Source organism: Xenopus laevis, chromosome 1S (assembly GCF_017654675.1).
Source record: "Xenopus laevis strain J_2021 chromosome 1S, Xenopus_laevis_v10.1, whole genome shotgun sequence".
Lineage (NCBI taxonomy): Eukaryota > Metazoa > Chordata > Amphibia > Anura > Pipidae > Xenopus > Xenopus laevis.
This window is the reverse complement of record NC_054372.1, coordinates 97,522,990-97,648,243: the sequence shown is the minus strand read 5'-3', so window position 1 is coordinate 97,648,243 and position 125,254 is coordinate 97,522,990. Positions and strand designations below refer to the sequence as shown.

General features: G+C 39.8%; 4 protein-coding genes and 1 long non-coding RNA gene across 12 annotated transcripts in view; 3 read left to right on the top strand and 2 right to left on the bottom strand.

Annotated features, from left to right (window-relative positions):
- Positions 1–5,133: 5,133 nt before the first annotated feature.
- On the top strand, positions 5,134–8,724 carry LOC121398882 (cyclin-O protein B-like). Its single transcript, XM_041578437.1, has 2 exons — positions 5,134–7,443; positions 8,685–8,724. The coding sequence occupies exons 1-2, from the start codon at positions 6,221–6,223 to the stop codon at positions 8,722–8,724; spliced, it is 1,263 nt and encodes a 420-aa protein (XP_041434371.1). The 5' UTR covers positions 5,134–6,220.
- A 12,177-nt stretch (positions 8,725–20,901) lies between these two features.
- Positions 20,902–32,046, bottom strand: LOC121399380. Its single transcript, XR_005964987.1, has 3 exons — positions 31,624–32,046; positions 29,516–29,622; positions 20,902–20,967 (listed from the first exon to the last, which is right to left on the bottom strand). It is a non-coding gene; the product is annotated as an uncharacterized LOC121399380 (long non-coding RNA).
- Positions 25,178–28,276, top strand: LOC121399379 (cyclin-O protein B-like). The gene has a single exon (XM_041579960.1). It carries the CDS (start codon positions 26,532–26,534, stop codon positions 27,987–27,989), a length of 1,458 nt encoding a protein of 485 aa, XP_041435894.1. The 5' UTR covers positions 25,178–26,531; the 3' UTR covers positions 27,990–28,276.
- stra6l.1.S (stra6-like, gene 1 S homeolog) lies at positions 31,293–98,300 on the top strand. 8 transcript variants are annotated; one of them, XM_041579956.1, is made up of 23 exons: positions 31,293–31,653; positions 38,745–38,911; positions 48,631–48,722; positions 50,617–50,762; positions 53,896–54,166; positions 59,273–59,341; positions 67,064–67,139; positions 69,028–69,128; positions 76,519–76,649; positions 77,722–77,842; positions 78,236–78,281; positions 80,083–80,214; positions 80,430–80,497; positions 81,160–81,268; positions 81,723–81,843; positions 82,160–82,235; positions 89,126–89,207; positions 92,613–92,661; positions 93,853–93,970; positions 95,208–95,327; positions 96,013–96,176; positions 96,445–96,591; positions 97,922–98,300. In XM_041579956.1, the coding sequence occupies exons 6-23, from the start codon at positions 59,328–59,330 to the stop codon at positions 98,104–98,106; spliced, it is 1,860 nt and encodes a 619-aa protein (XP_041435890.1). In that variant the 5' UTR covers positions 31,293–31,653; positions 38,745–38,911; positions 48,631–48,722; positions 50,617–50,762; positions 53,896–54,166; positions 59,273–59,327; the 3' UTR covers positions 98,107–98,300. The 8 variants fall into 8 exon arrangements, with proteins under 8 accessions (XP_041435890.1, XP_041435886.1, XP_041435888.1 ...); XM_041579952.1 differs by lacking the exon at positions 53,896–54,166; XM_041579954.1 differs by lacking the exons at positions 38,745–38,911; positions 53,896–54,166.
- Positions 98,301–109,203: 10,903 nt separating this feature from the next.
- LOC108706912 (alcohol dehydrogenase 1) overlaps positions 109,204–125,254 on the bottom strand; it is an 18,418-nt gene continuing 2,367 nt past the window's right edge. The window contains exons 2-9 of the mRNA XM_041579951.1: positions 121,941–122,042; positions 120,591–120,732; positions 119,671–119,758; positions 117,978–118,197; positions 115,597–115,857; positions 115,160–115,295; positions 109,877–110,015; positions 109,204–109,395 (exon numbers count right to left, since the gene is read on the bottom strand). Coding sequence (XP_041435885.1) covers positions 109,368–109,395; positions 109,877–110,015; positions 115,160–115,295; positions 115,597–115,857; positions 117,978–118,197; positions 119,671–119,758; positions 120,591–120,732; positions 121,941–122,042 — 1,116 coding nt within the window. The 3' untranslated portion in view covers positions 109,204–109,367. The remainder of the gene's footprint in view (positions 109,396–109,876; positions 110,016–115,159; positions 115,296–115,596; positions 115,858–117,977; positions 118,198–119,670; positions 119,759–120,590; positions 120,733–121,940; positions 122,043–125,254) is intronic.

Here is a 125,254-nt window from a genome sequence, read left to right as displayed (position 1 = left end):
GCCCCTAACTTTTTACTTACCCCTCGGTGCAGATTATGTCCCCCTTAGTTCACGGCAGCCATCTTCTTTTCTTCGTTAAGCAGACCTTCGTTTATGGCGCATGCGCAGTAATTTTCTGTATTGATCTTAGTCCCCCAACAGCTCAGTGCTACCATACTGGTGCTCTCACTACCCAGACTATTGAGTATTTTCTTGTTCTGACAAATTTGCTTTGTAGACTGACCATGTTGGAAAGTTTTATTTTAAAGGAGAACTAAACCCTAAAAATGAAAATAGCTAAAATACCATATTTTATATACTGAACTTATTGCAAACTTGTCCCTGGGGGTCACCATCTTGGAAAGTGTCTACGACACTCACATGCTCAGTGGGCTCTGAGCAGCTGTTGAGAAGCTAAGCTAAGGGGTCATCGCAAATTATCAAGCAGAAAATGAGGCTGGTCTGTAATATAATTTGATGTTGCAGGGCTGATTATTAAATTCTGCACGGGTTTCTGTGCTGCCATGTAGTAATTATCTGTATTAATTACTAATCAGCTTTATATTGTGACATTTATATTCTATGTGTACTGTATATTGTGAGTGGGTCTCTGAGCTCAGTAAGTGACAGCAGCACAGAGCATGTGCAGTGAATCAGCGGAAAAGAAGATGGGGGGGCTACTGGGATATTTTTAGAGACACAGATCTTTACTGCTAAAGGGCTGTGGTTGCCTTGGGCTGGTACAGAAGCTCAAAACATAATGTACAACATGTCTAGCTACTTCTTTAGTTAAGCTTTAGTTCTCTCTAGTTTGCTCTACCTAGACCACTTATAATAGCCTATGATTATACCTGAGCATTTCAATTAGGAGTGTACACTCAGTGGTGTAACTACCAGGGGGTGCGAGGGGATAGGCAGATCCCCCCCCGGCAGATCATGCCCAGCTATATCCAGCTGCAGCCGCGAAGAAAGTCGGCATGTAGGGGGGTGGGCCCGAGGGGGTGGGCCCAGCTGCACATGGGTCCGCCCCCATCTAGTTAGGTTACTGTGTACACTTATGTTTAACTCCGGGCCAGATTTGTGGTGAGGACACAGAGGCCAGGGCCTAGGATGGGAAAGTTCTAGGGGTGGCATGCTGCCCACTTGCCACATTGATCAGAAGCTGCACTGGGGAGTGCACAAATTTTGAATTCCAAGTTCTCAATACAACTCCTGTTCATTTAGTTAGAGGCATTGCATGCAAGGGTTGAGGGCATACCTTCCATATAAAAAATGTAAAGAGGGAGAAAAGGATCTGCCATGTCCATTTTTGGCCACCCCCCTAAATACCATGTTCAGTTTACAAATCTGACAGTTTATGGAACGTTTGAACACATTTCTGGGGATTTTAGGTACATGTTTTATTAAAGTTTTGCTAATGAAGGTGAAATTGCCCTTTTTGCTGCGAGTCTCAGTTCTCCCAAGATACCTGCTTATCTTATTAGTTATAATTGCATCAAAGTGCAGGTGCTGAGTATTCTGTGCTCTCTGACAAAAGCCTCTTATTTAATTTAGTATCAGAATCTTTTTTTGGCATCAGTTCAGGAGATCAAAGAGAAACACGGCACATTTTCATAAAAATCCAGGACTGCTGGCTGAGCTGTCAAAATTAGGACTGCCCCATAAGAAAACAGGACAGTTGGGTGGTAAGTTTAAGGGGAGTAAGAGATGGTCACATGTCACAAGCAGTTCCTGTGCATGCAAGCAGGGGCGAGGAGGGAATCAATTCGAATTTGACTGGCCATGGGGTGCTTCAATTTTCAATCTGGCGCTGCCTACAATCCAAAATAAATACAGGCTGGTGTGAAATACAATGGCATGGATATTCCACAGATATCTTTATGTGACACAAGCATGGCAGGAGACTTGATTCAACAAAGAGAAGAATACAATATGGCAGGCCCGGACTGGCAATACCTGGGGTCGGGCAAATGCCCGAGGGGCCGCTTCATACTCCGTTCAAGTGGGCCACTCGCTCCTGATTCGAATTAGAAACTGTGCCACAGACTAAAGTTTTTGGGGGTTTTTTTTTTTAAAGGTACCTGGCGCTCATCGGAAAGTGATCCGATCCACGCTTGCACGCTCGCCCCCCGCATGTACGCGTGCCTGCGCGCCTGCGCATGCGTAGTAAAAGCCAGGGCAGGAAAGCTGGTGCTCAAAGGCAGGAAGCACCACGGCGCAGAATGCCGCTGCGATGCACGCTATACCTGGCTGTCAGTGGGGCAGCACATTCTTAGGAAAAAGGTTCATTTGCCTAAGTCTAGCAGATGAACTGGGGATGACACCTGTTAGTTTTTCATACATTCCATGGCCCATATTCCTGCTTGCCTACCATCTATCTTCTGCCTTTAGGTAAGATTCAACTTCTGGGAGAATCGATTGTAAATGGGTTGTTATCTAGCATTATGTCCCTTTTTAATTATGAAAAAACGATTTGATTTCTATGGATTATTTTTATTGATAAAGAAATATTCCAATTAAAAAGACTGCAAGCATCTGGCTAGCCTGTTGAAAATCCTTTGCCCTTTTGAAAAATGAGTAAATAGCAACTGATTAACTGATACCCCTTTATTCCAGCCACACCCATAAATGGATAATTCTATACCACAGGAGATTTTCTCAGTTACTGGGAGGTTAGTCATGCTTGTAAGGAAGAGCACCAAGGGCACCCATTTTTTACTACAATATAACCCTGATTAGATAGTTGCTGGGTAAATGATAAGGATATTAGAAGTCACTGAGGGGTTGTTCTGTTACCATATAAAGGCACAAGGCTGCAGGCTGAGTTATACAGGGAACTCTGAAAATCACTCATGTATTATAAGGGATAATGTACCCCCTACTGTAAATGATAAGGATATTAGAAGTCACTGGGGGGTTCTTTTACCATATAAAGACACAAGGCTTCGACTGAGTTATACAGGGAACTCTGAGTATCACTCATGTATTATTAGGGATAATGTACCCCCTACTGTAAATGATAAGGATATTAGAAGTCACTGAGGGGTTCTGTGACCATATAAAGGCACAAGGCTGCAGAATCTTTAACATATTTTACATTAATTACACTTAAGTGGGAAATGCAGCTCTTATGCACATAATTGTTTGCAGTTTTACCCCAATATATGAGGGGCGAGTACAAGACCATTGCATGTTTACATGTGGGCTGCTTTGATTTTTTTTCCCGGGCTGCTTTTTACTCCCAGTCCGGCCCTGTTTGTGTTAAAGAGGAGGCACAGGGGTCTACAAAGGCTATAGTTCCCTAAGGAACAGGGCTGGTTACTCATAGGTCAGATGTGGTCACCAAACAGATTGCATTTCCTTATTAGCTAATTTAATGTTGCCTCCATCAACGAGGAAGAGGTAATGATCCTATGGAGCATTAGTAATAACACTCTATATGCACTCACCTCCACTCTATACACAAGTCTAATGCCTACACGCTCCTACCTCATTAGCTGACTAGCTGCATTGCATGACATTAACTTAAAGGAGAATTCAACCGTTTAAAAAAAAAACCCCTACCCCACGTAGAACCCCCTCCCTCCCCAGCATAGCTGCCCCCGGGGGAAATGCCCCTAACTTTCTACTTACCCCTCGGTGCAGATTCAAGCAGCACTATTGCACTCACTGCACCAGCAGACCCAAATTTCCATTTTAAAAAAAGTGGAAATTTGGCTCTTAAAGTTACCAGAGGCGGCTTTTTGACGCCCCTGGTAACTGGTCACTCCGTGCCGCCTGAGGCAAGTTTCTTACCTTGGCTTATGGCAAGAGCGGCCCTGGCTGTAGGCCACAACAAGGCTCTGTCCCTCCCCTATAGCAGATAGTAATGACAGGACTGACTTGCACCCCCTGGTCTGCACCTCACACCAGATTGTTTCAGGGCAGACCTCAGGAAGATTGAGGGAAGAAGTGCTGAATGAGCATTAAAGGGGATGTACCTGATGCAGCAAACCACAGATCAAAGCAAGAGACACAGCAGGGCCCATCCTGGAATCAGTTCGCTCACTAGTTAATAGATGGGGTTGGCTAGATCACAAAATAAATAAAAGTGTCAGAAAAAAGCAAATTGTCAGCAAAACACAGGCATCTACATTTGGTGTTATACTGGGTCCTATTAATTCCAGATCATTCTGCATTTTCAAGCTGTACTACCAAATGGTATAAACAGAAGTAGGGGGCTCTATTTGGAAGCTCTTACATCACCAAAACCTTGGGGTGGAAGAGGATTTTAGATCTATATCTAAAAATATAAAAACATGAACTCTCATTGGTTTTCTTATACTCTGTGCCCCCTGCAGCCACTGGGTCTGCTTTGTTATACGAATAATGCAAGAAAGCAATTAGGGGTTGTAAGTGAGGGATAGTGTGTATAGTAACCCAAAATGGTGTCACAAGAATGGGGCTGGAACTGTCAGATAGTTTGGCTGGTGAGACAAAGTAACACTTCTCAATCAAAGTTGTATCCCACATAGTGTTTCTGTTATACAAACCAATTTCTGCTTAAAGGAGTTGTTTGAGATAACTTTTAATATGATGTAGTCTGAGACAATTTGCAATTGGTTTTAATTTTTTATTATTTGTGGTTTTTGAGTTATTTAGTTTTTTTTTTCAGCAGCTCTCTAGTTTGCAATTGCAGCAATCTGGTTGCTATGGTCCAAATTACCCTAGCAACCAAGCATTGATTTAAATAAGAGACTGCAATATGAATAGGATAGGATCTGAAATGTAATACATTTGTAGCTTTACTGAACATTTGATTTTGGATGGGATCGGCGACCCTTATTTGAATGCTGGAAAAAGTCAGAAGAAAAAGGCAAACAACTAAAATGCTATAAATAATAAAGATCAAGAATAGGCCATTATATAACCTACTAAAAGTTAACTTAAAGGTGAACCAAAACTTTAAAGCATGCTCTCCTTGCTTAGAAAAAACCCCTAGTATCCCTGTGTTTCAGAGATTCCTTGATCACATCTTTCCAATTCATTTAGCCAAGATGGCACTATTTTCAACTGCCCACTAGATGCCAGTTCCATCAAGTCTGTGGGAAACATTTTACACATAGAGATATCACAGCAACCAATGTGGCAGCTTCCAAAAAGGCACATTCAGGAATAAATAAAATGCACCCTACAAAGTTGAATTGTTTGCCATGAGTTATTGCGGTTTTGCCCACTGTTAATAAATGAGCCTCACTGACATGTTCTGTGACCATGTAAAGGCAAAAGGCTGCAGGCCGACTCATACAGGTCAGGGAACAATGAGCAACTCAAATGTTTTATAATATTAAAGAAATCCCCTGTACTGCAAATGATAAAGATACTATAAGTCTGGGAGTTCTGGGCTTTGCTTTTGGAGAAGGCAATCATGTTCTATGCACAGAGGTCTTCCTGTGTAAAATGACAAGTACAAGAGAAGCCACTCCATCTCTTACATGACACTTATACTGGAGCTCCCCATAGTGACAGGCACCTCGTACCAGTCTCAGCCCAGAAACACAGTAGGAATCAGGGGTAGCCAACCAAAGCTTCTGTTGTGTGTGGGTAGCCAATCACAGCTCCCCTGCCTTCACACAGGGAAAGATATGCTGCAGTCAACTGACAGGTCAACCTAACTGCTGTTTGCTGTGCAATGTGCTGGCAGCCTTGGATTCCCCTATTCAGCCATGGAAAGCAGCCAGCAGAAGGTACAGATGTTGGTTGGCTGGCTCAAGTTAGATTTGGGGGAATTATTTATGAAAGCAGTAAGAAATGCACATTTTTAAAGCACATTCCTTTAGAGGTGTATATGTAATGGCATGTTGGTGTACTTGACACTACAGTTCCCCTTTAAAACCAATAGTTTGCACTCAGCTACATGGCAAATACCTACATAATGAGAGCTATCATGTCAAGTTAAGGGAACTTTAGGCAGTTAGTTAGTCATACCATTTTCTGTATCTCACAAAACACTTTAATAAAAGAAATAGTGGATAATGACAAACACAAGCTATGGGTTTGCACTGGACATAGGCACCTAACGGTTTTCGCCGGCCCAACCAATCAGAGTGCGTGCTGGCCCAGCCAATCAAAGTGCAGCAGAGGTGACTTAGGAGTAACAGACGCTTAGTACCAACAGTCTTATGAGACAGTTGGAGAGAGAGAGAGAGAGAGAGAGAGGGAGAGAGAGAGAGAGATAGCGAAAAAGAGAGAGATTGTGAGCATGGAGATTTCAAAAGCGAGGAAGCGAAGACGACAGATAGACGAAGAAGAACAACTTCTTTCCCCTGGGTGCTGCCATGATCCCAAAAGGGTGAGGCACCAGGGTGATCAACGTGGGACATGCCACCCTTCAGCTGGGGACCCAGCACTTCAAAATGAGCCTTGGAACACCTTAGCTCACATAGGCATTGGCCTAGAGACCTTCAAGGAGTATGGGGAAGACGCCTACATGTACAACAAGAGCCTTGAAGAGAGATTTATGGCTTTGAACTTTCTACAAAGTCAGCCAGAAATCACATTGGTGTCATGGTATGAGTTTACCAGCCTGCTTGTCTTCATACACAGACGTCTGAAGTTGGACTTTAGGTCTCTGTGCTTGACTGTCAACCTTCTGGAGCGGTTTCTTGCCCGCACTGCTCCCATCAAGACCACCGACCTGAACAGAGTAGGAGCCACTTGCTTCAATATAGCCTACAAGTTAGTGGACAAACGGCAATTCAGCCTATGGAATTGCCTAAAACTCTTTGATGCCACCATTACAAAGAAGGAAATGAACCAACTGGAGCGAGTCATCATTTGCAGATTGTTTTTTGAACTGTCGGCACCGACCATCGATGACTTCTTGGAGTATTTCACCCTCAGGAGAGTAGCCAGCCAGAAGAAGCCTGTAGCTGCCCAGCAGACAAAAGAAGCCATTGTCCTGATGGCTGCTAGAGGCATCGCCGCACTGAGCCTGACCCACCATCATGAGTTTTATACTTATGCACCCTCCATGATGGCTCTGTGCTGCCTGAAAGTAGCCATAAAATTCTACCCTTCAGGCAAACCCATCAACGTGGATCCCGCTGAATACCCAGATCACGTAATGGAAGAGTGTGTCGGGAAGATCATCGCTCTGGTATCATCCAGGCAGAGCTTTTTACACATGCTGCTTCCAGCAGTGTTTCCAAGAAGAACAGCAGAGGAGACAGAGACAAGCGCCTCCCAGAAAGAACCCGAAGGTGGTGAGGCAGAAACATCCAGGCAGGAACAGGGTTCTGACCCCTTGGAAATGGCCCAGGGATCTGGCCTTTCCATCTATCATCAAGGGGTAGGTTTGCAATACAGGCACCCATACAGTCCCACATATCCATACTACCACCCTCACATGCACCCATACATTCCTACATATCCATACAACCACCCTTACAGGCACCCATACATTCCTACATATCCAGACAACCACCCTTACAGGCACCCATACATTCCTACATATCCATACAACCACCCTTACAGGCACCCAAACATTCCTACATATCCATACAACCACCCTTACAGGAACCCATACATTCCTACATATCCATACAACCACCCTCACAGGCACCCATACATTCCTACATATCCATACAACCACCCTTACAGGCACCAATACATTCCTACGTTTCCAAACAGGTAGCCATACATTCACCACACAGACACACATCCCCTTACTGACACCCACCCTTACTGACATACAGTCATACATGTATTTTGGTAAAGCTGAATAGGGCATATTGATCCTGGGAGTAATTCCGATTGCCGTTAAGGAGTCAGGAAGGAATTTTTTCCTCTAGTGAGGTTTTTTGCCTTCCTTTGGATCAAACAGCCCTTTGTGGGTTCTGTTGGGACACTTATTACTGAAATACAATAAAGCTGTGACCATCACAGATTCACCTCAGAACAGTTGTCCGTGTCTTTATTTAAGGATTGGGTACTCGGTAAAGCTTTTTCCCTGTGTTAAGACAGAGCTGTGACTGGTGCTTATATCCTACTGTGTTGATTAATAAAAGAAAATAAAAAGGTCAGGACAGGCAATTGCTCAGAGGTCCCAAACAAAGGAACTCAAGGAAACGAGGGCCACCATTTAATTGCATTTATTGCACCGAACAATAACATGCTGCTGATCAGCAGTCTATCGCTGGAAAACCTGTACAGGTATGGGACCTGTTATCCAGAATCCGGATAAGAGATCTTTCCATAATAAGTCTACTAGAAAATCATGTAAACAGTAAATAAACCCAATAGGCTGGTTTTGCTTCCAATAAGGATTAATTATATCTTAGTTTGGATCAAGTACAAGGTACTGTTTTATTATTGCAGAGAAAAAGGAAATTGTTTTTAAAAATTAGAATTATTTGATTAAAATGGTAGTCTATGTATATCCTGTAATTCGGAGCTTTCTGGATGATGGGTTTCCAGACAACGGATCCTTTACCTGTATTCTTATTTGCTGTACCACATCCAACTCTCTTAGCTGATAGATACTCCCCTGCCGTACCCTTAGGTTGTAGCACAGCACCCAGCAAGGATATATGTGTTTTAAATAAAACCCTGCAAGCTGGAAACCTGAAAGCTAAATCCCCACTGGGCATGGCCTGTAATTTTTTTATCATTCTAAATTTGGAAAAATGCCACACAATCCTTTCCTGTGAAGTCCTTTCATACAGATGTTACAGAGTAAAACAGGAACCGGGTGAAGATGTGTAAGTGTGTGCTTTAACAAGGCAGCACAGACACCTAATAACAACCAACTGATCCCATCTAAAAACAAATGCTCTTTAAAGCTACAATTGCATTGTTATGGCTACTTTTTATTACTCATCATTTATATTCAGGCCTCTCCTATTCATATTCCAGTCTCATCCATAATGCATGGTTGCTAGGGTAATTTGGACCCTAGCAACCAGATTGCTGAATTTGCACACTCTAAAGCTGCTAAATAACAAAAACCCATAAAAAATTAAAACCAATTACAAATTGTTTCAGAATATTACCCTCTACATCACAAAAACTTACCTTAGAGGTGAACAACCCCTATAATGATCTATTGTAAGCAACTTTTCAATTGGTCTTAATTTTTCACTGGTTTTTGAATTATTAGCCATCTTATTCTGCTTCTTTCAAGCCTGCAACTAAAATACTACCTGATTGCCAGGGGTCACTAACTGCAGCAGCCCAAAAACAATCTGTGGTCGTCATTATTAGTACTTGTTATTGCTTATATTACTATTCAGTCCCTGGCCCTGAATGGGGAGTGTACACACAAATGTTGGTAAGAAACCCCAGCACCCCAATAATAACTAAGTAGATAGCACAATAAAGCATAGAACTATAGCAGGAACATCACCAGGCTCACCTTGTCGGGTCGAGTATTCTCTGCAAGAACCGGCTTCCCCAGTTTTGGGAGTTTGGAAGCCACTGGCCGAGATGGGTGAAGGGACGGCATCATGGTGAAGGATACGGCTGGAACAAGCAATGACATTATGGAAATAAATTAAAATTACAATAGTAATGGTAAAGCATTCTGCAGATTAAATATAGTGTTATAGCTTGCACTAGTGTGACTAATATATTGGCAATAAACTGCTTTGGTAGCTTTCCTTCTCCTTTAAGGCTTTGATGTACCATGTGGGATAAGCATTAATGATGCTTTGCATTGTATACTGTTCGATTAAACATTTGATAATTAGATCACCCCTTGAAAGTAAATGTTCAGGGCACATCACTAAGCTTAATTGGAGTCACTAGATTAGCTAGACAGGTAAAAATAATTATATGGAGTCACTATCACTAATCTGACCTACTGGTGGACTAGCTGCATGCTCCAACTTTGTTCCAATTAAAGTGGCAGATGGCCACGTTTACCTTAATGCCATGGGACTACAACAGAAATGCAAAGTACATCCGGTTTCCCATGAGGACAAACGATACCCATGGATAATGCAAATTACCACAAACTTTTTTTTACAATGACAGATGTTTGCCAATATCTCAGATATGATAATGGGACAAATACAAACGCATTAGTATATATGGGGCCTTATATGTCACCATAACTGGAGATTAATTAGAATCTATGCAAGTGTTCTCTTTTAAGACAGGCAGCAATATGGAACAGATACTGAAATATATATATATCCTGTCACCCATTTATTATATAAGAGGAAATCAGCAGGTCTATATACATATATCTGCATAGGACTATGACGTTTCCTAACACAAACATGACACACTAAGATGCCATTCGGGTTCGATGTGAGAGAACACCTGCGCTGTGCCCAGTTAGCATCCGCAGACCTTTCTGGCAGGAATGCAACTGGTTTTATCGCTCAGTTTCGATTCTTCGTTTGCCCAATCACTGCTGCGTCACTTTCTTCTTCCTGGTCTTGATACCGATACTACTTCATATCACCCTCCCCTCCTCTATCTGTCTGTGGCTGCAGCAGCTCCAGTCCCCAACCCCAACAACAAATACACATGTGTGGAGAGCCGGGCATCCTGCGTGGAGACTGTCGTTATCCATTGGCTGGGCTGTGCGCGCACACGCGGGGCTACACTCGCTTTATGCTATCAATATGCAGAGACCCACATGTTGTGTACAGCACACTTCTGCCAATAATTCTGTCATCTACCTCACCATTATGCCGCCTAGCGGTCTTAGATTTCCTGTCCAGCTATGATAACTCTACCAGCAGCCACAATGCTACCGACTGGACGTCATAGGGTTTGGGTTTAACTGGTTTAACTTTTGCAAGATTAAAAAAAAAAAATCATTTGGAGACGGTTGACTTCCAAACTAGTAAAGGCATTGGCAAACCCTGAAAACAAACAAAAATCACAGTGTTGACCTGAGTTACCGCTAGCTCTGTGTTAAATACATTTCTTGCACTGGAGGATAAGGAAAATAGTTTGGAATACATTTTCATAATGCAAATACCTTTTCTGTTAACTCTTATCACAACTACCATACAGTGACAGTGTTGTGCTAGAATGAGTTGCCCATTACAGCTTTCAATAGAAAAGCTGGGGGAATAGTAGCAAGCATTACAACTATATAGCACTCTCCAGTCATGTCAATTCACTTGGATTATTTAGGCTCCTCTTTTCCTAGTTTTCCTATTTTGCCCACCTTGACAGCCCAGTCTCCTGCTCCCCATAGTTTGTACTGGTTTGTAATAGTGCATAGCAACAAAAGACAAAAAAGTGTCTGCCAAAGGTTTACACCTATGCCTTATAGTCCAGGGATGTCCAAAGTATTTGCAACAATGGCCAGATTTGGTGAGGTGAAAACATGTGGGGCCGACCATTCAGCTTGACATTAAGCCTGACACCAATATCTGATCAGAGGTAGCTAGCTTGCGATTTAGGCCCTAAATGCGCAATAAAAAATAGCAATAACAATAATTTGTAGCCTTCCAGAACATGTTTTTTTTAGATGAGGTCAGTGATCCCCATTTGAAAGCTGGAAAGAGTCCGAAGAAGGCAAATAACTCAAAAACTACACAAAAGATATAATAAAGGCCAACTGCAAAGTTGCTCAGAATATGCCATTCAATATAATATAATACAACATAATAAAAGTTAACTTGAAAGGTGAGCCATCCCTTTAACTGTTTTGTCCACAGGCTGAAGTAAAACATATGGAATCTATGGCTCCAAACATCTGGTGCATATTTCATTTACCCTTCAAGGAATCACAAACAACATTGGGAGCAACATTTATCTTGACAATCCCCTTGGAGGCTTTATTTATCTCGGCCTTCATTGCAAATTTTCCCAAGACCTCACCAATATAAACATATATAAACATGATGAGAGCGCACTAATTCTAAGCTACAAATATATATCAATAATTTCCACGCCTTCCCATCACCAAATATTTTATTTTTGTCCCGGCCCAAAGGAAAGTCACCTCCTTTAGGCTATAAAACACACTAATAAGGGCAGTACCATAAACTACAGGCACCCTTACCAATCGCAGTGCTACATGACCCCTCTACCAGCAGGTACCTAGCAATCTCTGGCCAATCAGAGCATTATATGGGCGGGACATTGCGCCTCGTGGCTGCTGTCCTGAATGCAAATTTACTTACCGATTACTTTGCATTCTGTCATGAGAATCCAATCCAGCCCCAACAGAAATGACATAAGAACAAGGAACCTACCGCTGCACATCACTACTCAGCTCACTCTGTGCTCTGACAAGCAGGGCAAAGGCAATGGATGCAGCAAGAGCGGCAAATGTACGACCCGAGGATCTCCTGTTGCTGAACTAACCCCCCCCCCATCCTTACGGAGCAGAGTAGGCCTGCCGGTGAATGATGGGAATTGTAGTTCTAAACCACCTATATATATCTAAGAGATCCCCTGGCACACAGGGGCAGAAGAAGATTGAATGCAGAGAGCGATGAGGAAGCTGTACTTGCTGGTGTAATGGCAGCCTGGTCCCTTGTTATACCTCATTGCTTGCTGTTATGTCCCAAGCCCTTATCGTTCCCCGGGTCAGATCGATCATCCACACAGACACCCAGCAGCCCCGCTACAGCATATACACACACATTTCTGAACGTATTGGGAACTGCCCAATCCGTGTAACAATTAGTCTTTTACCATCCAATCAGTTAGAGTCCTAGAATGTCGTTACCATGGTGATGTGTACTTTTTTCCAAAAATTTGAAAAAAAAGTAGGGACGCAGGGGACGTGGCAAAATGTAAAACTGAGGCCTGGTACCGTCATTGGTTGCCGGTTTAAGAAATGGGCGGGGTTAGGGATTAAATACCTAAAATGAAGTAGTAGATTTCCGACTACCTGAGGCAGAAAAGCATGAATTAGGAATGGGACAAGGTCTTCCTGGGGCTGGGGATAGAACAGTAACATCAGCACTGGACAGTAGGGAAAGAGAAGCTGCTTTGGGGAGGAGACTAAGAGAGGGCTGAATAGGAATGGGGTAGTGTGATAGACTGAGGAAAATCTTATCATACTTACCGTGATTTTCTTTTCCTGGACTGTAACATGGCAGCGGGCACTAATGGAAGTCTTGCCCACTGCCATGTGAAGGACCAGGAATTTACACGCAATTGGGGGAGAGGAAGGTATATACATTTGTTTGGGGGGCATGATGTGCAAGTGTAAGACTGGAGCCTTTAAACGTCCAGTAGTATCCTCAATCAAATGTAACAGATTAAGAGAGCCAATTCATTGACACTGTTTTTTCAAAATAATTTGCCCACCGACTGCCAGTCCCTGAAGTCTATTGGGAACATTTAATACTTAGAAATATCACAGCAACCATTGTGGCAGCTTCCAATAAGGCTCATTTAGTTCTCATTATGTGTGGGCAGCTGTGCTCTCCTGAATGATATCCCTGTGCTGTTTGCTGTGCACATTATACTGTTGTTTTGAGGAATGTACTAGAGCTTACTCCTCCCAACTTCAACATAAATATTCATCCTGAGAAACTCCCTGGACCAGCTCTATATAATTAACAGCCATGGATTCTCCTGCTTATCTGCGGTAATGAATTTAGCTTCTGTCCTCACTCCTGACCACATCATAGATTCCTAAACCATAGTTGGCCTTATACTGAGAGAGCTGCTTGTTTTACGAGGTCCCAGAATGAATGGATCTTTCCCTGATATTATGCATTATTGAGGATATTGAGGGAATCAGGGCAAGGACCTCATTACTGAGCAGGTGTACTCCTCACCCAAATGGGACTTTTATACCTGCCTGATCTAGATCTGATTTTGTTGCTAACAGATAGCTGTTGTGTAGGCCCATTTGGAGAGTTCAATACACAAGCAGATAAACTGTGACTAAGTCTATTGGAGCAAATCAACAGATTAAATCTGCCCATGTATGACCACCGTAAACGAGTGGTTCGTCTTTAAGTTATTAGGATGTTATAGAATGGCCAATTCAAAGCAACTTTTCAACTGGTCTTCTTGATTTAATTTGTTTTAGTTTTGAATTATTTACCTTCTTCTACTGACTCTTTCCAGCTTTCAAATGGGGGTCACTGACCCTATCTAAAAAACAAATGCTCTGTAAGGCTACATATTCATTGTTATTGTTACTTTTTATTACTCACATTTATTTTCAGGCCTCTCATATTCCAGTATCTTATTTGAATCAATGCATAGTTACTAGGGAAAGTCGGACATTAGCAACCAGATTGCTGAAATTAAAAATGGAAGAGCTACTGAATAAAAAGCTAAAAAACTCAAAAACCACAAATAATAAAAAATTAAAACCAATTGCAAATTGTCTAATAGTTAATTCAAAGGTGAACAACCACTTTAACGTTTTCCTGTTTCTCACTGCTGGAAATCAAAGTCAAAGCACGCACAGAACCTGAAAAAGTAAGAAAAGAGTTAATGGTCTGTGCTTTAGAAAGGGTAAAGGGCTAATTCAGGTCAGGGCCCACTGGGGAAAATCACATTATTCCTACAGGCCAGTTTAACTCTGTCCAATTTGTTTTCACACCTTATAATGGAACCTCCTTTCTTCTAATACGAATGGTTGCCCTCATGTTTGCTGAAAAGTCAATACCTTGCTGGTCCTTCATGTTGCAGTCATTGCTTGCTACAGTTATTAGCTGCCCGGTCTACCAGCTTGTCCAGATCCCACTGTAAGGATGCCGCATATCGTGGATTGAATTTTTTTGGGGTGCATAATTTTGTGTCATTGGCAAATACAGAAATGTTGCTTACAATGCCCTCCCACAGTGAACAAATTAAATAAAAGTTGGTGCAAAACAAAAGTCTGCCATACCCCACCAATAAGTATTGTACAGGTATGGGACCTGTTATCCAGAATGCTCCAGACCTGGGGTTTTCCTAACAAGGGATCTTTCCGTAATTTGGATCTCTGTACCTTCAGGCTGCTTATTAATAATTTAACTAGAATTATATCTTAGTTGGAATCGGGTACAAGGTACTGTCTTATTACAAAGTCATATATCAAATCAAAAGTCACGTTTTACTTCTGTGGCATATCAGAGACATCTTTAAAGTTTTTAAGCTTCTTGCATCAACTAGAGGACTACAGGTATTGGTTTTGGGTTAAATTGGATGCTTTTCCAATTCCATAGCTACTATGTATTTCACCGTTTAAGTGCATCACTGCATTCCAGATCAAGTTCTCTGGTGTCTTTGGCACCTGGTGGGCAGGTAGTTGTGGTTTGAAAGTGAACATGCAAAAAAAAAAATCCAAGACATGTGTGATGCAGGATTTTGTACTGAAAGTCATTTTATTTTGAACAATGATATGAACAATGATAAATCCACAATTTTTTTCCGACCAGTGTGTGTAATTCATGCATCCTGGGTTCTGGTGTAGATGACAAATCCTAGCCCCTTCTTGCCCCCGGATCAGACACTTCTTTCCTCCTATGCTGCTTCAACCCCATTTCTTTCTCTCAATCTCTCCAATCCATCTCCCTGACTTATCTTCATATCTCTGCTCCACAAACCGTTGTGAACCACAAGCAGGATCGGATCCAACATCCGGGAGGGAGATGTAGGCTGTCCCGTTATACGCACTGAGCAGTTATGTAACCTTAGTGTTGCTGATGCCTTCCAGCTTCTCACAGGGTTAATGGGCTACTACTACCAACCATTGCACTGATTTATCATCAGCTACGGCTGCTGCAGTTATTCATTTCTCTAAAGGCAAAACTGAGAACTTAATATATACAGAGAGCTGAGGGGAAACTAAACAATTTGTGAGAGGAATAAGCTCCGTCCTCAGGTATTCCGCAAGTTCTTAACTTTTACTGAGTTATGTAAAAATGCCAGTAGGGTTTGGGTTGTGCCTTCTTTCTTCTTCTGATGCTACTACTACTTCCAGACAAGAGAAGGACACCCTGCTGGGAAAAGTTAGAGCAGGAAGTCAGGGGTCCCATGAACAATTCCATCCACCATCCTGCCTCAAAACGGCAACTTTAGAATTCTATAACTGAGAAATGGAAAAGTTTAAATGGAGGAGGTTGTGGTTAATATTAAGAAAGGTTTGTGGGTGATTCAAATACATTGCTTCTGGCAGTGGTAATACTTCACCATGTAGATTGTTGAGTTGTAATGCTCCAATGGAACCCTCACTAGTGTACTGTAACATATTGATATGAAGCATATTGTACACAATTCCACAGAGCCTCAACAACTGGAGAAAGTGTCTGTTCATTTGACTCTTTAGTATATCTTTAGTATACAGTCCCCCCAAAATATTGTATCTGCCCTGGAACAAACCTCATACAGAGTGGCCTATTGAGTGGAGCTGAACAGCTGGTTGAAAGTGACATTGAACAACTCTTTTGGCAATTGGGTGTTATGACCTGAGAGGGTTTCCAGACACCTTAATGGAGAATTAAACCCTAAAGTCAAAATGGAGTAGCAATGTCATATTTCATACACTGATCTTACTGCAGCAGTAAGTGTCAATGCCACTGCACATGCTCCGTGTGTTCTGCTTATAAGAACTAACCAAACACAAAGAGTTTGGGCTCTTTTTACCTATATTAAATAATCAATACCAGGGTCTTGGCTGACCATTTGCAGCAACTACAGTGTGTAACATTTGGTGGGTCTGTACTGAAGATCCTGAATTTCTCGTTAGTCCATGTTCACTGATGGTAGGAGGCAACTGGATCCACTTCCTTCCTGTGTGTTTATGGGCTGCTATAGTGGATCAGAACAATTTGGCTATTCACTGTATGTGATCTGAATAAATGAACCCTGATCCATTCTTGGAACAAGCAGTGTCGGACTAGGGGCCCTAGAGCCTCAGGGGCCCCCCACACCATCCCCCGGGTCCCCAGCCACAAACTCCTATATATCGCCTATTGCCGATATAGCCGATTGCTTCCCCCTCTGCGCATATGTCTTCTGGAGGGAGATGAGATAGCGCAGGAGCAGGTCTGGGCCGACCCTGGGTTTAGGTGTCTGAACCAAAAATATGTTTAGGGTCCTGCCTGCTCCTTGCTGTTTGTTTACTCAGGGGAGATGAATACATACTGACAGGTGACGACTAGAAATGCAAATGTGACTTTATATAATACAGGGGAGTGTCTAACATATTGGCGGCCCCCCAGTGATTTAGACTTTCCTTGTGCTTCAACAGGTGGATTTAACTCTTTAAGTGCCAGCAGAATTTCACATTTTGGATACATGGAATGCCAGCCGTTTCTAAAACATTTTGTGCTCTCTCATTTAGGAGCATTTTGTGAGGGGAAAACTATAGTTTACCTAGCAAAATCATACATTTTTTTGGGGAGCACCTGAGCTTTCTAAATCTGCCTGAGTTTTCATGTATTTCCACCACTGCAAAAAGATTTATAGCTCTAAATACCAAAAAAACGGAGAAAATCCTATTTTTCATAGAATATGAATTTATACCAGAAAAAGATTTCATTTTACATATGAAAATCAAACTGATTTGGAAAGCCTAATGGCTCTCGAATGTGCCAATACGAGACATGTATAGTTTTAGGAAGATTTAGGACTTCTGTACAGCAAAAACTCCCTGCGGTATATTACCGACTTTTGAAACCACAAAGGCAGAAAACAGCATACTTTAGATTCCAAGGCCAAAAAATCCTGACAGTAGGCTAACCAGAGAAAACCATATATTTTTGAAAAGTACACATTCTGCTAATTCCAAAATGGGTAGCTATGTCTCTACTCCTAACTACAAAACATCAAACCTTGGCTGAACATCGGGGGTTTTTATAAAAAATGTATCAAAATTCTGAAAAATAACTTCAAAGGTTTTATTTTGCAGCTCCGCATATCCCACACTTGATTAGGTACTAAGAAAAAGCACCCTGAATATGATTGCCAGGGGTCCACTGAACAGTTTGATGCCCATTGTGCATAGGTTTATCAAAGTTTCTGGAATTTAGACATCGGCAGATTTTTTATTAAGGCTTGGGGAGGCTAAGCCTCCCCAAACCTGTTTGCCTAAAATTTTTTTTTAAAAAAACCGTCCAAATAAAATCAAATTGACACAGCGATCAGCTGATCGCCGTGTCATAGCCCTGCCCTCCATGTCACAGTCCCGCCCCCTCCATTTCACGGCCTGCCTGGTCTTCACCGGGCTAAAAGGTGGCAACCCTACTGACCAGTATGCCTGCTTGTGGTTGTTTTGGGAGGGATGGTGACCCCCCACAGAAAACTCCTCAAATCTTTTTACATCTGAATGTTGCTCACAGGTGAAACATTTGGGGACCCCTGATTTAGACTGAGAAAGAACTGCAGAGATCCCCTAAATTATTTTACTGGTGAGCCTCACTCAGAAATATTGGGGAGCCACAAAAAGCAAGAAAAAATTCCTTGGAAATGCCAAGTAAAGGCTGCGATAAGCTTATTAGTGGCCCCGTGTGGACTGCTAGCCTGCAGATGCTCTGTTGGAGTAAGCATGTGTCTTCATGCCTTCAAAACTTAAATTTAAGACAGGAATTTCAAAATGGGCACTTACAATGAGGCCACTGGGAGCAACACTAAATGGGTACTGGGTGCCAAATTATATTGCAAACCTACGGCCAGCAATAGCTTATGACATGCCTCTTCCATGCATCCATGGAGTTGTATTGAGGGTATTCCTAAGGGCCAGTATCTTAGGTTAAGGCATGTATGTTCATCTAATGCTGAATTTGAGATACAGGCATATGATTTGTATAAAATATTTAAAGCTATGGGTTACAAGTCAAGAAATCAGTTGGCATGCTCCAGGACTCGAGACTCTCTTTTATATACTCACAAAAGGGATAATAGGGATATTGTTGAAGGAAAGGGGGACACATGTGAGAATAGCAGATTTGTGCTGACTTTCAGTGCAGATGATAAAAGAGTTCAATCCATTATGAGAAAACATTGGGCTATTTTAACACAGGATCCAATAGTGGGACAACTGGTAAAACCTTACCCCTCATTTAGCTATAGGAGGAATAAGAGTATCTAATGAGTCATTTTAAAGAAAAAATAGTGGAGTCTGTTGTAAAAACCCTGGTACCTTTAAATGTGGTAGATGCAAGCAATGTAGATGGATCCCTCATTAAAGTTTGGTAATGGGATAGTTAATTTTGATCTCCTCACTTATATTAATTGCACTACCTCTTGTGCAAATTATTTATTCACGTTTTTTTTTTTAATTTATAAGTGGGCAACACCAAAAGGTGTTTCAAGAGGAGGATATATGAACACATTTCAGATTTTTACAACATTGTAACCTTACATCCGCTATTGACAGACAGATTTCTCTAACATGATGGGAGTTATCGCAATATAAGAGGAGGCGATTTGGATAAGGAATTGTTACAGCTAGAGACCTCCTGGATATTTAAGTTAAATACATATAAACCTGAATTTCGGCTTAATGGACAATAACACGTTCAACCTTTTTTTCATAAACAATATCTATAGGTCCTTTTGTTTTGGTTGTATACATTTTGTTATTGATTTTTATTATTTTTTGTTTTTGCTCTGTTTTGTTATGATTTTGACGTTTTTTGATTTTGGTAGCTATAGTTTAATTTGCTAATGATGACCAGGTTTATTTGGATTAATCATTTCAATAAATATGCCAGCCAATGATATTTTAAGATTTGTACCTCATACTACTGAAGCTAAGAGACGGTCTGGATCAAGTCTTGAGGGACTCGCAAACATTTATTTGAAAGGCCAATATCTAGTTACAGACATCTTGAATTTATCTAAACAAACTGGGCGCAGCCCTTTTACATTGAATATTATAATACTTTTCAATAAGAAATATTGACCAACTTTGAAAATGACCATGGGATATAAGAAAGAATATCTGCAACCAAATAATGCTTCCAAGTGTTGTTGTACTGTGGAACTGATATACACATGTGTTACCATGGGAACAAGTGTGATATAGGTGGCGAGTCCCTTTAAGACTCCAGGCGCCCTACCTCTTGAGAAGTTTTTGGTGAAACAATCGTTGAGGTGGAGAGTTAAGCTGTTGGCTAGGGGGGCTCCAATACCACCCAGATGCCTATGATTTAATAATCCTGAAAGGGACTGGCCATCCGGTATAAAAAAAAGATGCAAGCCTTTTACAATACCGGAACTTCTGTCTTGATTCATGCAGCAAAGTGTCAGCTGTGATAAGTATCCTGTTGAAATATTGGGTTTATTTAACAACAATATCCCATCGTATATGTTTTAACACTGCCGGCCTTGCTCTGATTTTGGGACACAAACTGATTTTCATATTTAACAGCAGCTTTGTGATGTGCCTGTTCTATGCAGTGCTGGAGTGACCCCTATTGTGAAAATCATATTGGTTCCACTTGGACACTTGATTGATATCACAGATATCACAGAAGCGTTACCATTCAAATACACTGTTTTTTGGGGAAACATACCCAGCTACAGATATTAACTCACAATTGACTGTTAACAAGGCTGTGCCCAGACATAAGACATAATTAATCTACATATGTCACTGGGTGGTTCGGATATAATGATAATGATATAATACTAAAAAATATAAAAAAAAGTTACAAAGGAGTTCCTGCTTTGATTTTCGGGAGGCAATCATTCTCTGTGCACAGGGGACTTCCTGTGTAATATGAAAGCAAGTACATGAGGAGACACTCAAACCCATGGCAGAACTCTCACGTGTAGCTCTTTGTCAACCTCACCGTGTAGGCAATGGTGAATAAGATATGGTGTATGTGTTGAATGTGAGCTATGAAGTACTGTCCACTTTCAAAAAGACATTTTATTGGAGGTCCCCATAGTAACTCTCTGCTTCGTGTCTCTTACAGTTGACTAATGGGCTCCTCCTAACGGTCCAAGCCCAGAGAAACAGTAGGATCTAGGGGTAGCCAATCACAGCTCTGCTATCTTTACAAAGAGAAAGATATACTTCAGTCCCCTGTCAGGTCCACATAACTGTTGATTGCTGTTCAGCCTCTGTCTCACCTATGCAGCCAAGGAAAGCAGCCAGGACAAGGAGATGATTGTTAGCAGGCTCTAGATTGGTGTTGGGGGAAATGATTGGGAAAGCAGTAAAATATCCAGCAGACAACAGGTGGAAAACTTTAAACATGTTATCTTCCCCAAACCGACTGTCACGGTCGGCACCCAACACCAGAACAAACACCAGGCACCCTGGTCTTGGCTCGTGTGTGACCGCCTTTGGGCCTCTGGGGGACCCCTCGGCTTACTTGGATGCCACCTGGACTTAAACGAGAGGTGCAAGATGAGGGTTCTGGATAGGCAGAGGGGCACGACAGTAAAGCAAAGTCTTTGGACAGAAGATCGCAGTACAAGGCGTTTAGGCAAAGGAGTAGTCAGATCAGGCCGGGTCGAGGCAGGCAGAGAATAAACGTTATCAGACAGGCAAGGGTCAAACCAGGGAGTCAATCAGAGGGTTAATCAGAGGCGGTAGTCAGTAATCAGGCAAGGGTCAGAATCCAGAAGTCAGAATAGTCAAATAGCCAGGCAGGGGTCAAAAATAGGAATCAAACAGGTTCAGAATATAGCACAAAGCTCAGAAGCACCAGGAACAAAAATCCTATCACGGGCAATGCATAAAGTAAAACTGTACCTTTAAATAGCATTTGAATTTCGCGCCACCGCGCATAAACCCAGGAAGAGGCGCGTGCGCGCGCCCTAACAGACCTGCGCTACAGTGAACCTGCTCAGTGCGGCGAGCGTCCTCGCCGAGGGGGCGGCAGGCGTCCCTGCCGTCCCCCCACTAGACCACCAGGGTAAGATTTTCTCACACCGACGTTGGGAGCCTAGTTCTAGACCTAAGCACAGCCCTGTATAGGGTTATCACCTCACCCCCTTTAACTCTGAACATATATTCAATTTCAATTATTTAGAAATCCATTAATATAAACACTGCAGACTGCACTGATTTCTGTGTAGCCATGCAGTATTCATCTAAATGTAGGAAAGGGTAAGATGTAAGCCTGCACCAGCATTAGTAAATAAGGACCATTAGAACAGCAAACAGAAAGTATTATTTCTAAAAAGAGAGTCTAAGAGTCTAGAAATGTAGACTCTGTCTCTGGCATTCTGTAACTTCCTTACCAATGATTTAGAATCTAAGATGTTGGCAAGGAAAGGCTTAAACTGAAGCCTGAGAAGTGCCTGAGAAGTACTGTATGTTACTAGTTGTGTGTTGTACAAGCTCCCATGTACATCAGCTTTATAAGAGTAGAGTTTATCAGCCCCAAACCTTCCTCTCACCTTTTGGATGATGTCTCAAGTGGACAGTGCCTTTCATTAAAGGAGAACTAAACCCTAAAAATGAATGTGGCTAAAAATGCCATGTTTTATATACTGAATTTATTGCACCAGCCTAAAGTTTCAACTTCTCAATAGCAGCAATGATCCAGAACTTCAAACTTGTCACAGGGGGTCACCATCTTGGAAAGTGTCTACAACACTCACATGCTCAGTGGGCTCTTAAGAAGCGAAGCTTAGGGGTTGTCGCAAATTTTCAAGTAGAAAATGAGGTTGGCCTGTAATATAAGCTGATGCTACAGGGCTGATTATTATATTCTGATGCTAATTGCACTGGTTTCTGTGCTGCCATGTAGTAATTATCTGTATTCATTACTAATCAGCCTTATATTGTGACATATATATTCTATGTGTACTGTATATTGTGAGTGGGTCCCTAAGCTCAGTAAGTGACAGCAGCACAGAGCATGTGCAGTGAATCGGCAGAAAAGAAGATGGGGACCTACTGGGGCATCTTTGGAGACACAAAAAGATGCAATGAAATGAGAACTCGTAAGGAAATAATATGAAAGAAAAAGGAAAAAGTACGTTAGGTTGTGGCCCTTGGGCTGTGGTTTCTTTATGGCATGATGGGCTCAGTCCAATACAATTTAGAACAAAGCATCATATTCAATGCCTTTTTCTCTACAGAGCATGTTAAATTAGTACTGGTATAGGATCTGTTATCTGGAAACCTCTGAATTATGGTGTTTAAATGATTTTATAGCAGACTTCATGCATGGAAATTCAAATTACAGAAAAAGCAGAAAACCTAAGTCCCGAGCATTCTGGATAACAGGTCCCGTACTTGTATGCTGACTATTGTGCCAATTCCAGGGTATAAATAAGGAGTAGCTTTTAAATAAGACACCCACGCTGTTCAGATGAAAGGCAATGCCAACATAGTACATTCTACATTGATTCTATATCCTTCTAATCCTATAGTCACAGAACAGACTGGCAGGATCAGATGAATAAAACATCACCACAACAGGTTCTGATTATATATTATCATTTCATTGCAAAGGAAAGAAAAACGGGAGGAAAAAAGGGAGGAGACGGCAGGGGAGAAATATTATAGGATATTTTAAAATGGAGAAGGACAGAAACTGTGAGGAGAGAAAGCAAATAAAGAGAATGTAGGCAATGAAAAGAGAACTATTAGGGGCATGAAATACAAAGAACAAAATGGGGGAGCAGATAAAGAAATAATAGGGTCCCATAGTATAAACATGGAGGAGAGAGCAGACACAAGGGCAGGCAGCAGCAGGTGGGAAGTTGATATCAATGGATTCATGTGTGAAACTCCAGTGTCCCTGTTAATGAATTCTCCATTAATAATCTTTATATGCCAATCTAGCAGTGCTATGCTGCCACCCTCTGCCCATCACTGGGTAATGCCATGCTGCAGTGCTGATACCCTTTGGCCGCACACAACACCCTACACTAGGTGCTGTAATGAACTTGAAGCAGCAACAGGGAGATTTCTAGAGAAGGCAGCAATGCAAGATCAGAGCACAGACTCAGTGCTGCCACAGACAATAATCATCTAATTGTCTGATTATAAGGATGCTGGGTGTTGCAATTACACATCCATCCCTTTATTTTACAATAGGGGGTACATTATTCTCTCTATATCCACTAATGTAATTATGTAATAATCAAAAGCAACAAATCAGAAGACATTTTCATCTTTATTTAAAACAAACATCTGATTGGTTGCTTTGGGTTCTGCAGCTGTAATTACACTGCCTAAAATGACGGATCTATTCTGTGCATTTAGATTAGGGATGCACCGAATAAACTATTTGGAATTCGGCAGAATCCCCGAATCCTTGGTGAAAGATTCGGCAGAATACCGAACCGAAACCTAATTTTTATATGCAAATTAGGGTCAGGAAAGGGAAAAAGTTGGAAAAACTCTTGTTTTGTGACGAAAAGTCACGTAATTTCCCTACCCACCCCTAATTTATATATGCAAATTATGAATCAGTTTGGCCAGGCACAAGAATTCGGGCAAATCTGAAACCTGCTGAAAAAGGCTGAATCATGGCCGAATCCAGAACCGAATCCTGGATTTAGTGCATCCCTAATTTAGATGAAAAGCTCTTGTGTGCAGATGCTGTGGCTTCATTTGCTCGCTGAGTGGAGTAAAGTGTTAATCGACCAAAGTCCCAAGTGGCCAGATGTTGCAGTTCCAGGGATTACTGGGGTCAGGGGTACTTTATTGCTGGACTGTGAAGGAGTAACGTGCACACAGCAGTTACTGTACTATATTGCTGGTGTGTCTAAATGTTACACCCACTCAGGTTCCTTCCCAGGCACAGGCCCGGATTTGTGGCAAGGCCACATAGGCCCAGGCCTAGGACGGCACCAGCGTGTGGTAGTGCGGGCGGGTGCTAGGACCGCGCGGAGCGCACAACCTAGGGGTGCCCGCCCAGCTAATCCGGCGCTGCCCAGGCAGCTATCAGTATATTGCCCTACAGCCACTGGGACTGCTGCCTTTTGTTATGTGAATAATGCCAGAAAGCAATTAGGGGTCGTAAGTGAGGGATAGTGTGTATAGTAACCCAAAATGGTGTCGCAAGAATGGGGCGGGAACTGTCAGATAGTTTGGCTGGTGAGACAAAGTAACACTTATTAACAAGGCCATAAAAGTTGTATCCCACACAGTGTTTCTGTTATACAAATCAATTTCTACTTAAAGGAGTTGTTTGAGATAACTGGAATGGACTGGAATTTGAATAGGATAGGGTCTGAATAGAATGCGAGAAATAATAAAAATACATTTGTAGCCTTACTGAGCATTTGATTTTTGGATGGGATCAGTGACCCCTATTTGAATGCTGGAAAAAGTCAGAAGAAAAAGGCAAATAACTAAAATGCTATAAATAATAAATATCAATTGAAACATTGCTTAGAATTGGCCATTATATAACATACTAAAAGTTAACTTAAAGCTAACCCCCCCTTTAAAGCATGCTCTCCTTGTTTAGAAAAAACTCTTGTATCCCCATGTTTCAGAGATTCCTTGATCATATATATCCGAGTCACTAGCCAAGATGGCACTGTTTTCAACTGCCCACTAGATGCCAGTTCCCTCTAGTCTGCGGAAAACATTATAGATATCACAGCAGCCAATGTGGCAGCTTCCAAAAAGGCACATTCAGGAATCAATAAAATGCACCCTACAAAGTTGAATTGTTTGCCATGAGTTATTGCGGTTTTGCCCACTTTTAATAAATGAGCCTCACTGACATGTTCTGTGACCATGTAAAGGCAAAAGGCTGCAGGCCGACTCATACAGGTCAGGGAACAATGAGCAACTCAAATGTTTTATAATATTAAAGAAATCCCCTGTACTGCAAATGATAAAGATACTATAAGTCTGGGAGTTCTGGGCTTTGCTTTTGGAGAAGGCAATCATGTTCTATGCACAGAGGTCTTCCTGTGTAAAATGACAAGTACAAGAGAAGCCACTCCATCTCTTACATGACACTTATACTGGAGCTCCCCATAGTGACGGGCACCTCGTACCAGTCTCATCCCAGAAACACAGTAGGAATCAGGGGTAGCCAACCAAAGCTTCTGTTGTGTGTGGGTAGCCAATCACAGCTCCCCTGCCTTCACACAGGGAAAGATATGCTGCAGTCAACTGACAGGTCAACCTAACTGCTGTTTGCTGTGCAAAGTGCTGGCAGCCTTGGATTCCCCTATTCAGCCATGGAAAGCAGCCAGCAGAAGGTACAGATGTTGGTTGGCTGGCTCAAGTTAGATTTGGGGGAATTATTTATGAAAGCAGTAAGAAATGCACATTTTTAAAGCACATTCCTTTAGAGGTGTATATGTAATGGCATGTTGGTGTACTTGACACTACAGGTCCCCTATAAAACCAATAGTTTGCACTCAGCTACATGGCAAATACCTACGTAATGAGAGCAATCATGTCAAGTTAGGGGAACTTTAGGCAGTTAGTTAGTCGTACCATTTTCTGTATCTCACAAAACACTTTAATAAAAGAAATAGTGGATACTGACAAACACAAGCTATGGGTTTGCACTGGACATAGGCACCTAACGGTTTTCGCCGGCCCAACCAATCAGAGTGTGTGCTGGCCCAGCCAATCAGAGCGCAGCAGAGGTGACTTAGGAGTAACAGACGCTTAGTACCAACAGTCTTAAGAGACAGTTGGAGAGGAGTGAGAGAGAGAGTGAGAGAGAGAGATAGCGAAAAAGAGAGAGATTGTGAGCATGGAGATTTCAAAAGCGAGGAAGCGAAGACGACAGATCAACGAAGAAGAACAACTTTCCCCTGGGTGCTGCCATGATCCCAAAAGGGTGAGGCACCAGGGTGATCAACGAGGGACATGCCACCCTTCAGCTGGGGACCCAGCACTTCAAAATGAGCCTTGGAACACCTTAGCTCACATAGGCATTGGCCTAGAGACCTTCAAGGAGTATGGGGAAGACGCCTACATGTACAACAAAAGCCTTGAAGAGAGATTTATGGCTTTGAACTTTCTACAAAGTCAGCCAGAAATCACTTTGGCGTCATGGTATGAGTTCACCAGCCTGCTTGTCTTCATACACAGACGCCTGAAGTTGGACTTTAGGTCTCTGTGCTTGACTGTCAACCTTCTGGAGCGGTTTCTTGCCCGCACTGCTCCCATCAAGACCACCGACCTGAACAGAGTAGGAGCCACTTGCTTCAATATAGCCTACAAGTTAGTGGACAAACGGCAATTCAGCCTATGGAATTGCCTAAAACTCTTTGATGCCACCATTACAAAGAAGGAAATGAACCAACTGGAGCGAATCATCATTTGCAGATTGCTTTTTGAACTGTTAGCACCGACCATCGATGACTTCTTGGAGCATTTCACCCTCCGGAGAGTAGCCAGCCAGAAGCCTGTAGCTGCCCAGCAGACAAAAGAAGCCATTGCCCTGACTGCTGCTAGAGGCATCGCCGCACTGAGCCTGACCCACCATCATGAGTTTTATACTTATGCACCCTCCATGATGGCTCTGTGCTGCCTGAAAGTAGCCATAAAATTCTACCCTTCAGGCAAACCCATCAACGTGGATCCCGCTGAATACCCAGATCACGTAATGGAAGAGTGTGTCGGGAAGATCATCGCTCTGGTATCATCCAGGCAGAGCTTTTTACACATGCTGCTTCCAGCAGTGTTTCCAAGAAGAACAGCAGAGGAGACAGAGACAAGCGCCTCCCAGAAAGAACCCGAAGGTGGTGAGGCAGAAACATCCAGGCAGGAACAGGGTTCTGACCCCTTGGAAATGGCCCAGGGATCTGGCCTTTCCATCTATCATCAAGGGGTAGGTTTGCAAAACATGCACCCATACAGTCCCACATATCCATACTACCACCCTCACATGCACCCATACATTCCTACATATCCTTACAACCACCCTTACAGGCACCCATACATTCCTACATATCCATACAACCACCCTTACAGGCACCCATACATTCCTACATATCCATACAACCACCCTTACAGGCACCCATACATTCCTACATATCCATACAACCACCCTTACAGGCACCCATACGTTCCTTCATATCCATACAATCACCCTTACAGGCACCCATACATTCTTACATATCCATACAACCACCCTCACAGGCACCCATACATTCCTACATATCCATCCAACCACCCTTACAGGCACCCATACATTCCTACATAATTATACAACCACCCTTACAGTCACCCATACATTCCTACATTTCCAAACTGGTAGCCATACATGCACCACATAGACACACATCCCCTTACTGACATACAGTCATACATGTATTTTGGTAAAGCTGAATAGGGCATTTTGATCCTGGGAGTAATTCCGATTGCCGTTAAGGAGTCAGGAAGGAATTTTTTCCTCTAGTGAGGTTTTTTGCCTTCCTTTGGATCAAACAGCCCTTTGTGGGTTCTGTTGGGACACTTATTACTGAAATACAATAAAGTTGTGACAATCACAGATTCACCTCAGAACAGTTGTCCGTGTCTTTATTTAAGGATTGGGTACTGTTGGATAAAGCTTTTTCCCTGTGTTAAGGCAGAGCTGTGACTGGTGCTTATATCCTACTGTGTTGATTAATAAAAGAAAATAAAAAGGTCAGGACAGGCAGTTGCTCAGAGGTCCCAAACAAAGGAACTCAAGGAAACGAGGGCCACCATTTTATTGCATTTATTGCACCGCACAATAACATGCTGCTGATCAGCAGTCTATTGCTGGAAAACCTGTACAGGTATGGGACCTGTTATCCAGAATGCTCTGGACCTGGGGTTTTCGGGATAAGAGATCTTACCATAATAATTCTACTAGAAAATTGTGTAAACTGTAAATAAAACCAATAGGCTGGTTTTGCTTCCAATAAGGATTAATTATATCTTAGTTTGGATCAACTACAAGGTACTGTTTTATTATTACAGAGAAAAAGGAAATTGTTTTTAATAATTAGAATTATTTGATTTAAATGTTAGTCTATGTGAGATAGACATCCAATAATTCGGAGCTTTCTGCATAATGGGTTTCCAGACAACGGATCCTATACCTGTATTCTTATTTGCTGTACCACATCGAACTCTCTTAGCTGATAGATACTACCCTGCCCATACCCTTAGGTTGTAGCACAACACCCAGCAAGGTTATATGTGTTTTAGGTAAAACCCTGCAAGCTATTCATATTCATATTCCTATTCAGATTCCAGTCTCTTATCCATGCTGCATGGTTGCTAGGGTAATTTGGACCCAAGCAACGAGATTGCTGAAATTGCAGACTGGAGAGCTAAATAACACAAACCTATAAAAAATGAAAACCAATTAAAAAGTTGTTTCGGAATATCACCCTCTACATCACTAAAACTTACTTTAGAGGTGAACAACCCCTATAATGATCTATTGTAAGCAACTTTTCAATTGGTTTTCAATTAATTTTTCACTGGTTTTTGAATCATTAGCCATCTTATTCTGCTTCTTTCAAGCCTGCAACTAAAATACTCCCTGATTGCCAGGGGTCACTGACAGCAGCAGCCAAAAAACAATCTGTGGTTGTCGTTATTGGTACTTTTTATTGCGTATATTACAATTCAGTCCCTGGCCTTGTATGGGGAGTGGACACACAAATGTAAGTAAGAAACCCCAGCACCCCAACAATAACTAAATAGACAGCACAATAAAGCATAGAACTATAGCAGGAACATCACCAGGCTCACCTTGTTGGGTCGATTATTCTCTGCAAGAACCGGCTTCCCCAGTTTTGGGAGTTTGGAAGTCACTGGCCGAGATGGGTGAAGGGACGGCATCATGGTGAAGGATACGGCTGGAACAAGCAATGACATGGAGATGAAATAAAATTACAGTAATGTCAAGGTGGGGGAAGCAATACTGTATAAAGGCAACACTGCGCCAACTGTCACTCTTTAGCTGTTCAAAAAAGGAACTTGAAACATTCGCCCTTCCATATTTATCAATGCTTCTTCAACGATTGCTGAAGGCGGCCAGATGGCCATCACTGATATAATGTTAGGGTTAATGGTACACATTGCATTGGAGAGAACACCAGTCGGTCCTTATAGCCCCATGGCCAGTAGTACTGAGACACAAGTGTGGCTTCTGACACGAAACTGTGCACGATGCAAAAATCTGCACAAAAGCCAGTATTATTTTATATTTTAGCACAAACATTTTAAAAAGACAAAACTTTAATAAATTCAGCTCTTGATAAACCTTGTTTTCTCTCTAGAAAGTTAAGACCTTTAAAGGAGAATTCAGCCCTAAAGTTAAAAAAAGCTACTCTACATAGGCCCCCGCTCCCTCCTCCCCCCAGTGTTACCCAGGGCAAATGGCTCTAACGTTTTCATAACCCCTCGGTGCAGATTCAGGCATCAGAGTTCATGGGCGCCATCTTCAGCCGATTCGGCAATTTTAGAATGAGACCCAGGCAAATGCCCCTAACATTTTACTTAACCCTCTATTTCAGGAAATCGTTTCTTTTTTGGTGCGACAAATCTCCCCGAACTGCCTTCTAGAATCTAAATCGTCGTCAGGATGGCACTCGCACGCTTTGTTTTCAGAAGTCGCCCAAAGTTTGCCTTACGAGGAAACTTCGGAAAGTCAAAGCGATCCAACTGATTTACATTTTAGCTAGTGGGAAGGCAGTTTGGGGAGATTAGTCGCCCGAAGAAGAAGCGATTTGTCGATGGGCGACTAATCTCCTGAAATAGCAGTGTGTGCCCTGGCCCTTAACAGTTAATGCATCGGTGACCCCCCTCACTGAGCTGCTTTAGACGGTGAAAAATGAAACTTTACACTTCAATTTTAGAATAACAGTCACAAATGGAAAATAGAAGGTAATTGGAAAAGGTCTTTATTTTTGGTGAACTATCTGAAACCAACTGAAATGAAAAAAGTGTGAAGGCCACCAACCCCTTTAAATAGAAAACACCTAGCAGTGACATTAGCGGCACTTTCAGATCAAAGATGAGTGCACGTTCTTCCCCAAATATATAAATAACCTTACATGGACTCTCCAACTTCCAAATGCAATTACTGTATTATTTACACACATATAATAAAATGCAGGTAAATAATAGGTAGTTAACAAACAAGTAACTTGCTGCATGACTACAAAAACCTGTAGAATGCAAATATATTTATAGACTATAGGGACAGAATAAAAATGTAATCGCTGGTATTGTACAGCACCATAACCTTTGGTTCAAAAGCTGATACTTTATTGTGATTTCCACTCCCATTATAACATGCTTTGTGGTTAGATTCTACTCCAGACCCTTAGGGCTTTTTGCTTTATATTTTAAACGAGTGAATAAGCTGCTCGGTATGCAGTCTTTCCTCAGCTTTGCTTGATTTTTTTTTTCCTCTGCCTTTTGCTGCGGCATTTGCTGCTTTGAAAGCTGCAGTAATGTCCCGTCGCCTCAAGGGGTAGTGCGCACACGACATGATATTTTTGTCAGTGTTTTTTTCCCCCTCTCCGCCATGTTTGTCCTCCTTGTGAGTAACTTGGCGTTCGCTCTCAGCAGTTTCCACACGTTTCCTATATATGCAGAGAGAGTGTTCAGATTTCTATTAAGGACACCTCTGGCTGCTCTTTTGCAAGCACAGAACTCAAACGCCCTCTCCCTCCCCTCCAAACTTTTTTTTTTATATCATTTTTGAGTTTGATCATCTGAGAAAGAAGAGCAAGTATAACGGAAGAGGAAGGTTGGAAACACACCTAGAAATAGATCGGGTGGGGGGGGGTGGACGGCACGACTAGAACAGAAATAATTCCAGCAAGATGGACATGAAAAAAAGAATTCACCTGGAGCTGAGGAACAGGACGCCCTCTGATGTGAGCTCATCTCTTTCTCATCAACATATTCTTTGCTAATCCTTGTGCTCCACGGAGTCGGTGTCTGTGGGTTGTGCTGGGAGCTAGATGGGGGAGTGGATGAATATGGGCAGCCAGGGTGATATTAGCACATTATTTATGTTCTCTTGTTAGCTATATACTCTGCTTTTAGTTGTGTTCATTGTAACAGACATGTGGGCTGTCAATATTGTGCTTGGGAGACAGATCTCTATTGATAACAATGATATTGCTAGAAAAAAAACCCTGGAGTAAATGTGCTGTTTGTGCTGATGAAGTGTAGGAGGGGATCTGCTGTATTGCATCGGATAGAATGGGGGACTCCTTTCCAAACAAGGACAAATAGAGAAAAAACTTAACATTTTTTATTGGTAGTCTTGTTAGTTTATAGAGTTTCCCCCCCCCACACTGCCGCTGTACACCCTTCCTCTACGCTTGAGTTTTCCCAGCAACCATGTTTTGAATAAAAAAAAAATCACACTTCGTTTTGTATCTTTAAACAGCTACTGAATGAAGGGAGGCTGTGAAAATATGGGGTGCCGTTTGTCCCAAATACATTCTGTATACAAAACTATCCCTAATACACAGAATGAATGTCTCTCATGTTATATAAGTATTTGTGACCATACACAGATAAAAAAATATACAAAAGACTTATTTCTATTAAAGAATGAAAACAAAATCTGGTTAGTGCACAAAAGGATGTCATTATATCACAAACTCCATTCTGTACAGTTTAACAAGCAATCTGTCTCACAAATGTATAACCTCCATGTAACAGACACACTTATGTGCAAAGTTACTTACGGAATGAATTATGTAAAAACAAAGTTGGACATAATATATAATAGTGTAACTAACTAGTGCATGTCAAGCTAGATTTGAATGACAAAATAGATATCTGTGACAGAAAGCAAGATTTTATAGTACAGGATTCATTCTTTCCACAAAATGACAGTTTTGGTTCACAAAACAGATAAAATAACCATTCTGTGAAGCAACACTGTCAGTCACATTCCTGAACCAATAAGAACAAAGCTTATTGCCATATACAAACAAGATGAGAAGTGGCCAGCTCTGCTCCACATGACTAAGGAAAGTATCTGACCTGCTATAGAGGGCGCCCTCTAATGTCTAATAGTAATAAACATGAACAAACCTTTCCTAAAAGAGCTGCTGTTAAACACTACAGGTTCATAAATGGAAGTTTTTACAAATGGCTGAGAAATATAATGCTGCACTTCTAATGATTGTAGAAAAAGAAAAGTATGCAAAACATAAATATGATCATTTTAGGTGATATGGCTAGTCTTATTGTAGTAACCTGCTTGTGTGGCCATTTTGGTTAAGGGCATTCCTGCTGTTTTACCATTATCTTATGACTTACTCCTGTTCCTCTTCCTGTCTAAGCTGAGAGCAATAATGGGACAGGCCACACCCACCTGCCATTAAATGTACCAGAAGTTACTGTGCTTGTCTGGCTGCTTTGCCTGACTCTCAGAGTCAGTTATAAGTTTTGTATATGATAGTTAGACTCCAATGTCTCCTCCTAGCTGTAATCTTGCACCAATTAGCTTGTAGTAGTCTCTTAATAATGTGCTTAGCTGTAGTTCAACTACTACATAATAGATTTAGCCAGAGACTTGGGACTGATCATGTGCACACACATTGTGTATAGTATGATGTGTAGGTTATATGAGCAGCCACTCCTGAGTACTGTGTGTAAACAAAAGGCTTCAGGACTTACTTCACCTCCTTTCGTGAATTCGTGTCTTTTCACCGCTTCAGGACTTCAGCTTCGTCTTTTCGGCCCTTCCGCATTCGGCAATATGTGAAATGGCCGCACGGCTCGGGCGCTCGTAAAGGGGACCCGGCTCTTTGAAAAATGCAGCACTTCTGGGCCCCCCTTCAGGCCCTCGAACACTTGTCCCCCCCGTGCCAGCGGCCCTGGACATGCATGTGACATGGGCGCAGTTGTGCTCTCTGCTCTAGTGTTGTGCCCCCCTCGACCCACTCTGATGTGAAAGGGTTAAGCACTGGGCAGGTAAGGGGACGGCATCATTAGAGTCTTTTGTTATAAATAAATATAAAGCATTGTATAGCTTGTTGCTTCTATATAAATAGATTATGATCCCCTGCCTAAATGACCCCCTTTTGTTTACACACAGTACTCAGGAGTGGCTGCTCATATAACCTACACATCATACTATACAGAATGCGTGACTTTGCACATGATCAGTCCCAAGTCTCTGGCTAAAGCTATTATGTAGTAGTTGAACTATACCTACCATCATTTTGGAAATAAAAAGAGAGACAAAATTTTTTTTGCATGTAGTGCAGCAATTTTTTTTGACCACACCCATTTTGTGGCCGCACCCCCTAATTACCATGTTCATTTTACAAAGTTTGGCAGGTTATAAAAATTTGAAAATATTTCTCCTTATCTAAACTGTTAAAATTACTTATTTTCTTATCTCAAAATTGTTATAAAGCATCTTAGTTGCACCTGTTAGCTGTACTGGCCTCTCTGCCAAAAGCCAATTAAGTTAGAAACTTTGTTTCTTTTTCTGGCTGTTCATTGCAGCGAAAAGAGGGACTTTCCAGTACAAATGAGGGACCTCAAGTTGAGCTGTCAAAAGAGGGACTGTCCCTCTGAAAAAGGGACAGTTGGGAGGTATGTGTGCACATGATCAGTCCCAAGTCTCTGGCTAAAGCTATTATGTAGTAGTTGTACTATAGCTAAGCACATTATTAAGAGACTACTACAAGCTAATTGGTGCAAGATTACAGCTAGGAGGAGACATTGGAGTCTAACTCTCATATACAAAACTTATAACTGACTCTGAGAGTCAGGCAAAGCAGCCAGACAAGCACAGTAACTTCTGGTACATTTAATGGCAGGTGGGTGTGGCCTGTCCCATTATTGCTCTCAGCTTAGACAGGAAGAGGAACAGGAGTAAGTCATAAGATAATGGCAAGACAGCAGGAATGACCTTAACCAAAATGGCCACACAAGCAGATTACTATAATAAGAATAGCCATATCACCTAAAATGATCATATTTATGTTTTGCATACTTTTCTTTTTCTACAATCATTAGAAGTGCAGCATTATATTTCTCAGCCATTTGTAAAAACTTCCATTTATGAACCTGTAGTGTTTAACAGCAGCTCTTTTAGGAAAGGTTTGTTCATGTTTATTACTATTAGACATTAGAGGGCGCCCTCTATAGCAGGTCAGATACTTTCCTTAGTCATGTGGAGCAGAGCTGGCCACTTCTCATCTTGTTTGTATATGGCAATAAGCTTTGTTCTTATTGGTTCAGGAATGTGACTGACAGTGTTGCTTCACAGAATGGTTATTTTATCTGTTTTGTGAAACAAAACTGTTTTTTTGTGGAAAGAATGAATCCTATACTATAAAATCTTGCTTTGTGGCACAGATATCTATTTTGTCAGTCAAATCTAGCTTGACAAGCACTAGTTAGTTACACTATTATATATTATGTCCAACTTTGTTTTTACATAATTCATTCTGTAAGTAACTTTGCACATAAGTGCGTCCGTTTCATGGAGGTTATACATTTGTGAGACAGATTGCTTGTTAAACTGTACAGAATGGAGTTTGTGATATAATGACATCCTTTTGTGCACTAACCAGATTTTGTTTTCATTCTTTAATAGAAATAAGTCTTTTGTATATTTTTTATCTGTGTATGGTCACAAATACTTATATAACATGAGAGACATTCATTCTGTGTATTAGGGATTTTTTTGTATACAGAATGTATTTGGGACAAACGGCACCCCATACCTGCCATCATACAGTGCTTGGAAGTTAGTGAATAAAAAACAATCAATCCTAAATTACATATTTGTATGTGGCAAAAGTAAATTAACTTTTTCATTGAGTAACTGTCGTGCCCCCTTGGGCAGCAATAACTGCAACTAAACATTGCCAGAATCTGTACTTCAGTCCGACAAAATTTAAGCCTGTTACACTTTACAGATGAGGGATGTACAGTAAGTTCCTTGCATTACCGCCCACTTCAGCATCTTCCACAAAATATCTAGAATTACGGTCTGTTCTATTTTGGTCTCATGCATGCATAGAACATACTTTAAAAAGCCTTCTAACTTAGGGGCAAATTCACTAACCTCTGGAAATTCGCCAGTGATGGCTTCGCTCATATCGCCACACTTCGCCAACCGAAAATTCGCCAGGACAACGCTAATTCACTAAAATGCGAAGTTGTGTCCAGGGCGCCGAACAATGGCGAAGTTTCACTAGCGTTAATTCAGCAAGCAAAGCAAAGTTGTGCTAGCGTTGGCTAAATTTCAATGGACGTATATGTTGCAGCAAATACATTACACTACGCAAGCCCAGGGAACCTTAAAGGGATACTGTCATGGGGGAAAAAAAAATTTCAAAGTGAATCAGTTAATAGTGCTGCTCCAGCTGAATTCTGCACTGAAATCCATTTCTCAAAAGAGCGAACTGATTTTTTTTATATTAAATTTTGAAATCTGACATGGGGCTAGACATATTGTCAATTTCCCAGCTGCCCCAAGTCATGTGACTTGTGCTCTGATAAACTTCAATCACTCTTTACTGCTGTACTGCAAGTTGGAGTGATATCACCCCCCTCCCTTTTCCCCCCCAGCAGCCATACAAAAGAACAATGGGAAGGTAACCAGATAACAGCTCCCTAACACAAGATAACAGCTGCCTGGTAGATCTAAGAACAACACTTAGGGCTATTCCACACGGGGAGATAGCCTTGCGTTTGCGGTCGCGGCGACAAAGCGCCGCGCCAGTCGCCGCGACCGGCGCAGGCGACAGTTTTGTATGGGCGCCTATGTAAAAACGCCTGTGCTAACCACACGAGGCGATGCGCTTTTCAACAGTCGCCTGAAAATGCCTCGCCAGGCTTTTTCAGGCGACTGTTGAAAAGCGCATCGCCTCGTGTGGTTAGCACAGGCGTTTTTACATAGGCGCCCATACAAAACTGTCGCCTGCGCCGGTCGCGGCGACTGGCGCGGCGCTTTGTCGCCGCGACCGCAAACGCAGGGCTATCTCCCCGTGTGGACTAGCCCTTAATAGTAAAAACCCATGTCCCACTGAGACACATTCAGTTACATTGAGAAGGAAAAACAGCAGCCTGCCAGAAAGCATTTCTCTCCTAAAGTGCAGGCACAAGTCACATGACCAGGGGCAGCTGGGAAACTGACAAAATGTCAGAAAAAAATTTACAATCTTTTGCAGCCTATCACCCTGAAAAACTGAAAAGTCGCCAGCGTTTTTTGGGACTTAGATTAATTTTTTTTTGAGGAACTTCTTATCTACTCTTTTGTACTTCGCCTGGTCTGAGGGGCAGTTTATATACCCACACGTCTGACCTGGCCTTTCCCCATCGTTGGAAAGGGGGTGAGATAAGTGCAAGTCTGTCAGTAGTAGAGTGGTACAGTGTGGAGGGATCGAGGAACAACCAGGCTAGCAGCAAATAAGGCCTGCCACACACTGAACACACCAGACCTGTGCATCACTTATTTACATATTTTGCCACACACAAATGCCACTTTGGATAAATTCAGCCAACAATTAAATATACTATAATCTTTAACCAATTTGTTTGATTTGCATTTTATGTATTTAAAAAAAAAATGGCTTGAAATTATTATATTTTAGGTCTCATTTAAGCAGAAATATTATATATATGCACTACTGTATACCATTTATATTTTGTAACATATTTGGGTTTAATAGAAGAGGATATACCAGCAAATACTTTTAAACTAAGCAATTCATAATGCTACAAACAGATAGAACTAATGAAAGAGCCACATATTTAAATTTGTTCAATCACACCAATTAAATATTCCACATATTTCAATGTGTTTAAATTACGCTCATTGCATATTAATCAAATATACCACGTTCACCCAAGTTCATTAACATACAATAATAATGCTTGCTCAGGGATGATGTACAACTACTGTTTTAATTATGTTCTTCACATGTATTTCATACATTATGGGCGATAAATACCTGATAAATGGCCTGAAATGGCAACTGCATGAATTTATCAATCAGAGGTTGAACCTTTCGACATGTCTGCCATAATCAAGCTCCTACATAGATACCAGACCATTTGTTAGGATTCCTTTCACCAGAACTCTATACCACCTAAAAAGAAAGTTGGAAAATAGTTACTTTTTACTGCCTAGAAACAAAAATCCCAATAAATCATCCAGTTACCTTCCCATATGTAAATGCAGGTCATCAGAAGAAGTAATCACATGGAAGCACATACATTTGCTGTCTAATGCTCATGGCACCAAGCACTTCAGTTGCAAATTGCCTTAAAATGTTGCTCTGTGTATGGGCTACACACCATTCTTAAGTGTGGGCTACCATACCCAAAAACTTTAAGCTCACCATACATGCCCAGATTTGTCAGGTAGGTTAAAGGAAAAGGAAAGGGTAAAACTATGTAATCACAAAGGCCTAAATAAATACACCAGTAAACAGTAAAGTAATGCTTCTCTGAGTCCATTAGATAATAACAAGGTTACAGAAACATTAAATCATTGCTATGTCACCCATTCAACTTTTGGTACAGTAATATCCAGAATAGCAATACTTTTACACTAGGGGGCAGGTTTGTCAAAGTGTTAAATAAGAGTTCCCTACAGTAAAATTCCACCACTCTCTATTATTTCTTTGGGATTTTAACAGCTGGTTTCATCAATGGACGACAGTTAAGAGCTCCAATGAATCCCATACAAACAAATAGAAAGCTGTGAAATTTTACTGTGGTGATCTATAATTTTGCCCTTTGATAAATCTGCCCTTAGATGTCACCCAGGTTGGACCTCCCCCCCTGCTCTGGGCCCTTTTAAGGGGGTTGTTCCCACAGTTTAGCAAGCATGGCCTTACAGAATCAGTTCATGCCACCTTTACTCTTCTTGATATTGTGATAGTAACAATGTAAATATGACATATTCAAGGAAGGAACAGAATTGCTTTGTTGCACGTCAGGCTTCATTACAACACTTGTATGATCTTTCCAGGGCCCTTATGGAAACAGTTCTGATGCTAGTGAACCTCCTCTACCTTTATCCAAAATGGACACACTCAGGTTGAGAAACACATCTTTTTGGTGTTTCCACAACTCATCATTTGTAATCTCACGGTTAATACTCCTTTCAAGATCCGGAAAGTTATTTGATGTGAAAAGGTAAATGTGCACCATATCCATTGCTTCATCAATTTTTACCACCTGTGCAGAAAAGAAGTACACCCATTCACTTTTCTTATTACTGATGCATGAATATACTTGATTTGTAATTGGAGTATACCCTCCATTTCACCATTAAATGTGCTCCTGCATTTAACAAGTTTCAAAAAAGATACAAAGACATTGATCCCAGAGGGTAACATAAACACATATCCCCCGGTCACATATAAAGAGCAGGGATAATAAAAAAGATTTTGTAGAACATTGACAAATACAAATACAAACTACACATATTTAAATTGATTTTAAAATGCCTTAAAATGTAATGCCCATGTGGCATCATTCAATATTAAGCAACCCTAACTACTTCAACAGGGGAAACAGCATGAAGCAAAAGCATAATTAAGAAAAACAATCTCTACGTTGTATAATAAAAGCTACCACTGCCACCTCCCCTAAACTTTGTAGACTTAACTTGGCCATACAGTGTGTTAGGGCCACTTGTTTGTCCAGATTTCCAAAGGAAGGGATCTTGACCCAATGGGGCCAATCATCTGATTACTGGGGGGCCATGCTGAACAGTACCACTATGGGGTTACTGGCTGGTATGTGTTTCTGTGGACTAATTGTTTCACAAACTTTTTTATGGTCATCTAAACTACCATGCAGCAGCCAATATAATGATGACTTGGCTAAGAGTGTTTAAGTCGGCTAATAAGATCTTTTTATTTATTATCTGTTTTTTTATGCAGCGCTTTTCACATAAAGCGCAAGAATAATTCACATAAAAATCTGTATGTTTATACACACCTTCATAACAAGTCATGCTGCTGGTATTCTTGCAAATGAGGTACTTTTTCTTTTGAATACACAAAGAAAGAAGAGTGAATAGAATACCACTATATTCATGGCATCTTTACAATGTCTGAAAATGCTTGACTTTTACCTTTATACTTGCATTCTGGGCTGTATTTCTGAGCCAAAGAACTGCATCACTTGCCAATATTGAGTGGAAGATAATATATGTCAATGTAAAAAGGCATCTATACATTAAATTCCATTCAAATGTTGTTATTATACCAATGGATTGAAGTAAACTAAATTCCAATAATGAAAACCAACTGACAATCTTAATCTGGCATTTTTTGGTAGGAAAAAAAAAGAGTGAGCAATGTGTTTATCACAGACAGAAAAGTTAAAACATATGTTCTACCTGTAGCATAAAACTAAATAAGACAAAAACATAAGAGAATTATGTGGAACTGAGATTAGATCACAAAGCAGAGGAGGAATTTCTTTCAGTTCAGAAACTTTCACAGAAGTTATTGTTCCAGAATCTAGGAACTAAACATCTAATGCTTGACTACTCTGGACACTTGTTATCTGCATAAAGGAAAGAGACAGCCGTGTTACTGGATCACTATGCAATTTTATCATTGACTAAAATCTGGGTTTAGATGACCAGATTTCGTCAGGCAGCTGATTTTGACCATACTGCTCCAACCATCTGGGAAAGTATTACCAGCAGGATGCATTTTGATCCTGTCAGTTTGAGAATTACTGTATAAGTCCTGACATAAATATGTGTTGGCTGGCCAAAAAGTGCTGCTTTTTTAAACCTCCTGCTGTCAGCCAAAATGAATGGAATAGAACAGAACTTTGGCCATATACATATATTGTCCCATGTATGGTGTCATTTTAGCATGTGAGGCAAATGGACAGATGCTATGCCTGGTTGGCCCATGTATGGTCTCATCTTAAGCTGCCAGTGTTTCAGTCTAGCTGGACATAACCTTGCCCTCCCTCCCCTGCAAGGTCTTGAACTGGCCTGGAAGCAGTGTTTGGCTCTTTTATGATTTTTCTTACCTCCATACAAGCCCATCTTCCTTTGTAGTGATACAAGCAAATTTTTCCACAGGAGGGGGATACATATAAATGTGATGTAACACTGCGGTCGATTGACAATCTTGAAAGGAGTCTTTTGCTCACTGAGCAGGACCTAGCGGGGTCAGATAGTTTGGGGGGAACAGAACAGCAGCAGGATGTTGAGGCAGCTACCTGGGTGACAGTTAGAAAATCTAAGGTGGGCAAAAGGAAAATGGAGACTGATCCGGAGCTTATACATCGCAACAAATTTGCCAGATTGTGTGAAGATGATGGAAGTATGAACTCTGGATTGGAAATTCTAGATGGGGCTGATCTCTCTAACAGTCGGGAGACCAGTTTCTCTAGTAGTGGTGGGGAGGAGAGTAGAGTCAGGCCTAAGCAGATTGTGGTGGTAGGGGACTCAATTATTAGGAAAGTGGATAGGGTAATTTGTTGTCCGGATCGCTACAACTGGACAGTTTGCTGTCTACCTGGTGCCAGGGTTCGGCATGTGGTTGATCGGATAGACAAATTATTGGGTGGGGCTGGGCATGACCCAGCTGTCTTAGTGCATATCGGTACTAATGACAAAATAAATGGTAGATGGAAGAACTTAAAGAGTGATTTCAGGGATCTAGGCACTAAGATCAAGGAAACGTCTTCCAATGTCATCTTTTCTGAAATTTTGCCCGTGCCACGTGCAAGTTTAGGAAAACAGCGGGAGTTTAGGAAGCTAAATGCGTGGCTCAAGTCTTGGTGCAGGAAGGAAGGGTTTGGGTTCCTAGAGCACTGGGCTGGTTTTTCCTTGGGGTACAATATATACAGTCGTGATGGTTTGCACCTCAATAGAAGGGGGTCCACGGTGCTAGGGGAAAGAATGGCTAAGAGGTTGGAGGAGTGTTTAAACTAGGCAAGGGGGGGTGAGATAAAGAATTATTGGGAAGCTAGGGTAGACGGGGCAGTGGGGTTAGTAAGGGGTCATGGGGGAGGAGTGAGGGGGGGTATACAGTTTACCAGCTAAGGAGGCCCCTCTGTTACAAGGAAAACAGAATAATACTAACTTAACATATAATTCTCCACTAAGTGATGCAAATTTCAAAAGTAAAAGTAGTAACCTCCGCTGTATGCTAGCAAATGCACGGAGTTTGTCAGGTAAAATGGGAGACCTAGAATTAATTGCATGCTCTAAAAATTATGATTTATAATTGGTATCACTGAGACCTGGTGGGATGAAATGTGACTGGATTGTGAATTTAAATGGTTACACCCTTTTTAGTAGGGATTAAAAAGGGTGGAGGAGTGTGTTTGTATGCAAGGCCTGAATTAAAGCCATGCAATAAAGAAATAACCATTGCTGGCACCGGTAAAGGTGTGGAATCCCTCTGGGTAGAGATTTTGACTGGGCAAAAGGTTATAAAAAGAATAATCATTGCTGTATGCTATAAACCACCTTGTATAAGTGTCGAGTACGAAGCCCAGCTACTCTTGCAGATACAAGTGGCTTCACAGCTGGGTCAAGTTGTTGCTATGGGTGACTTCAATTATCCAGACATTGACTGGGGTAATGGGGTTGCCAAGATAGAAAAAGCTAGTAGGTTTGTAAATATGATGAATGACAACTTTTTATTCCAGCTCATTCAAGAAACTTTGACAGTATAAGGGCATCTCTGCAACATATCAAGTGGGAAATGCTTTTCACCGGGTTAAACACAGAACAAAAATGGGAAGTCTTTAAAATGCTGCTTAATAAATATACTTGTCAGTATATTCCACTTGTAAGCAAGGAACGACGTTGCAAAGCAAAACCTTTTTGGTTCAATAGAAGCGTTGGTGTTGAGGTGGGTAAGAAAAGACGTGCTTTTAAGGCTTTCAAGTTAGCTGGTACAGCTGAAACATTTATAAGGTACAAGGAGGCCAATAAATCATGCAAAGAAGCTATAAGGCAAGCTAAAATTGATATAGAAAAGGATATTGCAGCAAACAGTAAAAAAATCGAAAATTATTTTTTAAATAAGTAAAAAAAATTAAGCAGGAAGGGGTGGGACCCTTACTATCAAAGGGGGGTCAGCTGGTTGATGAAAACAAAATAAAAGCGCAGATACTGAACTCTATTTTTCATCTGTCTACACAAATGAGGAACCAGTAAGTGAAGGTTTCCTTCTTAATAGTCCCAATTCTAGTAATACAACTAATGATGCATGGTTCACACATGAAGAAATTCAAAACAGACTATAACATGTTAAAATTAACAAAGGTCCGGGCCAGATGGTATTCATCCCAGGGTAATTAGCGAGCTTAGCTCTGTGATTGTCAAACCTCTTTACTTAATTTCTCAGGATTCATTGAGATCTGGAATAGTGCCGAGAGACTGGCGAATTGCTAATGTGGCACGTCTGACGTCAGTGGTCAAAAAGCTTTTCGAAGGGTTAATAAAGGATAAGATACTGGACTTCATAGCAAATCATAATACTATGAGTTTGTGCCAGCATGGTTTTATGCGTAATAGATCTTGCCAGACTAACTTAATTTCTTTTTATGAGAATGTAAGTAGAGACCTCGATTCTGGGATGGCAGTGGATGTGATTTACTTAGACTTTGCTGAAGCATTTGATACAGTGCCACCAGGGCCGCTCCGGCCATGAGGCAAGGTGAGAATCTTGCCTCAGGCGGCACGGAGCGGCCAGTTACCAGGGGCGGCAAAAAGCCGCCTCTGGTAACTTTAAGAGCTGAATTTCCGTTTTTTAAAACGGAAATTCGGCTCTTCTAGCGCAGCGAGCGCAATAGCGCTCACTGCACTAGCGATGCGGCCCCTCCTCCACCCGCTCCGACGCTGGTAGTTAGAAGAGCGGAGCAGGAGGAGGGGCGGCATTGGGGCTGCTGCCTCAGGCGGCAGCAGCCCCTGAAACGTGCCTGAGTGCCACACAAAAGGTTACTGGTTAAATTAAGGAATGTTGGCCTGGAACATAGTATTTGTACCTGGATAGAGAACTGGCTAAAAGAGTGGTGGTAAATGGAACATTTTCTAATGGGACCAGTGTTGATAGTGGAGTACCGCAGGGCTCTGTACTAGGTCCCTTGCTTTTCAACTTGTTTATTAATGACCTGGAGGTGGGCATTGAAAGTTCTGTTTCTATTTATGCAGATGATACCAAATTGTCCAGAACTATAGGTTCCATTCAGGATGTTGCCACTTTGCAAAGTGATTTGTCTAAGTTGGAAAACTGGGCAGCAAACTGTAAAATGAGGTTCAATGTTGATAAATGCAAGGTTATGCACTTTGGCAAAAATAATATAAATATACACTAAATCAGTGGCGTAACTAGACCCCCAAGGGCCCTGGCACCTAAATTTAGAACTGGGCCCCCTACCCCCCCCCCCATGCATTGTGCTGGAACACAGTCTTCCATAGACTCCATTATAATCAAATAATTCAACTTTATTTAAAAAAAAAATAATACAATTCTCTGTAATAATAAAACAGTAACTTGTATTTGATCCTAATACTAAATACTAAAAGTTAACTTAAAGGTGAACCCCCCCCCATTAATGTAACACTATGGGGGGCACGTGCAAGGCCTCTCTGCATGACTAGTTGGAATGAAATATTTACAGAAAGAACCATGCCAAATATCTTAGACCTCGTAACAGCCAACCATTTTTGGAACACCATAACAATAATAATAAATAAATATTGGTGCAAAATGAGGGAAAACAGGATTTAAAATCAAGGAAAAGCAATGCATTTTTTCAAACTGAGGGGGCTGTTCCTGCTGAATTGTGCTTAGTACAGGGGAATACCTATGCTGCTGCCATAGTTTTATGGGATATCTCTGTACAGACTATGAGCAAACTTAGGGGCTGTTCCTGCTGAATTGTGCTTAGTACAGGGAATACCTATGCTGCCATAGTTTTAAGGATCTCTCTGTACAGACTATGAGCAAACTTAGGGGCTGTTCCTGCTGAATCGTGCTTAGTACAGGGGAATACCTATGCTGCCATAGTTTTATGGGATTGCTCTGTACAGCCTATGAGCAAACTTAGGGGACTGTTCCTGCTGAATTGTGCTTAGTACAGGGGAATACCTACGCTGCCATAGTGTTATGGGATCTCTCTGTACAGACTATGAGCAAACTTAGGGACTGTTCCTGCTGAATTGTGCTTAGTACAGGGAATACCTATGCTGCCATAGTTTTAAGGATCTCTCTGTACAGACTATGAGCAAACTAAGGGGCTGTTCCTGCTGAATTGTGCTTAGTTCAGGGGAATACCTATGCTGCCATAGTTTTATGGGATCTCTCTGTACAGACTATGAGCAAACTTAGGGGGCTGTTCTTCTTGTAGGATTTAGACCACTTTGGGAGAACCATTGAATATATACAGTAGATACCTATGAATCTATTTTAGCTCTTCCTAAATTATAAATCTCATAATTCTGAGAAAAAAGCCAATAATGCAATTTTATTTATAATGCCCATAAAGCACCCAGAACTCATAGCAGGATGCCACAGAGTCAATTTGATATACTGTATAAATAGTGGGGTGGCACAGTGGCAAATTCATGTATAAATACCCCAGGACTCATAGCAGATATTTTTGTACAATATGCTCAGCACATATATTAACATTTATAAATATTTTCATGGGTCAAAAAAATCAAAATGCCTAATGTCACTATGGGAAGAACAGGGAAGTGGGAACCATTGTAAATAGGTCAGGTAAAACAAGTCCTTACCAGTATTCTCCCTGCTCTGAGACAGTGTTGGGGGGGAGGATCTGGAAAGTAGCCAGCCACTGAGCCATCAACTTGCCTTGCCTTCAGTTACAACTCTTTCCAGTCCCTCATGAGAAGGAGCTAGAGTGTGGGTGGAACATTCAAAGTAATGCCAGGGCTAACAAGCAGTGCTGCAGAAAATCTCTGTAATTTGATTGCTCGTATATTATATATACTGGGGGCTTTGTATTGCTGTTTATGTCCTTAAAAGGTGTCCCCTTGTAGAATAGTAACTGCTAGACTGGGAAGTAACAACATTCTCTGCCTTGTAACCAGTGTGTAGAAAGGAGTGGGGTAACTACACAAAAATAAATAGTAGGCAACAGGTTGGCAAAACAGGTTGGCAAAAATGGAATGTTTACTGTGCCCTAGCCACTGTTATGTATTAGTATATATGAAAGTATACTTTTGATGTATTATGATCAGGGTTGTTATCTTTTAGTAATGAATGACTATGAAGTATACTTATAAATCTGTGTGGAGTGTTGGTATATTCTAGCAATTTGTTAATTTAATAACTAATCAGAACGTTGTGGGCAGGCTAGGCAGTGCTAATTCAGCAACATGATGTATAGTCATTGTAATGTGAATATATCAAATATTACAATGAATGTTAAAGAAGGTGATATAGCAGGGCTTAAAAGGGCAAAAGGCCCAATAGATAGGTGGCCACCATCTGTACCTCTGTATGTGCAGTACTTCTGCAACAGGACCCCTGATTTCATCAGCTAGGAGAGCTGCCATATGGTTTTTTTGAATACAAAATTATCATTAGAGCAGGTAATAAAGGCGAATGTGTTAAACAGTGCACAAGTACCACGAGGGGGGGCAAACTCACACGCACTAAGCCCGATTTCTCAGAGAAGTGCCCTAATAAGACATGGGTCGTGTAACCCCTGCAGTGCCAAGGTCGGCCATATATATATATATATATATATATATATATATATATATATATATATATATATATATATATATATATATATATATGGTAGAGAGGAAGCTCGAACACGGGGCAATTAAGGGCCCTTTGTACCTCGCTCCCAGGGCTGGTCCTTGCACCTCTTAGGCAATTGTAATCCCCAAATACAACAGTGCGGGACTATAAGCATATTCGTGTGCTGGTACCTGGGCCCGTTGCTGTTAATATGCTATAGAGATCAGACTCCTGGCAGACTTTTCATGATGGTAGGCTAAGGCTGGAGATCAGGGTGTGTGGTCCCCCCTGCTGTTGTTGCTATTCCTGCTCCCTGCTTGCTCTCCCTGACGCAGCCTCCAGACAGGAGATCACAAGCAGGAGTTGAAGATGAAGGGCCCGATTGGACACAGCACGCCACTAGCGACGTCACTTAGCGCACCCTATTAGCTGTTGGGAAGCAGCTGTCAGAGAGGTAAATCCCCTCCTACGGCCCACTTTGCCGTTTAGTGTTAATCTGTGCAGTGCTGTCGGGCTGAGCTGCGGGGAGACCACAAGGACATTGCCCTTTCCCCTCCTTCTAAACGGACTAGGCGGAGGAGCCTCGCACACACACACATGGGGAGGGACAGGGTACGGGAGCTGCCGGGGGCCCTGAGGGGGTGAGGGCCCTGGCCCAATCACACCCCCTGCTCCCCCGGTAGTTCCGCCACTGCACTAAATGGCAGTGTGTTGGGAGTTTCCTTAAAGAAGGATCTAGGGGTCTTTGTAGATAACAAGTTGTCTAATTTTGGGCAGTGTCATTCTGTGGCTACTAAAGCAAATACAGTTCTGTCTTGCATAAAAAAGGGCATTAACTCAAGGGATGAAACATAATTATGCCTCTTTATAGGTCCCTGGTAAGGCCTCATCTGGAGTATGCAGTGCAGTTTTGGACTCCAGTCCTTAAGAGGGATATAAATGAGCTGGAGAGAGTGCAGAGACGTGCAACTAAATTGGTTAGAGGGATGGAAGACTTAAATTATGAGGGTAGACTGTCAAGGTTGGGGTTGTTTTCTCTGGAAAAAAGGCGCTTGCGAGGGGACATGATTACACTTTACAAGTACATTAGAGGACATTATAGACAAATAGCAGGGGACCTTTTTACCCATAAAGTGGATCACCGTACCAGAGGCCACCCCTTTAGACTAGAAGAAAAGAACTTTCATTTGAAGCAACGTAGGGGGTTCTTCACAGTCAGGACAGTGAGGTTGTGGAATGCACTGCCGGGTGATGTTGTGATGGCTGATTCTGTTAATGCCTTTAAGAATGGCTTGGATGATTTTTTGGACAGACATAATATCAAAGGCTATTGTGATACTAAGCTCTATAGTTAGTATATGTATGGGTATAAAGAATTTAATTAAAAGTAGGGAGGGGTGTGTGTATGGATGCTGGGTTTTCATTTGGAGGGGCTGAACTTGATGGACTTTGTCTTTTTTCAACCCAATTTAACTATGTAACTATGTAACTTGCTAAGAAGGAGAAAACAAGTTAAAATTGACTTAAATATACATAAGATACACCTTAGTTGCTTATTAGAAGTGATAACAAAAGTTAAAGCTTGTAAAAATAAAAAAATAAATAAAAAAGAATTTGACGTTCATATTTTCACATCATTTTCCAAGTACTATTGATTCCCACCTTCACAGATAATTATATTTAAGGATTCAAAAATGCCCATATAGAGCACTCTTTAAATTGAAAAAAATTGTTTTTGGGGCATCCAAACTACAGTGGATTGAGCTGCATATAACACCCATAACAAAGAACTGAATTCTTTCCCATAGGCTTTCTAACAAATTTTTGGTCGAAGGAAAATCGTTCGATCGATGGATTAAAATCCTTCGAATCGTTCGATTTGAAGATTTAATCGTTCGATCAAACGAATTGCGGTAAATTCTTCAACTTCGATATTTGTAGTCGAAGGATTTAACTTCGACAGTCGAATATCGAAGGTTAATTAACCCTCGATATTCAACCCTAGGTAAATGTGCCCCTTAGTGTCCCTTTAAAGGAGAATACAAGCATTTATTTCTTAGTTGTCCTGAAGAAGCATCCCTCATGAAAAAAGACTCTCTCTAAAGCCATACCACTACACCTGCCAATTCTGCTCTATTTTTTCAGGTGCCATCTCATACCACCTAACCTCCTCTTCCAAGAGATTGTCAACATGGAGAATCAACACTTAAAACCGATCTGGATATGGCCTTAACTGTGTATGCTATGTGTCAGGGAATATTTGGAAGACTAGATTAAGATGTCGCCCACCAACCTACTATCTTTCACCACAGGAAATATATATTTTTCCTACATTGTCATATTGTAGCAATTTGTTGTGTTTGTTTATACTGAATCATTTAAACTGGGATATTGTTGGTAGTCTTGAGAGTCTATTACTCTACAGGTATGGAATCTGTTATCCAGAATGCTCAGGATCTGAGATTTGTCAGATAAGCGATCTTTCCGTAATTTGGATCACCATACTTTATAGTCTACTAAAAAATCAATTAAACATTAAATAAACCCAACAGGATGGTTTTGTCTCCAATAGAGTATTAATTATATATTAGTTGGGATCAACTACATGGTGCTATTTCATAACGACAGTGAAAAGGGTGATTATTTCATTTATTTGTATAAAATGGGAGTCTATTGGAGATGCTTCCTGTAAATTGGAGCTTTCTGGATAACAGATGCCATACACGTACAGATTAATTTGTTAAAATGCATATTTATTACTAACAGCAGTTTACATTTTTGATGTTCATGGGTTTTCTAAATTTCTAAGCAAATAATAGATGTTATGGAAACATGGAGATAGTAACACATATATTATAATAGTTACCTTTAACTGTAAACTTAATGAACGATCATAAAGTTCATTAATGTTAATGCCATCATCGCTGGAGGTATGATAAAGAACAACCAGAGGCTTTTCCATCCTTTGCAGTATTTCAGCCGCCAGTATCTTTTCACAAGCTTTCCACTCTAAAGCCTTTATGATAACACTGTCATCACAGAAAGCTGCCAAACCTGTGGAAGACATTGAATATGACTTATGAATTCATTTTTAAATGACAAAATGTACTAAAGTCTGAATGACAAAGGAGGGTACCCCCCAAAAAATGTACGATCTTATTCAGCCTATCACCCTTAAAAAAGTTAGAATCCAGTGTTTTTTTGGGACTTAGAAAAAATTTCTTTGAAGCAAGCCCTATCTACTCTATTGCACTTCGCCTGGTGTGAGGTGGCGAAGGCAAGTCTGGCGCAAGAGGTAACGTTCAGTAAAATGCGCAAATTAGTAAATTAGCGTTGTTATGTCCCTTCGCCATAGCGCAACTTCGCCTGATGTAAGGATGTGAAGTAGCGCTAGAGTAGGTCCACTTCGCTAGCCAATTTACGCCAGCACCCTTTAGTAAATCGCCAAAGTCATGAAATTAAGTCACGCTGGCGAATTTGCACTAGCATTAGTCGGTTCACGCTTTAGTGAATTCCCCCCTTGGGAGAAATTTTATAAAATTCGCATAGAGTAAAACTTTGCAAATAAAAATTTGTCGCAATGTAATATTTTTCATTAGGCTTTTATTGCATTGCAAATCTTAATTTTGCATTGTGAACCTTTAATACCCGCCCTGCAGTTTTGTTAAATATTTTGTCGAAAAAAATGGTTTGCGAAATTTAATTACATACAAGGCAAACGTTTACAAATGCAATTTGGTTGCAAACTTTGCAAGAAAGTCGTTGAGACTTTTTATCATTTGAACTTTTGGTGGCTCATTTACAAAGCAAGCGCAAAATGCTAAAATATTTGCAAACAAAATGTGTCCATTTGTGCGCCTTTGCAATTTGTGGTCACTGCCAATCCCTCCTTCCTGTTCTAATGAAGCAAACAAGAGCAGTAATTGTCTTAGTTGGTTACATCAAGAGCTGCATCTGCCAACTGAATTGAAGGTTACTGCTGGTATTGACACATGTAACAGGGCCACTCGTGGCTCTGGGCACCTGTCACTAATGTGTGTCAAATGCTAGGCCTTTGCTGCAAGAAGTAGGCATCTTCACAATAAATGCAATGAACTCAAAACTGTTTTATTGTTGTACAATCTCTTGCAGTGGGACAGCTTACAGTTTAGACCGGGGCTCTGGTTGCCAACAAGGACCTTAATACACAATGCCTGTAACTCTCACATCGGTCTCTCTTTTGAAGCCTCCACGACACTTGAGATTGAGATCTGAGATTGCCTATGACTAAGTGCTAGGTAAGCATGAAACGTGTGTGTATTGTTTGATGTTTTAAAATGATTTAATAAAATTATATTTTTTATCTTAATAGCATGCTTGTGGGGTTTTTTTTTGGACGTAATGAGGCTATACTTCTGTTTGGTCACTAGAGGACCCCAGCATGCAACCAATTGTTTACAAATGTCTATTTCCAAGTAATTTAGTGCTAGAGTAAAAAATCCTCTGCTACCTCTACTCTGCTGTATTTGGAAAGAGCAATTATGTCCCCTTGTAAACTACCCCAACCATGATAGGCTTTCTTGATAAAGTGTTTCCATTGTTCTAATGCCAGTTTAGTTGGACGTCTCTGAACTCTCTCCAATATACAAGTCAATATGCAAACACAGCTTAAAGATCAGTTCATAAATTAGGGGGAAGTAATAAAAGTCATAAAGATAAAAACAGTTTGAACACAAAGAAGAATAAAGATTAACATGTAATACTCTTCCTTAAACTGTTATTGCATTGCAAATTTTAATTGGTCATTGAGAATTTGAATTGTGCTTGTAGGTGTTGTAATCTTTTGGAACAAAAATAACTTTTTCAGTAAGAAGTTTTATTACATTCACTGCTCACTGGTACAAACTATAACATTCGCAAACCTTCTTCCACTGTCAGAATTGGACGTTAAACAGTTTCTGGGATCGCAAAAGCTATATTAAGTTCACGCAAATTAAAATTTGTTCACGCAAAGGCATAACTTTTCGCATTGCGAATATTTTTCCATTTCTGACTTTTATTACATTCCCCAAACATTTGTTTTATAGTACGCCCTTTCAGAACTATACTTTGAGCTTTCTTCCAAGAGGTTACAGACAGAGTAAAGAAATCCATCTAGTTTAATCCTAAATGACATGCGTGTGTACTCTGTGTCTGTTACATATACGTTTACACTTCATCATAAAATTGTCTCAACAAAATCTCAAGCCTAACAGCGAATTCCTGTCATATAATATCTGCCATAGGGAAAGATTTTCAATGTTAAACAGTTAACCTTGACTGCTGCATTCTGACCATAGTCCTTCTACAAAAAAACAAAGCAAAGCAGCTTGTGTTTAATACATAAGGGTTAATGACAAAATTTCTCAAGCGAGGTATAGATACTAATGAACAATAATAATAGTAGTAATGGACTAAATGGGTTGGAGTGTCCACAAACAGACCAATTGAAATTATATATACAAAAAATTGGGACTCGACCCCCAGCCCATAAGCCCAAAATACTGTAGTAATGAAAATAATCGCACAAGGAAAAACAACATAAAAAAAAGGCAATATTTATTCAACACCATGCCATAGCACCCTAATTAAAACAACTTAAAAACAAGCAGCGCTGCATGTCCAAGGAGGGATCCCTCAATTCAAAATACTTAGCCCTATCCACTGATTCCAAGAATCAGATGTGTGGGAATTAGTATATAGACTTAATGGTTCTCTCTGCGTGTGGGCAGAGCAATAGGTAAGCCTGCACAATAATAAAGTATATTCAAGTGCTTAAATAGTGATATAGAGACAGGCAACCTGAGTAAAAATGGTTAAGTCTTTAAAGATCATATGTAAAAAAGAATCCCAGGGTCTGTCATGCACAAAGTCCCACTTTGCATCCATTTACAAAGTGGCTATCCACAGGGTCTTTTTCATATTGCTGGTATCTGCAAAGTCCTCAGCCAAGGTAAAAATGTTAAACTGTTTTTACATTTGATTTTTTTAAAGGCTCAATGTACACAGGGTGATTTTTCAGGCAACTTACTCTCGGGTAATCTAGTTTTTCGCATAGCAAAAATGTATACCTCCGACTCTCCAAACAAACAAATTTGTCACCTGCAGTTAAATGTGCTACTAAGGGTAACAAACAGGGCCGGGCCAAGCTGCCAAGACTCCATAGGCAACCCAGCCGGCCTCCATGCTCCCCCCCCCCCACAGGCCCCAGATGAACCGCAACTTGCACATATGCAGGATGGGGAGAGAGCGGGAAAAGAAGTGAGCGCAACGGAGGGAAGGGGACACAGGGAAGGAGAGCGACGGAGGGGAGGAGAGCAACGTAGGGGAGGGGACGCAGGGAAGGAGAGCGATGAAGGGCAGGGGAAAGGGGCAGAGTGACAGAGGGGAGGGGAAGGGGAGAGAGGGCAGCGGAGGGTGGGAAACCAAAGAGAGCTGTGATAATGGACTAGTGGTAGGCAGAAGACAGTTTAAGAGGTACCTGCCCAGCGCCCCCTCCCTGTTGTTGCGCCCTAGGCCGGTGCCTCTTCTGCCTACCTCTAGTTCTGGCCCTGGTAACAAACCTCCTGAAAATTCCTTCCCACCAGTAATAAAGTAAATCACCAGTAGGAAAACATACGTGGCACATTATTTCCTAATGTTACCTCGTAAGGAAATGTCAGGTGACTTTGGAAAACCAAGATCCCCACATTTTTTCCTTCTGGTGATATACTTTGATGGTGGTGAGAATAGATATTCCCTGCTACCTTAAAATAGTGATGCAGGCCAGGATCGAGCCTGTTTGTATCAGGCACCTCCAAAGATTTTTTTTGGACGGGTCTGCCAATTTCACGGTACACTACTGAGACCACATTTGATTAATGACAGGAAAGGCAACCTGCAACCAGTGCTCCAATTAGAAATGTTGTATTGGTACCCTATCTGTGCTGTATCTGTGGGTACAGATCCCACAATGATTGGAAAAGGGAATGTATTACTATAAATAGGAGACTTCAGGTAATGCCACACAATAAGCTGTTTAAAAATTGGGGGCAGTTTGTATGAAAACAAGGGCAGATGTAGGTTTATATTTTCTCTCATCTTTGTAAAGTAACCATGACAGCTGATTTGTATTAGTACCTCTAGGTGAGGGCTGTACATAACCATAGGAGACATGTCAAAGTATCCTTGTATTTCAGAGTTAGCAGAGACTCCTCAAAAGCAAACATGTAGCTTATGTATATCATCAGTTTACTGTTTATAGCTTTGCTATATAAAAGTCCACCTTAGAGCGGGCTTTGGCTGAAAGGCTGGCTGCAGCGGCCAGGAAAGCCATTTTACATACCTGGTTGTCTCATCTTCCTCCACCAATGTCCTTGGTACTTCAGAAACTGCAATATATATTTCACTTAGATTGGATAGAAACCTTAACGAATACGGAAAGCCATACGGACACATTTTTTGATACCTGGCTGACGCATATCAACACACTCCCACCGCACACTAAACTGCTGACCGTTCAAACTTTTCAATACACTACATGGTATGACAGGGAGCTACTGCTGGGGTCTGATCTTGTCTGTGAGGCGGAACAACAGCTGATGCATAGAGATGATCAACAACAATCAACTTTAATGGGACCCCCCAGGAGCTACTCCCTTAATCGACTACTAACAGGCTCTCTGTGAGTACGAACCTTTTTTTACTTTTCCCTACTGTTGGTAATTAATGATAGGCTGGATCGTTCTTCACCATATATCAATGGCTACATATTTCTCTGGTCCATTCTTTCCTGGTCACTTGACAACGGCAGAGAATGCTAACTATAGCTCTTGCCTTCTACTCCTTTGTTCTACCCTTGACAAATTATTGTTATCTTATTTACCTTTTTTTTTTTTTTTCTTTGGTCATGATTTTGTTTATTTCTTTTATTTGTATTCTGGAAAAACTAATAAAAACATTTGTGAAAAAAAAAAAGTCCACCTTAAGGTATGCAAGACAGCTCGCCAATCGAGCGGATCTCTCTCCGATATGCCCACCTTGAGGTGGGCAATATCAGCTGATCCGATTGTGGGCCCTAGGGCCCAAAGATCGGATCCTAACGAACGGGAACGGGCGGTCGGATCGCGGAAATACATCCAATCGAGATCTGGCCGACTTTCGGCCAGATCTCGATCGGGGAAGCCCGTCAGGGGACCCCATACACAGGCCAATAAACTGCCGACTCGGTCTGTCGGCAACTTTTATCGGCCCGTGTATGGCCACCTTTAGGTGGGACAGTTTTTACTCTCATCACATAAAAAGTCAATTGTGTTTAGCCAGGCTCTGAGATACCACCAGATTTGCTCAAACCTTGTTGACAGAAATAAACATCTGCATTTCTTACGAATACTTTTGTTAATCAGGAATACCATCCTCAGATTAATGATGATAAAATCCACATGCCACAGAGCTAATCTCTTTCTCTTTCTGAATATCATCCTGTCACATCCTAGTGACTATTTTGAGTATCATTTGTGCTTCTCCAAATATTTAATGACTATGAGGTGTGGGGAAGCAGGAAACAGATGCAGAACCCAAACGTCTCCTGTTAAGCAATAGCATTAAAAGGGAAAAGAAATATAGCTATAACATACTAAAAGTTAAATTAAAGGCGAATTACCCTTTAAACTACGTGCATCATATACATTGTATTCCTCCAAAAATAGATTTTTAGTGTGTTAGCAGCCTATTGATCAATATATGGGGCCAAAATAATTGCCTGCTTAAAGGGGACATACTGTATAACATATATTTTCACAATGCAGCAAACCATGTACAATAATGTAAAATAGAAGAAATAGTTTTTATTTAATACTCTTTGTATATAAAATTAGGGATGCACTGAATCCAGGATTCAGCCGAATCCTTCTGCCCCGCCGAACCGAATCCTAATTTGCATATGCAAATTAGGGGCGGGAGGAAAATCATGTGACTTGTGTCACAAAACAAGGAATTAAAAAATGTTTTCCCCTTCCCACCCTTAATTTGCATATGCAAATTTGGATTCGGTCTGGTATTCGGCCAAATTCAGGGGTTCGGCCGAATCCAAAATAGTGGATTTGGTGCATCCCTATAAAAAACATCTGTATAAGCTTGAAAATTGTGCTCTGCCCACTCTCTTTGCAAGCTTCCTGATCAGGAGTTTCCAGTATCAGGCTCTGGAGCCACCAGTACCTTCTGCCTAAGCTACAGAGCAGCAGCCAATGAGGGAGGAGTGGGCATTTTTGTGATGTCACAATCAGTCCTTCCCTGCAGACATGGGATCACCTATACTGCTTGTATCCCCTTCCCTGAACTGCTCCTTTCTGTCCCTCTCTGTCCTGTTCCTTTCCCCCTTCCCTCCCTGCAATGTTAGTTTCTCTCCCTCTCTGTCCTGTTTATATAAAGTGATACTGACACTAAAAAAATACTTTTTAAAATATGAATGCACATTTAAAGTTACCTATAGGTAATGTTGATCGTTTTATGCTGAGAGGTTTGTGTATGTAAGTAATTGTTAGTTGAAGTTCCTAAACCTGACTGTTTTGCCAACCAGACTGTCCAATCTCAGCCTGTCAGTTTCTAATGCTAAAGGACTCTGGCTGCACAAATAAGGCAGCCCCTCATAGAGGAACATGGGGCATCAGACAGGCAATGTAGAAGAATTGTGCAAATACTGTACTTTATGGCAAAGTTATAAGTTGCTTTCAAAGACAATATTATGATAGATGTAAAAAAGAGTTTAATTTCTGGTGTCAGTATCTCTTTAACGCTTCCCTGCAGTGTTTGTTTCTCTCCTTCTCTGCCCTGTTTATTTAACCCCCTCCCTGCAGTGTTAGTTTCTCTCCCTCTCTGCCCTGTTCATTTAACCCCCTCCCCGCAGTGTTCATTTCTCTCCCTCTCTGCCCTGTTCATTTAACCTCCTACCTGCAGTGTTTGTTTCTTTCTATCACTGCCCTGTTTTTTTAACCCTCTCCCTGCAGTGTTAATTTCTCTCCCTCTCTGCCCTGTTCATTCAGCTCCCTCCCTGTAGTGTTTGTTTCTTTCTCTCTTTGCCCTGTTCATTGTCCTTCCTCCTGCTCCTTCCCTGCACTGCTAGAAAAGAAAAGCAAACTGCTGTATAAATAATATAACATAATCTGCTACTAAAAGTATTTAATTCTTTTCTGGGGGCAATGTGTATCAGCAGTTAGTGTAAATACCATAGTCATTTTGTACACAGTATTATGTTTCTATACAATACAATACAAATTATTCCAGAACAACTGCATTTATTCCCTTGCAACTCCCTGCAACTGCATGTAAACTGTTCCACAACAGCTGCATTTTTACCTTGCAACTCCCTGTACTTTATCATAAATTGTTCCAGAACAGCTGCATTTGTTCCCTTGACACTCCCTGTGCCTGACTGTAAACTGTTCTACAACAGCTGCATTTTTACCTTGCAACTCCTTGCACCTGATCATAAATTTTTCCAGAACAGGTGCATTTATTCCATTGTAACTCCCAACACCTGGTCATAAATTGTCCCAGAACAGATGTATTTATTCCCCTGCAACACCCTGCAATTAAACATTAATTGTTCCAGAACTGCTGTTTATACATCTGATTAATAATTAATACAGATAATTACTACATGGCAGCACAGAAACCAGTGCAATTAGCATCAGAATTTAATAATCAGCCTTGTAACATCAGCTTATATTACAGGCCAACCTCATTTTCTGCTCAATAATTTGTGACAACCCTTAAGCTTAGCTTCTCAACAGCTGCTCAGAGCCCACTGAGCATGTGAGTGTCACAGACACTTTCCAAGTGCTATTGAGAAGCTGAAACTTTAGCCTGGTGTAACAAGTTCAGTATATAAACTATGGCATTTTTAACCATATTCATTTTAAGTGTTTAGTTCTCCTTTAAAAGGTTGAACTTGATGGAAGTTATAATCTCTCCGATGCTTTATTTACCAGTAGGTCCTTCCAGCTGACACATAGTTCACCCATTCTGATTAGAAGAAGGGAGGTTACTGCCTGGTAACCAGTCAGTGGACACCAAGTGCTTCTGAGGAAGTTGTGTGAGGCCACAAAACGCGTCGAGCGTGGGGCTAGATACACTGTTGCTGAATATTGTTTTTACGATTTAATTATGAATAAAATTGGATATTTTTTAAAGGACCCTAATGCTGCCTGGTGTTCTGTGATTCAGATACCTAGTGGAAACCAAGAGAGCTGAAAAGAAGGAAGTAGAGTTCTGGCTATTATGTTACACATCCTGTCACTCCAGCCTTTATATATTACATTTTTGGCTAACTAACTATATTAGAAACATTTTTTATTTTGCACATTTGTATCTATTTACCCAGTTTTTATTTTTATACTAAACAATTCCTTTAACGATGTGGAATTCTCTTCCTGAATGAATGGATGGACATGTGACTTTTAAAAATAACTAAACAGCACAAAAGCCACAACTAATAAAAAAAATTAAATGTAAACTGGGGACCTGTCACTCAGACATAGAAAGCTGTATAATAAAAGTCCTTTTTAAATGAAACACATCTGCACCTGTTATAAAAGTATCTTAACATCTCTACTTTTAAACATACATCTCTGCTGTTAATCATATAGTACTTGCCCCGCTTTTATGTTTCAGGCATAGAAGCAGGGTAAGCAGATACTTTGATTTTCTATTCTGCACTTATTAGATGTCACTGCTTTCCTTGCATTCCCCTCATCATGGTGTGTAGTCAAAGCATGGGCATAATGTCCCCCATAAACAAAGGATTTTGGGATGATGTAAAGCTTGCCTTAATAACACAAAATGGTGCTCATCTATGTGCTCCAAAAGAACGAAGGAAACAAGATTTATATATTTTATAGTGTAGTTAAAGTTTATTTGTTTAACAAACAAAATAGAACAGCATTCTGAATTATTTCTTAGGATGAAAGGTCCCCTTTTCGTACACCACATTCCTGCATCATCATTGCACTTTATTGTAAGCCAATGACACATTTCCTGTGAGAAGATTACAATCCTCCAGACTGAATGTAATGCCGCAGTTATGAACACATTTCTAGCTAATATGAAATATTGTCACAAATACACCCAGCAATACACTATAACGCTGTATTTAAAAAGTGCATTATTAAATAGCTCTCCTGTGTGCTAAACAATGCATTGCTTTGATTTAAGTAATGACTACACTGTGTAAGATCTTTAAATCCCTTTCATGTATGCCATAATGCCACAGCTAAATGTATAACAGACTGCTGCAATAGCCTTCACATATGATGGCAACATCTCTACATAAAACATTTTTTAGATAAAAGGTCTACTTTCCCTTTAAATCAAAACAGCTTTTTTATGTTTGTCATTTTATTCATTCTAACTTACAAATACAGATTTATTTATTTAAGCATATTTAACCTTTTAAATGATCTTTTACATTATGTTTAACCTTTATCTGAGACTGTTGTCTCTTTAAAGCTCAGAGAGGTAGGAAACCTTAGATTACTCTAACAAAGAGGTTGAGCACGTGACAGGAACAGTTTCACTTTGGAATATATTTAACTGTTTCTGCTTTCTATTACACATCTCTCCAGAGCAGAAGACAATAGTGTTGTAGCCTTCCCAAACTGAGCATTGATGAGTGAGAAACGAATATGGGAAACAATGAATAACTTGAACCATTTTGAACTATTTTTACCATTCTTAACACATGGTAAAAATTAAGTACCACAGAGAAGAAATTTTTCTTTGTTTCTTTCCATAGCTGACGCCTTAATCCGGTATTGGAATTTGCTCTGGCAACACCAATCTGCAACACAATGTCATTCCAGGAGTGAGTATCATTATCTATAGAACTGAAATGTCATATAAATAAGGGCATCTTTGCTGATTGGAATTGTGCTTTATTCAACTAAACCTAAACACAGGCACCAAACAAACTTATGAACAGTGAAATGGTACAAGGTTGTGCAGCTCTGCTATAGTTTTAGAGAGTTATTATGCTATAAAGCTGAAAAATTTAAGGTGATCATGTAGTTGTGTTAATATGCAGAATAGGCTTTGGATTTAATTGGAAAATAGACAAATTGCTTATATTGGGTCCTTTATTTTCGGCAATTCCCAGAAGACCAAATCTTGAACTGCACAAGTCACTATGGGGCAGATTTATCTAGGGTCGAATTTCGAAGTAAAAAATACTTCGAAATTCAACCATCGAATTGAAATGCTTCAACTTTGAATATCGAAGTCACCGAATTGGGCCATCGAACGATCGGAGTAAAATCGTTCAATCGAATGATTTGAATGATTTAAGCATATGATCAACCGATTTTACTACGATGTGTGAAGAAAAAAAATGGTTGTAGAATGTCCCCATAGGCTAACATAGCAATTCGGCAGGTTTAATTTGGCAAAGTATTGCAGTCGAAGTTTTTTTAAAGAGACAGTACTTTAAACGATTATCGAAGTTATCTACAGCCATTTTCTAAGTCCTCACACATCGAAATAAAATCGTTCGATCGTACGCTAAAATCGTTCAAATCGAAGGATTTAATCATTCGATCTAACAATTTTACTTCCAAATTCGGTGAAAAATACTTCAACTTCGATATTCGAAGTCGAAGTATTTCAATTCGATGGTCGAATTTCAAAGTATTTTTTACTTTGAAATTCGACCCTTAATAAATCTGCCCCTTAGTGTATCTATACAGATTAGTATTAAGCATCTCCACATTACATTTCATGGTGTTGGATTTTATAGTATAAGTAACATAGTACCGCACTCAACGGGAATACTGAAAAATATTAAAAAAAAAAAAATATATATATATATATATATATATATATATATATATATATATATATACACACACACACACACACACAAATCTCAGTATCAAAATGTTTCCCATGCACCAAAGGCAAAGATTGTAGTGTGTTGTGTGGCACTAATATATATATATATATATATATATATATATATATATATATATATATATATATATATATATATATATATATAAAGATATATATAGATATATATATATATATAGATATATATAGATATATATATATTCATCCCTATACAGACCTATATACGCACTCTATATCAATACTAAACTAACTGTAGATGTTAAGATCACAAAAGCCTTGAATGTTATGCTTGTTCAAAACATTATCCAAGCCTCTCTTAAAAGCATTAATAGAATTTGTCAAATACATAATTCAGATTTATGTACAAATTAAAAAGCAAGGAAATTCCACCAATCACCTCTTTGCCCAACAGTAGTACTCCCTTCCCCCACACTATTTTTTTAGCATAAAAAGCTTTACTTCTTTAGTTATGTATCTCAATATAGTCTTTTCTGGGTTGCTGCTTGTGGGCACCATTTTGATACATCAATGTCATTCACTGGGATCACTTAATATGTTTTGTGCATGTGCGGCTAGCCAGCATCCCTATACTTTATGCACTTGCGATAGTGCACAGTACAAAGCAATCATAAAAATGAGTAGAGATGTACATAATTCAAGATTCAATTTGGGAGTCTATTCAAATACCTTGGCTTCCTGTCGATCTGTTTTTTTTAGGCACCAAACTTTTAATTTAAAAAAAAAAAAAAAACTCATTCAGGGAAAAAAAACACAGAAGAGTTTGGGAACACTTGCATGGTATCAGTACCCAAAGGCTAGAGCAGGTAACTATAAAGAACCAAACATCTGAAGAATATAATACATTTCTGGGCAGGGAATTGTTCACATTATAATATGCAAATTTGGGCTTTTGGATTAATAAGGCAAAATGTTTGTGTTGTGGTGAGCTCTTTATTTGAGGGAAATCTTAATTTAAAAAAAACATAGATTAAAGGGGTTGTTCACTTTCAAACACTTTTCTAATATTGAAGTGTAAAGTTAAATTTTTCATCTCCTTATGTCTTTCTAAAGCAGCTGTGTGGGAGGTTACTATCTCTGTAACTGTTTGAAATTGATACATTTAGTTGATACCTGTCTTTTCTTTGTCACTGCTGAGCAGAATCCCTGAGTTTCATTAAAGGCAGTTGTTAGAATTGAAACAATTGTTGCTAATATTCCACAACTACTGGTGAGAAATATATCAACTAAATGTAGCAAATTGTAAAAGCTCACATTCTGCACCTAAATTATTGAGCTGCCAGTCTAAAACACCAATACTTTAAACTTACATCTTGGAACAAGTGTACAAAATAAAATCGAAAGCAACTAAAAAAAAAAGTTTTTCTGGTGAACAATCTGAAAACAACTGAATGGAAAAAAGTGTTTGGAAGGTGAACAGCCACTTAAAGCACATTCCTGTAAAAATATGCGAGCAGTTGTACCATCTACTAGTTTCTGTGATCCTGGCCTTGAATGTGGCTTATTATTTGCAATTGTTTGCATTTCCCGCCCTTCCCCAGGCTGCCAGAAATATAATGTGCCCAGCCTACTGTCATTTGCTTGGAATAAAAACATGTCTCTAAATATGTATTCAAATGAGTGGTAACTGCAATATTTCTTTTTTTTTTTTGCCAAAATGAAAAACAATCTTAAAGTCAGATTCCGGGAAAAGGCAGAATGCCAACAAAAGTGTAAAGTGGGTAATACACGAGCTGATAAAAGCTTCCGATAGACCGTCGTTAGCTTATTGGCCCGTGTATGGGGCCAAGAGTCGGTCAGATGCCGATTGGACAGGGGTAAAAATCCTGTTGGATCACGGACCGCATCTGTTCGTTGATATGGCCCCGCTATCTGACTGCCTCTATGCCATTCATTATGATCCCATCGTAGGGCCCTAGGGCTCACGAATAGATCATCCAGATATCGCCCGCCTCAAGGCCACCTTTAGAATATTTCCTTGCATCTGACAGAGAAACGTGCTGTGAAAACAACCAAAATATCCAATTATATTTATATGAAAGCAAAAATCCTTTCTGGACTTTGACATGTTCACAGATATTATAGCGACTACCTTACTTTGTATATACTGTATATATGGTATGGTAAAAATGGTATTAGTAGTTATAAAAACAGTATGCATGGTGTCATTTTAGTAGCCTGGTCAGTGGCGTAACTAGAAATTACTGGGCCCCACAGCAAATCATTTTTCAGGCCCTTAAAATGTTCAGAGATTGACCAATATTTATTAAAATAGGATATTAATTATGGCCTCATGGGACCCCTATACTTCCTGTCCCCCACTCCTGCAGCCACAGGGTCTGCTTCCTCTTTGTCACATTTTCATCCATCATCCTGGTATTAGGAACTCTCCAAAAACCAGCACTCCAGATAATCTAGAATCTTTACCCTAAATTCAGCAAACACCTCTGCAAATCTTGTATTTTGCTGGAAATTGCAGCAGATCTTGACTCCCCACCTCCTTCCGAAATCCTGATCTTAAGAGTCATAGAAGGCAAGAGTTTAAATCTGAAACTTCTTTAGATAAAAGCGTCTGGTCCCAGACTCTAAATTAACAATTTCATAGTTATATATAATTAATAAGAAATATTCTTGCTCCTAACATGATATGCACACTCTATATTTTATTTCATTTATGCATAAATACAACACTGCCACGGAGAGCTTAGGATCTATACAAATATTTTCATATATAAGGTGCTATTATTTACTCTACATTCTTGCAGTAGTGAAAATATTCTCATGCATATTATGAATAAGAGTGATATCAGTTTACTTAACACAGCTGCACTATTAAATTTACTAAGGAAATTATAATTATAATTTTGAGAGCAGACTGGTAGGATGAGTCAGAGACCTTTAAACAATGCACCATTGATAAGCATCCTGTAAACCTGATCATAAAACTAAACATTACACAAACAGTGACTTCCTACATGGTAGCTTCATTTTCCAACCTTATTTGGAACACCCAATAGAGCAAGCTCTCAAAACAAAATAATAACTCCTCATTAACTGAATGACATACAGTTTAGTTGTGTGTGCAAACTGGGTTAGGCACAGCTGCCATTGACTCTTACATGTCGGAGAGAAATCCAAGGCCTTTTTTAGTCTGATGAAAAGATCATTGTATGTTATCTGCCTTATATATAGTCCATTAAAGGGGTTGTTCACCCTTAAATTCATTTAAGTATGAAGTAGAAAGTGATATTCTGAGACAATTTGCAATTGGTTTTCATGTTTTATTATTTATGGTTGTTGAGTTAATTAGCTTTTTATTCAGTAGCTCTCAAGTTTGCAATTCCAGCAATCTGGTTGCTAGGGTCCAAATTACCCTAGAAAAAATGCACTGATTTGAACAAGTGGCTGGAATATGAATAGGAGAGGCCTGGATAGAAACATGAGTAATAAAAAGTAGCAATAGCATTTGTAGCCTGACATTTGAATGCTGGAAAGATTCAGAAAATAAAGGCAATTAATTGGAAAACTATAAAATAGAAAAAATGAAGGCCAAGTTGCTTAGAATTGACCATTCCATAACATACTAAATATTAATTTAAACTAGCTCTTTAAATTATTTGTGAAAAGGTATTGTGATGTAATTGAAGAAATGGTTGTCACTTTATGTTGGCTTGAGATTTGGGCATTCAAATTTTTTTCATGGAAACAAAAATCACTGCATATACTGTATTTGGATTTTTAATCAATGAGAAAAAATTTGTGTGTATTAAAAGTAGAATAAATCTCTAACATTACACAAATTCGAATTTTAATATATAAGCCTCTCTTGAGTAGGGTGCAAGCAGTGCCGGATTTCTCTCCCGGGCACCCCGAGGCCTCTGGGTCCAAGTGCCCGTTACCTGCCCTCACCCCCCAGCGTGCGTGAGGGCATGCATCATATCGCTGGGGAACTCTGTATTTCAGGATGCGGCTGGGCGGCATGCCGCCCCTAAAATTTCGCTGCCCTAGGCCCGGGCCTTGCCACGGGCCTGGGTGTAAATTCTAAGTGTATTAGATTTAAGATTTTATGGTCCTTAATGCTGCCAGACCTTGTGTCCCTGCTCATAGGATAAAAAATCTCTAAATGGTGTATTTTCCAATTAAAAGGTGACTTCTAGTAGTGGTAGGAAATTGGGTGGCTATCTTACTTTTACCAAAATGTTCCGGAATGCTTTTACTTACTTTTGTTAGTATCCTAGCTCAGACCTGAAGTTGCACCTAAATTGCAAGTTGCAGCAAAGGCTTTTGCTATTTACAGATGGAATTCTGCATGTTGGCCATAGCGCTACTTTAAGTTAGCACCTATATTACTTAGTAAGCCCTTAAGTGTGAAATAGATATTTAATATAGATATTTTCTATAAAGATACAGAAATAATCAGGAAATGTAAAATCAGGCAATAAACTAAAACTAAGGGGCAGATTTATCAAGGGTCGAATTTCGAGGGTTAAAAAACCCTCGAATTCTACCCTCGAAGTAAAATCCTTCGAATTCGAATATCGAATTTGAAGGATTTCAGCGCAAAAGCTCGAATAAAAATAGTTCGATCAAACGATGAAATCGTTCAAATCGAACGATTCGAACGGTTTTAATCGATTGTTCGAAGGATTTTTATTCGATCAAAAAAAACTTAGAAAAGTGATGGGGAAGGTCCCCATAGGCTAACATTGCACCTCGGTAGGTTTAAAGTGGCGAAGTATGAAGTCGAAGTATTTTTTAAAGAGACAGTACTTCGATTATCAAATGGTCGAATAGTCGAACAATTTTTGATCTAATTTGACCAATTCGATGGTCGTAGTACCCAAAACAATACTTCAAAATTAGAATATTTTTTCCATTCCCATTATTCCATTCAAATTATTCACTCAAGCTTAGTAAATCTGCCCCATAGTGTATGGAGAATCTGCTTAGGAAATACATAAAAGCATATGCTACTTTGAAAATTAAACTGACTATATAATAAACAAATAAAATACATTTTATTTATTTTAACCTATCTGTAAAATTAATGGGCCTTATGGGGCCATACATGCCCATATTTACTGTAGCAGTTTGGTTGATTTTGTCCATTCTGCTAAACATGCAGTGGTGAAACTAGAGTGTGCCGGGCCCCCCTACAAAAAAAAACCTTCAGAGGGGGCCGGCACACTCCGATCCCCAATCCTCCTGCCCAACACCCGACTTTGCCCACATCCCGTCCCAACTTTCGTCCTCTTCTTATAAGTAAGAGAGGGGCTCGGGAGGAGGGGGTTTTCTTATCAGCTATAGAGGAAGCAGACTTCTATAGTTATGCCACTGCAAACATGTATGGCATTGTAAAAGGCCAGCTTATAAATGATATAGCCAGATCTCATAGCAGCCAGGCTGCATGGTTGGTTTTAATCTTTACTGTGCATATTGCCATTATCTTTCCTTGAAACCTTGAGATCCCCAGTAAAGCCTCATTTTAAATGTGCAGTGCAGCTTTGAGCCCCACTTTTAAAAGAGCACAGATACCTGCAACTAAACTGGACTAAACTGGTAAAAGGAATAGTTAATAGTTAATCTCAGAAGATGTGTAATTAGTTTTATCAGCTACTTTGAAGTTCTTCGGCATCAGAAAGTAATAAGATGTGTGAAAGTGAAACTGGCTTCATATTTTCATTTAGTGCCATAGATATTTCTCAATTAAAACAATAGGCAAAAAGCATGTTCAGCACCAGCCCTATTCATTTTAATGAAAGTTAAAAAGGGTATTTACTGTACTATTAAGAGTGTCTTCTGAAAGACTCCTTTCTGGAGGCAAATAAAATTTCATTAACAAATTTTTCAACCGAAATATTTGAATATTGCTGGTTAGTCCTGGCAGCTTCCCGGAAATCTTTTTTCTTATGTTGGATTAGAGATGATTCCCCACAGTTGAAAGATGTATTTTCATATTTATAAAATGTATGTATCCAAGAGGTCATTAGGTACAGAGTTGATGAATTATCTCAGAGGAATAGGATTGAACGTAGATGGTCTTTTTATATTGCAACTCTTGATGATGCTAAAAGAAAATTCATTCACAAACTTATGGGGAAAGACCAGGAAAACTAGTTATTTTATTTAAAGACTAAGCCCTTTCACAAAAATGCATTGTTTATCTTATCTAAATCTTCTTGATTGAGTCTTTAATTTTATTTTGTAAAGCTTGAGCTATATGGAAAGTACAGGTCTATTTATATTTATATATTTATATTTATATTTGTTTTAACTTTTTTTTTTTTCCATTGTGTATGGTTGATATTGTACAAATTCTTTTTGAATTACATATACATGTTTCTGCATAGCCATACGCTTGTGATTATCAAAAAGCTATGTAAATTATTCATATTTTATTGCAAACTCAATAAAAAGAATTTGAAAAGAAAAGAGTGTCTTAAAAGGACAGTATCATTGGATGACTTCTCGGACAAGCCATGGGTAGTAGTAGTAATCTCAACATCTACAGTAAGTTTTATATATATATATATGCATGTGTATGGTATGTATCCGATGGGGGATTTAATGAACTATTTTTTTCCACTATAAACTAATATGTACAGTAACTATGTAACCTTGTATATCATCATTTTTAACATCCAGTTGTTTTACTTTATTTTAGACAGGAAATGGGAAATACCACCTGCACAAAATATGTAGATATGGATTTGTTCCTGCATTGCTCACTAGTTCCCTCCGTAAGTATCGTTATGCAAAATGACCACTGATTTTCACATATGGTTGATTTTAAGAGACTGACATAGCTTTTAGGAAACTCATTAAGGAGTCTTAGGAAAATGTACCTAAAGAGAAATATTTGTATATATTTGTATGCATCTTATCAAGTATGAGGCTCCAGGACCAGAAAGGGAAATGCAAACAAATACATAAATCCCTTAATCCAGTAAGTCAATTAATGTACATCATATAAATTGCATTCATTCCTAAATGGAATTTTTGTGTGTTAGCAGGCTACTGACCAATCTGTGGGGCCAAAATAATGGCCTTCCTGATAAATTATTTATATTTGATCAGATATGAGTTGTTTGTGGAGTCTTTGGCTAATGTGTCTGAAAAGGCCACCGTTGCAATCAGATCACTGGACAGAAAGTTGGCAAATGGGGGTTCAATCAAATGAACAGAGGGGCGTGCTCCCATAGCTGAAGATCAATGCCTCAATTTTATTAGTGAAATCAAAAGCACTTATAGCAGTAGAGTTACAATCAGCATGTCAAAAAAATTTGATATCTTGACTTCTTCAGGTGGTTCAATATTGTTAAACACAAGGTAATGCACTTAGGTAGAAAACACATAAATGCTAGTTATACACTAAATGGCAGTTTGTTGGGGTATCCTAATCCTGTGCTAATTGAGAAGATAAAAAACTTGTCACTCAGTGACTAAAGGTGCCCATACACTGAGAGATCCGCTCGTTTGGCAATGTCGCCAAACGAGCGGATCTCCCTCCGATATGCCCACCTTGAGGTGGGCAATATCAGGCTGATCCGATCGTGGGCCCTAGGGCCCAAAGATCGGATCCTAACGATGCCTAACAGGCGGTCGGATTGCGGGACCGCATCAACGAATAGATGCGGCCGCGATCCAACGGGATTTTTTGTCCCACCCGATCGAGATCTGGCCGACTTTCGGCCAGATCTCGATCGGTTAACCTGTCGGGGGGCCCCATACACGGGCCAATAAGCTGCCGACACGGTCTGTCGGCATCTTTTATCGGCCCGTGTATGGCCACCTTAATAAAGCAACTGACTTGCTTAAAACTACATTTTGCTAGAACTTAAGCTTAATCATTTTTTTTATTATTTAAAACTCTTTTATACATGGGTATGGTGCTCATATAGTAGCCAAGTTAGTGCCAGCAGTACACCTAAGATTATCTGACCTGGAGCCCTCCTACAGGTTGGCAATTTCCTGTTTCCTCACTCTGCCCCAGAATCAGTGGCATTTGGAGGCACCATGAAATATAATTCCTGCTCCAGTTTTCTCCCTTAATCTGCCACACATATTGTTCATTTTGAAATATAGAACAAATAGAAGCAAGGACCCTCTAGGTGGGAGCAGGACTTTACCAGCAACAAGAGGACCTTATGTGTGTGTGTGGGGTTGGGTATTAAGAACTTCACAGTCAAAGTATATAAACTGTTAGTAAGAATGCTATAATATAATAGTATATAACTTGTAACCCCTACGAACCGTAAGATTGCTCCTGTGCATGCGCCGATAATGTGCTCAATTCACAAAGAATACCGAAAAGTCTGTAAAAAAAAAAAAGTCTGTATTCATTTTGGAGGTATGGTTTTCCTTTAACTTTTCATATGATGGGGAGATTTGCATTATTTGTGGTTTTTGAGTTCATTTTTATTTAGCAGATCTCCAGATTTATATTTCAGCAATCTGGTTGCTAGGGTCCAAATGTTCCTAGCAACCATGCACTGATTTGAATAAGAGACTGGAATATGAATATAAGAGGACCTAATTAGAAAGATTTGTAATAAAAAGTACAATCAAGTACAATCATGCACAGTAAAGTTTTCCTTTAAGCAAAATATATTTATTTTTCTCTTTCAGATTCTTATCATTTTGACATTGTCTTTTCTTGAGAGGCGTGTTAACAGGTCAAAACTAGATGACAAATTATACCTGCTCAGTGGAAGATTTGGAATTGTCATGTAAGATATCTCATATTAATGCATTGTATTTCTCTTAAAATTTAGGAATACTTGAAAGACAGGCTTCTGTTTTACTGAAATGATGTGTATCGACTCCATATGTGTGTTCATTCTCTCTATCTATATCTAAAATATATGTGTGAAAGGGATATATTGAGGCCTAGGGATATAAGAAGTTACCAAAAAAAAACTTCTGTGATCATATAAAGTTGCTAGGGCTCTTTTAGGTAATAGAAGTCCAAGTTGACTTGTAATAATTTATTTTAGTAGGTAGTAAATATATGCTATAATACATAATACTCTCTAATATATAAATGTATAAATGTACTACTGTATGTAAAGATTGATGCAGAAGGGTCAAGGACTAGGATAATTTCCCTCACTGTGGAGGTCCAATCAATCAGTGGTGTACATGTAGTAAGTGCTTGGCATCAGTTAATGGCTGGACTTAGAAGTTAGACACACCCTTTGCATTATCTACAAAGAAAAAAACAGAACGGATGGGTCTAAACAACAGGCTTTTTATATTTGAATAGATCACAGAGGGTTTTTTGTGAGGATATGGATGTTAGTTATATATAGGCTCTATACAGGGACATCTTCTCCTACAATATAAAATGAGGTACAGGTCTGAAAAAAAAGAAATAAACTCTGATTGTGAGGGACCCCATATCATTGAAATACACTTACATTTGTCGCGTTAACCTCAGAGATTTTTTAGAGAAATGATGATACCCACACAGGGGTGGACTGGACAATTGGGGGCCCACTGGGTTCCGAACTTCGGGGGCCCTCGAGTGCACCAACGTCGGCACGCATCGCATAATATTGTTTTGGGGGCCAGCAGATCAGGGGATTGGGTCTGGACTGGCAGGGGCCCATAGGGTTTTTTCCCGGTATCCCACTGGCCCAGTCCGGCCCTGCACACACATCCTGTGTGGGTGACGTTCAGTCAAATATATTTTGATGCATTTCTACTACATATTGTAATGGAAATGGAGGAACTTACCCCACGGGACATCCAAGATGGCGACCTCCTGCTCCACCATGCGGTTCTTCCTGGTCGCAGTGGGACTGCGTCAGAAACATGTCGCCCCAGGATTGGTCCCCGGCGACGGAATGGACGCCGGCGTCAGAATGTGCGTCGGCATCAGGACACCAACGTGAGGACGCCGGCGTCGGCGTCATGACGTCAGCGAGTCAAGTTTTGGCGCCAAACTATGGACTATTTAAATCTATTTGCCCATCCTGTCATTGCTCAATTATAGGTCTATCTTGTATAGTTCCTGGGTGCGATTTCTTGCTATTTGGATTCTCCATGTATTGACTTATTGCCTGTTTAACGATTCTGATTCTTCGCTGCCTGTACCGACCAATTGCCTGCTTTTGACCATTCTTCTGATAAACCCTCTTGTACTGCGAACTTGGTGTTGTTTTGTCTCCTCCTTGGTCCACACCACAACAGAGCCTTCGGGCCCTGACAGTATAATTGGGCCATGGACCCTTCTGAGGAGCCTCAAGTTCCTACTGATGTCGGCAGAGCTGTTCGTGGATTGGCTTCTCGCATGCAGACCTACGAAGCCCAACAAACCCACTTCGGCCAGGCACTAGAAGCAATCCTGGAGAAATTGTCTGCCTTGTCTCCAGTGGTTCCAGTCCCCCTGCCGGTCCCTGCTACTCCGCTCCAGGTTTCCGAGCCTCGCATCCCTTCTCCTCCTCTGTACAGCGGTGATCCGGAATCATGCCGTTGTTTCATCAACCAGTGTGAGATCCAATTCACCCTGCTTCCAGGTCAGTTTGTCTCGGAGCGAGCGAAGGTGCAAGGGAAAGCTCTGGAGTGGGCTTCTCCTCTCTGGGAGAATGAGGACCCGGTTATTGACGATGCCAAGGCCTTCATCCATGACCTCCGCACTGTATTCGACGCTCCTGGTCGGGCTACCTCTGCCTCGGCTCGTTTATTTCAGCTGCAGCAAGGGACTCGTTCTGTTCCGGAATACGCCATCGAATTCCGCACTCTTGTGGCTGAAACTTCTTGGAATAATGATGGTTACCATGCTGCCTTCTACAACGGCCTGGCAATGCGCATCAAGAATGATCTTGTATCACGGGAGATTCCTTCTCGCTGGGAAGATCTTGTTGAGTTGGCTGTGAAAGTTGACACCAGACAAAGGGAGTTCCAAGTCGAAGTTGACAGGGAACGCGCTAGGAAGTTTTCCAGGTTCCAACCCACCCTGGCTCCACGCTTCCAAAGACCCTTACTCTCCAGTCCGGCTTCCAACCTTCCTTCTCCGCCTCCTGCGGCATCTGCTACTTCTTCTTTACCTCCTGAAGAACCAATGCAGATTGGACGGGCACGTCTTTCCGAACAGGAGAAGCTCCGGAGAAGGGCTGCTGGGTTATGTCTCTACTGTGGGGGAAAAGCCCACTTCGCCCATGAATGCCCAGTGAAGCCGGGAAACTCCAGAACCTAGGTAAGATTGGGGAGACTTACCTGGGTGGAATTTTTCATTCTCCCCATTCCTCTGCTCAACGTTTTCTCCTTCCTATACAAATCCAGTTCGGCTCCAAGAAGATCCTTTCTCAAGCCTTCCTCGATTCTGGCGCTGCGGGCAACTTCATGGATCGAGCCTTTGCCGGTAAACATGCTATTCCGCTCCAACCCTTGGCAACCCCTCTTCGAGTCCTGGCGATTGATGATCGTCCTCTCTCTTCTGCCATCATCTCGCAGTCTACTCAGGAACTTTCTTTCAAGGTGGGCACTATGCATTTGGAAAGACTGTCTTTTCTTCTTATCGATTGCCCTTCCACTCCTGTTGTCCTGGGATTGCCGTGGCTGTATGTTCATAATCCAGTCATTGACTGGTCCACCACACAAGTGTCCCGTTGGAGCTCATTTTGTTTACATAATTGTTTGCCTGCTGTTCCTGTTGTTAAAGTTTCTTCAGTATCTTCAAATTCTTCTCTTCCTCCTGTGTATCAAGCCTTTTCCGATGTCTTTGATAAGAAATCCGCTGAGATTCTCCCACCTCATCGTCCTTATGATTGTCCTATTGAACTCTTACCCGGCTCAATGCCCCCCCGAGGCCGCACTTACCCGCTTTCTCCCTCCGAAACTTCTGCTATGAAGTCATATATCCAGGAGAATCTTCAAAGAGGTTTCATTCGTCCTTCTACCTCCCCTGCTGGAGCAGGGTTCTGCTTTGTCGAAAAGAAAGACGGTAGTTTGCGGCCCTGCATTGACTACAGGGGGTTAAATAAGATCACCATAAAGAACAGATATCCTCTTCCTCTCATCTCCGAACTTTTTGATCGGCTTAAGGGTGCTAATTTCTTTACTAAGCTGGATCTACGTGGGGCCTACAATCTCATTCGGATCCGTGAGGGAGATGAATGGAAGACCGCTTTCAATACTCGCGATGGACATTACGAGTACCTCGTCATGCCATTTGGTCTCTGCAACGCTCCTGCGGTCTTCCAAGAATTAGTCAATGACATTTTTCGTGATCTTTTGGGACAGTGTGTGGTCGTGTATTTAGACGACATTCTTATTTTTTCTAAGAATCTTCTGGATCATCGTTGCCAAGTGCGTGAAGTTCTTTCCAGGTTGAGGAAAAACAATCTCTTCCCCAAATTGGAGAAATGCATCTTCGAAGCTTCTTCCATTCCTTTTCTTGGCTACATCATTTCTCCACAAGGCTTCAAGATGGATCCCGCCAAAGTCTCTGCGATCTTGGATTGGCCCCTTCCTACCAGAGTCAAGGCAGTTCAGAGGTTTATTGGCTCCGCCAATTATTATAGACAGTTTATCAAAGACTTTTCTTCCAAAATCTTTCCGATTCTTGCCTTGATCCGTAAAGGGAGTAAACCTCAACACTGGTCCCCTCTAGCTCTCGAAGCCTTCAAGACCCTCAAAGAAGCCTTTTCTTCTGCTCCAATTCTTAGACACCCTGAACCTCTACTATTCTTCTTCATGAAAGTTGATGCCTCTGATGTTGGAGCCGGAGCAGTTCTGTCTCAAAGATCTTCTTCAGATGGTAAACTTCATCCTTGTGCTTTTTTCTCTAAAAAATTTTCTTCCCCAGAGCAAAATTACGATGTTGGGAATCGCGAGCTACTTGCCGTTAAGTTGGCCCTGGAAGAATGGAGACATTTACTTGAAGGTTCTTCAGTTCCTGTGACCATCTTTACTGACCACAAAAATCTTGAATTTATTCAATCCCTCAAGCGCCTCAATCCCCGGCAAGCCAGGTGGGCACTTTTCTTTTCTCGCTTTAATTTTGTTATCACCTTTCGTCCTGGCTCCAGAAACAGGAAGGCTGATGCTCTGTCCAGAAGTTTTGTTCCTGAAGATTCCTGCCCTGAAGATCCTGAACCCATTGTGCCTCCTACCAAGATTATTGCCGCCTTGTTTCCCTCCTGTGCCTCTCGTCGGCTCCTGTAGAGACTCCTCTTGGTGTTGCTTTTGTTCCTCCGGAATTCCGTCATGCCATTTTATCCCAATCTCACAGTTCCAAACAGGCTGGTCATCTCGGGATTAAGAAGACAACCGAGCTCTTGTCTCGTTTGCTTTGGTGGCCGACCCTAAGGAAAGATGTTAAAGACTTTGTCTCTTCTTGTTCCGTTTGTGCTGTTTCCAAGTCCGGACATTCCCCCCCCAAGGGTTTACTCTTGCCGCTTCCCATTCCATCTCGACCTTGGACTCACCTGGCAATGGATTTCATTGTTGATCTCCCTGTTTCTTCTGGCCACACTGTCATCTGGGTGGTAATCGACAGATTCAGCAAAATGGCTCACTTCACGCCGCTTCGGAAACTGCCTTCCGCCCCTGAACTCTCTGAACTTTTTATTAAACACATTTTTCGTCTTCATGGATTTCCTGCCGAGATTGTGTCCGACCGGGGTTCCCAGTTTGTTTCCAAGTTCTGGAGATCTCTTTGCAAGGCTCTTAACATTTCTCTCCAATTTTCTTCCGCTTACCACCCACAGTCTAATGGAGCCGCAGAACGGGTCAATCAGGCCTTGGAACAGTTTCTTCGTTGTCATGTGTCCCTGTGCCAGGATGATTGGTCGGATCTTCTTCCCTGGGCTGAGTTTGCTCACAACAACGCTCTGCATTCTTCTTCCCAGAAGTCTCCTTTCTTCTGTGTGTATGTTCTGAATCCCTTGGCTTTTTCCCAGGATCTTCTTCTTACCAACGTTCCTGCGGCCAATGACCAAGCTGCTCACATGTTGGCTATTTGGCATGCTACTGCGGCAAACTTGGAGAAAAGTTCCCTGGTGCAGAAGAGGTTTGCCGATAAAAGAAGGATTTCGTCCCCTCCATATGTTCCTGGTGATAAAGTTTTTCTTTCCACACGCAACATTCGTCTCAAGATTCCTAAACCCAAGCTTGGTCCTAAATTCATCGGTCCTTTCCCTATCATCGAAATCATCAACCCTGTGGCTGTTCGTCTTCAACTTCCGCCTGAGCTGCGGATACCCAATGTTTTTCATGTTTCCCTGCTTAAACCTGCTGTGTCTTGCCCCTCTTCTTCTTCCTCTCCAGCTCCTGTCTTGGTCGACTATCATAAGGAATTCGAAGTCAAGAGAATCCTGGACTCTCGTATTTCTAGGGGCATTCTTCAATACCTTATCGAATGGAAGGGGTTCGGTCCAGAGGAGTGTTCCTGGGTGAGAAGTTCTGACGTTCATGCTCCTGTCTTGGTCCGTAAGTTCCACAGACTTTTTCCTTCTTCCCCTAGCCTCGGTGGTCCTGAGGCCCCCCCTAAGGAGGGGGGTACTGTAATGGAAATGGAGGAACTTACCCCACGGGACATCCAAGATGGCGACCTCCTGCTCCACCATGCAGTTCTTCCTGGTCGCAGTGGGACTGCGTCAGAAACGTGTCGCCCCAGGATTGGTCGCCGGTGACGGAATGGACGCCGGCATCAGAATGTGCGTCGGCATCAGGACACCAACGTGAGGACGCCAGCGTCGGCGTCATGACGTCAGCGCGTCAAGTTTTGGCGCCAAACTATGGACTATTTAAATCTATTTGCCCATCCTGTCATTGCCCAATTATAGGTCTATCTTGTATAGTTCCTGGGTGCGATTTCTTGCTATTTGGATTCTCCGTGTATTGACTTATTGCCTGTTTAACGATTCTGATTCTTCGCTGCCTGTACCGACCAATTGCCTGCTTTTGACCATTCTTCTGATAAACCCTCTTGTACTGCGAACTTGGTGTTGTTTTGTCTCCTCCTTGGTCCACACCACAACAGAGCCTTCGGGCCCTGACACATATATATATAAACCAAATTGAACAGATTAGCTTACTGGTGAGCAGGTAACGACACAGCTGTCCTGCAAAGTTCTGGGTTGGCTGTTAACCCACTGAATAAGAACATTGAGTGGCCTAGTGTTCCCAATTTGGCAGATCACCATTGGTGAGACATCAGTAACTATTGTGAAGATGTTCACCACTCTGTGGTCAATTCACATTCAATTCTCTTTAAGGCTACAAATGTATTGTTATTGCTACTGTTATTACTCATGTTTCTAGTCAGGGCCTCGTCTATTTCTACATCCAGTCTCTTGTTTATACCAATGCATGGTTGCTGGGGCTATTTGGACCATAGCAACCAGATTGTTAAAATTGCCACCAATTGTATCAGAATATCACACTCTACAACATCTAAAAGTTCTAAAAAGAAACCCATCAGGCCTTATTGTTTTAGATGGATTAATAATATTGAGTTGTAACTGACATCCAACTGGTGAAAGGTGTGAAAAGTCTGCTTTTTGTGTTGCTGGAACTCCTTTTCTCTTGGGATCATTACTGCTACTGCTCTGGGCACATGCACATGCACAGTAGAGAGGATTTTTTTAATCTAAAATGTGCCTTCTGCTCTACTGTGTGGGATGCTTAGGAGAGTCATGAAAATGATGGCACTGCATTCACTTATATTATTCCCATGGCTCTGCATGGATTTTAGTAAATAGAAGCACTTGCTCTGGGTCTAAGGTTATAAATCATTATCATAGGGGAGTGCCTAATAAAATGCCCCCCCTGTGATTATGACTTTCCTTCTGCAAACATTTTGCATCAAAACAGACCACAGCTTTACATAATGTGGCAACATTTGCAAAAAAGATCATAAATCCTGTTTTGCTCTAATATTTTTTTAGGAAAATAGCGGCATTTTGCATTACACTATAGTGTAATTACTTTACCCATAGAAACCAGACATACAGTAACCATAGAAATCAGATGTTTAAATAGTCTGCATGATGTAATACAAAATGTTTTAACCAGGGAATGGGCTATTGAGATTGTAACCTATTTTCATTTTTCTCTATTAGTACTGAATATGCATATACATTTCCTCTAATTCATATACCATTTTGACAGTCCCATAGATCTTATTGGAACTTTCAGCAACAGGTGGACCTTTGGCTTTGCATTTGGTGCAATAGCCAACAAAGTTAAATCCCTTTTCTCAGAGGAATATCTTCCAATAGGAGTACCTACTTGGGCAAGAGGTAATACACCATGTTTCTTTCCTGTTTGTTGTTTCTCTCCTCAATCCCTCAGTTTATCTTAAATGAGTAATAGCAGCTTAAAATAAGACAACATTTTACCAATATCTTAAAATGCAAAATTCCTGTAAAATAGACTCCTTACTTAAAATGGCATACCTGCCAAGATCACATTCACCTCCTTTTGAATAGAATATTTTTTCAGATCAATCTCAAACTAGGTTAATCAGAGGATCAGTGATGTGTCTCTCATTAAAATGGACTTTCCAAACCATGATTAATTAAATCAAGGTGTTTGTGAAGATTCTCAGTCATCCAGGTCACGGTACTGTATATTTGGTTAATCAAGGTGGTTCAGCGCAGCCTGCATTTTGGTGGCCCTTCACAGAACGATAGAAACATAGAACCATGATACGTTAAAATAAGCCAACAGATATTATAAGAACCAGGAAGCAGGGATAATCATCATTGTGCATTGGATATATTGTCTTACTATATAATTCACTTCACAATTTCAAATATAGAATTATACAGGAGCTGCACACAAAGAAATGGAAATTTAGGGTGCTCATCCCATTTGTTAACACCTAGAACAGAGAAGAAAAAACTACAGTTGGGAATAGCAATTTCTCTTCACTGTTAATAAATGGGTTAAACAAATCCAATTACTCGTACACCTGATGACAGTACACTGATGCCGAAGCATCCTTGACTTACAATAGAATACTCAGGTTTATCAAAAGTTAATGCAGAAAGATCATGGCAAAGAAAGAGCTACATATAGAACTATACACTTTTATGGGGCAGCTCATTCTTCACACACCTATACAATATATTGCAGACTGTTTATGCTGTCCATAAAGAACATTTCTACACCATGCTTGTCAACAATGAGATTTGTCACTAGCAGCTGACTTCTCATGTACAATGGTCATCTTCTCGATCATAAGCTACACATAAGGTCCATTCCATACTTAGTTAAAAACTTTCCAAGCATCATTACTTTTGATTTACTCTGTTAATTATTTATTCTGAGACTGAATACAATTTTAATATACTGTATTGTATTTTTCAGCCCTTAGTCTTTTTATTGGAGCCATTGAAGTTGGATTGTCCTTTTATCCCATTTTTGCCTGTCTCACCACTGAAAATAAATTAGTTGGATCTATTACTGGATTTCTATACACTCTCACTTGGTAAGAATGAATTGGAAATTTGGAAGTCAGAATGGAAGATGTATTTGCACTGAATGCAAGCATAAGGAATAATGTATGAATAGTCATTAGAGTCATTGTTTGCTGGGGTCAGTAAGCATAACCATTTTAACTGAAGGAAATAAATAAGCAAAATCGAAATTTCATTTAAAAATATTTTAAAAATGAAAGATTCTGACCATTTGAAATGTAACATATAGATTGATCTACTACATATTTTTATTTAAAAATTGAACTTCCCCTTTAATTGGATATAAATATGAACAGGTAAGACATTTTTCACACAAAAAAGTAATCTGATTATAGCATAGATTTTCTATGCCTTTTGTTTTAATGAGGGTCTTAATGAGGGTCTTAATGAGGGTCTGTTTGCAGGTTTATCATCACAACAATAGACCTTGTCTCATGCCCAGATGGAGCTGTAAGTATTTTAAACTGTCACTTGAATCATTCATATATTAAAGGAGTGGGACCAGGGTCGGGCCAAAGCTAATACAATATAATCTCTCAGTTTATAAAGAGAAACTAAACCAGCCCTCTCGTATCTAACTGGCAAACTGATGAATCATTTCTTGACAAATATATTCTATTGTAAGACGATTATTCATTACTGGATGTAGTTAACTACCATAACTGCCTACACTTTCATGATAAAAATCATTTCAACCTAGATAATTACATAGCTTATCTCTCCTTACTCTAAGGCAGGGCCAGTTGACTGTCTAGGTGTAGCCTTTATTAACCACCTCAGTGATCAAACTAAGGCTTAATGATGGTTGGGGTCAAAGCACAAACTACAAATACAGTCATAAATAAAGCACTTCATGTTTTTGCCTACAAATCACCTTAAAATCACCTTAATACCCTGAGGTGCACCTCTTATGATAAGTCTTTAAAGGAGAAACAAACCCCGGAAGATCTCTGAATCTGCACCAAGGGGTAAGTAAAAAGTTAGGGGCATTTGCCCGGGGTAGCTGCTAGGCTGGGGGGAGGAGTGAGGGAGGTCAATGTGGGGTAGGGGGGGTAGGGTTTTTTTTTAAATAAGGGGTATTCTTCTTTCAATGGAGTGCAATAGAAGTGTCCAATTGCTATAGGCCTTTGTGGAACACCACAGGTGCTTTCCTCCCCTGCTCACCACCAACATGTCCCTGCCTAACCAGAATCAGACCATACTGAACAACATGCTAACCCATGAATATTCCTTGAGGGTCTTTGGAAAAAGAGGGCAGACAAACATCCTAACATTGTGATGCGTACCATAGGGTGAGACTTAGCTAGAATCATATGAATGGAAAATAATAACCCCATCTGTCTAGAAAATATGCAAGGTCTTTAAACTCCGGTACATTTTTTCCCATTATTGCTCTAATTCATTAAACCATGGTTACAGGCACTTTTTGTTGAAAATATACTACGAAACACTAGCACCGGGAAAAAAACATACAGCTGCCTACTCCTAGTTAGTGTGCTAGACTATCAAACCTAAACCACTTAGAGAGTAGCCTTTTACAAAAAAACTGTTCACTATTTCCCATCTACATTACTACAGCAACTTTGCAATTGGTCTAAATTGTTTATTTTTTATAGTTTTAAATGATTTGACTTTTTCTTATTCGTACAGCTTTCAAATTGGATTCACTGACCATAAATTATAGCTCTGTGAGGCTACCGTTTTATTGTTATTTATACTGTTATTATATTATTATTATATTTTATATGTTTTATTAATTAGCTTCCTATTGAGAGCCTCAAATGTTCATAATGCAGTCACTCATTCAAATCACTGCCTGGTTGCAAGGCTAAATAAGACCTTAAAAACCAAATAGCTCCTGAAAAAGCAAACCGTAGCGCTGCAAGGAAGCTAAATAACGGAAACCCCCCCAAAAAAATAAAAAATGAAGACCAATTACAAATTGTCTCAGAACATCTACATCATACCATAATGTCATTGAAAGGTGAACAACTTTAAAGTCCATAGGTAAAATTGCTTCTTCTCGTTTTTTATACAGGAACAGTATAAGTTCTGCACATTTTAAAAAGGATGGTCAGACCCAACCATGCAATATGCTGGTTTCACAGCACAGCATGAGCTGGCAGATGTAAAAGAGGCCTTTAAAAACCTCAAAATGGTTTATTTTAAAAAAGGGTTGCACTTTTGTGTTTATTTTTTTAGAAAGGTTTTCGTTCGCCTTTAACTTTTTAATCCTTTGGGTTTTTTTTAGGTTATAGGCCGCTATGAAAAAGTCATCTTTTACTGGCCCTCCCTGCTCTGCTTCATATTCCTGCTTATCAGATTTGTTTATCTGTTCATAAAGTCCATCAGAATAATTATGGGTGCAGAGGATGTTATTGATGTAAGTAGATCAATAACACCTATATTATATATATGTCATAGACATGTAACTGTTATATATCTTGACTGCTGAAGAAAATATTGTGAGCAAGAAAAAAAGAATGGCTATTTGTGTCTCTGTATTTTGCACTGCATTTGTACATATGTCCTCTAGTGTTCATTATTCAGATGTGCTTCAAATGAAATCTTAACTAAGTTTTGTTCTCCAATGGATAGGAAGGAAAATGTTTTTTGTCGCAACATCAAGCTGAACATGTAAAAAGACTATTCAGAAAACCTGTGCAGTAAGTATTTTCTTGTGTGTGTATATTGTTGTTCCATAAGTCCTTATATCACACATTTAGGGGCATATTTATTATGCTGTGTAAAATGAAATTTGCAGAAAAATTTGTAAAAAGCTGTGTAAAATATTGCATGTTATGTGTAATTATACACCAGATTTGCTGTTGTTATTTAAAATTGCTTCCGGCAGTGACTAACATACTAACAGAGGAATATGCTTCAGTGTAGTTACACACAAAACTACACCTCACATAAGTTCTTTTGTGTTATCCTGACTTCACAAGTTAGCTGCTGGTTAATATAGGATATATCTCAGAATTTAGGCAGGCTAAATTCCCAGAGATAAGTGCTCCAATGAGCCATGTGAAAGCAATCAGAATCAGTGGTTCGACTAGATAGAACCATTTTTTCTCAAATGGGCTTCTTTGCTTTAATTCATAAGGCAACCATACACTGAATTAATTATAATTGGCCTTAATTTCATTGCTGAGTCTGGAAACCTTCCTGCATTACGAATACCAGCAACTAACTAAAAAACTGAATTCAAAATGGCACCCCTCTTGCACACGTAGCAGAAACGACAGTACATTAAACTTAATATGAAAGTAATGTTTATACTGCTTTATTGTATAATTATCTGTACCTTTTATGTTCGGTTTTCCAGGGTGAAGAAATCCTGGTTTGCGAGAAAAATATACGACTGGGATCCTTGTTTTAAATTCCCCAGCAGAATGATTGGCACAACAGTTCTGTCCTTGTTATGTCTGTACATTGTAAGTTAATGCAAAATTATGTTCATATCAAATAAATTCACTACTTAAATTTAGCAGAAAACTCTGCAGTAGTTGTTGAAGGAAAGGCAATGTTATTTATTTATCTGCTACCTTCTCTGTTAGTGATATGCAGGCTGGACCAAATCTCACAGGCGAGGGTTTGCATTTGCATACAGGTTGGGTAGTTTTGGGCTTCCCATCCCTTACTGCACTGTTGAGGGGTTAGTGTTGCCGATAGCCCACCCAAATTATGTGATCTCTGATGTAATCGAATAAGGTTGCCAAGTTCCTTCTCAACCACTGCAAGACTGGGTCTACAAATAAAAATTGACAAATCTAGCAAATAGAAGAAAAGAAATCTGCTAAATATTAGTATTAGTTTGGGAAGTACTACAGTTTATATTCCAGACTTTTTCCTGGGATATCTTAAAAAAACTTGTTTCTTTTTTTGCAGCTTGTTTCTATAGAGTTTAAATTATTTATAGGTCTTTTACAATTGCTGACCCTTTGTGAAGAATCAATAGAACAGTCGAATTTTCTCATACATCTGAAGGAATTTAACTGTGCTTTGAAGGGTAAGAATACAATATGTTACACATTGTGCCACGTAACATGTTTATGTTCTGTTCTTTTGTTAGTCTGAGTATGCAGTCACAACCTATATCACTTGAGCACACAAACATGGATCCTTTATTTATTGCAATAGTCATAATACAAACATAGACTACTTAAACTAAATATCCAATAGGCTGCTATGGATTAATGCATTGAGTGTTCATTAATGGAGGGAGGCAGAAGGGTATAGAGTTGATGCTTCTTTTAGTTCATATGACACCTATGGAAAATGTTGGTGGAGGTCATGGTAACCCAGCACAATGTGTTCTTTCTTAGGTGTGTGGTTTTTTAGTACCTTCTTAACAAGTGCCACAACGGTTTCCTACATATTTCACATTTTAGTCTGCTACAGGTAAGAACAAACAGTTTACGTTATGTATTGTTCCTACTAAACTGGTCTATCAATAAATCGAATACATTGTTTCTAGTGTGTTACAATTCCCAAGGTTCTTGTTTATAGAATTTTAAAAAGATAATGTGAATCCAGCAGTATTGCTTCTTAGTACTGTTAAACAGTAGAATTATAGCCTTTTGTCCTGACTAGCTTCCTTAGAGCATGAGCTAACCAACAGTGTCTCACCAGATACAGCCTGATCAACGCAGTGCCACAAAACTTATGGGCAGAGCAGCATGTAGCATGTAGCAAGATCAGGGTGCCTCTGTATATTATTACAGGTCCCACCTCCCTCTCTGTCATGTACCAGCCTTTGTTCTTTACTTTAACCAAATTACTAAACATTAAGGGGCAGATTTATCAAGGGTCGAATTTCGAGGTGACGGGAGTTTTTTATAAACTCCCATCACCTCGAAATTCGAATAAAAAAAGACCAACCAAAATTTTTTCACTTCGGGTGAATAGGCTGTATTCGATAGTTCAATTCGAACTAGGAACATATTCGATCGAATTCGAATCAAAGGATTTTAAAAAAAACTTACATTTTTCAAAGTCCACATGCTATAAACCACCTTGTATAAGTGTCGAGTATGAAGCCCAGCTACTCTCGCAGATACAAGCGGCTTCACAGCTGGGTCAAGTTGTTGCTATGAGTGACTTCAATTATCCAGACATTGACTGGGGTAATGGGGTTGCCAAGACAGAAAAAGCTAGTAGGTTTGTAAATATGCTGAATGACAACTTTTTATTCCAGCTCGTTCAAGAACCTACTAGGAATAACTCTCTTTTGGACCTTGTAATAACTAACAATACTGAACTCATCTCTAACATTTGTGTGGGGGAGCATTTAGGGAATAGTGATCATAACATGGTCTCCTTTGAGATTCTGTTGCAGAAGCAATTCTATAAGGGAGTAACTAAAACACTAAATTTCAGACGTGCAAACTTTGACAGTATAAGGGCATCTCTGCAACATATTAAGTGGGAAATGCTTTTCACAGGGTTAAACACAGAACAAAAATGGGAAGTCTTTAAAATGCTGCTTAATAAATATACTTGTCAGTATATTCCACTTGTAAGCAAGGAACGTCGTTGCAAAGCAAAACCTTTTTGGTTCAATAGAAGCGTTGGTGTTGAGGTGGGTAAGAAAAGACGTGCTTTTAAACTTTCAAGTTAGCTGGTACAGCCGAAACATTTATAAGGTACAAGGAGGCCAATAAATCATGCAAAGAAGCTATAAGGCAAGCTAAAATTGCTATAGAAAAGGATATTGCAGCAAGCAGTAAAAAAAATCCAAAATTATTTTTTAAATATGTTAATAGTAAAAAAATGAAGCAGGAAGGGGTGGGACCCTTACTATCAGAGGGGGGTCAGCTGGTTGATGAACAAAAGGTTACTGGTTAAATTAAGGAATGTTGGCCTGGAACATAGTATTTGTACCTGGATAGAGAACTGGCTAAAAGATAGACTACAAAGAGTGGTGGTAAATGGAACATTTTCTAATTGGACCAGTGTTGTTAGTGGAGTACCGCAGGGCTCTGTACTAGGTCCCTTGCTTTTCAACTTGCTTATTAATGACCTGGAGGTGGGCATTGAAATTACTGTTTCTATTTTTGCAGATGATACTAAATTGTGCAGAACTATAGGTTTCATGCAGGATGCTGCCACTTTGAAGAGTGATTTGTCTAAACTGGATAACTGGGCAGCAAACTGGAAAATGAGGTTCAATGTTGATAAATGCAAGGTTATGCACTTTGGCAAAAATAATATAAATGCAAGTTATACACTAAATGGCAGTGTGTTGGGAGTTTCCTTAAATGAGAAGGATCTAGGGGTCTTTGTAGATAACACGTTGTCTAATTCTAGGCAGTGTCATTCTGTGGCTACTAAAGCAAATAAAGTTCTGTCTTGCATAAAAAAGGGCATTAACTCAAGGGATGAAAACATAATTATGCCTCTTTATAGGTCCCTGGTGAGGCCTCATCTGGAGTATGCAGTTCAGTTTTGGACTCCAGTCCTTAAGAGGGATATAAATGAGCTGGAGAGAGTGCAGAGACGTGCAACAAAATTGGTTAGAGGGACGGAAGACAAATTATGAGGGGAGACTGTCAAGGTTGGGGTTGTTTTCTCTGGAAAAAAGGCACTTGCGAGGGGACATGATTACACTTTACAAGTACATTAGAGGACATTATAGACAAATAGCAAGGGACCTTTTTACCCATAAAGTGGATCACCGTACCAGAGTCCACCCCTTTAGACTAGAAGAAAAGAACTTTCATTTGAAGCAACGTAGGGGGTTCTTCACAGTGAGGACAGTGAGGTTGTGGAATGCACTGCCGGGTGATGTTGTGATGGCTGATTCTGTTAATGCCTTTAAGAATGGCTTGGATGATTTTTTGGACAGACAGAATATCAAAGGCTATTCTGATACTAAGCTCTATAGTTAGTATAGGTATGGGTATATAGAATTTAATTAAAAGTAGGGAGGGGTGTGTGTATGGATGCTGGGTTTTCATTTGGAGGGGTTGAACTTGATGGACTTTGTCTTTTTTCAACCCAATTTAACTATGTAACTATGTAACTATGTAACTGCAAATAGGTTCTAGGAGGTCCCCCATTAGGCAGGTTTTAGATAGCGAATAGTCAGTTGATTTTTTGAAGAGACAGCACATGATACATTTCGATATTCGAATGTTCAATTTTTTTCAAATTCGAATCTAATTTGGACTATTCCCTAGTCGTGCACTAGAATTAGCTCAAAATTAGAATTTTAAATTTTGATTTTTCAATTCAACCCTTAATACATCTGCCCCTTACTGTGGCTTCATCACTGGGCCTCCAATACCTTTAAAGGAAAAGTTCAGTGTGAAAATAAAAGCTGTGTAAATAGATAGGCTGTGCAAAATAAAAAATGTTTCTAATATAGTTAGTTAGCCAAAAAATGTAATGTATAAAGGCTGGAGTGACTGGATGTCTAACATAATAGCCAGAACACTACTTCCTGCTTTTCAGCTCTCTAACTCTGAGTTAGTCAGCGACTTGAAGAGGGGCCAAATGGGACATAACTGTTCAGTGAGTTTGCAATTGATCCTCAGCATTCAGCTCAGATTCAAAAGCAACAGATATGACCCATGTGGCCACCCCTCAAGTCACTGATTGGTTAGTGCCTGGTAACCAATCAGTGGAAACTAAAAGAGCTGAAAAGCAGTGTTCTGACTACTATGTTAGTTACTCCAGCCTTTATACATTACATTTTTGCCTAACTATATTAGAAACATTTTTTATTTTGCCTGTTTACCCAGTTTTTATTTTTACACTGAACAATTCCTTTAACTGTAACCTGGGTTGCTGGACTCACTCCACTTCCCTCTATCTTGCTACTGACTAGTCTTCTGGAAGTTTCTGTGGTCAGCATGAGGCACTTCCTCTATATCATCCCCTTTAAATAGGCTGTTAGATTTTGGTTCTCCCACTTCCTAGACGTTTCCTGGGAAAAAGGCCAGGAAAAGGAGTTTTTGGAGTTAGGAGTTTCTGCTACCTACTTATTATATTACGAGTTACATCTTGCACCTTGCTGTATTAAGTCAGGGTTACAGCAGTATGATGCATGCCACATTACCTACTGGCAGACCAGCATATAGTAAGTTCAGGGTGTCCCTGTATCCTATTACAGGTCCAACCTACATCTCTCATGTGCCAACCATCTGGATCACCACACTGCACTCACTACTTCATGTTAAGTGTGATAGATTTTAGCTTCCTGTAGTGAGCTCCACTTCCCCTATTCTGTTAATGACTAGTCTTCTAGAAGTTTCTGTGGATTGTTACTAGGGTTGCCACCTTTTCTGCAAAGAAATAACGGCCTTCCTATATATTTCTCTTTTTTCCCTATTAATAACATTGGGATCAGCCATCATTTTTACCGGCCAGGCCGGTAAAATACCGGCCAGGTGGCAACCCTAATTGTTACATAAGCTAATGAGGCTCATCCTCTGCACCATGCACTTTATATAGGCTTGAGGCCTTTGTTCACCCCTTTCTAGATGTTTCCTTGGGAAAAGACCTAAACAAAGTTTAAGCTTTTATGTTGCTGCCACCTTCTGACTCTAGTATGAACTACAATTTACCATAACTAGTTTAATCAATTTATTTTGCTAATGTATGTAAATACAGAATTTATTCAGGGTAACATCATTATGATCATTGCTACCTGTACTGACCATTGATTTCTTCCTACTCTTCTTCAGCAGTGTTTTGATGTTGAGTAACACCACATGTAGGAGTATTTAAAACACCACATAAGCCACAGACCAACCATACATATTGGTGCTTGGAAAAAAAAAAATCGAATTTGGTTTGTGTTGCATCTGCCGTTTCATTAATAAGAAAATCCTGTACCAAAATTTTAAACTCTTCTACTTTCCACCAATTGCACCCTCCTTAAGACAGCTCTGCCCCCAACCACTTGTAATGTAGTAAGCAGTCACCCATAACGTGCATGTACCCTTCCTTCAGAGACACAGTGCTGAATGAATGCTGCTAAGTTGCTAATATGAAGAAGTCCTGTTTGTGCAAGTGAAATAACCAAAAAATACAAAATGTTATGTAAATGGTCAAAATTGTTCTGTGGATGCAGATGCTAAGTATGATTATTTCATTTTAAAAAGTATGCTAAATTTTAAAGGGTATATGTGATTATGTATCCTTGACTGTCCACAGCGCAGATAGTGTACTTAGACTTGAACCCAGAATTTTGGGGCTGACTTCTCTTCAGATTATTTGGTTTTAATGTGTTTTCTGATATTCTCTGGAGAGAGAGGGTGTCCCAGTCCATTGTCTTGCTGTGGGTATCTATTTTTCCACTCCTGAATAAGACTTAGGGGTCTGTGGCTTCCCCTATGGTGTGGGGTTCTTGATCAGCACTATATAAAGTAGTTGTAAATTACCATAACAACATTCTAAAAGCAAAACAAAATGTCTAGGGGATGTGGTACATGAGGCTTTTTAATTGTACCAGAAGAAACCCAACACACTAATGTCATGCAACAGCCCTGCAATATGTTTAATTAATACTATTATATAACTAGAGAGGTACATTTCCTGAAGAAAATGTGAGTGGTGCTTGCCGTGGCAAAACTCAGGCCCAAATCTGATTGGCTGTTGTTGCCCCGCCCCTTTTTTTCCTAATTGTGAACCACAGTCACTCAGTGACTAACATACCAAAGTTTGGGAATGCTGTCATTTAATGTGTAAAAATGGCAGCATTTCTATTTTTTTCTATTGAAAATCAATGAATGAAATTTGATTGGTTGTTGGTGGCTCCGCCCACTTTTTCTAAACTTGAGGTGGAAACCCCCAGCGACCACATTTGTGATATTCAAGGTCCCTGACATCAATACTGAGAGAATGGCAGCCTTCTTAATTTTTCCCATTAAAACCAATCAAAGAAATCTGATTGGTTGGTTTTGGCTCCACCCACTTTTCTTAATTTTAATCCCAGTCCCCCAGTGACCAACTGTGCCAAGTTTGAGGACCCTGCCATTAACCGTCTAAGAGCGGCAGCAGTTTAAAATTTTCCTATTTAATTGAATGGCTGAAATTTGATTGGCTGTTGTAGACTCCGCCCACTTTTTGTAAATTTTGGCTGCAGTCACCCAGTGACCCACGGTGCCAAGTTTGGGAGCTCTGGCTTTATTACTGTGAGAATTAAAGCTGTTTACATTTTCTCATTGAAGTCAATAGGGAAAATCTGATTGGTTGTTTGCGGCTCCGCTCACTTTTTTGGGTCCCCAAAATAGGACAGAAAAGTCACAACACCCCATTCCCGAATAAGCTGAACGGTTTGACACCTCATTCATGGGTCTGCGACAAACTAATTATTCGATAAATTCCCCATTATAAGTCAATGGGGCAAATTTGGGGACCTCTCCTGCCCCGGGGGTAAAACTTATACCCTCGTGTGGGGTATCATCTGACACAGGTCGCAAACCTCTTCAAATGTGGTAAATTTAACGTTTCTACAAGATTCCCTCTCTGCGCTAGAATCCGTCAAAAGTTGGCCTCAATGTTAATCTATGGGACTTTTCGGGGTGGTTAATTGCCCCCGCAAGGGGCAATTAACCATCCAGCCCTTAGAAAAGTCATACCACCCCATTCCCGATTAAGCCGCACGATTTGACACCTCATTCATGGGTCTAGGACAAACGGTGCGGGACTAGTTACGCGCCAAACTTTCATACGGAAGAAGAATAAAAATAAGTTTGCAAGATAACAGTAGTGATGCTTTGCTTCGCAAGCACCACTAAAAAAATAAGTTTGCAAGATAACAGTAGTGATGCTTTGCTTCGCAAGCACCACTAATAAAAATAAGTTTGCAAGATAACAGTAGTGATGCTTTGCTTCGCAAGCACCACTAACAAGATAACAGTAGTGATGCTTTGCTTCGCAAGCACCACTAATAAAAATAAGTTTGCAAGATAACAGTAGTGATGCTTTGCTTCGCAAGCACCACTAAAAATAAGTTTGCAAGATAACAGTAGTGATGCTTTGCTTCGCAAGCACCACTAACTATTAGCATTACCAAACTGTCTTTAGCAAAAGAGCAAATCATTCTCTAATAGTCCCTGAGAATATCACAAAAACATTAATTAATAAAGTATTGTATCTCTAACTGTTTTTGATGTTTTTAACATTTTACAGTACCCCACAGCCACGAGTAGTTCATTTGTGCACTAAAACAAAGATGCAGTCTAATTATGGGCTTTTTTTGCTGCATTGCAACATTACTCTACCTTCACCCCCACTCTTCTACCATTAGATAAAATATTCGTAGCTTTTTCTTTGTTTAGAAAACACATGAAGCGGCTTTGGGTTGGCGAAAAGTCTTTCTTGCCGATCAAGTTTCAAGTACCCTCTCCTGCTGACAGTGTGGTAAGATTGGTTTCTGCAAAATAATATGAAAAATATACTTTTTATATACAGCTGGTGAGTGCTAGATATTGTTATTATGCTGGTTAAATCTTTTCCCTGTAGGAGATTCAGTCTGATTAATAAACACAATATTATAGAGTATATCTCTAGGGTACTTTGGGAGCTTGTATTTTCCTTCTCAGCTGAAATATTTGGGGTTGGAAATTGCAGGTATAGACAATATCAGTTTTGTTTTTGCATGCCTCCTAATGTTTTTTTCTGTTCTTAAGCAAATAATTCACATAAAATGCACAGTAACTCACTTCAGGCATTTATTAGTGCAAGTTCGCCCCAGCAAATAATTAAAAAATAGTGAAAATTCAATATAGAAACATTACCTGATAACATACTAGTAAGCAGTGTCTTCCTCTGTCTGCATCCCTCATGTCAGCCACTCCCTTCAGATGTGTTTCACACCATTGGGCACTTCATCAGAGAAGGCAGGGGTGTAACTACAGAAGAAGCAGGCCCTGCAGCTCCAGGGGGGGGGGCAGGAGGTGTAGGGACCCCATGAGGTCCTAATTCATATACAATTTCAATAAAAATTAGTAAAACAGGTCAATCTCTAGACATTTTGGGGGCCTGAAAAATAATTTGCTTTGGGGCCCAGTAATATCTAGTTACACCACTGAGAGGAGGTACTATTATTACTATTATCAGTAATGTAGTCACAGGTATTCGCGCCTAGTAGTGATGAGGAAATCTGCCCTGTTTACCTTCACCAAAAAAATTCACGGTATCATGAAAACATTTGTTAAATGGAGACATTTTACAAAATGCTATGGGAAATACATGATGAAGCAGATTATCACTATTTGAAAGGAAAATGTGGTGAACAAAATTTGATCATCTGCAGTGCTTAATTATATGCTCAATGGTATGCAGTATACAGGGTATCAAAGGGGTGTCCAAATCCTGCCCACATGCCAGTTTCTTATTCACATTGAGGCATATACCTTTATGCCTTATATCAGAGGAGCAAGTATTTCTGCCTGATAGAATCAGGAGCAAAAATATGGGGGAGGGGCATTTATTTAATTGGCACTTCTGTTTTCTTATTTATCAATGGCAGTTATGCACAGCTGAGGAGCCCAGATAATGTTTAAACTATATCGTTTACAGTGCTTTAGTACTTCATGACCAGTTAAACTGACTATTTTATCACTAGTTAGTGGACAGATACATGCAATCTATAAGCATAGTATGAGTAATATCTGTAGTGTTAATCAGCCTCTATCTGATAACTGAGATTTATCTAACTTCTGTACTTAACTGTGTGTGTACTACGGTTAAGTACAGAAGTGAGATTTAAGAGGTTAAACATTATCTAAAATGTTATGCCAAATTATGAGTTCAGTACCCAATAGCAGTGAACAGTTATGTAACCCTTTCGACACCCCTTTGTCGGTTTTACACTCCACGTGTGGCGCTTACCTGATGGCACAGGAATAACCTGAGCCAATCACCAGTGGTATGGGGAGAGATTGAGTACCTGGCACTTACTAGCGCAGTGCCTCCACCTAGTGGGATCTGGGGATGCACCTACGGGTGGCCCACTAAGAATACAGTAATAACACACACACAGGGGCACATTTACTTAGCTTGAGTGAAGGAATAGAATAAAAAATACTTCGAATTTCGAAGTATTTTTTTGGCTACTTCGACCTTCCCCATAGGCTTTCTAGCCAATTTCTGATCGAAGGAAAATCGTTCGATCGATGTATTAAAATCTTTTGAATTGTTCGATTCAAAGGATTTAATCGTTCGATCGAACGATTATTCCTTCGATCGTTCAATCAAAACGAATAGCGCTAAATCCTTCAACTTCGATATTCGAAGGATTTAACTTTGAGGGTCGAATATCGAGGGTTAATTAACCCTCGATATTCGACCATTAGTAAATGTGCCCCTCAGTATTGGTTAAACTGAATAACAGTTTATCATAAAATAAATGGCCAACTAGTACATGCAGCACTCTTAACCAGTGGCAATAGGGCCTCACCAACTAAAGGTGGCCATATACGGGCCGATAAAAGCTGCCGACAGAACATGTCGGCAGCTTATTGGCCCGTGTATGGGGCCCCCGACGGGCTTCACCGATCGAGATCTGGCCGAAAGTCTCGATCGGATGGGACAAAAAATCCAGATAGGAATCTCCTGCTGTTTGTTCCTCCAGTCTGTATTCCTTTCACACTCTCTGTCTTTCCAGGCCCAGTATCTGGCTTCCCTGTGCCAGCCCAATCCAAATGAATGCTTTTGGTGCAGCCTCTCAGCTCTCCGGGCCCACCAGTAGCTCTTTGGCCTCTTTCGCTGTCTGTAAGGGGCCCTCCAGTCATTAAAAGCACAGTACACTGATTTCTTAAAAAATGCAATAGTTTTATTTGACAGATGTCACAAATTACTCACCAACCAGCATACAGAACAGTTTCTCTTACAGACTTTCAGGTGATTCACATTCCCCACATTGCATTGGACTTGCGAACCCAGCCTTTAGGCATTTCCCAGCACCACCTACCGGTCAGGCAGTTCGCCGTACGCTCTACAAGCCCTCCACCTCGCCCCGGTAGCAATTTCCGTGGTGCCACCTCCCTCCTTCCTTCAGCCAGGGGGCAACCACAGCAGCGCCCCCTATCTTTTCTGGGTAAGATTTTCACCTCGGCCTGGGTTGTCTGCACTGTCCTGACTACCACTTTTCCCTATGTGTGGCTGAACCACGGCTACTAAGCCTCTTACTCCTTGGTGGGGTGCCAGCTACCCTTTCTAACTTTGCCCTCACTGGCTATGGCACCTTGTGCCCCATTTAAGTTCTATCTATCTAAACCTCTCAGAACCGACTTACCACACCTTGGGTGGAACCACCCCTTTTATACCTTTTCTACCATGTCCCACAAATACACAAAACAGGTATTTTCTTACAGTTACACCATCATTCACTGTACTTTTCGCATAACACCATTTCTATCCACCTTACATGTCCACCATGCTGCTCTCTATGCCAGGCTTTCTTCTTTTGCCAGTCTCTGTGACTTCCTTTTCCTGCCAGTCACTTACTAGCTGCTGTGTCACTTCCTACTGCACTGAATAGCTGGTTGCTAGGTAACAGTTTACAGCACACAGACACAGACAGGCTCTGTGCTTATGTCCTTACATGGATAAGAGCAAGGGGTTTGCACAAATTCCCTACATTTACAATAGCTTTTCTGATGTAGTGCAGTCAGAATAATGAAGGCAACTATCTGATCTGTTGTTGTAGTAAGTTACTGAGTCAGGGTAACTTTGCTTAAGTTGCTGCATAACACTCTCTACAACAACTGGTTTAATTTCATGTGATATTTTTGATTATTGTTCTGATTCTTCTGTTCACAGGCAGCAATTGCAAGATATTCTGGCTGGCAGGTTGCATACCTTTTGTGGGGTATGTTTGTTTTATATAATGCCTATGAATGCTCAGTAGATCATATACAGTATTCATATTTTAGTTTTGCTGGAAACATGACAGCACACATGGAAACTTTTGCTTTTACACTTCTTAAATGAATTGAGCATGCAAGTTCAGCACAAGCCTTGTAAGCTTCCAAATGAAACAAAAATCATAATGACTTTCATAATAACTCTCATAATTAAACTTTCAAATACAGTTTGATTAAATCTAACTTTGTGGCCCAATGTACCGATATCTCTCTATTCTTCTCAATTTACTATGCAAGTGTAATTCATTAATTAAACCATGAACATTAGGATTATCACTTAATTAACTAGTAGTTCATACAAATTATTAATTCTCTGGATAAAGTGCAGTGCAATAAGTTTGGAATTCAATAACTTTAAAAAAACATAACCCTCTTGTGATTCTCAATAATCAATGAATTAATTTGTATATAGAGTGCTAAGTATTGAAATTAATGCATTAACCTCAATTAATTTAAAGTGCAGTACAATAAATAATAAATCAATTAGGTTCACAGTTCATTCAGATTAAAAATAGAAAATTAATTGATGCTAATATTTCATGATATATTAAACTGAAAGAGAAATAAAGAGAGGTGGAGTTGTCCCGAGTTCTACTGCCTGATTTGTTTGGAGAAAAACAGGGTAACCAGGACTGTGGTCTCAAATTTTACTGTACTGTTGAGAGAACTAGCTATACCTCAAAAACCACAAATCCTCAGCCCCTTAGAAATGTAGAAGGAAAGAAATGGATCAGTATGAATAAAGCAGTTATTCCCTTACTCACCACCCCACATTCTCAGTTGTGGACAGCAAAGGTTTAAAATAGGTTATTAAAATGCTTTGGTCTTTTTCCTCATTATTTAGATTAAAACTAAATGGGTAAAAAGAGGAAGAAACTTTCGCCAACGCGTGTTTCGCAATAATGGCTTTCTCAAGAAGAAATGATTTTGCCTTAAGAAAGCCATTATTGCGAAATGCATGTCGGCGAAAGTTTCTTCCTCTTTATTAAAACTTTGTAAACTGACTTAGGTCAGACCCCAACTTTAATCAAGAGGATACAATTATAATTAGACTAATCAAGGGCATTAAATTTATTTTTGTAACCTTTTGTGATGTTGTCATGAAATGCAGAAAACCATATATGCTTTTTCCCCAGGTTACTTTATAATGCATACTGTTCAGATACTATTAGGAATGGCTTTTGTGTATGCTTTTGTTTATCCAATAAAGCACGGTCAAGGACTTCAGTTGTTTCAGGGCTTGGGTATCTCAATGTAAGTATTTCCATTTCCCTCATGTGTGTGTGTGTGTATATATATATATATATATATATATATATATATATATATATATATATATCTATAAATACTGTATATACAGCTTTGCCACTTCCAGTTTTTGATAAACATTCTCATTATCATAGCTGGACAAGTGAGCAGACCCACAAACTTCTAAATTGTGTTATTTTGGTAAAACAAGTTTGAAGAAACAGTACAGTGTAAAAATAAAATATAAATATATAGGCTGTACAATTAAAAAAGTTATAGGAGGCTGGAGTGTACAGATAGCTAACATAATAGCTAGAACACAGAATCCTCTATTGCGACTCTATACCCTCTTAGTGATTTGAAGGGGGGCTATATGGTACATAACTATTGAGTTACTTTGCTTTTGATCCTCAGCATGAAACTCAGATGCTCAGTTATGTCCCATGTTGTCCTCTTTTACTCGTTGACTGATTAACAGGTTAGAGAGCTGCAAATTAGCCATAAGTAGTGTTTTGGCTATTATGTTAAACAAAGTTTGGTTTGCCAAAAGGAAAATGATTGATCTGCATGGAAAATTAGTTCCTGCTTGCCCAGATTTTTTTTTACAGTATAAGCCAAGATTTGGCTAAATACTGTAGGTAGTTTGTGTTAGACGAGTGTTATCCACTTTTTTATAAGAGTTGGACCAATTACATAACAAAGAACATATAACAGATACACAGGCAGATTATATTAAAATCATGACCTCATTCAAAGTCTGCGGAATCTATGGGCAGGTTGAATGCCTTGATGGCTCACTAGTTCTACAGTCTTGTGCTAGATGGCTGAGTTTGGTGCCAAATGTTAAGTGACAATTCTAAAAACAAGTCCAGCATACCGACTTGTATTTTAGCTTGCATGCTTTAGACATCAGTAGAACCTGTGCCAACTAGTTGCCACTGTAACTAAAGGCAAAGAAGCACAGTGAGGTTGGTGGGTAGCATCTAGCACCAAATTTAAAGTTTACATCCCAGCAATCTTGTGCACAGATTTTTTTTCAATCGAGACCTGGCTTCAATTACATATGGTCAAAGTCAGCAATTGCACCTGCCAACATTGCTGCGTTGCTCTGCTTTTTAAGAACAGGTAAAAGTGTAGAGGCACTGTTGGGAGTCCAAAGTATTGTGGGGAGGGAGGCATCTATAGGGGACTTTAGTTCTCCTTTAATGTGTATTCTTTTGCAATCTTTTTATATTTTTAACAGTCTCACGTTAGGCATTGTGATTATGCTTATGATTCTGCAAGTTGTACTCGCTCACCTGTTCTTTCTACAGAAGAAAATCTCTTGCAAAGATAAACAGAAACCATTGGCACTCAATAACAGGTATGTGTTGAAATAAATAAAAATACAGTCAATCCTGCTAATCTCTCTAACACACCATTCTTATTCAGTGGCTTAAGTTACTGATCATTTGCTTTGCTCAGCCAGTAGTGCATATGGCCAGACACACTCTGGGGCTATGGGGTCAATGAAGGAAGTACTTAGGCTAAGGCCACATGGGGGCCGAAATCAGCTAGCTGAAATACGTTTCAGCCCTACCACAAGTAGTGGCCTCTTCACTTTTCTGCATTCAGAAGTGTTGGATCGAAGTGCCACTAACAGACTTGGAGGATTTCAAAGAAGAACTACTAAGGCTCTGCATTTTGAGCAAAATCCATTGAAGTCTATTTGTGCCAATGTATATCATCTAACTTATTTCAGCCTCCATGTGGCCCGAGGCTAACAAATCTGGCAGAATTTCGCCCATGTTAATCAAACAGTAAATGGGCAGTTTGTCATGGTTTATTGAGAACTCAACAATCTACTATTGCAACTGTTTTTTTTTACTCAAATAATCATTCTTGATTACTTTTATCAGCTCTCTGTGGCCATGAGTATGGGAAGGGGTGTTAGGGCTGAATTAAGAATACTAGGAGGTATTCCTCAAATCTACATAGAAAGTTTGCATGAAATGAAACTGTATAAAACCAAGTCATTCTGTAATACTACTGGTACTTTTCTGTTCTAGGAAGGCATTTCACAACTTCAATTACTTCTTCTTCTTCTACAATGTGATTCTTGGATTGACCGCCTGCCTATGGAGATTGCTTTGCAGTGTGGTGCTGGGAAGCTGGCTAATAGGTCGGATTGACAGGTCAATACTGCAAAGGGGATATGAATCATGGGATAAAGGTGAGAATAATTTATCCAACATATCACTATATGCTGACATTTGATCCCATATATATTTTTTTCCAATACAGACTGAGGTACTTACTGTTGTATTATTAAAGAGAAGAATATTTTTTTAAAATGAAATATTTGGATGAAATGGAGTCTGTAGCTTTCCTGTAATTCTGAGCTTTCTCGATTATGGATCCCATACGTGTACCTTATTTTGCTTTAGAATCTCAATTCGTGCCAAGTTCTATGCTCTTTTAATAAACTTGCAAACTTTCAGGTTACAAGACGTGGATTGGAATGATATATGTGGATCATTATCACACAAACCCAGTGCTTGTGAGCTTTTGCAACATTCTTTTAACATCGAGGGCTGAGAAAATATTAAGGGAATGCTCTTCATACCATGCAATTGCTGACCCATCAGGTAAGTTGTCTATTTGGGGAGAGACATGCTGCACCAACCCATAAAGGATTTTAAGATATAGTTATTATATTGTTGAATCATATGTATGTACAGATGAAGCCACTTGGATTTGTGAGTTAAATGCGTCATGAGTTAATTGAAGAAACTGTGTTATCTAAAGTTATCTTAACTCATTTAATGCATTTAACCTTTTCATTAGCATACCAAAGCACCATTGTTCACAATGGTGAATGCTTTAATTAGATGGGATGTTGTGACACAGTTTTCTGTGTTAAATGAGATAAATGGGATATCTGTGTTTAGTTATTCTGTGTCAAACAGACAAACCAAAGTGGCTGCATCTGTATGATGCCATACATTTTTAGTATCAATTCATCTACTTTTAAATGACAGAAGTATCATTTACAGAGAAACACAGTTTCTGTGTTTTTTTTATTTACTTTCTCCACATTGAAATCCAAATGTTAAGGATTGGGTGACTTCTTATCTTGAACACCTGGTGGCACGTTGCATTGCCATTAGTGGGAATGGAAATTCATATCACTAAGTTTAGTGTATAGTATCCCCCATAAGAAGCTATTTTGCAATGTATACAATTATACTGTTCAAAAGATATATATATATAGTCTCTGGTCAGGGCTGCTCCTGCCATGAGACAAGAAGAGAACCCTGCCTCAGGCAACAGCACCCCACAAATTGTAAACCACCCACACAAAAATGTAATCACTGAAGATCCTCTTTGAAATCTCTAAATATCTACCACTCTGGTTGTTGAACGGTTAATAGTAAGGCTGCAGCATCCCCTTAGTCACTTAGGATTCCTTCTGCTCATCTAACCCACTGAGCTACTGAGCATGCTCAGTTCTTCTCAACTTAGATTAATAAACACATCCTCCTGTCTAGCAGCCAATGAAGAGATAGCATTGCTGGTCCCATAGAAACTCTGCTCTAATGGTCTGCTCCTATTTTTAACTCCTGACCTCCTCTCCTGAGCTCAGAGTAACCAATCCAAGCAGGACTTTTCATCATAGTAAATTCTGCCTGTGTTAGCCTGCATTCTTCAATTGCATGAACTTTACATCGCATATGTGCTGTTTACAGATATAAATGCATTCATGATGGTGCTTTATATCTTAAAAATGTTTGGCCCACTGGAGCAGCAAGCTAATAGAGCCTGCACTGAAAAATCAAGAAACAATGCTCCCCAGAGTCCCGACCCATGTAATGCTCACTCCACACCGGGTGCCTGTAGGTTCTTTATAATCACATGACATTCAGAATGTTCAGCTTGAAGTTTTGTTGACAATTTTTTTTTATTTTCTTCCTGCAGGTTCAAGTATTTCAAGACAAGCCCGGACACGATGGCTTCTGTATTACACTCTCTTGAAAAACCCAAGGCTTATATTGCACAGGAAAATGAAAGGACCCAGTGATGTAGAAATGATAAATGCTGTAACCCACACTAGAACAATTCAGGCTACTCTTATGGAGGCTAAAGGAAGAAATAATTTATAATTTCCTGTTGATGTAAACTGTGTGGAAATTAGGGAACGGCGATCATTTGAATCCTAACTAGTTACAGGAAATGATTTTGAATTATTTTAAGATGCAACTACATTTTCTCAAAGGTCAAAAAATACTTTTTTTATGGTCTGATATGTTTATTTTATTATATTTGGTCAATTTGCCCATCAAATATTTACCCTGCACTGAAAAAGACAAGAATTTAGGTAGAAAATTAATGTATGACATGGAACAGTTGCTATCCCAATGCAAACAACCAATCAGGTTATGGAAAGCACAAAAACAATTCAAATTCAATGTAACAGTAAAAAATACAGAGAAAGGGTTTTTTTAACAACATTTCCTCCAAGCTGTGTGATTTATGCATCGAATGTCCTTATTATCTCCTTATTTTTCTTCAGAGGTGTCCCTTCCCTACTATCAATGTTACATGCATGTCACAGTTGCATGCACCAGGGACACATACATGCACCAGGGACACATGCATGCACCAGGGACCTGCACTCTAGTGTGGTGAGCTGCACAGGAGCTTTGTTTTATACATGAGAGAACAGACAGTGCTTGGGAAGTGTATGTAAAAGGTGGTAGAGTTATTGTGATTCAGGCATACTAAGTTAGCCTCACAAAATATGAAGCAATAAAACACAGTTAAGGAATTGCAACAGATAGACAAATTCTTAAATTGGTATCTTCCACTACCTATGCATCCAGAAACACTGGTTTAAAGGTATAAATATTCATCTTGTAGAAAAAAAATTTTCTGTGCAGCAATGGAACAATAGCTTTTTATGTGGAGGACCTATAAAATATTTTTTACACAGTAACCTGTATGGTTTGGGTCATTGGAATAGAGACCACAGCTGGGGTATTGAATTTTAATTTGCATTTTCACAGACTGCCTTTAGGCTAGTGTTCATGTAATGGATGCACACAAATTAGACATCAAGTAACAATAACAGTCAAGAAAAGCGAAAAACCTTGTTTTTTCCTAGAATTCATCAATATCATTGCAGGTGCCTGCTTTAAGGCTAATGCCACTCTGAATCAGCCCCTACATTGGCACATGCTTCCTTCTTTGCCTGCACCAGAAACTATTGCGTTGGCCAGGGTGCTATGGGGTGCCGTTTGTCCCAAATACATTCTGTATACAAAACTATCCCTAATACACAGAATGAATGTCTCTCATGTTATATAAGTATTTGTGACCATACACAGATAAAAAAAATATACAAAAGACTTATTTCTATTAAAGAATGAAAACAAAATCTGGTTAGTGCACAAAAGGATGTCATTATATCACAAACTCCATTCTGTACAGTTTAACAAGCAATCTGTCTCACAAATGTATAACCTCCATGTAACGGACACACTTATGTGCAGAGTTACTTACAGAATGAATTATGTAAAAACAAAGTTGGACATAATATATAATAGTGTAACTAACTAGTGCTTGTCAAGCTAGATTTGACTGACAAAATAGATATCTGTGACAGAAAGCAAGATTTTATAGTACAGGATTCATTCTTTCCATAAAATGACAGTTTTGTTTCACAAAACAGATAAAATAACCATTCTGTGAAGCAACATTGTCAGTCACATTCCTGAACCAATAAGAACAAAGCTTATTGCCATATACAAACAAGATGAGAAGTGGCCAGCTCTATTCCACATGGCTAAGGCAAAGTATCTGGCCTGCTATAGAGGGCGCCCTCTAATGTCCCCTTTGCTGCATAGTAATAAACATGAACAAACCTTTCCTAAAAGAGCTGCTGTTAAACACTACAGGTTCATAAATGGAAGTTCTTACAAATGGCTGAGAAATATAATGCTGCACTTATAATGATTGTAGAAAAAGAAAAGTATGCAAAACATAAATATGATCATTGGCTATTCTTATTGTAGTAACCTGTTGTGTGGCCATTTTGGTTAAGGGCATTCCTGCTGTTTTGCCATTATCTTATGACTTACTCCTGTTCCTCTTCCTGTCTAAGCTGAGAGCCAGGCCTGGACTGAGATTCAAAATAGGCCCTGGCATTTGAGGTACACAGAGGCCCAAACAGGCCACACAGCAGCCCAAACAGCCTCCCACCAGCCCAAAATATAGTGACTGTCTGTGGCAACTTATAGCAGCCCCTCTGGCATTTGCCAGAACCCACAGATTGCCAGTCCGGGCCTGCTGAGAGCAATAATGGGACAGGCCACACCCACCTGCGATGTTGTATTTAATGTACCAGAAGTTTCTGTGCTTGTCTGGCTGCTTTGCCTGACTCTCAGAGTCAGTTATAAGTTTTGTATATGACAGTTAGACTCCAATGTCTCCTCCTAGCTGTAATCTTGCACCAATTAGCTTGTAGTAGTCTCTTAATAATCTGCTTAGCTATAGTTCAACTACTACATAATAGATTTAGCCAGAGACTTGGGACTGATCATGTGTCACACATTGTGTATAGTATGATGTGTAGGTTACTGTATATGAGCAGCCACTCCTGAGTACTGTGTGTAAACAAAAGACTTCAGGACTTCAACTTCACCTCCTTTCGTGAATTCGGGTCTTTTCACCGCTTCGGGACTTTAGCTTTCGTCTTTTCGGCACTTCCGCATTCGGTAATATGTGAAATGGCCGCACGGCTCGGGTGCTCGTGAAGGGGACCCGGCTCTTTGAAAAATGCAGCACTTCTGTGCCCCCCTTCAGGCCCGGAACACTTGTCCCCCCTTGCTGGCGGCCCTGGACATGCATGTGACATGGGCACAGTTGTGCTCTCTGCTCTAGTGTTGTGCCCCCCTCGACCCACTCTGATGTAAAAGGGTTAATCACTGAGCAGGTTAGGGGATGGCATCATTAGAGTCTTTTGTTATAAATAAATATAAAGCATTGTATAGCTTGTTGCTTCTATATAAATAGATTATGATCCCCTAAAATTGCCCCTGCCTAAATGACCCCCTTTTGTTTACACACAGTACTCAGGAGTGGCTCCTCATATTACCTACACATCATACTATACAGAATGCGTGGTGTGCATATGATCAGTCCCAAGTCTCTGGCTAAAGCTATTATGTAGTAGTTGAACCATACCTACCAACATTTTGGAAATAAAAAGAGAGACAAAAATTTTTTTTGCATGTAGTGCAGCAATTTTTTTGACCACACCCATTTTGTGGCCGCACCCCCTAATTACCATGTTCATTTTACAAAGTTTGGCAGGTTATAAAAATTTGAAAATATTTCTCCTTATCTAAACTGTTAAAATTACTTATTTTCTTATCTCAAAATTGTTATAAAGCATCTTAGTTGCACCTGTTAGCTGTACTGTCCTCTCTGCCAATAGCCAATTAAGTTAGAAACTTTGTTTCTTTTTCTGGCTGTTCCGTGCAGAGAAAAGAGGGACTTTCCAGTACAAATGAGGGACCTCAGGTTGAGCTGTCAAAAGAGGGACTGTCCCTCTGAAAAAGGGACAGTTGGGAGGTATGTGTGCACATGATCAGTCCCAAGTCTCTGGCTAAAGCTATTATGTAGTAGTTGAACTATAGCTAAGTACATTATTAAGAGACTACTACAAGCTAATTGGTGCAAGATTACAGCTAGGAGGAGACATTGGAGTCTAACTATCATATACAAAACTTATAACTGACTCTGAGAGTCAGACAAAGCAGCCAGACAAGCACAGTATCTTCTGGTACATTTAATAGAAGATTGCGGGTGGGTGTGGCCTGTCCCATTATTGCTCTCAGCTTAGACAGGAAGAGGAACAGGAGTGAGTCATAAGATAATGGCAAAACAGCAGGAATGCCCTTAACCAAAATGGCCACTCAAGCAGGTTACTACAATAAGAATAGCCATATCACCTAAAATGATCATATTTATGTTTTGCATACTTTTCTTTTTCTACAATCATTATAAGTGCAGCATTATATTTCTCAGCTATTTGTTAGAACTTCCATTTATGAACCTGTAGTGTTTAACAGCAGCTCTTTTAGGAAAGGTTTGTTCATGTTTATTACTATGCAGCAAAGGGGACATTAGAGGGCGCCCTCTATAGCAGGTCAGATACTTTGCCTTAGCCATGTGGAGCAGAGCTGGCCACTTCTCATCTTGTTTGTATATGGCAATAAGCTTTGTTCTTATTGGTTCAGGAATGCGACTGACAGTGTTGCTTCACAGAATGGTTATTTTATCTGTTTTGTGAAACAAAACTGTCATTTTGTGGAAAGAATGAATCCTGTACTATAAAATCTTGCTTTCTGTCACAGATATCTATTTTGTCAGTCAAATCTAGCTTGACAAGCACTAGTTAGTTACACTATTATATATTATGTCCAACTTTGTTTTTACATAATTCATTCTGTAAGTAACTTTGCACATAAGTGTATCCGTTACATGGAGGTTATACATTTGTGAGACAGATTGCTTGTTAAACTGTATAGAATGGAGTTTGTGATATAATGACATCCTTTTGTGCACTAACCAGATTTTGTTTTCATTCTTTAATAGAAATAAGTCTTTTGTATATTTTTTTATCTGTGTATGGTCACAAATACTTATATAACATGAGAGACATTCATTCTGTGTATTAGGGATAGTTTTGTATACAGAATGTATTTGGGACAAACGGCACCCCATAGGGTGCAGGCACACACTGCAGCTTTTGACTCAAAATACAGAAATCTGGCTTGTGCTCCTTCACCCGAGCTGACAGGTGAAGAAGGAAGTACATGCCCCCGTATGGAGATGGTTTTCAGCTTGCTTTTTTCTGCAGCCCAAAATCAGCCCTCTTGTGGCATTAGCTTAATAGTGTGTGTGTGTGTGTGTACAACTTGCACATTAAACACTAGTGTGAAAACAAATTAGTAGTGATGGGCGAATGTATTCGCTATGCACAAATTCACGGCAAATTTGCCCGTTTCACTGTCGGCGAATAAATTTGTCATGTAAAACGAACAGCGGCTCCCATTTAAATGCCAGCAAATTGTCGCTAGCGACAAAAATGCAGTTTTGCAAATTTGCCTATCACTACAAATTTGCTTTGCTTTGGTAAATCATTTACAAGCTGCAATTCTCTGTAAATGCTATCACTCAACCCATTAAGGGAAATCAGGAATTACAGACATCCCTCATTGCCCTTCTCTTTGTTTATTATTTATAGTGGCATTATTTTTTATTTAGGCTCACAGCTCACAGCGCATATATTTGTTGTTTTTACAAGAAGGATTCTATATTTGTAACAAATCCTTGTAATCATTTGTTATAGTGATGTATTTCACTACCATATGAATAACAATATGTATATACAGATAACCAGAAGACTATTTTGTATGGCGTGACACAGGGATGTACCCTGTATCACTATTTTTTGGTCAGTATAAATAAAACCTATAAATTAATCATTTCTTTTATTGTTAATACAACATATTACTTCTGTGACAAATTATGGAGCAAATAGCTGGTAAACGTGTATGAACTATTTATTCATACCACTTATGAAAAAAAAGACCAATCTTTTTCAAATATTTGTTCTCCGCCAGAGCAAGAGATTTTGTAGGATGTTGTCAGATCGGCAGCGCACATTCTACGATATAGATGTAACTGTATGGTTTACAAAACAATGGGACTGACAGAAAAATCTGATATATAAACTAAATGGAAGCTTTACCATCTGACACACCTGTGGGAAGGGAACACTGCATAGTGCTTTGGCATCTGATGAAATAGAATAAAATCCATCCATCTTCAAAGTTGGTCTGTCTGGCTGGGGAGGGGCATAAGGGGGGTTTAAACAGAGCCAGGGGGGCTCGGAGGGGTGGAAGGGGGGACCTCTGCAGAAAGCCCCTGTAGGCCTACAATCTTCCAGTCCAACACTGTCCTCCTTTATCTGATCTGACTTACATTACCGCCTGCCTTTGGTGTGGTGTGCAACTGTGCCTACTGTTACCTGCCAGTGGCTTTAGGGTTTCCACAGTGGGTTACCTCCATGGGTGCGCCAGGCTTGTGGGCACTGAACTAGAATGAAATGCAATTTTAAGCATGCACTCTGGAAATGAGGAAGATGAGGTAATACAATGATAATAGAATGATAATGAAAAATAGTAATAAATATACATTTTTACCCTTATAGAGCATTTGTCTTTTATATGAGGTCAGTGACCCCCATTTGAAAGCTGGAAAGAGTCAGAAAAATGTAATCTTGAGACACAGTATATGGAAGACTTTCTCATAAACATTTCTAGTTTATTGCTGTGACTTTGTCATAACAGGTATATGGGGGCACAATTCTTTCACTTCACCTTTCCCTAACATACAGTACACTGCTGTCCCTTCCTCTATCCCTGCCAGAATGGCCACAGTATTTCCTGTTCCTGTTTACATTATTCACTTTTCGCTACCAACAACTTGATACTTTACATTTTAAAGGACCAATACACTAAAAATTATTAAGTCAAAATCTATTCTATACCCGTTTAACAATGCATCTGCCCTGCACAATTTTACATATTTTGAGTGCTTTATGTGAAAATACCATTAAAAAAGCTCTCTTCCTGTTCTCAACAAAAGGCGATAGGGCAACTTCAGCTGTGCCAGACCCTACATGCGCACTCCACAGCAGCTCCCGACATCACCTCCTCAAACCGGAGGACAGGGTAGTTAGTAGAGCAGCCACAAGCTCCAGTGAGGGCTAGTATCCGGTGATGTTCAGTGGTGTAGCTATCTGGGGTGAGGTGTGCCTGACCACCCTTGGCTTGCACCTCCTCTGGGTCCATTGGGAATTTTAAATAAAGCATTTTCTTTCCCATGCATGCACCGCCAGTAAGAAAATTCACATCTGGAGGGGTTGGGGGCATATATAGTGAATAAAGTACCCCCTCTTGTAAATTATAAATTACCGAGGAGTTTCATGACCATATAAACACATGAACCCAAAGGCTGAGTGTTTTTATACAAGTCATTGAACTCCGAGGTAACTTCTAATATCCTCATATTTTGCAACAGGAGGTACTTTATTTATTATAATACACATGTTTCAGTGAGTAATGTAACAGAAATTTACAAGATATTCATGGTTTTTGTGTATTATACTGAAATCAGGTCTTAACACTGCCAAGCAGGACTCAAACAGTTATTACCTTTGGAGTGTTCTGAACACTAAAGCTGAAAGTAAGAGTACCATCCAAGGGATCAGTGGAGTAACTACCAATGAAGCAGATCCCATAACAAAGGCGATATCAGGAGCATAGGAGGTCGGGAAAGAATGTCATCTACAGTCCCGAAGCGTCACTATTCATTTTATTTGTATTATGGCAGAATGTGGCTCTGACATGAAAACAGAGATGGAGGAGCGGGACTACACAGTGCTTTTCCAATCTAAACAGGAGGGGGATGTTCTTATTGTGAGTGCCAGCAGACATACTGCAAAATAGGCAGGCACTAAGAAATGGCAGGTGCTTTAATTTATTTTTATGGAAGCAGCTCTAGCCATACCATGAGTGTAATTCTATGCTACGGTCTGTAGTTTTACATAGCACTAACCTACCACTTTGCCAGTCGTACTTCATACTTCAGAAAGCACAGAGAAGGGCACTTCTCCCTGAAGGGAGGGTTATTATTTAATTTAATTTAATTATTTTAATTTATTTCAGTAGCATTCATATTTTATCAATGCAGCAGCAGTAGAATTATTGCCCCATACTTCTATAGGTATATGTTGGTCAAAAAAGGAGCATAGCCAACTAAAAAGTGCAATATCCATAGCACAGTGTACCTTAAGGTGTGCCCCTGGATTTGACTTTTTTGGGACATATATTTCCAAATTATTTTTTCTCCTTAATTCATTGGATATATAGTAATGTGGGATATTCTGACTGGTAGGTCAGAGGTAAATTATAAATGTATGTGAAGGCCTGCACACACTCCTTTTAAGGATATGGAGAGGTTTTACTACATTTTATTAATCCTTAAAAAGGTATAGCATTTCCTAAATAATGTTACACGTGTATTAATACGCCCTCAGATATGGATTCATTTCACCCAGCAGCAGAAGTGAAGGTAATGTCCTTAAACAATCACACAGCCCTTGTGTGGAAGCACCATCTGCCTCACTTAGGCCAATTTGTTGCCAAACCAGTTCTCTACCATTGTGTATACACTGTAATCCAATACATGTTTCACTCCCTCCTGAGAGCTTTATTATGGCACTTCATTGGCATTTGTAAATAACATTTTCATATAATTACACATTTAATTGTTTTACTATTTGATGGAATCAGTTGTATCTTTTTATAAATTGTCTAGTGACAAATATGCTCAGTGTGAGACTTTGGTTTTGATAAAGATGGATTGCATGCTTGAAGATAGTATGTAATTTGCCCATCCTACCAACAGATGTCCCCAAAATCCCTAGCTTCCTATTAGAAATTTTATGATATTCCTTCAGTGGAAGTTTGAAATATTAACACAATCATCACTCTTAAGGTGGCCATACACGGGCAGATAAAGCTGCCGATATCGGTCGTTTGGACCGATTTGACAGCTTATCTGCCCGTGTATGGGGGCTTCCGACGGGTCTTCCCAATCGATATCTGGCCACGATATCGAATGGGAAGGTTTGATTTTTAACCGACCGATCGGTCGGAGCCCCTTGGCGCATCGTAATTCGATCGTTCGGTCATACGGCCGAACGTTCGAATTACCCCCAATATAGCCATGCAGTTAGTGGCATATTGGGGAAAGATGCGCTCGTTTGGCGATGTCGCCAAACGAGCGGATCTTTGAGTCTATGGCCACCTTTATGGTTGGGGCTAATTCAGTAAAATAATGCAAACCTTCATGGGATATTTTTTTTTTCTTCTGTAGGAAGAATTTTGCATGTAATGGTCTGTTGGCTTAAGTATACCAACTGGTTCCTTTTTTTATCATTCAGTATTTCATTGTGAAAATTGTGCATTTGTTTTTAAAGTGGTATGCAGTCAATATGTTTTATACCGTCTAGAAAAAGACTAACTGTAAACTCTCGTGCAACACGTTACTGTTAAGTCATCACCCTTTATTATAAGCCAGTGGCCCATGCCCTGTGAAAACAATACAATCTACAAACTACATTATAATCATGTGCACCATAAATTGCTCTCCTGTGTATTAATGCGACAGTTATATGCTAAACAATACATTAGTCATTCAACTACACTGTGTTAGTAAATTAATTTTCTGTATACCATAATGCCACAACTGCTGCAACAGCCTTCACATATAATAATATATATTATCATATATTATATATAAATATATATATATATATATATATATATATATATATATATATATATATATATATATATATATATACAATCCAATATATACAATATACTGTATATATGCAACAAAACTTTTTAGATAAAAAATGTAATCCAAAATTTTCTCACTATTTTCTGAAAACCACTCCAACAAAATCCGCACTATTTATCAATACATTGTCCAAAAAATTACGGATTTGACTCTGATTTTTTCAGATTAGCGCTTTTAAAACCGTTTTGAAGCCTAGTGCAGATCAGGATATCTTCAAAATGTCAATGGGATATCTGCCATTGACTCCTACATGATCTTGGCAAGTCTGAGCTGGAGTACTTTTTTATTTGGACTTTTAACACCATCAGCGTTTAATAAATCAAAATCACCAAAAATTTGAGGTTTTCTTTTCTAAATGTTATTTTTATCTGAGGCTGTTGTCTCTTTAAAGCTCATAGAGGTAGAAGATATCAAAGGAAACACTTGATAGCCACAGCTTCTCGTCTAAATGTTTAACTATTGCTATTACACATCTTTCCAGAGCAGAAGGCGTTAGTGTTGTAGCCTTCTGAAACTCAGCACCAGAAAGTGAGAAATACAAATGGAAAACAATAAATAACCTGAGCCATTTGGATTTTGGTCATTCTGAACCTATGGTAAAGATAGAATAGTTCAAAGAAATAGGTACCTTTTTGGGGATTCAGAATTGGCTAAAATTTGAATGCCTGACTAAACCAATTGCAAATCCTTAACATCATGTAACTGCAAAGAACTAATTAAAAGTGATAATGCAATTCTTGGGATGGGATGGGATGGATGTTGATGTAGGATGTGGATGTAATCAGTAATCCGGCAAATTGTTTGTGGTGGGCCCTTTATTTGGGGTGAATCTATACATTCAGGTGAAAATGTATAGTAAAAGCAAAGGAATAAAGCAAATCATCATTACTCAAGGACAAGGATAAATAAAGCAAGAGGTATTCTTAACATACAAGAACATACTTTATGCTTGGAATGTCAATACAGTGTTATCCCTGCACTTAAAGTACTTACAATCTATGCATTTTTATATATAATATGATAGTATTCACTTTACATGCTTGCAATGTAAAATCCAAAACTTGGATTTTAATTTCAGAGCGACTATGGGCTCCACACCTCCTTCTTTCTGAAAGAGTAAGAGGCAAGAATTTTAACTCCAAATTATAGAGATTATATAGTTTTATTTAAATTATAAGAAATCTTCTTGTTCCCATATGATATATACAGTATATTTTTTGGTATTTTATGCATAAATAAAAACAGGAGTACTGTTAATATAGAGTAAAGAAATTAAAATAAAATGTAAGTGCATGGGCGTAACTACAGAGGAAGCAGACCTTGCAGTTGCAGGGGGCCCAGCAAAGCTCGAATTGACAAACAATTTCAATACATCTTGGTAGAACAGGTCAAATTACGAATATTTTGGGGCCCTGCATTGAATTTGCTGTGGGACCCAATAACATCTAGTTACACCAAAGTGTAAGTGGTTGGAATGTCAATACACCATTGGAAAGAGGTCCATGCCCCCAAAGAGTTTACAATATATATATATATATATATATATATATATATATATATATATATATATATATATATATATATATATATATATATATATATATTCGCAAAGGTCAGGAAATTTTATCCCCAGCAATCTGATTATGCCCAATGTGTGCTGTACATTGTATCCCCAGTACTAGTTTCTTCTAACACTTGTACAGTACATGCACGGTTAAGTAGTTTCTGGTGCAGCTATAAATGTAAGCACAATTATAAACATTATGAAAGTGTTTTTATTGTTTTCAATTAGTAAATGGAATTCACTTTTCAGTACTATATTCATGGTATACTCTAAATCTTTGTGCTCCAGGTATGCTTAGAGTTGATTCCTCTGTATAACGTTTGAAGCTGTCCACTGAAGATCACTTCCAATGTGGAATCAACAGAAATACAAAACTGTACGAAGGCTACAATTAAAAAACAAATAATATTTTATCTTACATGAGATTCCACATGTCCACCTCTTTCTGATGCATTACCAGTCCCCCCCCCCCTTTACAATACTCAAAATGAGCACTCACTCAATTTGTTCCACACAATAGTATTCTAGGTTGGCTGGGGTCTTTGCACCTATATATTTTGACCAATTTGGGGGAAATCACAAAAGAGTTGGTATGAACAACGCTCTAAAAGTATTGGCTGACAAAAGGAAACAGTGTTGCACAAGAGAGTACGGTGCATGAGGAAGGATGTTCCTGCCCCATAGAACTTACAGTCTAAGCTATGTTTGGTGGTCGAAAAAATGGTGACTTGCACCTGAGAATTGCATTGTCCACTCTGTATTTCATTTGTAAATGTGGTTCTAATTTACTGTGGTGAACTGGGATTGTGAACTCCCTGGGTGCAAGCATACTCCAGTAAACAAATCAATTACTACTAATAACTTACCTTTCTCCTTTGTGCAAGAGGTCAAATCCTTCATTGATTTTTTGCAGTGGTAGCCTATGAGATATCAGCCCATCCAGTTCAAACTTCTTTGCCATAAAATCAGCAACCAGTTTTGGGACACAATCCCTCCCCTTCCATCCTGTATATATTAGTAATATTTTTTAAAATGTTAAATATCTCTCTTTATAGTCATCTGGGTGTACATTAGATATACTATTATTCTTCAGCAAGACTCATAGCATTCTAAAATGCAACAGTTTAAATAAACACAGCAATTTTTATTAATAGAATTTGTTAAATAATTAGCTCACAGTAGATGTCTTATATACGTGTACATTTTTATGGCTCCATTTTAATGATATTTCAGTACTCATTAGGAGTGGCTCAGATCCAGATTACACATCTCAAACATCATCCAATCCACAAGTTTTTATTGCTGTGTATAAGACATTTAGTGGCCCATTTATCAAAGGTCGAATTCCATGTGAATTTTTTTAAATTCGAATATACTGAATATTGAATATATTGAATGTCTAATATTCGATCGAATGATTCTGACCCGAAAATTCAAATCGTATTCGATTGGTAGGAATTGAGTTTTTCTCGAATGTTAGGAAGGCTATTAAAGGAATTGTTCAGTGTAAAAATAAAAACTGGGTAAATAGATAGGCTGTGCAAAATAAGAAATGTTTCTAATATAGTTAGTTAGCCAAAAATGTAATGTATAAAGGCTGGAGAGATTTGATGTATAACATGTCAGTCAGAACACTACTTCCTGCTTTTCAGCTCTCTTGGTTTACACTGACTGGTTACCCTGGTTACCAGGCAGTAACCAATCAGTGACTTGAGGGGGGGGCACATGGGTCATATCTGTTGCTTTTGAATCTGAGCTGAATGCTGAGGATCAATTGCAAACGTACTGAACAGTTATGTAACATGTGGTCTCCCTTCAAGTCGCTGACTAACTCAGAGTTAGAGAGCTGAAAAGCAGGAAGTAGTGTTCTGGCTATTATGTGAAACATCCAGTGACTCCAGCCTTCATACATAACATTTATGGCTAACTAACTATATTAGACACATTTTTTATTTTGCACTGCCTATCTATTTACACAGTTTTTATTTTCACACTGAACTGTTCCTTTAACATCTCCAAATGGCTCAACGGACCTCAGGACTGTTTCTATGGTTGATAAATCTCACATTTGAATATACATTGGAATAGGGGGATCTAAATTTGATTGTCTAAAATTTGACATTGAAAATTCTGATTCGAATTTACTATTCGACCCTTGATATGAAACCAGGGCCGGACTGGGAGTAAAAAGCAGCCCGGGCAAAAAGATCAAAGCAGCCCACATGTAAACTCATCCACTCATATATTGGGGTAAAACTGCAAAAAAGTATGTGCATAAAGAGCTGCTTTTCTCACTTAAGTGTAATTAATGTAAAATATGTGAGATTCTGCAGCCTTGTGCCTTTAAATGGTCACAGAACAACTCCTTAGTGACTTCTAATATCCTTATCATTTACAGTAGGGGGTACATTATCCCTTATAATACATGAGTGATACTCAGAGTTCCCTGTATAACTCAGCCTGCAACCTTGTGTCTTTATATGGTCACAGAACAACCCCTCAGTGACTTCTAATATCCTTATCATTTACAGTAGGGGGTACATTATCCCTTATAATACACGAGTGATACTCAGAGTTCCCTGTATAACTCAGCCTGCAGCCTTGTGCCTTTATATGGTCACAGAACAACTCCTCAGTGACTTCTAATATCCTTATCATTTACAGTAGGGGGTACATTATCCCTTATAATACACGAGTGATACTCAGCGTTCCCTGTATAACTCAGCCTGCAGCCTTGTGTCTTTATATGGTCACAGAACAACCCCTCAGTGACTTCTAATATCCTTATCATTTACAGTAGGGGGTACATTGTCCATTATAATACATGAGTGATACTCAGAGTTCCCTGTATAACTCAGCCTGCAGCCTTGTGCCTTTATATGGTCACAGAACAACCCCTCAGTGACTTCTAATATCCTTATCATTTACAGTAGGGGGTACATTATCCCTTATAATACATGAGTGATACTCAGAGTTCCCTGTATAACTCAGCCTGCAGCCTTGTGCCTTTATATGGTCACAGAAAAAACCCTCAGTGACTTCTAATATCCTTATCATTTACAGTAGGGGGTACATTATCCCTTATAATACATGAGTGATACTCAGAGTTCCCTGTATAATTCAGCCTGCAGCCTTGTGCCTTTATATGGTCACAGAACAACCCCTCAGTGACTTCTAATATCCTTATCATTTACAGTAGGGCAGGGGCACCCAGGTTATTTGTCATTTACATCAGTCCAACCTATGTCACACAGGGCATCATTGCTCACATAGTGCGTGGGCATTGTAAATAATGTAACTCGTAGGAATACTTGCTCTTTCTGTGTTTGCTGTTTTAATTGGGAGATCTCAACACACAAACTAACTCTTGGTAGAGAGTACTTGAATGATTATAATTTTATGTGATATGTTTATCACTTTAAATATGTGTATATTTTTAAGGTCATACATCAACATCAGTTTTAGTTGCTGCTTAGTTATAGATGTTATAATGAGCCTATAATGGGTAGTATAAGTAAGTATAAGTAAGTAATTTATTTTTTTATTTGTTACTGGGACCTTTTATTTTTAGATGGTACTTTTCTTTTTGTAGAAGAAAAAGAAGACATGAAAGCTTAGAAGGTGAAGGAAGTGAGGGGTTATCTTATGTTTCCTGTCATTTATTTTGTCACAACTTGGATAGGGTTATACCATTCAAAACATTTATTTCTTGTCCAGAGCCAATACATAGAATAGAATAGTTTCACCTATAATCTAGTGATAAAAGCTGCTAAATATTACAATCAGCTCACAGTTGATGAGGATCACGATAAAAAAATTAGATTACAGTGGCCACTCACTTACTTAATTCAGTATACAGTTTAAGATGAAAGGTGCACCTCCCCCAGTAGTTGAAGTCAATCTACTGAAAGCATAACAAAGTAGGAGCACAGTTCTGTGCTGCGTCTGCTGCTTCTCCCCACCGCTGGCTGCAGAAGGCAATAAATAAGCAGACAGGCAGCTCAGGAGCCTGCCGTGCGGGGGACTGAGGAGCAGTCTGGCGCTGCCTCTGCTTCCGGTTTCATGACTGAAGAATCACCGGCCACTCTGCCCTGCTTTGCGCATTTAAAGGAGCAGTCGCGCGCTTGGGTATGTTCAACTTCTTAAAAATCTTGCGAGCGGCCCACTTGAGCTAAAAATAAAGCAGCCCCTCGGGAATTTGCCCGAACATACAGATTGCCAGTCCGGGCCTGTATGAAACTCAAGATGGTGAAAGTTTGAACAAGATTTTCATAAACTGGCCAGTAATTTCAATTGTCGCTTACTTCAAAACCTACTCTGCATGACATTGCCCGTGAATGGTTTAACAGTCCAAAATATCTTCCTTTATCCTGTTTTTATAAAGTGTGGGGATTCTCCTACTGAGAGCCCTCGCCAGTGGATAGAATGATGCACATTATAGCCAATTAACATTCGATTTGGAAAATCAGTTTCTCTGGAAGTATTGTACTTCTATTCATTCTGTAGTTTATTATAGCACATTCTTGTTGGGAACAATAGGGTGCAAAGTCTTTCTATGATCACAACATCTATAAATACAGTAGAAAAGATCACAAAAATAGCATTTTCTATGGTTAAACCTATTTTTCCATGAAAATGTTGCACATGACAGTGTCTACCCAAAATGTTGACCAGTTTCAGGTATGGTATCCTGCAGAATGATGTCATATAGTGACTGAAACTCTATAATTAGTGCACAATGTTAAAAGAACCATAATGGCACAGATACAAAAGGATATTATATGTGATGCACCTCAGTTTTATGACCTGTGTCATAACACCCCTGACTGCAATCTTCTGCATTTATATGATCAAGGAGCCCTAAAGGAGGTTATTTACTAAAATCTGAAAATTTCTCAGTATTTTCTTAAAACCACTTTGACAAAATTTCTGCTGACCTTTTTATCATATTTATAACAAATTTTGAAAAATAATCTGGTGCAAGAAAAGACTTGATAAAATCGTAAAAAAAAATCAGAACCGTACAACTTTTTTGAATTTGTTGGCGAAAACTGCCTTTTCTGATTTGACACCCAGAAACTGAGGCTTCTTCGGATTATCGACTGAAAAAAACAAGAAATCTTTGGATTATTGAATGAAACCTGGTGCAGGATATCTTAAAAATGTCAATGGGACATCTGCCATTGACTTCTACATGAACTCGGCAGCTCTGAGATGTATTACTTTTCCCACCATAGGGGTTTAATAAATCACAAAAATGTAAAAAAAAATTCCATGAAAAATTGTGTTTTTCCCCTTTAAAAGTCCAGCCACAAAACATCTGACTTTAATAAATAACACCCTAAGGGGGCACATTTACTTAGCTCGAGTAAAGGAATAGAAGAAAAAATACTTCGAATTGCGAACATTTTTTTTGGCTGCTTTGACCATCGAATTGGCTACTTCGACCTTCGATTACGACTTCAACTTCGAATCGAACGATTCGAACTAAAAATCGTTCGACTATTTGACCATTCCATAGACGAAGTACTGTCTCTTTAAAAAAAACTTCGACCCCCTACTTCGCCAACTAAAACCTACCGAACATCAATGTTAGCCTATGGTGAAGGTCCTCATAGGCTTTCTAACAATTTTCTGATCGAAGGAAAATCGTTCGATCGATGGATTAAAATCCTTCTAATCGTTCGATCGCACGATTTTTCCTTCTATCGTTCGATTTTAAGTATTTGCGGTAAATCCCTAGACTTTGATATTCGAAGTCGAAGGATTTTACTTCGACGGTCGAATATCGAGGGTTAATTAAACATATAATAATACAGGTATGAGACCTGTTATCCAGAATGCTCAGGACACGGGGGTTTCGGATATTTCCGTACTTTGGATCTTTATACCTTAATTCTACAAGAAAATCATGTAAACATTAAATAAATCCAATAGGCTGATTTTCTTCCAGTAAGGAATCATTATATCTTAGTTTGGATCAAGTACAAGATACTTACAGAGAAAAGGGAAATCATTTTTTAAAATTTGGATTATATGGATAAAATAGAGTCTATAAAAGACAACCTTTCTGTAATTCGGAGCTTTCTAGATAACGTGTTTCCAAACAATGGATCTCATATCTGTATTGAAATACTAAGATATGTTACCTCCAAATATAGCTCCTTTCAAAGTGCGTCCTGTGAGTATCTCCATAGGATTCAAGTTCAGTTCTGCTGCTGAAGGAGCTACACCAACAATGACTGATGTTCCACATGAATAGTTGGTGGATAGAAGAGCAGATGCCTAAGAAGAATACCCACAATGAAAACCTTCCATGTTCATACAAACAGTATTCAGCTATTTTTTATTTTTTAAATGAGACTTATTTATTGCCCCGATAGTGAAACTTGATTTATGTCACATACATACATATACATACTGTTCTTCCACATGCTGTGCAAAAGAAGCATGATGCATAGAATGGGATACTGTTTGTATTATTACAAATGCAGACACAATGTCACATTTAAAATCATTTATAGAAGTATGCACCACACTAGAATACAGTGTATAGTTTATTATCATCTTTGCTGCGTTTACTAACCATGACACTAGTGTTCCCAATGCACTCAAAGGAATAATCTAGCCCCCCCTCAGTCAGTCTTTCCAACACTTTATGGATAGGTTCCTTATAATGCTTTGGGTTGATGCACTCAGTAGCTCCTACTTCTTTAGCTTTGGCAAACTTATCACTGTTTGTATCCACTCCAATGATCTTAGCAGCACCAGCTACTTTACATCCAATAACCACAGATAGACCAACACCACCCAGGCCAAACACAGCACATGTGGATCCTTGTTTAACCTGTAGGGGGAAGAATGCACAGATTATCTATTTAGATTATTTATCACAAGGTAAATACATGAGGCAAAATCGAACAAACCTTTGTGGTTATCTGAGCAATCTTACCTAAAGGCCCATCCTTCAGCGTTGCGTGCATGACGTGTTACCTGCTTGTAATATGTGACATTCGGTTGCCAAGCATTTCCGTTCTTGCTTGGTTTTGTAACACTTATTTGGGCCACTCGGGGTTAATTCACCAGCTAGAACACTAATAGTTAAACTGTCCAGCTAGCAGTAGAAGCATGGGTTACACTGCGACTTACACAACAGGGTCAGGGCCTTCGCCATGTGGAAGTGTTCCCTCTATGGTGTAGTGCAACTACATCCCCTCCAGGCTACTGTGCATACAACAAAAGATGGGCGCCAGGAGGTTCTTGCAGTAAAACAGAAACGGTTTATTTAACTATGCACAAGGCAAGTGACCACAGGTTTAGTACTCACGCAGGAGCTGAGGCAATAGCACATTTCTCACACAGAGCTGCAGGCATTAGGCATTTCTCACAGAGGAAAGGTCTCCATTAGGCATTTGCAGTATTCACACACATTCCCTCCTGGAAGTTGTCAGACAAGCAGCTTCTACCCTACAGTCCCTCTTCACTGAGGTCCCTGACTGGAGGCAACACACAGAGCCTCAGGGAAGCTACTCCCTTACTGCAAATCCTTGTTGGAGCTTCAGCTGCTCTTTCTCTCTCACCTCTCTGCCTTTCTCTCCTAGAGAGACTATGACAAGTCTGCCCTAGTGTAACTATTCCTCATTCACGGGGTTACCTGGTCCCCGACTTCTTCTTCCAAAGCTCATGGGCCTTTCTGGGCCTAGCTGTGCCCAGGCTCCCCTGAGCACACCCAGCTGGATCACCATCCACAGGCCAAAGAGGAAGTGGCCACTCCCTACACACACTATATAGCAGTGTAGCAGGGGAGTGTCATTCTCTCCTGGCAGATCACTCTAAGAAAAAGGTGGGGGCCTTAAAGCTGCAGGGCAGATTAACCCATAGGGGCCCCTACAGTTGTCTACTTGTTTCCTGACTAAGTATTCTTTGATTGATTCCTTGTTTTGACTCTTGCCTGTTTGCCGCCTAACCTGACCTTCTATTTTTTTTATATTCATAATGCTATTTCTGCCTGCTCCTGTCAGACTGACAATGCAGTTGATCTTTGGTACTACATATAGACCTCACCAGCCTCTCTCTACGACACCTGCTTTTTGTCTCCACCTAGGGTAAGCTCAGTCTCAGTTTGGGCTGTTATCTGTGACTGATCCTTCTAATTTGTGACATGCTATTTTTTTTACTTAACTTAGTGGCTATTTTATAACTTATGTGTACAACATATGAAAAGATATTTGCTCAATTAGTTATAGATCAGTGTTGCTTTTTCATAAGTTTACATAAAAGGTGGAATTGAAATGGATATTTAGCTTTCTTATCCCTTTGTAGTTGTCAAAAAGAAAATGGAGGGGCTCATTTATGAAGTTGCGAAAAACTGTTTTACGTTAATTCAGGTTATAGTTAATAATATATATAAGGGACTCATGGGAAACTTGGGTTATGCCTTCCCTTCACCTTCCCTTCTGGGTGGCATAGGGGAAACAAGCAGAAATCCCATGTTGAATGATATTCATGTGCTTTTGCTCCCTTTTTTGCAAAGCGACATTTGTAACAATAAAAAAAAACAAAAAAAAAACTACCTTATGATTTAGGAGGTGGTTCTTTGGTCCCTCCCCATAAAAACTGGCCAGGGTCAAGGGGGCAGTGAGATCAGAAATGGAACCCTGCAGGCCTAAACCTTGGAATCAGGATACACAGTTTGCCCCCACAAATGTATGAATACAATAGCCTTAAAAGTATCAAAATAATTTTTTTTATGGCAAGCAGTTCTGTTCACATTCATTCTGCCAATTATAACATTTATTGTTTATTGCCCTGTGGGATAAGCAGGCATAGTGGAAGTATCTCAAGGAAACTTCAGTTTGCCTCCCAATAGTAGGCCCAGTGATTGTAATTATTTACTCATAACATAAATAGATAGACATACTTGGTGCATACTTTTCCACAGTTATAAACTGGTTCCACCCCACTTACCTTGGCAGTGTTCAGAGCAGAGCCATAACCAGTAGAAAACCCACAGGAAATCAAACAAACTTTATCCAGAGGAGCATCATCCTGTATCTTAGCAACTGCCATTTCATCCAACACAGTGTATTCAGTAAAGGTGCTCGTATGCACAAAGTGTTGGATTAGCCTCCCCTTGCATGTAAATCTGCTGCTGTTGTCCAACATCATTCCAGTATGTTTTCCAATGCTGTACGAAAAGTATGTCAGAAATCAAAAAAATAATAGTAAAAAATAATGTTGTACATATTGTGTTTATGTTAATATGTAGATTTGTCTGCGTGAGATACTGTAGGATTAATCTTCCTTTCCAGCCAAGTAATTAAGTGGTAGCTGAGTTTATAGCTGCCAGTAGGTTTAAAATGGGTGCGCTCCAATACCGGGTGGACTGACTCATCCCAGTGGAGGACTCTGGCTGTGTAGCTCAGTAAATGAATTTCTTGTTGTACACATTGTTAAAAGAGGCTGGGGTAACTCTGTGAGTGGGCGCAAGTGGGCTCGGTTTAAACTCTTGCTAATGCACAGTAGGAACTTGCCACAGTTGCAGAAAAATTTTAAAAAAATCAGAAATAAAAAATGTTATGTTGTATAAGTTGTTTGGCACATTCAAACTGCAAACACCTATCCAGAACTGCCACAATGCATTGTACCTATGACCTGTTATAATCTTTGACCAATGGAATTTGCTGTTCATATATCTGAAAAAGCCCAAAACAGATAAGTTTGGTCCAGTAAATGCAAAGTAAGCGCCCAATGTCAGGCATCTGAAACACCTTTACAATGTGAAGCTGGTTAGGAGGAGCATACTGTCTTACACATTACATAGACCAGCACTCCCAAAAATCTACTCTACCCTGTTTCATCGAAATAAATCATATTCATAAAAAAAATCTACATTTTAAGTAGTATGTTCCATTGGGTAATCATAAATATAAAATTGCTGTCTCCAGTTCTTCCTCTAGCATCATACAATTCATGGTGAACACAAAAAAATCAATGGCGCACATACATGATAAGTCACATGAGCCATTTAATGGACAAAGTTCTGTCTTTTCCCATCACACTTTTTCCTGTTACAGTTAGAGCTGCATTAAGTGACCAGACCTGTTGTGGGTTCTCTCAGACCATTATGAAATGGTGGCTAAAGGGAAAAGATGTAAAAGGGCAGTGTTTACTTATATCAATATTACAGTTTGGTAGGATTCTTTAATAGGCCACTTAATATGATACAAACTATCTGTTGATTGAGTATTCATTCTGGGTGTATAGCTTTCCTTTAACTGCCCACAGCTTTTTCTTCATGTACAGTATTGTTCGAGATAACAACTTACAATTTAGTAGTGTGCATTTGCACTGGTTTGTCAGAAAGATCATACTACTGAATGGCACTGCTATTTGAATTGCTCAGTTGCCTGGTTATAAAATAAAGTGTTCATGTGTTTGTTTAAGAACCACTGGCACCCAGCGTATTGTTGTTCAAAGTAAAGTTCTGTTGGTAAACTGTGCAAAATTAAGGTAGTTCAAGGTAGTAAATTATCATGAAATATGTTAGCAAAATCAACTCTCACCCAAAACTGCTCTATACAACCACAGTAAGTTTTATTCTATAAGGTGATGTACAACTATTTCAAATGTTACAGTGGACGAAAAAAATTTCACTCACTCAGATTTGAGGCACATGTTGCTCTTGGGATCTAAACAGTTTCTGCATTCTCCACACTGGGGTTGGAAGAGTGTGATGACTTTATCTCCTACAGAGGGAAATTTACAGCATTGAGCATTGAAAGCATTGTTTCCAAAAGTGTGTTCTGAAAACAGGACATTTAACATACTGCCAAAGAGGAAGAAAAGTGGTAAATACATGATAGGCAGAGGCTCCCTTCTCAAACTACACCACCTCCATTCCTGGTAATTACAGGCAGTAGTACAGTGGAGTTGGCAGCAGCCATGTCTGAATGCTTTACTTCATGACCCAGCCAGAGATTATCAACCAGGATCATACACAGCACCCCCAAGTGCAAGACGACTTTCCTTCTCCTTTAATGTCAAATAGATATGTTTATGATTCTCATTATAAATATAGACCACAAAGAATTCAGCCTCGTAACATATGTGAAAAAATCTGTTTATTTTTAACTTTGCATACAGCATTCAGCTGTGTGCAAACAGCCTCAGGCACCTGTGGCACAGCCTTTGGATACTGCACTTGACTGCATTATTCACCTGAGGATCCTAGAAAGGTGTCCAGGGAGAACCATATAAGCACCCATCGCCACTGTAGTTATGCTCCTTTTCAAGGTGTTTTTGTATTTGTGGAATAGTTATTGGCATTGTGTTATTTTAGGTGAAGTTTTACTGCTGTCACTAAAGGGGCCCATTTTATTTGTACCTGTGTATTCTTTTTAGATGTCCACTTTAATCTATTTCTTTTTTGGGTAGAACAGAGGATAATTAGTGCAGTACATAAAAGAAAAAATATTTACAAACCAAAATACATTAGTTGGTATCCAAATGTAACTCTAATAAGTGTGTATGTAATACTGTAAATAAATAAAACATTAGGGTTGTGCCCATTTTTTTCACCTGGTTTTATATTTCTCACTCCTGGGCCAACACTTTCCACTATGCCAGCACCTTCATGGCCCAGAATCACTGGGAACTTCACAGAACTGATTGATCCACTTAGTACATGGTCATCTGAACGGCAAATCCCAGTTGCCACCATCTGCACAAAATAATATTAGAAATTTTGATCCATGGACTAATGCCTAAAAACAGCATAATCAATAATAAAATTAGAAACAAACCATCAGACCTTCATAGGTAAAAAAAATCCACAGTGTGTTAATTCAGTGAGTAGGGTTTAGGTCTTTTTACCTTGTGACAGTAAAAATACATTAAATGCATGAACTTTGTATAGAAGTGCATTCTCTATACTGTCATGTGTATCACTAACAGATATCAATAACATAACTATGATAGATTGGCCCGGGTACAGGCAGAGCAGCTGGGCCCCCTCAACCCCCCCTCCGGACACAGTTTTCAGCGAGCTTTCACATTGGCCCCCTGCACCCCCAGTAGTTACGCCCCTGACAAATATCCCAAACAGTGGGGTTCCCACAGTGGGTTGTATTATTAGACGTGCAGCAAAAGAGCAACATGCTAATGCAACTTTTGACACTTGTGTGAGTTTTCATGCCCAGATTCATGCAATTCCAACTTTGACAACTGAAAAAGTTAGCACTTGAGGAAACATGCACGTGCAGTAGGGGGTCACTTTGATGGATCAGCTGCAATTGTGGCTGGTACAACTCAGCAAGCAGTTGTAATAACACTTTATTTCTGGAAAACACATTGCATTGTGGGAAAAAATGGCGATTTGTGTCCAAAATTGCACATAATGCACTGCTATAATACATGATCTGTAGGTGACCTGTAGGTGTAATAACTACTCATTACTTGCTCACTACTAGCAGGCAAACATTAGCACAGCAGGCTAATGAGTCAGCAGTCTGCCTGAAAGCTTCTTAGGACAGCAAGATTCTAGGGTTGGCATGCTGCCCAAGTTGCATTTTCCCTAGGGCCTTCGGCCTCATGCTTTTATATGGTCACAGAACTCCTGGTGACTTATAATTTCCTTATATTTAACAATACGGTGGTACTTTATTTACTAAATATCGACATAGTAAATTTTGTGGGACAGTCCTGCAGCATGGACATGAATGGTGAGCCATTGTGAAAAAGTGAGCAGAATTTGTATGGATGCAGGGGGTGTCAGAGCATAACTGGGAGTGGCCAGGTAGGGATGGGTTGTGGATTAACATGTTCTTCATTTGATAATGATGTTAATAAATGTTGACAACTGGAGAAGCTTTCACTATTGGAGTTTAACAAGTGTTTGAACAATGAAACAACATTATGGGCAATTTTCACCTTTACACGAACTTCATGAGCCTTCGGAGGAGCAACTTCGATGTCCTCAATGCTAAGGGGTTGCTTAGGTGCCCAGGCCACTGCAGCCTTGCATTTAATCACCTATAAAGGAAACATTCAACTGTTTAATTCATATCATTAGTACGTGAATTTTAAATAACACTGACAATTAAATATAGGTTTAATTAATATATGAGCCGAACATAATTTTTGCCTATTTCTTGAGCTAAACAGGAAAGATACTCTATATTTGATCTTTGTGAAGTAGCTGTAATACAACAGTATACAACTGCTCTCCCTTCACCCTTTGTTGTCACTGTTTTGTTAGTCCACGGTGCAGGGGAATTATCTTTTCACTGGTAATCTAATCATCAATTTAGGAACCAAAAAAAAGAAGTGTGACAAACGCAAACGTTGTTGTATCCTTCCCCTCTCCTTTCACATCAACCAAAGGGATCTGAGCCATGCCACTTTCTATATAAGAACACAAATATATAGTTTATTCATTTTAATGTGGGATAAAAAGCACCCATTAGTAAGCTAGTAGTTATATATAAACTATAGATGGTACCCCTGATGTGCAGGTCAGCAATATGAACCCACTAGGGCAGGAGTGCCCATTCTTTACTAATGCAAGGTCTACTTTTAGTGATGTTGTCCCATTATGATCTACATCCATAAAGCATTGTTGGCATTCTGTTTCATGGAAAATATTACTTCAATATTATATTGATTTTTGAGAAACAGTATATTGCTATATTTATCAAGCAACTATTTCTAAGTAACCTTAAAGTAATAAATATCTGAATGAAAAGAATGCAACAGCAGCGTAACTTAGTCAAGCTGTTTGTTGGCAGTGTCTTTCGATCTACTGATCACCAGCTAAACGTCTACTTTTTGGGCGCCCCTGCACTAGGGGATAAAGATAATTGCATCTGCTGCAATTATGATGAAAATCAAAGTCTGGATGGGGTTATTTCTGGTGTTTGGAGTCAAAATGACACTGTGACATTCAAGGTGCAATTTTGATGTGCATTTTGACACTGGCTGAAAAATAGAAGCCCAGAGTTGCTGCCACTTTTGACAGACTTACAAGGTGCATTAATGCTTGGCACCAAAACAGCAAAAGTACCTTTAACAAATACTGTTAATTTACGACTGTAGGGATTTTACAGTGACCACAACAGCTGTAAATGAGCCCTCATAATAAATTTGAACCCTAAGTGCTTACACCCACCCCAGTGAAACATAGAAAAACATCCATCAGATGCTGCTCTACACAGACGGCTGTGTGCACATTAAATGGTTACATAATGGCCATGCAAGTTGTAAGGTGAAGGCCAGAGTAATGCTGGACATTTAAAGGAGGATCTGGGGGCTATGCAGTGACAATCAGGACTGTCCCGCAAAAAGCCACAGTTTGGAGGTATGCTCTAGGTACACTGGTTTCCTTCCACAGTCCTAAAATATAATGGCAGGGCATTTGGCTTCTAATAATAGTGACCCTGGTTTGTGATATGGAAATAGTATTGTAAGCTCCAGCTGATTAAATAGAAAGGGATCTGCAATGACTGCATGTCCTCGTGGGCCCTTTGAAAATTCACTTTTTTACTGGTCCTTCTTGGTTTAACCAAGTAAATTCCTATATGGCAAAACAATGTCATCGTTACTAGTAGCCAATAGTGTTTATTTTGTTTTATTTCTTAAACGTCTCTCTGCCACTGTTCATTTTTGACAAATATATTCTGCTGAAGAAATTATATTTAGAAGAAGAAACCCCAGATATGAAGGAATCAATGTATCTCATTTAAAAAGCACAACATAAAAACACTTGCTAATATAAACAATGGCTTGTTTGGGATAAACCCCTGATGAACTGTGCTGCTGGCAAGCGTTCAAAAACTGTTGCTTAAGACATTGTTAATTATTAAATGTTTGAATTCTGAGTGGGGGCAGAAATCTATTTGCAAGCAAACTGAAAATTTTCAGTTTATTACTTGCAAACTTACACCTTTTACATGGTACACTGCTGGGACATAGGTGAACTAGAGCAGGGGGTAGCTGATGGAGCATATACTCCAGTCTGAGTAGTTTAACTTTCATAACATAGTACAGTTTTGTGCACATTCTACTACCTTAACCCTCAGTAACACTGCATGTTTCATTCATCCTTTATATTGCAAAAAGGTGCATAAGGTTCAGTGTTATAATGAAAGTCAAAGTTGGGCAGCCAGCGCCGGATTTCATTTCCGGCCGCCCCTAGGCCGCGCGGTCCCACGCCGGCGCAGCTGGTGTAGTTGAACGGGGACGCGAGGGTCCCCATAATGCGGCTGGGTGGCATGCCGCCCCTATTTTTTGCCGCCCTAGGCCCGGGCCTATGCGGCCTTGCCGCAAATCCGGACCTTTGCATTCTGCTGTCCTTAAAGGGAACTCGACACAAATATAACTTAAGCTTTTTGAAAAGTAAACATAATTTCAAGCAACTTTGCAATATACATTAATTTAAAACGGGCTGGGACTGGGACACCAGGGGCCCACCCAAAAACCTTTGACCAGGGGCCCACCAATTAATCTTAGACCAGGGGCCCACTCTTAGTACTATTTTTCTTCCTCTTCTTGCAACCTCTATTCTCTTTTCTGTACATACTATACTCAATTTTTACAACTATTTAGCCTCTTTGTTGTCATAGAAATAGGGAATGACCATGAAATAGGCCGAATATTTAGCAGCACAAGGGCCCACTGACACCTGGGCCCACCGGGACTTTTCCTGGTATCCTGGTGGGCCAGTCCGACACTGCATTTGTAGTGCTTTGGAACAGTTCCCTAAGCCTATCCCCCTGCTCTCCTCCTGATCTCTCTCTGACTATTTTGCCGAGCTGCCTGACTACTGTTACTTTGTATCAGCAGCCATCTGTCCTCCAAACCCCGCAATTCCCTGCACACATGATTTCAATAAGGAAAGGAACATCACAGTGCAATGCTTTGTGGGTTATGTAGTTCCTGCATGCTGTCTGTAAGCTGTGGAGAATTTGTTACAATTTGTAACATCAGTGTTTAGTCCCTCCTTCCCTGCCAGCATTTCAAATGATGCAGAAAGAGAAGAACTGTTAGCTGGATTTCAGCATAGAAAATGGCATTTATTCATACTTTAAGAAACAGGTAACTGTGATGGGTTTATTAGGGTGTCTGTGTTATGTGGGCCTCTTTATAAAATGTCGGTTTGCAAGCCAGAGTTCCCCTTTAAATGGATTTCAGAGATAATTTCAATTATTTCTAGATCCAGTTGACTATAGGCAACTGTCCCTAACACA

Bases quoted from the DNA above. Each gene is read 5' to 3' on its own strand.
- LOC121398882 (XM_041578437.1), top strand. From the start codon at position 6,221: ATGGAGATTTCAAAAGCGAGGAAGCGAAGACGACAGATAGACGAAGAA. The intron at 7,444-8,684 runs CCCTTACAGGCA...CCTTTCATACAG, and splicing joins CCTACATATCCAGACAACCA to ATGTTACAGAGTAAAACAGG.
- LOC121399379 (XM_041579960.1), top strand. From the start codon at position 26,532: ATGGAGATTTCAAAAGCGAGGAAGCGAAGACGACAGATCAACGAAGAA.
- stra6l.1.S (XM_041579953.1), top strand. The intron at 69,129-76,518 runs GTAAGATATCTC...CCATTTTGACAG, and splicing joins GGAAGATTTGGAATTGTCAT to TCCCATAGATCTTATTGGAA. The intron at 76,650-77,721 runs GTAATACACCAT...TGTATTTTTCAG, and splicing joins AGTACCTACTTGGGCAAGAG to CCCTTAGTCTTTTTATTGGA.